General features: G+C 37.4%; 1 protein-coding gene and 1 long non-coding RNA gene across 2 annotated transcripts in view; both read left to right on the forward strand.

The window, feature by feature from the left end:
- The window catches only part of USP25 (ubiquitin specific peptidase 25), a 461260-nt gene extending 447960 nt beyond the window's left edge, over positions 1-13300 (forward strand). Inside the window, exon 41 of the mRNA XM_080562087.1 lies at positions 11871-13300. The gene's annotated coding sequence lies outside the window, so the exon portion shown is untranslated. The remainder of the gene's footprint in view (positions 1-11870) is intronic.
- A 28942-nt stretch (positions 13301-42242) lies between these two features.
- LOC308180428 lies at positions 42243-105275 on the forward strand. The gene is made up of 8 exons (XR_013940946.1): positions 42243-46301; positions 46808-51473; positions 70445-70557; positions 84906-85071; positions 86517-86597; positions 95646-98211; positions 99763-99888; positions 103860-105275. It is a non-coding gene; the product is annotated as an uncharacterized lncRNA (long non-coding RNA).
- The last annotated feature ends 38904 nt before the right edge of the window (positions 105276-144179 follow it).

Genomic DNA, 144179 nt, shown 5'->3' on the forward strand with positions numbered 1-144179 from the left:
AGAGGCCACGGTTCCCACAGCTCCTGGCTCCAACCTGGAACAGGGCTACTTAAATCCTGCCTAAGTTCAGGTTGCCACTGAAAGGAAAGCTCCGTCCTCTTGCCAGTGGCACTCATTTCCACACGGCCTTTTGAACTGTCACTTAGCTTATGTGGCTGTTTAACAAGCCAGATCAAGGACTGATCCAGATGCAATCTAATCTTTCATTTCTTCTGTTTACTTTTTGGGTCAGTTCCCTAGTCTGCTTTACGATGCAGCTGTAAGATGCAAGTGTCAGCACAAGCAAGGTGGAGGAATAAATGGCCAAGGTCAGGTGGGAGGGCAGAGAGGGCCACCTCTTCTGGCAGATGTCCTGATTTATTCTACAGATAACATGTCCTGGGTTCCAAACCTGCGGAGAGACGGCAAATGGGAACGGCTGCCTTGCACGGGGGCAGGAGTCTGCCAAAAAGGTGATTGGCAACATCACTCATCGTTAAATGGCAGCAGCTTCTGGCTCCCTGTTCAGTTTCTATTGACAAGCTCTATCTTTAATGTGGGAGAGGTATGTGAAGTCTGGCACCCCAGCCTCAGAAAGTTTCTCATCCCTGCTGCAGAGCATTCAGTGGAACAGGTTACATAAAGGACTGCGGGCAATGTAAACTGGCATAATTAAGTGCCTTGTAGAAGATAAGCATAATTACCCAAGCCCCCAGGTAGAGGCACCCATAACATTTGCCAAACAAAAAATCAGATAATTGGAAGATCTGGCTTAGCACATTCTGAAATTTGCATGTCAGATCTAAAAATCTCTGATTCAGTCTTTCTAGCTTGGTGAGTTATATTTCTAGTTGAGAGCTTCATTCAGTGGGGCTTAGGTTTTAAACCAAAAATATAAAAACCACTGAAGTCTTTGCCTCAGGGTCTGCCATGGGAGTAACATTCCTGGGTAAATCAGAATACCATCTGTACTGCCAACTGTGATGCGAAAGAGTTGTGTGAGGTTCTTTAAGCAGCTCAAGTCACCTAACTAAAACAGACAGTGTCTCTGTGCAGGCTCCTTTACTTTTCCTAGACGGTGCCAGGCCTCTGAAGGGTGCATGTGATTGTGACTCAAAGTTACCCTGATCTAACTTACCTGAAATCCTAAGCAGGTATGAGGATAATGTTACACGAGGGGCCATAGGTGATGTCTGAATTGGATAATAAATACTAATTTGTTCATTAAAAATGGAGGCAAATAGCTTTGACAATATGAAATCTGAACTAGAGAGGACAGCTGATAGCGAAACAAAAGAACTGTGGTAAATGGACGGCAACTAAAGTTTGTGCTGTTTAATTGTGTGGTTGATTTTGGCAAAGATGATAATGGGAGGTGTTGCTGAAGCTCAACCACTGGTCAGTTGCAGCTTACATTCTGTCAAATTTAACTCACTTTTGTGATATTTATATTAATTATAGGCAAAAACTAAACCGTAGTTAAGAATAAATACACATCAGAGACTGAAGGGAGAGAGCTTTCCAGAAACATTGTAATTAAGTGCAAACTAAATACTTTTAATTCTAGAATGTTTACGTGAATCTATATATGTTAGCATATAGAAATGCACATCTAAATTCCGTGAAGTTTGCCCTGGAGTGATGTAGCAATTATCTGGCTATGATTTGTGCATGTTAATTTTTGCAGATAATTTATCTGATTTATTTGACTATTACGGACATTTTTTATTATTTTTTTAGTTCTTTTTTAGTTTTCCTTCTTTAATACTTTCATAACAGAACACAGATAGCATATGTAACAGTGTATTCCTATAATTATAAGTGAGAGAGGAAGCACAGACAAGAGCAGACAACAAGTAGCATGAGCTGAAGGTGAGGTAGCTACTCATTTGAGCTGCAAGGAGGAGGTGGTGGGGAATAACATCAAACCAGTGCAGAGATGTGGCCAGAATGGCAACTAGAGAGGATACTTTTATCAGCATTGTTTCAAACCAACTCTAACAGTAAGTATTGAAGTAAAAGAAGCAGTTGAAGTAGTGAACCCTGGCTGAATTTTGAAATACCTCTTAATCATGTTTAGTAAATGAACTGCATCTTTAACAAAGCAATCGGGGCATGTTCTGGATGCGTCTTGCTCACTTGCTTGAGTGCATGTCTGTTGACACTTCTTGGTTTGTTTTGTAATGTGGAGTGCATGTTTATGAATTACAAACAAAACCTAGCGCAAGTACTTTCGACGTTTTAAGTATTTTTGTTAGTGGGGCCTGTGCTAGGCATGAAACGTCTTCTTTGGAAATATATTTGAGTGTCTGTTCTTTGTCTGAAAAATAATCAAAAATACAGATTATATGAGCCTTCAATATTCATTGTTATTTACCTCTGCAAGATTCAGCTGGTTTGCTTTGTGATTGCTTTTCCAAAGGAAATGATGCATTGTAATCAATTTACTGTATGCAGTTTTAAATGTCAGGGACATTTTTGTTACTTAACTAGCAGACTCATGCAGAAAGGGATGATGCAGGCTTTTTGAAGTAAGGCTATTTTAAGGATTACCTTCTAAGAGATTTCAGGTTCAACATGTCTAAGCACAGTATATGCTTTCTTATTGTTTGCTTTTTGAATTTAAAGTTGAATGGCATTTTAGGCAATAGCTAAAATGCATGAATTGAGGTATATTTTTGATATTTTATTTCATTCCATCACTAATTTTCTGACAGTTCTTTTAAATGTGATAAGTACACGAGCTATAGCTGTGATCACTTTTGAGTACTGACACTGTTTGAAAGTTCTTGGGGAACAGTAAACATTTCTTTATTACTAAAATACGTATTTGAGTGTATAATTCAATTAAAATGTCACAATCATAAAATGTTTAAAGAAGAAAACTGTTTTTTTGCACTAATTTGAGAAAAATAACTTTTTAAATGGAACTCCATGTAGCTTTTGTAGATACTTAGGCCTCTCTTCACTGTTGGTTGAGTTTATTTAAAGAGCTTTTCTAGTCACCTTTGAACCCAAATGATTTCTCCAGATGTACAGAAGTGAACAATGTAAAAATCTTGCTGCTTCAGCAGAACAGGATCCAGCTGGCAGGGAACTGGATCTGCAAGTCATTGGTTACAGCTGTGTTTCGATTTATGTGATGGTTGAAAAAATAAATTACTGGATTAAATGGCTAGAAAGAGGACTCTTTGTTTAGCCCTTGTGTGGGGACTGAAAGTGTTTACGGTGCTGTTTTCTACAGAGCCTTTGCGAAGTAAGCTGGACAAATAGACTTATTCAAAACTTCTCTGAAATGTTGCGCATTCAGCTTTATTTCTTTGCAGAAGAGACTGTATGTTTTTGTGTAATGCTGTCAGCCAGCAACCGTTTTTAAGGTCTCCTGGCCTTTGAGAGTGGTGGTAGCATTTTAGCAATGTCTTTTAGGCATTGCAGTTTTATCACTGGAAGGCAGTTTCCTTTAGTTAAAGGTTTTTAAATGCATCTCTTGGCATGCACACAAATACATGTAGGGACTCTGTCAAACTCATAACTTTTTAATGGGTTTAATATTTCAGCTTTGTATACTACTTACCTTTTGCTCTACATAATAATGTTGATGTAACTGTAAATCTGGTGCACAACAATTTTCAGAGTAGGCGCAATGAAATCAGAAACTAATGCCAAGTGTTTGGATTATCGTATATCTTATTTTAATGTTTTAGCAATGTAGGTGAATAATTTCTTCAAGACGGTGATTATGTCTTATTACATGATATCCTGATTCTGAAAAGATTTACATGCTTAATTTTATTGAAGAGTTCCACTGCCTTTGCTAAGGCTATATTGTGCATAGAGCCTCTCACAGCTTTGTTAGCGATTTTACTAAGAAGCGTGCTAATTTTTTTTTCATGTTCTTCTAAGGGCATGGCTCTGTGAGGTCCTGCGAGCTGCCTTTTCTTTCTGAAGGTAGCTTGAGTTGAAGGAGTTCAGACGTAAATTCTCGCTGTGAAGTCCCGACTCCACTGAAGTCACTGGGCATTTTGCCACTGACTTCTCTTACGCTACAATTTCACCTCTAGAACTGGATTTTAATGCTTTTGCTTATAATAAATATCACAAGACCCATGAGCAATTTTTCTTAAGTGGTGCAACTGTTTGTGAGGTGAGAGGCTACCAAACGTGAATAAAAGGTTTGATATTGGACCAGTTTTAAAGGCTGCTTGCAGATGCTATGGAAAGATAAATAGTAGCATATAACTTTCAGTCACGACAGACAGTGACCATATAGTGCATTTTTTAAAGCTTTAGCTGGCTTTCAACATAATAGATTGCAAAGCCAGGAGCTTTTCAGCACTTATATCTGTTTATTCAGCAATATTTCCTAGCAATTATTTTAGGCTGACCATTTAGTTTCATTTTACAGTCATAAAGCAGTCAGTAACTGTAGCTGGGTATCAGTTACATTCTATTTATTAAAACATTTCTAAAACCGAGTATAAACATGGAGAATTCTGGTTGCGATTAGATCATAATTGTTGTTCTATTGAGATCTAATTACTTCTCTGAAAACATTTTGCACAAATCATTTTCAAAGGATTGCCTTTATAAAATCCTACAAAACGCTGACCAAGAAGAGCTAAATACCAGAACAGAAGTTCTTTTCCAAGTCAAAAATGAAATCAAACAAGTTGGCCAAGTTCCATCATAAACCACCCTCAGAAATACCAGGGAGAGAGGCTTAAAATATTTCTAATAGAATATTTCCCCTCCCCCTTTTTTTATTGTTGTCCCCGAGCAGCATTATTACATTAAGAAGCATGCGACAGAAAGTCGTGGTGATGCAGAATAAATAACCATAATGTATCAAAAGCAGACAAAGGTGTGATTGATCTGTCTGGAATTGGCAGACTCTTTCGCTGTGTCAGGCTGTTTCTTTGATCAATGAAGGTATAGCCTCTGACCCTTAAAAAAAATCAATGAGATTGATTGAAAGGAGAGAGGGAACTATGAGAATGCAGGATAGCTTTAACCTTCACTGTCTAGAAAATTTAAAATATTCTGGTTTTGCAGGCATTGAACCTGCTATTTTGTATTTTCTGATTAAAAAGGTTTGCTGTTCCTCAGCCTTCTTTTGAAGCCTCTTAAAACGAGCCTCTATAAATGGTATGTTGGAATGTTTGTTGGAAATGTTTCTCTTCAAATCACATTGTTAATAAAATAAGAGAGTTTTTATCTATAAAACAAAATTCTACCTTTCATTAATAGAATACCTTTAATTTCCTTTAATAAATCTGATTCTTATTCAACATGCAGGAATCCAAGTATCAGTGCTCAGGAAAACAGTTCAGATAATTTCAGTGATGCTATTCATTTGAATAAAGATACTTGAATTGCCCTATTTACAGGATCAGGCCCACTGCTGATTGCAACAGTAGCACGAAACTTCAGCAGGGAGGAAAGGTGGGGGGGTGGCTTCAGGGAATAAACAATATATTTTGATGATCTTGTTCCACGTAATCTTGAGGTTTTATTGATTATATATGTATTTATACATATATACCTAATTATTAAGGAAATAGTAAAGATGTCATATTGAAAAATTTATGAAGTGAGAGTTTTAAAATACTGCTCAGGACTTTACATCTTTTTTACTGAATAGACTGAAAATGCAAACTCGACTGTTAAGTCAAAAACAGTTTTATGAACAGTTGTTTAATTTTAGTACTGGGCCCTTTCTTCACCTTGTGCTGATGCTGTATTAAGCAGTAACACAAAGCAATTAATGAAGTAAGGCTAAAAAGTGTTCATAAATAGAAAACATAATTAATTCATTATTTCATGCTTCTGAAGCTAAAAATAAAAAGAATAAATATCATAGTGGTTAGTTTTCACAAAAAAATTACTTTTTTAACTAAAAATGTCAGTGAAGTCAAAGTCTATTGAATAGTATTCATATACTTTCAAAGTAATTCAGACTGCAATAATTTGTGCTGTCATATGTCTGTGTTTTAATTAAGGGCAGGTAAACTGACAAGTCAGCAAGGAGACTATAATAGTGTTCCCTGATAGGAAGAAGCTTACACAGGGAGAGAAGGATATTGCTCTTTTTCCAGATTTTTGTTTGTATGATTTCCTTTCTGTAATAGATGGTATAGAATACATGTATTTTTAATTCTGCATGATCAGGTGGGAATTTCAGCCAAGTAACAAAAAGCACTGTCATTAAAAAATAAGGCAAAATCCAGATGTAATGTTTCTAAACAATAAATTTAAAAGAGGGTAGATTTTTGTGATAGATCAGGGACTAGATAGATTGGAATTTTTCTAAAGTCCTCATCCCTTTGCTGTTCATTGGTAAGGTGAGGAGGTATTGTTGACAATCATACAAAACTGTGGCATATGCATAGCTGCCGGTCAGTCTAACAGCCTCATTCTTTTCAGTTACTTAAATGCTACAGTAAATGAAGCTAAATTGTTTATTTAATGGGTATCCATTTCACATACACCGTGATGAAGCAACTTCTGCTCTTAAAAAAAGAAGAGGGATGAGGGTATTACCTCCCACTGTAGCACATTGAAAATGTGAAGATGAGAACTGCAAAATCAAAATAATGTTTGATATTGCATTTCTCCCTTCACCTGAGACACACTCTGATTCTGCTCCAGTAGTGTCTAGTTCTTGTCACCCCATTCTCTTAACATTATTTTTTTGTTATTCCAGACAATCTTTATTTTTTGCAAAAAGTATGTATTAATATAGCAAATCACCTTACTCTTGCTGTCTGAGAAACAAAAGGCTCATGCTGTATTTGAATGGGTTTTGACATCTAAAATTCACGTCCAGCCTCACCACTCCTCCTTGTCTGTCCATAAGTAATAATACTGGAAACACCTCTTTTTTTTCTCTTTTTTTTTTTCTCTTTTTTTTTTTTGGGGGGGGGGTGCTTTGGTGAGGGGTAGTGATGGCTGCTACTCCCATTCTGTTCATGTACACAAGCTGCATCTTTACAGTGTGGATGTGAATGCTGTCCCCTTGTGGATGATGCTTAAAGTCTTAACTGCTGCCTGCAAAATTGAGCAGTACCCTTCAGATAGTTCAGTGTGCCGTCTGGTGCTTCTCATTCATTTAGCATTACTAAAAGACAGTATTAAGGTTCTTTTTGTATCTCATCCCTCTGTCAGCTAAACCTTTCCCAGAAAAGATGTGAAGCTGAGGTCATTTTTTTCCATCTGCGAGGGGTCAGTTCCTGCAACAAAGCAGCTCCCAGCTGAGGTATAAGCCTGTTAGAAGGCTCCTATGCTAGCAGCTGAATCATTTTCAAGCCCAATTTTTTATATTTCCACTAATGAAAACATCTGGATCGTGAAATGCAGCAATCGATCTCTGATGCTAACCCGCCCAGGGCGGCACACGGCCCTGCCCTGGCAGGTGCCATTCCCCCAGACACCTCCCCTGGCCTCGGCCTCTGCGGCCAAGCACCTCGTGCTGCCTCTATACCCACTCCCAGCGCTTCCAGGAGCACAAATGCCTCCCCGAAATGCCACTGCCGTGGCACAGGGGCAAAATCTGTGACCTGGCATTCACAGCGCCACGTGGGCTGGGGCTGTGCACTCACTCTCCCCAGCTGAAAAGCAGATCCGTGGTTAAAAAAGGTGTGGTTGAGCTTGGAAACAGAGGCAGTGCGCACAGACAGTGATGTAACTGTAAATGTAATGGGGCTCCTTTCACTATTATTATTTGAGTCTATCAGCAGAATAAATCTAATTTGAGAAACCAAAATTCTGCATACCTGCTAACCATCTAGTAACATTTCTTTCCTCCTGAGAAACTGAAAGAGGGATATGTGACAATTGCTAAGGCATTTTTATGAAAAGCTTTTCCCTTTTCAGGATTTGCACAAGAATAAAAATGTTAAATTGATGAAATTTAATCTTTGCATAGCAAGTAACAATTACAGGCAAAATTTTAAAGTGGCTCTGCTCGTGTTCAAAGCCGCTGGCTCTTTTCTCCTTACATTGCGTGGGGATTTACTGCACCATGGAAGCACAAGGTGACTGGTTGGGCGATTCCATGAAATTCAAACGTGCATACAAAAATGTCTTTTCAACTTTTTCACACTTGCCCTCAAACTGAAAATGGACTTTCCTAGTGGTTGATTAACTAGAAACAAGTTGTTCCTAACTAGGTTGGGTGGAGAAGAGCTGTGTGGTGTTGGATTAGTGGAAGGAGAGTGAACGGCTTGTTTAATTCAACTAGTCTTCTATTTGTAATCTCCAAGGAAACAGCTGAGTTGAATGTTAATTAAACAGCAGTCTTTGATCCACCCAGCCACTCCCGGAGGCATAATAATATGCGCACACGCAGCAAATATATAATAGGTGCATTTAAAGGAGTGCATCTAACCTTACCATATTCACACTTGAAACATTTCCTGCTGACCTGTTCTTATGTCTTTTAAACAAGGAAAAGGAAAATGGGGAAAAAGGCTAAGCTAAACTTGGGTGATCTGAAAGGTAGGGCAGCAGAGCAAATATGAGCTCCCATTTTGAGGATGTAGAAGGGTTAATGATTAGAAGAGTGGAATCAGGAAAGACCTTAAGCCCAGATCTATGACAGTGGTAATTGAGCTGATTGATTACGACATCTCGTTTCAGACGACTATTGATTTAATCTAGTCTGCAGTCCCATTGGCCCCAGAGGTGCTCCCGAGTGAGGCTCAGCACTTGAACCTGCGTACTCTTCCCTACTCACCATGTGGATATAAATTTCCAGAATCTGCAGCCATTTATAATTTTCACTCATCTTCATGCTTTTATTCAAATGTTTCTAATTTTGGCAGGCTAGTGTTTTTAACCATTGAGGGGGCAGACACAGGGAAAATGAGACAGCACAGATTGAAGAGGTGTTTCTTTTTTGTAAAAAAAAAAAAAAAAAAAAAAGGCAAGACGGAGAGCTGGGGCTATGTAGCTAGTATTTGCATCTGTTGTTTCTGATTCGCAGAGCTAGCAAAGGCTGCTTTTGGAGGCAGTCCACAAAGCTGGGCTATCAGTAGGCAGTTTGCTGTACACGCACGTTCAATTATTAAAATAGTAGACTTTTTTTTCTGTCTGATAGCCATAGCGAGGTCATGACATTAATTTATCCAGGGTATTGTGGGTAACTATACAGAAAAAAAGCATAAAGGGCACAGATGCTGGAGCAGCAAAAAATGGATGGGTCTGAGCAAAAGGAGATTAAGAGGCGATGACCAATCTAATGTACGTATAGCAGTAAGAAGCCGGCATCCGTCACAGACTATTGATGGCAATAAGTATTTTAAGCCATGCTGTGCATGTGTTAATTTTTTTTATACCTCAGTAACTGCTAAGCTGAATGCTGTAATCCTGTATTTTTTCAGTTTCCCAAATCTGATTTCAGTCTTGCTTTTGTTGTCTCATGCTTGGCGCTCTCCTCTCGCTCTCTGTCTCTGCCTGTGGGTGTGTGTCTGTCTCCGTCTTTGCCTTTTCCTGAGATCACAAACTTAACTGTTTCCTAATTGTCTACTTTCTTCCGTCCTTTATCGGAGACATTAATTACTGCTACAACAACTGGTCATAAGCCTATACGAACCGGGGACTCGGGGTGGGCACCCTGGCACCGTGGCTTACTTTCTTCCCTCCGGACTCATGCGACGTTTTCCGAGGACCTCGCCCGCGAGCGGGTGCCCTTGGTGTGGGCTGCCAAATGGCCGCCTTGGCGGGGCTGCGGCGTGGCGCTGCGTCCTGGGGCCTGTCTGCCCGGCTGGGGCAAGCGTCCCCACCGTGGCCGGCAGCCTGGGGAATTGGCTGGAGAGCAGCGCCGTATCACCTGCCCCCCTTTGGCAAATAATTTTTCTACTGAGAATCGCGGCAGCGCTGTGGTGTTGTCTGGGAAAATAATGCACAAATTCTGCTCGCGTAAAACGGGAAATGCGGAAAGATTGTCAGCGCCGTAAGTCATTAAAGTACCTTGTCTTAAGAACAAAGGAACGAGGTAAAAATGCACACAGTAAGTGTGCTCTGTAGGTTTTCATAGCCTGTCATACAACCTGTGCCTGTTTCAGTTAGCAGCCTCTGTGCTTTGTTTTGCATTGTATGATTTATATATACCTCTCGAGTTCGTGTGTGTGTATGTATTTGATCTACATGTGTATGCACAGACTGCTCTACCACCACAGAGTAAATAACATACATGTACATACACCAGTGTAGCTCAAATGTGCATTTTCAGTATTTCGTACCGTAGTGCGTGTGCATTGCCATTGTTCTCTCACAGTGCTCCCTCGGACTCAAACAGCTTTTTTTTTTCTTTTTTTTTCTCCTCCCAATTAAAAAGTCTAAAAAAAAAAAAAAAACCTTAGTCCAGTTAAATACCTACTGAAGTCCAGGAACTTATGATTTCAGCACAGTGAATGGTGATTCAGCCCCTGGCAGTGTTTTGGCTATGAGACAATTCCTACTTATAAAGAGCACAATGAGGGTGGGGGGAAGATAGCATTAATTTTGAGGAAGATTAATATTAGTCTTTTTAATGATCATGATTTTCAGAAGAAAAGAACCCTTATAGCTATTGAGAGCTGTTGTGTCCTTCCCACCAGTATTTATGCAAGCAAAGGAAAAAATGAAGAAGGCGTAGAATAAACTCCTAAGTCTGTTCAAGAATTACTGGCATTATTTCTCTCTACATCACGTGTGAGCCTGGGTTGCCTGCTATTCCTGAGGCAGAGGATCGAGGATGAAAGTCTGTGTGTCAGAGCCTGTTTTCACAACTGCATTTGGAGATCTGTCTTATTGATTAGGAAAAAAAGGGGGTGGGAATAGGAGTGTGAGGTGAGGGGAGGACCGACTGACTACTGGCTTATTGCAGCTCAAGACATTTTCTTCCGGAAAGATGTCAAACAACTGAGACACAGCAACAGAGGAAGTAGAAAGGTGGAAAAATAAGAAGAGGGACCCTTTGGAAGAAATGAAGGCATTCCTTATGAGAGCCTTGAGGCTTTTTTTTTTTTCTTCTAACATCTGACCCACAAGGGCTAGAGTGACAGCGTCATGCAAATGCTGCAGTCCAGCAGGTCTGAGAGGGTGGATGCTAGAGAGTGAGTTAATGTTAATGATGAGTGCAGTGAAAATACCAGCCGATACCACCCCCTCCACACACAACCGCTCTGAGTCAGCATCCGCTGCTTTGCCTTGCCTTTTTGTGCGTGCGCGCGTGTGTGTGTGCATGTGCGCGCGCATGTGTATGTGTGTGTGTGCGTGTGTTGGTGACCGTGTGTGTGCATGGGAGGTAAAGCCAGTCAGTCAGTGAGAAGCAAAGGTACGTTTGAGAGCAACTAAAATCTGACTGATTTCCATCTTCAGAGCATCAGATGTATTCCCTAAAGAGGATGGGTCTATGCGATGGGGGTGGTATAATTATGTTAATGTCATATTTATAGAGGGGAGAGATTTTTCATTCTAATTATTGATTTGAAAGCTGTGGTCAAAATTGTTTGTTAAATCATGATCAGCTTGAAAGAAAGAAATGGAATGAAATCTAGGGACTGCTATACATATATATATATTCTCATATATATATTTTGTTTCGTTTAACTATTTTGTGTCTGAGGCATAAGTGATTGAATGGTGCACAGTGACAAAGGAACGGCTCTTATGTAATGTTGCATTCTATCATCTACTGAAATATTTTAAATAAGTCAAAATGTTCTGAAATTTGAAGTAGCCTTCTGGAGGGGAGGGTGAAGGGCAGGGGTGGGGGTGGGGGGCACTGGCAAATCTTTTCTTCAGCAGTGCTCTCTGTGCAGCTTTCTTGTAAATGGATGATTCACCTGTTCGACCAGCAGAGATTCTAATTCTTCCCCCCCCCTTCTTCTCTTTTTTCCTTTTTAAAGCTGAACGGCTTCCCGAAGAGCACTGAGTTTTCTATACCAGATTCTGCTCCAGTGGCTAGGACCTTTATGGCTGCTGTTTCTTTTGCTCTGGGCTCTGATGGAGGAAAAAATAATAATAATAACACCGTGGATCCCGTCCCTAAAGTAGAAATTTTCTTTTTCCTTCTGCAAACAAGGCTAAAGATCGGAGGAGAATGAATGCGAAAGTAATTCGGGATCGTGGTCATGCCATTAAAAGTGTTCGGCTTCAGAACGAAATTATTTGGGAAATCCTATCATTTCTTCTTACTGTATCGACAGTATTTGAAAGTTGTGTGTGCTTTGAGTAATTTGGTACAAGTGACAACAATCTCTGCATGTCAGTGTTTTCTACAGTTTATGGAGCGAAAGCTCGTTTTGACATTGGAAAGGAAGAAGCTTTTGCTAGCAGTCTGTAGAAGGATTAAATGTTGAACGTGGGGAAGAGCAAAAAGTGAATACATGCCCAGAGGTTATCCTTGCATTGAGAAGGGGTTTAAAGTACTGTGTAACCCAGGGCCCACCTGAACAGGGGGACTGAAAGTATAATGGGGAAATATATCAATTAGAAACTCCTTAACATGCATTTAATCCTTCTTTACGGCATTAAGGGAAATAAAATAAAATTGCTACTGTATGAATCTGCTGGAAGAAGCACATTTTAACCCATTTTTAGATGCTTCCTTCCGAGGCATTATAATATGGCTACTTGTGTGTCAAGGCAGTGAAGATTTTTGCTGTGTTTTGATTTTGCTTTTCAAAAGTTATGGACTGTACTCTAAGAAAAGTCTGTTCAGTCAGCTGATACATTGTCTTGAATGTATGTATGTGTCTTGCCTGCTTATTTGATCTTTTCTGCCCCCTACGTGAAACTGTGGTGTGTTTATTTGGGTGGGAGGAGGGGTTGTTGACTGGGGGGGTTGTTTCTTGTTTTGGTTTGTTTTTGTTTGGTTTGGTTTGGTTGTGTTTTCTTTTTTCTTTTCTTTCCTTTTTTTTTTTTTTTTCCTACAATAGCAGTGAAAGTTTTGCTGACAGCGATTATGACTACTAAACAATTCAGATTATTGGAAGACGAATTCTACTGGATCATATCAGACTTTTCCTAGTCCCTGAGACCCTAACTTGTGAGGTTTTTTAGCAACAATCACAAGTCAGGCTCTTGGGACCTAGGCGGAGGGGAACCAGCAGCTTTGGACTATGATTGTTTCTCTGCAGAATTTAGAGAACCAAAGAAGCCTTCCCTGTCTGGAAGGGAAAAATGAAAACATACCTTTGTTAATATACTGGAAAATATACAAAATGTGAAGCATCAGACCTGTTCCTAAAAAAAAAAAAAAAGAACCTGTTATACATTGTGCAACTTTAGCGTGTTACATATTTATGCTGAGAAAACTGGACTAGATCCCATGTAATATTAGTATTAAAATTTAAACTGAATGCCAGTTTGTACCTCCAAAAACAAAAACAAAAAACCAAACAAGCAAAACCCACCAGATACTGAAATATACAAAAGGCTTTCAACCATAATATTATTATTATAGACAATACTGGTAGATAATTACCACAAAGTATATTTTCAGCTGTATTGTTACAGCATTTAATTAACTTTTAAAACATAGAACACACTGATGCTTGAGGCCTAGAAACATTCATTCTATTGTTGTCTGAGAAATGATTTCAGTCTACAGGAGAACTATTGCTAAGCTTTTCCTGTAATATGGGACAAAGATCGTTTTATAGTTAGTTGCCATTATTTTTCTTTGTCTGAGTGAGAACACAATATCAAACTTAAAATATTGTCTCAATTTACATTTTAATCTGATAGAGAACATTGGTGTAAAAATCATACTACAGCATTAAGATGATTTTGCAAACAGAATCACATTCTGTGTACCTGTTAAATTTAAACAGAGCTGGCAGTACTCTGAGAACCATACTCAACTTCTAACCTCTTCAACATTTTGCATTTTTTTCCCCACTGGCAAAAACTGTGAGTTTTAGGTACTTACACTGACTTTGCATACGAAGATTTACAAGGGCATTAGTTATTCTGCGCTGTTCATTAGTCTTGAACTTCTGATTTACAATGCATAATTTGATTTGTATTTCTTAATATTTTATACATGGGTTAGTTCTGATTCATTTTTCTCTGTTTCCTGTGTCTAAACCAAGATGCTGCAGGACCTTGTTGATACATCAGACTTCCCTGAGACAAAGGCTTCACACGGATCAGGCATCTAAACTATTTGTTCATTTTAGAAGCGGTATTTTGGCTGCAGTGTTTTTTTCCCACTTGTGTGGGAGGAATTATGTTTTATTGTAAGCATCAATACTATTGTTAAAATAAAATGTTCTTATCTGCTACTATAATACTTTTTCTTGTTGTCTTGTTTTCTTAAGAGACAGAAACTGTGCTGTACACGGTTTCCAAGTTGCTCAAGATATAATTTGTGTTTAAATAGTCATAAAAATATTGTCTTGCCAATTATAATGATGATACAGCTCCTGTAAATATGCAATTCTTTTCTTCATAACCATCAATTCCACATACTCAGAACAGTGAAAAGAGCTACTTGCAAATGTTCAGACATAGAGGTAATTTAATTTTTTTTTAAACACAGATGTGTTATTGAACATCACTGACATCTATTCAGGCAATATTAAAAAAGTAGACCTCAATCTGTATATGAAAAAACTAATTCACACAGCTAGGTGCTACACCGTTGAAGTAGTTCAGTAGCAACTGACATGTATTATGTATAATAGTCTTCTGTACTGAAAACAGTATATTGAAGGTACTGATCAGGTGAACATGTACTCTGTTCATTCAAGCTATATAATGAGATAAACATATTGTGTATAGGTATATGCATGTTGGTATACAATTTAAATTACGCATAGTATTTATCAAAATAAAATCCTAACAGATTTAATCAGATATACAATGCACATGTCTGTATACATGAAAGACTTTTGATTGCATTTATGTTTGAGTCAGCAAAATTTACTTGAATGCGGATGGTTCACATTCGGTATTCATTTTGCTTTTAGTACTGTACGTACAATGAAGGTGAAACTGTAGTGCAAAATGTCTGCCTCTCTCAGAAGCCAACAATCTGAAGATTTCAAGTATTTTTTGCTCTGCAGTGAGTGTGAGAATAAAATGAGCCATGATAAACCCCTATCTGGCTTATTGGGTGCTACAGCAAAAGCTGTGAATATGCAGTACTGCCTTTGCATTACTGCTTGAACTGGGACAGCTCTGGTGGCTCTTCTCTGCCCATAGTACTCACTGCTGCCCCTTGCCATAGAGATTAAGTTGGTACGGTGCCTTCCTTTTTCTCTCCTCCCTCTTCTTCCCCAGTTTCAACACAGCAAAACCACCTCTGGTGCACATTAAACTCCTTGTGGTGGGGCAGAGGCGGATGGAGCGGGGGAGAAGCCCAGCCTTTGCTCAAGCAGAATTCCCACCAAGATCAACAAGACATCTCCCCGTCCTGGGACTATGTGACAATGTCTGCAGACACCACATAGAAAGCAGTCTTATTTATGCTGTGACAGTATACGAAAGCTGTCTCTATTAGTGCAAATAAATAGAAAGCATCTTTGGTATACTATGCATAGATATATGTACAGAATTTCAATATACTCTCATTTCTATATGACTTTTTGTTCTTCCAGTACAAAATGCTTCTAAATGCTATTTAATATGTGATTTCAGAGTAATCAGCTTGTGCTACAACAAAAACAAAAAAAAAAAAAACAAAACACAAGCTCTTGCAAAGGAGAGAGAGAGAGTGAAAATGATGTGTGGTGCATACAAAAAAGGAATGATATTAACAATTCGATGAATTCCTAGTTGGTAGACCAGACTGAGCCAGACGCATATATTAACGGCTGTCTGCTGCTGATGTGAGCCTGCTCAATGCGGTGGAAATGAAGGATCACCTAGTCTCTGACACCAGCTTATTTGTACGTTTTAATTTTAAAAAGGAAAATCACTGTTTTACATAAACATCTTAACCCCTGCATGATTTTCTTTCTTTTTTCCTCCCTCATATTGTTTGCTAATTTACTGTCAACTTAAAGTGCTGTTTAGCTACAGCCCAACAAAACATCAGTCAAAAAGGAGAAGGAAGTATTAGCTTCTCTTTTGTCTGCCATGTACAACTGGGTTATTATTATGATAATTGTCTAGTTTAATTTTTAGTCTTCATGAGAGATGCAACAATTTTCGAGAGCTTCATTTCTGAAGCATTTTAAGTTTTAAGAAGATACCATTTCATTTTAAACCTAAACCAAAAAAATGCTTTACAGACCAAGCTAGGGTGATTTGATCAATACCTTTCTTTAACCTGAAAGTCTTTAGTGCCTTAATGTAGTATTACATATATGGGACAGGATTTCTATTCAAACCATATAAACACTAGGAACCATTAATATAGTGTTAAAGACTGTTACATGAGTCAGGAGAATTCCAATCCAAGATAATTACTGTTGGAATTAGAGGAACGAATATTTTACTCAAAGTTGTATAACAAGAATCTACAGTTACCACATTTCAGAGCATTGCTCTACTCACTTGATGAAAAATGTCAATTTTTCATCAAAGTTTATTCATTTTCATCAAAGTTCATTCAAAGTTTTTTCAATCAAAGTTTAACAAAAGATGTTATACATTTCCATGGGTAATGAAAATCAGCACATTCACGATTAGCTAACACAATGTTTTCAGTGTGTTAATAAGCAGTGCAGCAAAAAATTTCTGTAGGCAGTAAAAGTAGCCATAATTTTGATTTGCCCGTATGATGATTGTGCTCAATTCCTGACTGGATACTTAATTTCACACTGAAATGCAGTCATCTCCTCTAAGGAACTGTCTGTAGTCCACAAAAAATAAAAAATAAAAAAGAGAGAGACAGATACGCTGCCTGAGCTCTACAGCTAGCTAGGTAGTCAGACAGATATACGTAACAAAAATATCTGGAATCCTATAAAAATGCCATCTGAAACCATCACTCACAGAATAGAATAAATTTATTTTGTTATGTTCCAGTATTTTTGTCCAATGTATCTGAGACATTCATCACCTTGTTAAATTTTTTCCTTGTTTGATATTTACAATAGGCATCTTCAAAGTTTGTTGATTGTTGAATGCTGCATCACTCCATTCCCAAGCACCACCAGTTATTCTTACCTGATAGATTATATTCTTACCAGCATCTAGCTGTATTAATTTGTGTGCAAAGCTATGTTTTACTTACAGTGCCTGAGTAACAACAGGTGGATGGACTATGGAAGTGTATGAGAGTAAGTGAACAAAAGATTGTTAAGACCAACACTGATAAAGTTATTTTATCTTTATAAACATTTTTAACCTAATAAGCAGGTATTAAAATTAATCACAAAATCATCCAGTTGATTATACACTAAAGTTTATCTGGTAGGCTTTCAGGATTGCTATCTTTACTCCTGTTCTTGATTATTTAGGAATTAAGGATTAGTCTGTAAATGCATGATAAACTAGATACAGTAATGATCACTTGAACAATACAAGTATCCTACAGGGAAAAAGGCAGATAATATTCTGTATTTTTCTTCTACTTGTGAGTGGTTACAGCTGGGCTGTGATTCTCTGCAAGGGGCATATTTATTTAAATGGCCAAGCAAACCAATGGGGTTGTGCTGAGCAGTTTAGGACTGGTAATTTTGGCTATGGTTTTGGGTGGGTTTCTTCCACCACCACCATCCCCACCCCCAGCCTCTTTTCTTGGATGTGTGCGTGTTGTGCATGGGAAGGTATGAAGGAAAAACAGCTATTCAGCAGAGACGTGTCCCACCCCTTTAATTAAGGTTTTCCTGGACTGTAAAAACACTGGCAATGTGTAAATCCCATTTGGTGGTGTTTTTTTTTGTTGTTTTTGTTTTGTTTTGTTTTTAATTTATTTTAACAGAATCTGAAGTATTATATTAAGAAACCACAGCATTGAAATGATATGAAAATAGTTCCACTAGTAAGTCACTAGATACTGAAAGGGTTGGATGGCATCGGCACAGAGCCAACTGGAAGATTTTTTTTTTTTCCATTTAATTCCTTTCACCTAGTAGGCTCCTTAAGCATTAGGCAGAACCCAGTATGTGGCTAAGTTATTGCTCTAGTGTTCACACAAAAAGCACAGTCTTAGCATTTGTAAATTTTCTTCAGGGAGGTTTCTAATCTAGACAGCATTTGCGTTTGGGGATTACACCACAGTCTGTTCCCCACCACCTCCCCCTCTAACATGTAGCCCTTTCAACTTCTTCAAAGAAGTGGCGAAAAGTAGGTTCTTTTATTAATAGCAGAAAACAAACCGACTGCTGGACTTCCGTGGCAGAGCTCACATAATGCGGCAGGGTGGGAACTGTAACAAAGAATGCTTGAATGCACTAAACGTATAGTGAAACCCCATTTACATTCACTGATGGAGCTTAAAGTACAATAAATGAGAAGTTTAAAGTAGGAATAAGCAGGACCATGAAAAGACTTCAGTGAAGGTAGATACTTCTTGAAAAGTTTAGCACAGGATTTAATTTCCAACTCAAGCCTTTCCTAGCAGAATGCATTTCTTCATAATACATCCCTTTACTCAAAGCATCTCCACCAGATGAAGGTAAATCAGATGAAGAGAGTATCTTCAGTGCATAGAAAAGTAGATTGTGTTTATCCAATTTATATACTGATTTCCACACAAGTGAGACAGTTAGCAGTGGACCAGTCTTCATGGTTCACTGTCTATTCTTCTGCACTCTCTCTCCTCTACAAAGTGCCTTTGATCTGAAAGAAACAAGTTTGTGCCTGGAAATAAGTTTGATTGTGAGATCCTCCTGTGAATTCTAGTTTTACTTCTAAAATTTATGTATGCATGTTGGTATATGTACACAGTAGAACTAGATGAGTTCATTGTTTTTTCTGCCAAAGATTATTCTGGGGGATAGAATGACAATATTACTAAGTAAAGGCCATTACATTATACTGCTGTCACCTCTCACCTTCCCTTCATGTCCACCAATTTAATCAACTCTGCTTTAGACCCTCCACAGCTCCAGTGTAAGGCCCTACAAGATGCCAGCTTCATTCTCCCGAGTTTGAATTAGTCACACTTTCACTTCTTACCTTTATGTGTCTCTGCGATAATTCTCCCCAAACATGAAAAACACATAAATTGGCCCTACCTGTAACTTTTTGGAGAATCTGCATCGCCTCCCTCAGCCCTGTTAAGAAACAACCAGTTGTCAGAGATGATATATTAGGTTACTAGTTGTAGCAGGCTGCTAGTGCCACCCAGTGACCCCAGTCCTGCCGGGGAGCTGGGCAGCACCTCATCCTCTCTATGGGCCCCGAATAGCACCACCATCAGCAGTGAGCTAGCCTGCCGTGTAAAATGGTGGGGGCAGCCATTTTGTGGTCAGCTTCACAGCTTTTCACGCAGGTGGAGGGTTCATCTCTGTGTTAGGAAGATTTCTCACAAGGCTAAATTTCTCACAGTGCTTACAGTTTCTTCTAATGTATTTGTATACACACTGGAGTACTTGGTAACTTAGTTTGTCTGCTAGTTTTTAGATAAATGTAGGAAGTCTTTTAGATCACCGTAGAAGATGATGCTGTTCTGGCGTTTATTATGTCAGCAAAATACTGTGGATATTAATTCTCAAATGCATGCCTCATACTGAAATAGAGAAATATGGTCAAAATATTGATGTTTTAGAAGTCATTGGGGCACCCAGTTCTAAAAATAATAAATAAATAAATAAAAAGGATGAATATTTGAAAGGAAGACTGGTTACCAGTGTAATGCTGGAAACCTCTCCCACTGACTCACAGGGTTAGATTTCTTGTGGGTGTTGCCAGTATCTGGCTATTGCACTTTGGTAGGCTTTTATGAGTTAATAAATTCCAAAGACTGCAGTTTGGCTTTCTAAAATTTGGTGATCATTCCTTAAATGCTAGTGGGAAATCAAAATTACTACATGCAATAACTAAAACTTTTTAAAACCCTTCAAATGTTTCCAAACTGCAGCCTACGTGCTCTTCTTTTCTACACCAATGGCTGAAGATTCATAGTTACTTCCTGGCACCCAACGTGACTGTGAACTATTCACTTCAACTCTGTTTCAGCGAGTGAACCTTTGCTTTCCTTCCCTGAAACATTGGGTGTGCAGACCCTGAAGTCTTTTGCACGGGGACTGCTACTCACTAACTGTGGTGAGCAGAGTGGAACATAGACTTTGGTTATAGCTCTGAGGCTGCAGTGTAATGCAATTATGATAGTGAAGCATTCAGTGGTCAGTGTGCTATTTTTTTTCTGTGTGTTTGCACCAACTTATAGCTGTGCCTGGGAAGACAGAGGTGCACATTTAAACAAACCAGATCTCTTATCCCAATATTCATCTAGTCTCTGTTGAGACTCTTCAACTTTTTTTTTTCCCTAGATTAATAACTTTAAATGCTCCCAATGCTTTGCTACAGTAGCTAGTAAAACAACAACAAAAACGTAGCAGCTCAAAAGAGTCACTGAGGTCAGCATTTTTCTAAAAATTAGTCTTACATGTGTCTCAATTCTATATTACTTGGCTATGGCCAAAAAATCCTTCCCTGACATCCAGCTCAGATTATGAAGTGACAGCAGACTTTAATATCTGTGTCAGTCTTTTCAGTGGACTCTCCTGTACTGTCGCAGAATTTGTACCTCAATACGATCCCATATCCCCTCTGCTTCTAGGTACCATTTGCAGTTCACTGCACCATGAAACATGGTACTGCACAAGGCTTGCACCTTAAATGCACTAAGCAAAGAAGAGAGTCAGACATCTCCTACTTCTTTCCTCCATTTTTTATTTTTTTTTTACCTTGCTCTCCTTCCATGTGTCTCCCACACACAGCAGAAATATCATATGTCTCCTGCCAAGGCAAACTCAATCATCTAGTCTGACTTCCTCCATAAAATATGCCAAAGCATTCACCAAGCAACTCCCACATCAACACCAACAATTTCTGTTTGGTTAACATGTATATTTTAGGATTCAGGATGGCAAAGAATCCATAACCATCCCAGTAGTCCGTTACACCACTAATAAAAACTTAGGCTTTGTTTCTAATTGGAAATTGTTTAGTGTCAGCTTCCAGCTACTGATTTATTTATTAATTTTTCTTCTTGATAATTTAAATTGTCATTTGCTATCATCTCTTCACTTTTTCATTGCTAAATTAATGAGATTGTCTTCAGTTCCTTACTGAAGATGGCTTTTTGGATAGATCAGATCATGTCACTATCTTTTTTTTGTAAACCCTTTCCAAATTGTCAATATCCGCTGCACATACTAATACCAGGACCAGACACCCAATGTTAGGAATAGTATCATTACGTGTGCTAGTAATTCTTCTTTTCTTTTGCTTGACTTACTCATATATCTTGTTTATTTTCTCATTCACTCCACTATACTGAGGCCACAAGTGTAGCTGAAGATAAAGAGAGAAATAGATTTGAAAAAACCTTGTCTGAGCTACTGAAGGTGCTTAATTCCAGTTGAAATTAGTAGGAGTTTAGCACCTAAACTGTTAGGTAATTCTGTTACCTTTATGTAAGCAAAACTTTATGTCAAGGTAACAACTAACAGAATTAGCTCATCAGTGTTTGATTAAATAACAGCCAGGTAACTTTCAACCTCCATTATTCTATGTATTGAATAAATTGTGTTTAGTTTCAAAAGGAAATGACAACAGGTGTACTATTCTTACTATTTGAAAACTTACTTGGTTCAAGCATTTTCTTACTTCTAGTATACTCAAGTTACAGAAATAGATTGTACAGATGGATTAAAACATACCCATGTGCTGAAACCAGGCAATCAGTCTCACATTTTACAGGTATTCATCCAAAGAGCTAAGACACAGTTAGCTAGAGGATTATTTTTAATGTGTTTCTTCCAAGTTCTGTAACCAACTCCCTTCACAATGTTTATTTGTCTGATCTCAGTAAATCTTCAAGCCTACATGTTTTATCATTTCTCTGTCAAGGCTTTGGGAAGGAGAGGTGTGAGAAGGTTGATCCTTAGATAAGCAATCCAAGTTGGTTAAGAAAAGAGATGGCTGTCATCTGTAGCCTTTCCAGACATAGCAGCACAGTCTCAGACAGTCACCTGAGTATTATCGTTTTGTCTCTACTATAAATCACAGTCTGGTAATGGCCAAGGCTGACACCTTGACATTTTCAAGAAGAGTAAAAGACCTGATTTGAATGGAAATCAATTTCATTTCACAAATCTTGGGATACTACTCCAAACCTCATCTTGTTCTTTTTTGTGTCTTATGCAGAATTTCCATGATCTCAATAAAGGATTAGTTGTGTTTTACAATGACTTTCATTTCCAACATACAGTTTAGTATTATTGAAATATGTGTGCATAAGCAGTGCATCATGGGACCTGTTTCTATGTAGGCGTGGGAAGGAAACTCACTTTTCTGACAGCCTGTTGAAGGTGGTGGGCACAGCTCCCTTGGGTGATGGTGCAACCTGGAATACCTTAACCTTTTACCACCTCCACAGGCAGTAGGTAGCTTGCACTCAGATGGAAGTAAAGGAATGCCTCAGAGTGTGTGATCTCATGTCCCTTTTCCTGTGGAAGTGAATGTATGTGGGGTGGATTACCCAAAACTGCTCCTAAGAAGTAGCAGTACTGGTACCCCAGGACTTCCTGTTGTGCAATAAATCTTCATGCATGTAATTGCCTTTCTTTCTTTTTCTTTTTCTTTTTTTTCTTTTTCTTTTTCTTTTTCTTTTTCTTTTTCTTTTTCTTTTTCTTTTTCTTTTTCTTTTTCTTTTTCTTTTTCTTTTTCTTTTTCTTTTTCTTTTTCTTTTTCTTTTTCTTTTTCTTTTTCTTTTTCTTTTTCTTTTTCTTTTTCTTTTCCTTTTCCTTTTCCTTTTCCTTTTCCTTTTCCTTTTCCTTTTCCTTTTCCTTTTCCTTTTCCTTTTCCTTTTCCTTTTCCTTTTCCTTTTCCTTTTCCTTTTCCTTTTCCTTTTCCTTTTCCTTTTCCTTTTCTTTCTTTCTTTCTTTTCTTTTTCTTTTTCTTTTTCTTTCAGTGACTGATGGTCCAAAGATGACCCTGAAAGATTCTTTCCAATTGTTGCATGAGGAAATATCACACTTTGCAAAATGTCCATTTTCTCATTCAGCAAAACAAAACAACCTGGAGGACACTTTGATTAAAAAATAAATAAAAAATGGGGGGAACATGGCATGATATAATACACATATGATAAACTAAGCCAACTGAACCTAAATTTGCCAACAGATGCATTCCTGAGGTAAGCTGAACAAGGAAAAACATCCTTAGCTTACAGAAGATTTAAAATGTCTGATGGTCATTCCATGTTTAAGCCCCTTGAACAGAATAGTGTGAAACATATAGACATGTATATAGCAACAGGTATAAAATCAAAGGTAAGGATTTTTCTTTCATTCTGTCTTTCTTGCCTGCTGCAAAATACTCATGGAAAAACCCATAAGAACCTCATTAAATCCATGCATGTATACCACAGACCTAGTGCATCAAATGACTTTCAAAGGCCATAGATATGTGATGTCTAGACACTGTCCATTGGTTTTATCTCAGCACATCTTAAGAAGCAGCAAAGCAGAGGGTGCTGGTGTGGAAAGAAATGTTAACAATCTAGCAAATTGCTAGCGTCTAGCCCAGATTTTTTTCTCTCTGACAATAGCCACTAGCACATTCCCAGGTAAAAAGATAAGATCAGGACAAGTATAGTGATATTGCTCTGCTGTGTTTTCCTGCCCCCTGGAGACTGTAATCCAGAGACTAATAAGTGGTACCAACCCTTTTAAGAGCCCTTGGCAGACTTTTTTCCTTTCTTCTATGCATTTGTTTAATTATGTCTGCTTTATTTGCGTCAAGCCTTTTGGTACCTTAATAATAGTGTCTTTTCTTGATTACAAATATCTCCATGTTCTGCAGATACATTTGTGACCGAAGGGGACTGAGAAAGTGTTGGAGCCCTCCGTAAGTAGTTTGCATAGACTTTCAGTACACTACCCCTCTATGCAGCCTGCATTGTTATGCCCACTTAAATTGTTTTCTCTGTTTTCTTAACAGGTAGGATTTGTAATGTGCTGTTACATGACAGATTTTACCTGGGGACAGTGTTTTTTTTTCTGATATATACAGCTTATTGGCAAACTTTTCCAGCCACACACTGTTCTGTACAATGAGAGATTTAAGGTAGATTACATGAGAACTGTGATATTTGGTGCTGTGATGTTCTCATGACTGTTTTTATCAGTGCAAATGATGTCCTGGAAGACAAAGGCTTCTTGCAGCCTTTTAGTTTCCATAAAGAAATTCTTTGGTCTTGGGAAACTCCAAGGGAGCTTTTGTCATTGGCTTCAGTTGCTAAGATATCATGAAATGTAAACGTTTTGAAGAGTGGCCACCATTCTTACAAGGCACTTACTTAAACTATTTCCACTCCCCCAAAGCTCCATACCACAAGGTTGATCCTTTCTTACTTACATATCCCCAGATTACAGGGGGGACAGTGTAATGCACACTGGCAGGCATTTCACACCATAGCAGCCCTTGTCAGAACATCATACCTTACAGAGTCACAGATTTTCAGGAACAAGGTGAAAAGTTTGCAATGACGCCTGTATCAAAGTTGAATGCTAGCTTTGGAAAGGATTTTATATCATCTATATTAACAGACTGAAAGGCTCTATTTAGATTTAAGAAAAGAAATACAACATTTAGCTAGTTTACTCAGGATCTAAAAACTGCAACAAAAACAGAAACAAATCAAGGAGCCTCACTGTATATCATTTAACATGATGCAAAACTATCCTGGCATATTTTTAATGGAACATGAGTTTAAATATTAACTGCTTAGCTTAAACAGAGATTTTAGCTTTTGATATAGCAGCTTGATTGGGTGATTTGTGTAGACTATACATGCACTTTTTAGAGTAACCATAGCATCACAATTTGTAAACTGTGATTTTATTCAAGACTGTCTGAAGTAATCAACACACCACACCCCATTTTTAAGGTAGTCATTGAGTTCTCGTTCCAAAATCAAAATTTAATATCTAGTAATAAGTGCTGATTTTAGGAGGATTAGATCAAGTAAAGCTACTCTGCTGTATAATGCCTGTTCATTAGGACATACTATAACATAGTTGATGAGGCCAATCAAAATGGGCTCATATGGTTACGTGATATTTCTCTCAGACCTGACAGCATAGTAAAAATGTTTGAATTTAACATTAGTTCAGTGCTGTGCTGAGCAATCTAAGTAAGAAAATACAATACAGCCCATATAAAACTCATCCAGCTCACCCACGACAGACTAGGCCAGTTCTCCATTGCTATCTCCTTTGCCTAGTCATTTATACTGTGCACAATAAGGGTGGCACTTTTCTCCCATTTGACACTGGGATGTTTAACTACACAATGCAGTAGAAAAGCAGCTGACTTCTTACCAGCCAGCTCAGAAAACTAAGAAGCTTTTGGTTGAGGTAGCCCCTGTGCCCAGCACACCCTTCTAACTGGGCTGTGCTGCTGGTGGTCAGCCCAGTGCCAAGCCCAGGCTGCCAGACCCTCTGGAGAGGCCCATGGCATCAGTCAGCTCAGGGCTGCCTTCATCCTTGGAGCACAGGGAGCACCTTTGCCTCTGCCTGTCTTGTGTGTCCTGGGGGGCTTGTGTCACATATTAGAAGTAGTGAAACTTACTTGTCCTAATGATAATGACTGCTAAAGTTAGTACTTGGGACATCAGAGGAGCCATACGTCATTCGAAATGTTCAGAAAATACAGAGAATCCATAGGTTTCTCATGCTCTTTGCCCTAGGGTGTCTTACTGGTGCCGCTCCAAAAGGCCCCAAGTCCACAGGGTCTGTGTGACATATCTACCAGCCTCACTAGATGTCTTAGGGCACTTTAGGGTATCTACAATGACAATAGACACCTACACATAGGAAACTGAGTGCTGTCCCATCCAATTGGGCTTCCATGAATTTCACAAACTAATTACTTTTTTTCAGAAAGATGCATCTCCCTTAAAATATTGCAGTGTGACTACCACAGCCCATTTCATTTTTGGAGTTTGTATTTTCTGCGGAAGTGGTCTAAAAACTCAGCATAGTGAAATCTGTCAATGGATGCTTGTATGTAGCTCAGATTTATGTAAGCTGGAATTTCATAAACAGATGCAAATCCAGAATTTCACCACTGTCACTGCTGTAATGGTCAGATCCTCATTCCTTTTCCTTTTTTTTTTTTTTTTTTTTTTACTTCATTTTTTTTAAGTTGATTTTGAAAGGTAGGTCGCCTCTAACATTTCTACCATGACAAAATTGTGCTCTCCTTTTCATTAATTGGTCTTTTCCTGCTGTTTTCTACAAACTTCAGAAGATCAACTGAGGCACATGTTTGGATTTCAGATGTGTAAATGAATACTGTGTCAGTACTCTACCCTTCTTATAGCTGCAATGAGCAGTTTACAGTGTACAGTCTAGGGATTTGTTAGTGATAAACATGCCTCTAACATCACAGATGAGGATGTTTGCTTCCTCTCCAGAAACATCTCCAGTTATAATAATGGACACATCTGAAGTACAGCTAATAAAGGCGGCTCCATTATGTAGTGGTACCACAAACCCACTCTGGGGCTGTCCTTTGCCTCAGCCCCTGTGTGAGTCTGTCTTTCCTCAGCAAATCATTGTAATTGAGAGGGAAAGGGCAGTTCACAGTTTTTGGAAGTACTATTTCAGACTGTCTGCAGGCTCAGACGGGAAACAAATGCATTTGAGTAGCAGTGTCAATTTTTTCTTTCTTATTCCATGGATGAAACCAGGGTATTTTGTGTTTTGCTTCTTTAAATGGAAGCAGAACTATCTGGGAGATAGTTCTTTGTAGGAAAGATTGAGGGGCATTGTTAGAAAATTTCTCTCAAAAATGAGTTATCAGTTTCCTGATTTTGCTGCTTGAACAATGAATATCAGTGCCTTAAAGCCAATTTCCAGCAGCTACAGAAGACTCCTAAAATCCTTTACACAATCTGAAGAGACTCAGCGCATTCTCAGACTGGTTGAAAAGCACGCTACTAGCATTTCAGAAATACAGAGTTCAACAGAAGAAAAGCACAAGGTCATTTATATTTCCAGTGATGAAAATGAGGCCACATTCATGAACAGCATAAGCAAGCTCAGGTCCTCTGACTTTAGCAGACCTCTCTTACACCAAGTGTCAGGTTGGCTTATTGAAAATAATACTGTGGTCCCCCTTAGATCCACATTATTGCTAACAAAACCTGTGTGTGTATAGAAAGGTCATGCTCAAATTCTCTTTAGATACCAGACACCTCTACCAGCTCAATCAAACTACTCTCTGGACTGGGTATTAATGGTATTTACAAGGTCAGGACACTAGTCTTAATGTCTTAAACAATATTGAGATATGGAAAGACCAACATAAGATGTTGCTTATGAATTTTGTGTTTGTTTGTTTTGTTTGTTTTTGTTTTTGTTTTGTGTGTGTGTGTGTTTATGCTGTTTGATTTGTTTTGTTTGTTTTGTTGTGGTTTTTTTTTACATCTTTAGAAAACGTCTAGAATACCATTAACTTTTTTGCTGAATGAGTTTTTCTTCTTTTCATTACTTACACAGCACTGTGCAGTAGCGATTGATACATAACCCACTTCAGAAGGCAGCATACCTGAATGCATATTACTTATTCAGTCAGCACTATGACTAGAATGAGAGCTTTTTCTGAAAGAGGAATGCCAAATCTGGACTTCACTTTACAAAAAAAAAATATATATATATATATATACATATATACAGGGTAAAAATATGAGGACAATAATATTTCTTAATCACTCTCAGGTTGGAAACCATTTTGCTATCCTAGCCCTGTGAAATACTATTATTTTTGAGAAGTGTCTCATAAAATTTGTAATGGCAAGAACATTTTGAGTCTGAATAGCATGCCTAGCATGCCGGTGTGAGAGTCTGAAACCATGCAGTTTCTAGCATCTGGGGGTGAAGTCTCACTGTTAGCAAGCTGCTCTGGGTTGCACAAAGAGCTAGGCAGCAAGCTGAAGACAACTATGCAGCAGTGCAGACCACAAAAAAAAAATTGATTTGTTTTGGTTTGAATTATATTTTTCTAACCATGGTGCTTCATTTAAGATCTGTCTTTAACATGTACACACACAAACAGACATAAGTTCTTTCATGAAATCACAGCTGATCTTTTTGACATCAAATCCACATCTCCAACAAAAACAAGCAGAGGTTGGTTCTGTGGTCCCCACAGCAGTGAGGAACATGTGCATGTAGGGGCACATAATGCCTTTCGGAAAATGCATTTCAAAACGCACGTTTGATTTTGTGTTTGGTACGTGCTTGTATCTAATTTTTCGTGAACATCTTTGTGGCTGCGGTGAGGAGCCTGGCAGAGCAGGGTGGTGGCTTTCCACAGCTGAGCTGCGGGTGGGTGTGCATGCCAGTCCAGCTCAGGGAGCTGCTGAGTACGGTGCCCTTTGTTTGCTGCTAGGGCTTTCTGGTGGGAAAAGCCCCACATCCATCACTGGCAGTGTTTGAGAGCACCGCGCTTAGCTCTGGAAAAATGCATGGTGGGAGGACGGGACCACTAGCCCCATGGCTCCCAGGACGATGGGGCTGTTGTGCTTCCCTTTGGTCTGTTGCACATCTCCTGTAAGGGGCCATTCTCAGGACGTTTTGCTGAGACCTGTAAACTCATGTCACTCATGACTGCAAGTAGTTCGAAGATTATGGTCTCCAAAGTGAGAGCTTTAGTGCTTTGCTCTGCTAAACTTTTCTCGTGTGTATAATTGCTTGTGGAGGAAGGAGAGGGAGGAGGGGAAGGTGATGGTGAAAACTGAGGGCTTGACTGGCGTGAAGTGATTTTGGACTAGCGGGAAGCAGGCGCCTGTGCTCTCCAGCCCCCACATACTTGTAAGTCTGTGTGTGTTGAGAGGGGAAAGAAGCTGATATTGTTCCCTCTAAAATTAATTCCCAGTTAGCCAGTTACTCCTGGTTTTTAGCTCAGAGCACACTGTAATTGCATTTTTCATTTCAGTAATTATAGAGGATATTAAAGTGGATAGACAGTTGTAGCAATCCAACTCTTTAGACATATCCACTTGTCCAAGATCAAATGGCTACAGCATATTTAGGGTTACAGTCTCCTTCTTTTCCTTCTTGTTCTCTACTGCAGTGGATTTTTTTTTCAGCGTTACCATGGCAACGCTATATCTGGCTGCCAGCTCTGTCGTAAGTTATTGAACTGAGACTGGCTTTTGGTTTAGCAGATAATTAGGTTCTGTCTCACAGGTTCATTTTCCTGTGACTGGGACGTGAATATGACCTACAGCTGGCCTCAATTTCAGTGTCACAGACAAAACTTTAACCCTTCCTAGTCTTGTCACTACTGTACTGGCTGCCGTCGGCGGCTATCGCACACGTTTTCCCCTCAGTGCTCAGCACAGCACAGCCTGATGAGTCCTCGGGGCTCGCTGCCCAGGTTATGCTAATCCTGGGCAAGGCAGAGAGAGCCGGACAACGTGTGTGAATGGAGAAGAGGGTGGGTAGCACCAGATGAATATGGGTTGTCTGGTATGTAGATTTGCCAGCAAGGTAAGTTCACCACTTGATTAGCAACCCTTTAAATAACAGAAATGCAAAGGGCGGTGCCGGCATTCTTTGCCTGACCAAGGAATGTGAAATACTTACAAGGGATCTGTTTTAGTACACGGCACCCATCCTCGGCAAGAGGGCAAAGCTCTGAGGAGCATCCTTGCCACTTCTGTATTAACCTCAGTGCTTTTCCTTTTCTCCTCCTGTGAGAAAAGAGGACCCGTCTGCCCTGAGCATCCCATCCCTGGGGCGGGTGGGAGCACAGCACCTCATCAGGCACAGCCTTTAGCTCGCACAGTGGGATCCGAGGAGGGGGAAGATCCACCATTTTCCTTAGCACCTCGCTTCTCAGGCCTGCTGTTTTCCCATGTTTGTATCCAGAGTAACGTGATCTTAGGTTTAGGGCATATACCCCTCATCTCTCTGTGAAAAAAATTGCACAAAAAGGTAACAATCAAAGGAAAATTCCATGAGATTTCTCTACCAGATACTTCCTTAATATGTCCATGGGATACGGCAAAGTTTTTCCTACCCTGAAAAGAGCAAGGAAGGTTTCTCTCCCAAAGCCCGCAGATCCCAGAGGGTTTTTCGGAGAATCATGAGACCATTGGTGTAGGAGTCATGCAGCTATTTCTCTAGGGCTATGGCTTCGCTCTGGCTATCTGGCAGCACACACCACAGTGCTGCTGGGACTCGCCCCATCTGTGTTTCCTATTGACACTTCTCTTTCTGGGGAGTCTCACAATAAAAAAAGGCTAGCTGCAGAAACTGATGGACTTCCACTGCTATTCATCACAGGGCTGTCTCGTTGGGGCTGTTCTCTGTGCGTGCTACAAACACGTGGATGGAGATCCTGGCAGAGTGGACACTTCTCCTCAGCTTCCCTTCCCCCTCCCCACCAAATTATTTCTAGCAATGCCTCTTGATCGGGAGGTCAGAGTATTCAGACAGGGGCATCCTTTGTGCCTCTGTGGGATGTATCCTCCTGAGCTAATCTCCCAGTCTGTGTTTGTTGATAAAAAATAGTGTGTTTAAAACCTCCCTATTATACAGGACAAAGCAAATGGCATTTCCTATACCAGAGACAGTGACTCCTTGCTGAAGATAACACTGAAAGCTGCAGATTTAGCATATGTATAACTGAAATGATCAAAAAAGACCCTCAAGGTATTTCTTGATTAGCATATTTAGTGTGGATTAGGACTCCTCACAAAGATAGCGTAGAAGTTTTGCTGAAGGGTTAAACTAGGAGTGGGAGTAGGCTGGAGGGATGGGTCCCCCTTGAATTACAGAAGAGAGATGTGAAACTCTGCGTGCCGGTTGGCTGATAAATTATCCAACTGCCGGCTGTTAATGAGCATTGCCATGGCTGAGACCCCCGGGCTCGGAGACAGCAAGCTGGCGGGTATGGCACCAGCAGCACGTCACAAAACAGGGTCTATTACTGCTCAAAAAGAGGGAAACTTGCCACCAAGCCACTGTAAGGAACATTTTCCATTATAAATCATAGAAAAACACAGATATATAATTTTGTTATATATATAATCATATATAACTAAACCAGAATTTATTTCTTTGTGTGAGCAATTTTTATGATTTTTAGGCTTTTTTTTAAATTTATTTTTATTTTTTTTTCCCCAGCTTTTATACTAATAAACAGACTAAGTAGTTTCAGTTTTTGTTTAGAGTCAGTTTCAGTGTCTGGCCCTCATATCCTGGCATAGTCCTGTAATGTTTCATCTGTGATCAAAGTTTAAAGCCAAATAAAACACTGTTTTCATTGGAACCACTAGAGAAATCAAGCAAATATTGCCAGTGGGATTAAGTTTTATAAAATATAGATAAGAAATCTGAATGTTTGGCCTAAAGCAACCTGACATTGTCCTGACAGCATTTGCAAATGAGGGCATGGAAACGAGCTCACAAGGAAAAAAATAGAGGAAAATTGCATTGTTGCCCTTTTTGTGATTTCCAGCTGGAACAGGCTGTGTTCTTAAACCAAGAAACTGTAGTGGAGGTAACTGAGCCCACTCCTCACCACGATGTAGATTCTTTGCCACAACTGGCTGCAAATCAGTTTCTTCCAGAGGATGCAGATCTTGGAAGTCCTCCTCAGTCCTTGAATCCTTCATAGCTGATGGTCTCCAATGTGAAAGACAAAGCCTTGCAGGATTCGGCCTACTCTCAGGTGCTGAGTCCAGTGACGTTGGTGGTTCTGTTTATTCCCAGAGCAACTGCTAAAAATCAAACAACACAAGAAGTACAAGCTAGAAGGAGTCAATTACAGTATTTCTGCACTGTGGCAATCAGTAAATACCTTATAAGTTTATTTTGAATGTGAGACTTCCTTTGCTGTTTAAAACTTCCTTCTTCTTTTCTTTTTTTTTTTTTTTAAATTTCACAGTGTGTCTACAAAACAAAAAATAAATAGAAAAACAACAAATAAAACAACCAACCACCCAAATTCTATTTTGTGTCATTCCTTCAAATGTTTGTGATAAAATCTTTCAGCACAATGTGGCTAGAAATGGTGGAACTCTTTCCACCTTCTGAATTTATATACCGTAATGAATTACTGCTCTCTGACAGAACCTGATTCCGTATATTGCCTCTATGGTAGATGTTGGCTGCTAAACTTACATGTAATCATGTCTTAGTATGTACCTTGAGTGGGCTGTGAGAATACTTCTTAAAGTATTCATCCTTTTGATTTCTTATCATTTTTTATCTTTACTTTGAATAGTACTTCCAGAGGAGCAAAACTAAAAGTCGCTTAATTTTAATATTTCATTGTGAGAAAATTAAAAGTGCTTCAGATACTTGGATCGATACCTCATATCCATAATAGACTAGCAGTAGTGCAAAAAATGCTGGGTTACCGTACACACACACGCGCGATTGTTTTTATTTTAAAACTATCTTTTTTTTCTGCTTAGTTTATCAGGAAAATGGAATAAAATAATATCACAGAGTTAAAGAAAACTCTCCTAAAGCTACTGGTCAATCATGATGTAATTGATAAATTGATATGAATAAAGAAGAAAATATTGCTCGAGTATCTGGTAGGATTAAATCACAAACATATGCCAAGAATGAAAATTGGAAAGTGATCTTATTATAAACTTTCTAGGAAAAGATTATGTAACTTTAAAAAACAGCTATGATTCCAATGTTTTCAAAAGAAAAATGTTCATTTTTTCCAAAATCTAAATCTTGTTTCCATTCAATAGTTGATAATGCTGTGCCTAAAGGGGGCCTACAAGAAAACAGGAGTGGGACTCTTTGTCAAGGACTATAGGGATAGGACAAGGGATAATGGCTTTAAACTAAAAGAGGGCAGATTTATATTAGATATGAGGAAGAAAGTCTTTACTAGGAGTGTGGTGAGGCACTGGACCAGGTTGCCCAGAGAAGCTGTGGATGTCCCACCCCTGGACGTGTTCAAGGCCAGGTTAGATGGGGTTTTGAGCAAAGGTGGGAGGTGTCCCTGCTCATGGCTGGAGGGCTGGAATTGGATGGTCTTTAAGGTCCCTTCCAACCCAAAGCATTCTATGATTCTATTAATATACCATAGTAGAATCCATTTAGATGGCACATAAGCAAACCCAGCTGCAGCCCATCTATAAAATGATGGATAGCATTTTTAAAGTTTCATTTTTGAAGATTTTCTGAAACCTATATATATATATATATACACATATACATATAAAACCTGCTTAAATGAGATTTCATTTCAGCTCTGCAGAATAAAATTGATTTTTCATTGTAAAAGAAACAAAATTGGAGCTAATTGCTCTAACAAAACTAATAATAACGTTTTAAATATTTGTTCCTAACCTAAACAGAGCTTAAAGCCAGAGAGGCACTGGTGCTCTGGTGGGGCACTATCAAGCCTAGGAAGACAGTGGCCGCTCCCAGGGATGGACCCCCAGCAGATGAAGGGGAAATGGGTGCTTCCCATCAGCTATATCTTGCATACTGAGTTCAGGCCAGGTGAGGTAGAGGAACACTCAGCTTTGCAGTACCTTCTTAGACAGTACAAATGATTTTGCATTTCCTGAATGCTTTGGGTTTGGACAAATGGTACCATGGAATTCTTCTGGGTCAGATACAGTGGCTTGAACACTGAGTTATCTTGGTTGCTGTAACAGAGCATTGACAGTCATGCATGGCTAGGGCAGCACTTCCCCTGAGCAAGGAGGTTCTTTTTAATCTTTAAAATGTACACTTTATTTTTAAAAGCGTGATGGTGGAGCTCACTTATTTATTAAACAGTGAATTACAGTCTGTATGGTTGCCACCTTAATCACTCATATGTAATCATTCTTACTGGCTCCATGGGTGTGACCTTTTCTAAAATAATTTCCATGCAGTAATAGCAATAATATACTTTAGGCAGTGCGTTTCTGGAAATCACTGCACTTCTCAGGTGACTGAAGTCACTCATTCTTCGTCCTCATGCTTCACAACACATCTGAGGCATGAAATTATTCCCTTCCAATGTGATGCCTTCTCCCAATCTTATTGCTTAAATGATTTTTAAGGATTAGTGTATCAAAAGCATTGTGAGAAATTCAGAAAAGAAAAAAAAAAAAAGAGAGAGAGAGAGAGAGAGGATAATATTTTGCATTAAAGTTATCGACCTGATCCACATGTCACAGTGATTTTATTCCAGTCATGAGAGTCTTGATCTAATATGCACCCATGGTATGTGTTAGTAAAAATATGGAGAGCACAGTATCTTTCTCAACAGTGTACTATAAACAAAAATTGTGTCATTTATAGTAGAAGCTACCAGAATTGATGAGTTTATATATTTACAAAATGCATTTTTCTGTCCACTGGTGGGTATTACCAGCTGTCTCCTGTATGCAGGTACCATTCTTTGTTCCCAGGATTTTATGCATTCAGCAGTGATTTCTCTCTAAGTCATTTCAGCATGTCTTGATTGATTTGTGGACAAAATACAAATTCTCATGAGATAAATGTATCATTACCATTTAAAATTGTATTTTTTTTCCATAAAATGTTGTTGTTTATTTTCCATTAACATTTGAGAACAAAAGGCTGGAGTTTTAACATTTGTTGCAATGCTGACAAGCTACAATAGCCCCCTTGTTTTGTTTTGTCTTGTTTTTCCAGATAAGCAGCTAATTGCAATATGAGGATACTGCATTTGTTTCATGTTCTCTACAAAACAATGTGTACACAGTCACAGAAGCATAGCTTCTGTGCATTTATTTTGATGCAAGCAAAGACTGTAAAAGGCCAGCATGCATTTTAGCTAGAGAAGTAACCCTTCTTTTGGAGTCTGATCCAAAGCTCTCTAAAGCTAATGTTTGGAAAAAATATGTAATTTAGTAAGTCATCTCTTAGTAAAGTCCTTATTTACAAAGCCCTGGTAAGCACTGCTCTCAAGTTTAAAGTTATATACATATGTGCACGCTCTGATTAGTCAAAATTTTAGCTGTTTCCATTTTTCCCTCAGTCACAACTTTCAGAAATTGCAAGCAAATGCTAGCATTATTAATAATAATAATAATTTAAAAAAAGACCTCTTTGGTACCAAGTCTGTATCACCAACCCAACTGTTTCTCAGTTTGAAATCATGTATATATGTAATAAAATATTTATCAGTAGTATCTTACAGCATCAAATGCAGCAAAAAATGATTTTATGCTCTCATATAATCCACCATTCATATACACATAGTAAAACCTATGCTATAGGTTTATAGATATACATAGGTTTATTATATATGTATATATGTATATAGTGTCTGTTTAAAAAGTATTTTTCCTAAAAATATGTTATTCCTCTGTATTTATTCTCTTCACTCTCCTGCTGCACCCAGTCTCAAAACACTTTTATATTCCAGGTATAATGGCAAAAATAAGGCGAGAAAACATGATTGCTTTTCCATGCCACTAAGTAACTGCGTTCATTAAAATTAAGACGCCTCTCTCTTTATAAGACATCTAAGACATGATCACTGAACTGCTTATGACATTTTTTTCCACAATAGAGGTGAAAAATATAATAATTAAATATGCCCAACATAGCAGACTGGTCTCTCTTTCTTTTCACAGGTGAGAGAGAGCATCCCAGAAAAGGCAAGCTAACACATGTTATACATGCAGTAACTCTGATACGTATGCTGCACTTTATGCAGATAGCATGATAATGATGACTTGTAGAATGAAGTCTTTAATTCAGGACAAGAGACCTGGCAAAGTTCTCTTTGAAATTTGGGCTCCAAGTACTTCCTTGAGATTCTGACACTGAAAAGTTCATGATGGTTCATTTGAGACAACTGCTGGTGTCAGTTCTATCTCCACTGAGCAATTACATTAGCTTTTACCAATACTGAAGGGACTGGGAAATAAATAGCATACAAGGGAACACCTTCTCAAGAAGCAGAAAAGAGTGGTAAGGTTTGGCCAGGAAGGACCACTGTGGCATTTGCAATGTCATTATCTGATTAATTTTTGGACAAATAGGTAAGTCATATCCGTAGGAATCTGAGGTAGCCTGTTTGTGAATAGTGGACTCACTGAGTTTCAAGCAAATTGTACTGTTATATCTTTTCAGAAATTGAGACTTCATGTCTTCATCCTTTTTAACTCATTGGTTTTGGAAAGTAATGCCTCCTGCTTATGGTTCAGGAAGGGAACGGAGTTGTTACCAGAAAATATTCTGTCTGATCTGCTCAGCCTGAATTATGAGGAATAGATGGTAATAGGAAACTTCACAAGCTTTCTGGTTGCACTCTGCTGATCCTAATGGTTTGGATAGCCTAGAAAAGACTTTCATCCTCTAGTTCCAAGCTGAATGGAAATTCTGGATGCTATAGAGGTGAATTCTTCGCCTCTTCCTACTCTGAATAGCTCTAGTATTTAACGTACTGTGGGCTGCAGTGTTATGAAATGAATGCAATCACAGATAGCTGAGTGGTTAGTTTCTGTACTCACCTGGGAGGGGTTTGGGACAGATAGACATGTGTTTCGCATCTGTTGGTTTCTGGAATTTTGATGCAGTGGTCTTTGGCTGGTTCTTTGCCCATTCATATTGTACCTATTTAAACTCCAGATGTGAACAAGAAAAATTAATTCCTTCCTATCCCATCTTTTAATACTGTCAAACGAATATGAAGCTCAGCTCTCTGGAATATATTGCACAATTTTTATTTTGTTTAGTGATTATTAATATTTACATAACTGAATGTATACATATTTTTTTGGGGGCTTTTCACAGTATATTACATCTCCTGGGATGTGAATTTTCTGCATATCACTTTATAATGAATAACTGTTGTTATTTACATTTTCTTTCTGGACATTTTTGTATAATATGCTATCCCTTTTATTATTCATAACTAGAAAATATCAGCATAATTTTATTTGGAACAGCTGATATTTTGATAGAAAGAAAAAAAAGCTTAGATTTTTTTTAATTATTCTTGGTTTGTTTTTCTTTTCCTTGTAATACCAGATATCACCTTTGATTAATAACAATCATATATAGGCTTTGTTCCTCTTATCTGGGTGTCAGCAGTAATTGGAATCTATATCCATATCCTACCTTGCAATCATGCTGCAAAAGGCCAATAAATTCCCGCTGAGTGTGTTACTTGTTAAATTTAGTGCATTACATTCAGGGTAATGAATAAAAGCAGTGGGCCGTTACTGTCTGGTTGGCAGAGGAGGAGTAGGAACAGCCAGACTCCCCTGAGGCCCCGAGCAGGCTTAAAACTGTGACAGGCAGAATCAAGAGACTCCCTAAGCATCACAGTTCAGTTTGTCTCCCTTAATTTCCTCTTCTACCAAGATTTTAGGGGAAATGGAGGGAGGTGAAGTAATTTTCTGCAGGAATACAAAATACACTCTGCTTCTATACCAGTACTCCCTAGTGCAATTTCTCTTCTAGGCAAGTGTGTTTAAAAGTAATGTATCTGTGTTAAGCATTCAGCTGATGACAGGTTTGACTTTGTTTTACATGTATTTGTATCTTATATAGATGTATATATAGTTTAATGTAGTTAAATATATATATATAAACTATACACATAAAAGTAGGATTACAACCAATGCATATTAACCCTCTGCTGGATTGCTGAAAAAACCAAAAAAAACAAAAACAACAACAACAACAACAACAACAAAACTCCCAGACTTCTCTTTTGGATGTTTCAGTTATTATTTGTCTTATACAGAAATAGCTGTGCTTCCCTACCTATGGCAAGAAATTTTCTGTACTTCAGTCCTGAATGTGGACCTGGTAATTTCCTGAATTTTGTTTCTTTCTGGCATGCAAAGTTACAGTGTTAAAAAGATGAAAATTGATGAAATAAAGTTATGGAATAAATGAAGTTATGGTACATAATAGAGTCCCAGTGCAAGCATACACAGAACCACATTGATGAGACTGGCAAGTAGGTTTTATTCTCCTTCTGTAGCCTCCTTTTGCATTTTTCTGTTCCTCTGGACTTCTGAAGACTCTCAAGGGAGCATGTTATTGCACTCTCCTGTCTTGAGAGACTGTTTTGAGCCCTTCCCATGCCTATGCAGGCACTGAAGTCAGGAGCAGAGAGAGCCTTTTGTACCCATGTGTGGCAGTGCAGGAGAGAAGTGGCATGTCCATCATCCCTCCTACAGTTGGAAAGATGCTTTGGAAGGTTTCCATAGCCTCCCAAGATAGTTATGCATGCCTTCGGGAGACCTTGAAATGGATTCTAAGATGATCGCTCTCAGCCTTGGTATTTTATAGACCTTGAAATGGACAAATTTGGGTCTTTGAAATTATGGTTTGAAGCAAGATTTGGACCTTTACTGAAGCAGCTGCAGTCTGTATAGATACACCTGTCAGGGCCAGGTGTAGATTTTCTCAGCAAATCTCCTGAACTGGAAACACCTAATAACAAATGAATTAGATAAGTAAGTATCATGTAGATCCCAAGTAACTACGTTTTATTTCCTAGTGAACTAAAATCCAACAAACAAAAGAATATTATAGGAGAGATTTCATCTCTGTTACTTTCAGAGGCAAAGATTTTACTTATTTCAGGGTTTTATCCCTGTGGAGTTGCTCTGTTGAGTCCTTCTGAAGTATCACAGGTTTTGACAGTAAAGGAAATGTCTTCCTCTTTTTCATCGAGAACAGGGGCAAGTTTTCAAAATTACAAAGCTATCGTGGGCTTTCTGGACTAAAACAACCACAAAACTTATGTCTTCAAATCATCCATTCAAATGATTCTTTGCCTTATAGTGCTGGAAGTTTTTATGTACTTACATTTTTATCAGTAAAGCTGTTTATGTGATTGCAGCTCTGCTTCTGGATGACAGTGTTGAGCAGATAGCAAACTGGTAGGACTTGGACAACTTTACAGACTACGAAGTGTGTTTTCCTCTATCTATATCCCTTGCAAACCCTGTTTTGAAACACACAGCATGCCTATGTAAAAGAGACTTCTATAAAGCACAGTCAGAAGATGGGATGCTCAAGAAACATTAGGCTCACAGTGTCCATGGCTAATGCCCTGATGGTCCTGGACAATTGCTCGGGAAAAGCATGGGTCTTCGGGCAACATGGCAGGAAACTCCAAGCAAAACTGCAGCCATTGAGGATGCATGGGCAAATGGTACCTGCTTCTATTTCACCTCTTACTGGAGTTTAATTTTTGTAGTTTAATTGTTGCTGATTAGTTTTCATAGTTTTACTAATACTGTAGTTTAAAATTTGTTGAAATAAATTGCTTCACAGTGAGGAAATTTTTAATAAATAAGAAAATCTGATGGCATAAGATAAACCATGCAGGCCTTCAGCCCCCATATTTACACGTGGAATGTATTACTATGCTTCTTTCTTTCAGGGTTTCGAAGAGTCTAGGTTTAAATTCTCTCTCACTTTTTTTTTTTTTTTTTTTTTAATAAAATGACTGATAGGGGATAGCTGTTCTCTGGGATTGGACTGTATATTCAGCTTGGGTACTATCTGCATTTGGCAGTTCAAAACCACAAAATGCCTTTGTCACCAGAGGGGAGAACAAGATCCTCATAGTACAAGGCACTGAATCAGCTCAGGTTGATGGAGCTTAATGTAAACCTTTCTCAATATGAAAAGCAGTAATTTATTTTAGAAAATAGTAATGTTTTGATATGGATGACCTCATACAAAATGAAATATTTGGTGTAATTTGATGTTTTAAATAAGAACATGGCTCATGCTGCTGCTAGGAAAACCCCTTTCCTGAAATTGCCCTGTTTATTATCCTACCCTTACAACATATCCTGGTTCTGTCTGGCTATCACATTAAAACTTAAAATGACAAATCAACATTTCTAAAACATAAGCACACATGCACATGCATATGGAGCATACGCACAAGGAGAGTTTTTAAGTTTAATTCTTTAGGAGGATTGTTCTGGGTTCTGATGTGGTCCTGGGGGAAGCCTCCTAAGTAGTTTACATTTCATTAGGGAATTCAAACAGATCTTTGATTCTCTCCTTTTTGAACTGGAAAACACTGCAGATCAGTCCAGGTCCTCTAAAGAAATCCTTTTGAATCCTCATGAAAAAGAGGTTAGGAATATCTGCTAAATTCTGAGTAACTCCAAATGTCTGAGAGCTCCAGTCCCTGATCTCAGGTCAGTCAGTGGTTTTGCTCTGTGCCAAGCATTGACATTTGTTGTTGATGGATTTTTATTTCACCTTCTCATGTTCAGCATTCCTTTGAGCTGGAACATTTAGTTTAAGGCTGTCTGGGTGCCATGGATAGAATCATCTTTAATCTTCTTACCACCAGAAATTCTGCAGGAGCATATCCAGGTGCAATGGTTGTTGACTGGCTAGAAGTGTTTTATATCAAGCCGTTAATTTTTGCAGAACTCTTGTGGGTTTTGTTTTTCTTTTAATCTGTATATTTTATGCACTTCTCATCTCTACCTTTTTTTTTTTTTTTCTATTTCTCCAGGGGCAAAATAAACTATGACAACAATGTTGAACGTAAAGTTCTATATAAACACTTTGATTGTTTTAAAGGCCCATTATCTGACACGAGGACTTCATGTTTCTCAAGCATTTACTTTGCTTTCTGGACAATGTGTGCCAGTGAGGTCCATATAAGTAGAGCCAAACCAATATATCTGGAGAAGTAATCAGCCATAGTACTGTATTTGTGTCCCTTCCAAAAAAACAACTCTGTTGCTTCTACTGCCAAGATCTGGCAGGTAGCTTTGAGGAGATTAATAGCCGTGGAGACTGTTGTTATTGGTACCTTTTTTTGCTTTCCTACCCCTAATCGGTTACATTCCACATGCTTATTACTCAATAGCCTGAATTTACTTAAAAAAGAAGACTAGCATATGGGATATTTTGGTCTGACCATGTGCTTGTTTATAACTTTATGTTCTTCGGGTACTGGGGGAACAGTCCTCTAATGTACTCAAGGGATCAAAATCAGCCATCCTTTCAGAGGCAGGCTATCAGTCATATGAAGGTCACTTCAGTCCTGCCAATATGGTAATGTACTTGCTGGAAGTTGACTCACTTGCCACTGATGAAGGTGGAGCTGAAGTTACTGGCAAGTCTTGTGTTAGTTCTTCATCTCTAACTTGCTTTGATTAAATAACATTGCTGCCAGGATGACATCAGACACTTGTTATCATTACCTTTTCTTCCTAATTTGGTGGTTGGCTACCAACTCTACTGTAAATACTCTCTCTAGAATATTTTCTCCTTTGAAAAGTTTTGTATGATAGGGTCATAGTGTGGGAAAAAAAATAGATGAAGTCATATTATATCAACCCTAAATGAAAAAATATCCTGTGATTTGTGTTCTGTTTTTTGTTAAAAACTAAAATGAACAAATATGCACTGAACCAGTAAATAGGCCTGTGCAAGTAGTGGGAATTCCTCTTCTATTTCACCATACTTCTTTGCATAGCTTCTTGATGTGGTAGAAAAAGACTTTGGTCTTCTGAAAGTTTTTGTGTAAGCATAGTTCCTAGGCCGCATGAAGATGCATCTGTGGCTACTGACTGAATAGTTTAGAGAATAGTGTACCAAAACAGGTGGAGATATACTGTGTTATTTTAAATGAACATATTTTTTTTTGGTGGTGGTGGGGTGCTTTTCCACCAAGCTTTACATATTCAAATGATTAAAGGCAGTTTTCAGAACTTCACTTAATAATTCCCCAAATATTAAAATCTTATCCAAGAGTCTTCTCCTAACATCCATCTCTTGAAAGTCATACAAAACTAGTAATTTCTTCTTCTTCTTTTTGTTCTTCTTCTACTTTCTTCTTCTTCTTCTTTCGTCTTCTACTTTCTTCTTCTTCTTCTTTTTTTTTCTTCTTCCTCCTCTTCTTCCTTCTTCTTCTTCTTCTTCCTCCTCTTCTTCCTTCTTCTTCTTTTCTTCTTTCTTCTTCTTCTTCTTCCTTCTTCCTTCTTCTTCCTTCTTCTTCTTTCTTCTTCCTTCTTCTTCCTTCTTCTTCTTCTTCCTTCTTATTTTTCCTTCTTCCTCTTCGTCTTTCTTCCTCTTCCTTCTTCTTCTTCTTCCTTCTTCTTCTTCTTCCTTCTTTTCTTCCTTCTTCTTCCTTCTTCTTCTTCTTCTTCTATTTTTATTAATTATTATTTCTGAATTTGGCTTAGCGTTCTATTTTCTTATTATTTGCTCCATATTAGGGCCCTAATGGGAGCACTAATAGGTCTTAATGGCTCTGTCCAGCCCCAGCTGGGACCCTGACCCACACCCTTAGCCACGAGCCCACCACTTACATATGCCCTCATGCACTTGCTATGGCTACTTGCTTGCTTATGCTATGTTGTAAGAAAGCTTGTTTTCTGTCCCATTCTTTGATGGTTCTGATTTGCTGACTGGATTAGCTTTGGGTCTGTCTTATTTTGAACTCGCAGCATGGTTGACTGAAACAATCAGGCCACAGGAACTGCCTAGCTCACCTGCTGGGTGTTGCAGCATGATGCCCTGCCTGTGCAGAAACAACATGGTCCTGCTGCAGCCCCGCCCCCTGCCCCTCCCCCTATTGGTGTCACTTCCAGTGTACAATAGCCTGCCCTTGATACATGCTGATACTCCATGTTTTTCTCAGTTCCTCTCTAAAAGCACTACAGGTGGGTGGTCCTTATGATCATTTTACCCTTGACAGAAACCAACATATTTATGTGGCATAGGATATCAAGCAACTCTTTCATAGTCTGGAGAACTCCATTTTGGTGCTGAGTTTTTGGTGTTGATAATCCCTTAAAGGGATGTTAACAGAAGCGTTGTGCAGAGGATGGTGGGAACATCCATGTGTGTAAGTTCTTTAGCAAGGGGAACTTGCCAACAGCTTGTTCAGAGATTTCATCTGCAGAAAACATGTTGTTTTTCTCTGTAGAAGCTTTTATTAATGTCCATAGAAATACCATTTACTCCATCAGTATTGTATGTATACAATACTAATCTTTGAGTCTTCTATTATGGAGGAAAAAAAGAGAAAAACAGTCCCATCCTATTTTATTTAGTCCTTCTTCCCTTTTTCAGTAGAAGTTCAGGGCAGCATAGAGAATTTGTAGTGGCACACTTTATTTTAATAGCTTTTTTTTTTTTTTTCTGGGGATTTATTTTTTCTGTTAAATATGGACTTTGAGGTATATTACAAAACTATTAAAATAACTCATTTTGTTTATAAGAATATCTGATCAAAGTCCAAAAGCAATGTAAAACAGAAGGGATGACAAAGTGAATACAAATGCATAAAGGAAATATGTTAATAACTGGGAAAATTGTTGTTATCTTAGGAGAAGTTAAATTCTCCCTTGACAAATTTAAATACAATCTAGTGTAGTTATGGAATTGTTGGCCATTACTAAGCTGTCTAATGAGTTTTGCAGATGAAAATAATATAGACAGGGTTAGGAAAGGGCTCTCAATAATGGATCTTCTAGATTGACACAGCCTGTGATGTCAGAAGAGATGGATCCCTCCCCTCATAGGAGCAATTATTTAAAGAACCAATGTCCCCTGACTTAGTAAAGGAAAATATCAAAAAGAAGTCTTGTGAAAACCTTTATCTGAAAGAATGCCCAAACATATCTCTGAATATGAATTCAATCTATGGCTGCGGTGTCTGAGATAGAGTTCTTATACGGGCTTTTCTGGACTGAAAAACTTAAGGTGATGAATGACTTCTGGCCTAACAGATAAAGCACAGATACGGTCTTAGTAAGATACCTATAAAATCATCATCGTTGCTGTTAATGATGCTTCTTCCAACTGGTGAGGAAGAGAAAGAACATAGTACAGGAAAACTCTGGTTTTGTTGTTGTTGTTTATTTTATTTTTATTTTTTAAATGCCTGTCTCAAAAGGAAGTAGGATGTTTGAGCAGCAAAGGGAAAAGAATGGAACCAATCTTTTTGAACAGCATAAATATAGAATAATAAAGAATGACCATAATATAGGGATGTTTTTCATGTGAGAGTCTCTTGTTTTACAGGAAGGATTCTTCTATGTTCAGGTCTCATATTACATTTTCTTCCAAAGCAGGAATGTAAGTTCAGAAGGAAGAGCAAGTATGACAAAGACTTTCATTTCCCTTGAGCATGCCAGGCATCATCCCTAGGTGTAGCTGAGTTGCATTTTAATTAGTAAGTCGAGTGTGTCAGCAGTGACTCTAACAAAATTCTACAAGCAAATGCACATCAGTATAAACGTAGATGGAATGTGTGCTTACAGTTTATTTATACTATCCATCATTACAATGATGATATGTGTATATATAATGGAAACTATAATTTATCCCTCAAAGATAACTGTATAGGGTAAGTTTGAAGGATAAGAACAAGGTGAATTTGGAAAGAGAGCAATATGGATATCAAATTTTGATCTGTGATGCCAAAGGTTTGCTTACAGTAAGAAATACTATGATAAAGTTGGCTGGACTTGGGACAGCTTTTTGGCTTAAAGTTTTCTCTTCTGGCCGAAAAGCTTTCTTAATGAGGGGAACAGTGTTGAACTGAAAATCAGTCCTAGAACAAGAAACATAGAGTTTTTGCAAAGGCTCTGTAATACTCATTCATAACAGAAGAGGAGCTGAGTTGTTTGATTATTTGATTGTGAGAAGATTGTTAATGTGGTTGATTTTTTATTTCTCCAGCTGTGATTGTTCTTGTTATGGAAATATACGAGTGAGGCTACTCACCAACTTAAAATGCAGAGATTATGTCTTGAGAAATATTACATACTTGTATCAAACACCTGGCAGAAACAATCTGCCCCAAATCATTTTATTATTGACACTTTAAGTTGTCATAACTTAATTTCAGCAATAGATTTGGATACATAGTAGCACAAATGCAAATGTTTTCTTTTCCCCACCCACCACATCTCCCACCCTACTGAAAATATCTGAAGTTAGGAAGGATGCTACTGGAGAAGTGTAGATACTATCTCAAATTTACATATTAGCAGCTTTTCACTACCAAACGCCCTCCATGTGTCATTGCATCTGTAACTGAAAAGCTGTGCTCTGATGTGGCATGGATGGGAGGATATATTTTCATTCCAAGGTAATCTGGAGATACTGTAATCTAGAGACCCAAATGATCTGCTGAGAAATTGCTTTACCTAAAGATAGAGCTGTCTGATCACCTAGTGAAAGCTTACTTCTTTTGTCCATCCAGCTTCTGAAAAACATTAAAGCACAACTAAAACTATATGGAATGTTTTCTTCAAACTCTTGTTGAGGTATATGGTCTCATTTGAGAAAGTACCCCATTCATGAGACAATATTTTCTTGAAGCTTTGTTGTATACCCTCAATGTTTGAGGATTCTACCATGGTAGAAGCAGATGGACCACTGTGAAGATTATCTATATTCAAATGTAGGATTCTCCTTAAAGTAACACTTGTGACTAAGTGGGAAGTAGGAAAGACATGCTTTAAACTTTTAGCATCCACACTGAAATGAGAATCAACACTGCAGCTGGAACCTACTCAGATGGGAAGGGATTTTAAAGGTTGGCTAATATAATCCAGACTCTACAATGTAATAGTGAGAAAGGTCGAGAATATTCTTTGACCCAAAGCTTTTACCTCCAATATACTGCATTCCCTGCAGAAACCAAATCAGGAGACAAATCCCCACTTCTTGAGTTAGATAAGATATGGAAAAGGGTATAACTGCCTATCAGTTACCACAAGCCTCTTTTCAAAGTTGGTGGATAAGTTAATGAAAATAATTGGTCATAAATGTGTGTGCTTAGTGAATGAAAAGGAATGCAAAATTGAGCATGTTTAAAAGATGATATGATGAAGTGGCCATACTGGATGGCAGTAATAGAGAACTGAACAGAATAAAAAAAGAGGAAAGTGCAAAAGAAGAAAACATTAGAAATGGCTTCCAGTTACTGATTATTATAGCAAAGCTAACAGCAGTGCAGGAATGCATAATTCACAGTATATGTCAAAAAAGAAAGTTAAGAAAATAATAAGTCCCTTGTGCAGATACACACGCAAGCTAGCTTTTTGCATTTGCAGGTGGAATCCACCTTCCTCGTATATATTTGCCTCGCATCCCACTGGTTTACAGTCCAGAATACCAAAAACCTTTTACAGCCCATATGCCAGCAGAAGACTCATCTCTTTGAAGTATTAGAAACACAAGACTCTGGAAGTGTGTCTGGCTTCATCATCTGTTAGTCAGGTGCTTAAAGAACACTTTCATTACTGATTTGAACTTAGTGATGCTGTAGCAAATGGGATTTACCAATGTTACAGACTAATTATAACAGTTTTAACAAACTCTTTAGAGGAAGACCACCTCCCAGCCTTTCTGAAATTCACTAGGAAAGCCCTCACTTCAAATTTCAAGCTTTAATTTCCTGTTTCCTATCTATTTCACATTTTCAAGGAATACAAATGTATGTGATGTTGTGCTCTGATGGTGTTCAAGTCAAGGGGATGCAACAGTTATGAATAAAACATAATCAAATATTTGAGTAAGTTATATTGAAAGATGGGTCTGTTCAAGGCTCATCAGTAGCCTTCTCCCCCCCCCCCCCCCTTACATGTTCTGTCACAAGGAGTCATAAAATACATGTAACTGAATTACTATTGTAGACTTTTCCCAAGAAACCACAGGAATAGTAATAATAAAAAGTTTAATCGTTAAAGGTTAAGTTACTTAAACTGTTCTGCTCTCTTCTGTAGAATCACTGTAGATGTGTGCACTGCTTGTTGTTTCCTGAGATGACAGCCTGTCTTCTGTGATCTCGGTCTAGACCAAAATCTGCACTTGACTCAGGTTTATGGCAAAAGTAAGCTTAAGAAAAATGACACAGAACTGCATAAACCTTGATTTCAAATTAATGTTTGTGTTGGAAGTATGGTATAGCAGAAGTTGGAGGGTTTTTATTTATTTATTTATTTATTTATTTATCCAGTAATACACTTCTCCTTATGTGCTTATTTCTTCTGAGCAATTAAAGGTTGCATGGGACAGCTGGTGAAATGAAGAAGGAGTTAAAAACATACTATACATCTTTATTTTGCTCTATCAGCAGAACAACAAATTCCTTAGGTTTTCATGTATATTATTTCATTTATATTTCATTTCCTTTATATAGGACAGTGTGGGGCTGGGTGTTTTTTTTGTTCGTTTAAAAAAAAAAAATCCACATGCACAAACCCTCCATTTTCTGGACTTCACTTTACTCAGTGCCAAAGTGGGACCTGTGAATTTCATGCTGAGTACAGAATTTGCTGTAACTCAAAAGTAATGGGAGCATTATCTGAGACATGCAGGACATGCATAGGGTCTTGCCTTTCCAAGCAGCATAAGTGGGTGAACAGGGTCTTTCTGGACCAGTTTATAATTAGCTTTGCTGTAGTTTTTCTTCAGTACTCCTTCAGCTTAACTAAAATTTAGCAAATATAAGTTAGAATTAAGAGTAAACAACTTAATGCACTGCTGATGGAAAGCCTATCAAATGAAGTATGTATCTCTCCCATTGACATAATATTGATATGTGTCTACACAGGCATACCCCAAAGAAGCAAGTCCATACTCATATGCTTCTGTGAGTTGAAGTTGGTACCCTAGCTTATTCTTTGCTTTCTTTGTACAGTCAGTCTCCTTCTAAGCTATCTACCCTCTCTCTGTTTAAGTTGAACCAGGATCAGCATATTTCCAGTTAGACTGAGGTGCACAGACTATAAAAGCACCTTGTCAGGAACCCTGAATTTCCCTAGGTTATCCTATTTCTGGAGAGATGAGAGTTCAGGAAATTCTTCTGCAGAAAATTTGTTACATGACCAGGTGTATTTAGGTGAATATGTAAGTATATGGCCCTGATGCTGGCCTTTGCACTCAGGTTGTCCATCAGTTTCAGATGAAGTCTAAGAATTCAGCTTGCAAGGATACGATGAAGAAGCCCTCCCCTGTATCTCTAGTACAGTCTGTGTTTGTTTCTGGTTTTAAGAGGAACTGACCAGTGTTTGCTCTTGTCACACCAGTGCTGGACTACGGTTTGTAGAAGAGCAGCAAGTTGGCTGTGGATGGCCTGGATTAAAGCTCTGAGAGTGAGGGGCCATGAGAAAGTGGGGCCTTTCGTGTAAAAAAAAAAAAAAAAAAAAAAAAAAAAACACTTGAGTAGATGGTAGGAACTTGAGAGGGCTGAAAAGAAAGAGGTTTATTTAAAAAAAATGCTTTGGGACTACAGATATTATAGCATTTTATGAAGTGCATTTCAAAGTATCAGTGAGGCAACATGCAAAGTATTTCCTGGAGCATTTAATCACATGTAGATCAGATGATTACAGCAGTACAAAGGTATTTCTATTTTTTGCCCTTAAACAAAACTGAGTATTGTTCTTAGGTAATGAACTCTGAGGAGGAAAAAATATTTTGTGGAACAATTTTTTTGAAAATACATATCAGTATGAAGGCATTCTCGGCAATCATTTCAAAACTCTATTTCATAGTGAACTTTGTGCATGTCTGCAGGGGGTATAAAATGGAAAGACAGGGAGAGCAATTTATTAAAGCCTAACTGAACCAAGCATAGATGTCTTGTCACCCATTCCACAATGGGGAATTTTGCAGTTCCACGTATGCAAAATGTTAGGAAGGACTATTGTAGGTCTGTGCTGAGTTCACTCTATTCTTCCTGAAATGCTTTCTCTGCTTTCTTTTCTCACTTTCTCTGCTAAAAGGGATGCTTGCAGAAGTGCAGATGTATCTGCCAAGTGTCCTGATAATTGGTCCTACCTCTCCCACACCCTGGTGCTTAACAGCCATATATCAATGCACCTGTTGTGGTGCAGGAGTCACTGTTTTCTCAGACTTGCTGGGAGCATCTGGAAAGTCAAACGGCAGTGAATTCTCAGGCATGCTGGTGATGAGACAGAGTGGGTGGGATCCATCTCACCTACCTTCAGGAGTCTGCATTGCACGGTGCATGGGTATAGAACAAGAACGGTAGGCTAGCTTGGGTTTAAATGCCTGTGCTGAAGACACTTCCATCATATCCCAACATGGTGACAAGATGATGGCTTCACATCCCTGAAAATGAAGCAGTGGACCACTGCTGCTTATTATTGACCTGTCTTCCATGGGACCTGCCTCTAAGAGGACAAGATTTGAAGGGAGAAGAGATGAAGTGAGAAATATTTGACCAGTTCCCAGAAGTCAGAGAGAAGGAAGGCCAGGAGTTAGTGGGATTCTTTGAGCCAAGAAATTAAAGAACTGAGAAGCCATCAGCAAACTTTCTGTCCACTTATCTCCACAGAGACTGCCTGTGGGATCCCATGCTGGGCACCTGTGGGAACATGACAGACCATCACTTGTGTGGAGAGGGGACATGACTGCATGTGTGTATGAGAGTCTCACCTGCTATAGAGCTGCAGTACGTGTGGCCACATACTTGAACATGGGATGTGCTGTGACATCTGCCACAATGGTGTAGGCAGACAACTTTATAGAAAGAAGTGTTCTGTCATATCTCTTCCCCCTCTTCCGTACATCTCTTTAGCATGGGATAGCAGCTGTATGTAATTCCTCTGGTTATCAATAACCTAAGGAGCTCTTGTCAGAGAGGCTGCCATTTACTAGCCCCAAACAGTCCTGTGCCACCAATAGTGATACTGTAAAGATATCAAGAGCAGTGGTTCAAGAATCTGTCATTTCAGTTCTTCAACCCACCTGTGTTTGCAGTTCTCTCTCTTTCAGGGCTGTGCAGGTATAGAAGCTATGACATTGTGTTTTATTTTTCATTTCAATTATAAATTTTCAATTATTTTCAATTATTATTATTTTTCAATTATTTTTCATTTCAATTATAAATATAATTCATTATATTTTTCATTTCAATAATAAAATTGGTTAGGCACTTTACACTTTCACAAAATCAAAGTTTCATTGTATTCATAGATTGCAGTGTTTTCATAGTAGGATTTCTGTACAGTTCCTAATCCTGTATGTCAACCCGTACTTAATTTTCCTGTTTCAAAAATGCTTAAAAATGGAGTAATAAAGAGATATTCATACCCAAAACTATAGCAGAGAACTCCACGGTCTGAAAGAACAAACAAACAAAACAAAAAAACTTGAAATATTCATGTTGTATTGCATAGACTACCTGTGAAATACGCATGAAAATTATACAAGATACAAGAAAAAACACATACCTCTGGAAACTGGATTCTTTCATTTAAAAGACAAGTCTTTATCTGGCAAGTAGAGCAAGTATCTAGCAAGAATTAGACGCGTCCCTAGTAACTGTCATTTTGGAGAAGGCTGGCTGCTTGTATATTTGTAAACCTGACTGAACCCATGCCTTCCAGCCACCAGAGAGCTTTCTCATGCTTTCACAGATGTTATGTAATATATAACATGCACTTAAAATACCAGGTGGAGACATTGCTTAGCAAACACTAACCTAGTTGTGAAAGAGCATTGGCTTCACTTACTTCAGCTGAATTCAATCCTCTGCTTGCTTTGGTGATGGTTAAACCATTCTGTTGAATATCCAATTGTCCAATAAAAGTCAATATCAGTCAGGATAACATCTGATAGGTAGCCTCCCCTGGAATAATGAGCATAATATACATACCTTTGCCATGCTCTCAAGCCAAGCCTTGTGGAAAGGCTTACAGAAAAGATTATCCTGCATATTTAGGACAGGTTCTTCACAGAACTGCTTTAACAGCAGCACTGAGTACAGGAGATCTTATGCATTCAAAAGCATATGGCTGCATTTACCTTGAAGTGCCATCCTGGTTGTTATTAATTGGTATGAATTGCTATGAATAGGGCAGGCAATTGATAAAAGAGCTGTGTTTCTGTTAAGGAGTTTTCTGTATAGAGATGGGTCTGCATAAAAAAAAAGATTTCCAGATTACATTGATGGAACTAATGGTATCTATAATCCTGTTCTTCGTACCGTTGTCCTCCGTCCTCTGAGCTCAGAATTTAGAAAGGATATTTATATTTTCTAACCTACTGGTTAGTCTGCAAAGGCCCACGTTGACAGGCTGTATATAAATTGAAACTGGTCAGATTTTTGCACTTATTTGCTACCATGGACAATAATGATGCTGGTGTTACAGGTGACCCATGTTGGTCATTCCCAACTTCCACTACTCTGTTTGATAGATGAGTCTTTGTGTTTGGCCAAATGTTGCTGATCAGGGTATGTTAGCCAACCACCTGCAGCTAGCACCCTGAACTTCAGGTTTTGGGCTTAGTTGTCCCCAGGTACCTTTCTCTAGTGGTGTTGGTGCCTTGGTGTGGCTGTGGAAGGGTCGATCACTGTTCTGTGAGCGGGCTCAGCTCCAGCAGGCTGCCATTCTGCGGCTGGCCCAGGCACTGGCAAAGGTAAAGCATCAAATATACCTCCAGGTACCCTTGTGTTGCTCACCAGAAATGCAGCTCACAGCACCATTTCCACTTGGCTGGCTGGTCTCAGTAGGCGTATTGCTACTGTGGGAGGAGGAGATGGTACGTGCAGCATCAGGAGAAGAATCAGGGGAACTAGTAAATGGGTGTTTTGTTTGTTTGCTGCTGTGTTTTCCAGGGCACAGCAGGTGAGGTTCTACAATGTTTGTGGGCTAGCAGGGAGTGGAACAGCCCCCCTAGCTAGGGGGGCTGGAACATGGAGTATGGCCATGAAGTGCTTAATATCAAGAAAATCCCCACAAATATGGAAGTAATTATTTTCACTGTAGATGTGAGCTGGCTGACTGTGTGGCCATGGCTGCAGCCTAACATTAAATATGCAGCAGTTACTGAACTACAACTCACTGTGAATGATATACCTCCCCATTGTCCTTTCTTGTGTAGACAAGCCCATAAAGAAAAAAAAAAATAAGGAGAGAAAAGCTGAGCTGAACATAAAGCCTACTTAATTGCATTCAAAAGAGTGGACTCTGGCCCTTTTTGGGCTTCAAAGATTTTCAGTTTAAATGTTAGATTTTTTTTCTGTTTTTTTGACCAAGAAAAATTGGTTGAGGCACACGCAGACAATTACATACTCTCTCCTAGATGTCTTGAGATAGATTATACAATGAGGTATGAAAGTTTACCATGATTAGGTGTAAGTTACTGTCCTCTGTGTGCTATAAAAGTATTTTCCTCATTAGAAAGAAAACTGAATACTGAAAATGTTGCATCTCTTTTGTTCTTGTTAATTAATTTCTTTGCAGACAAAGACATCACGTAGATTAAGGTAACTTTCATACATCATTTTCTCATGGTCTGTTTATGGAAAATAAATATATTTTTAAAAAGTTATGCAGCAAAATTTCAAAGCTGTATGTAGTGCTGTTTTAGGTGCCCTCACTCTAAATGAGGAGTTGTATCTGTGGAAGAAGAGAAAAAGACCAAGGGAGGAGATAATATATTTTCTGATAAATTTCATGGTTTCATTTTCTTTTTGTAGTTAATTAATTTATAAACATGATGTATTAACAATATGTGATAAACCTTCTAAAATTTTAGTGATTTTTAAGATTGTGTCAGTGTTAAGGTTGGATATCTTCCCAAAATTCTGTACTTCTCTCCTGCTAAAAGTAACATTTAGATTTGAGAATTGGAGGAATTCTATTTTTAATTTTTTTCCCATTGCCAGTGTTTTACACAGTCTATTTCAGTGATTCCCTGTTTGTATTTTTCTTTCTTTTTTTTTTTTTTTTTTTTTAATTACTACTGGTAGCATGTTTCTGCCAATAATAGGTAATACATATACCAATGTCATTATTAATTTCAAAACTTCACCGAGGAACTCAAAAGCAAATGTGACAATAAGTATTCGTGGAGGCACTTCCATTTCATCTAATAGTTATCTGGCTCTTAAACTGACAAATAAATTGCCAGAAGGCAATGATATTAACCCCCCCACTTTGCCCATTCTGCTCCAAACAGACCCAATCAACACCTAGCTCATGGTTGGGCTCCTCAGCTGAAGGCAAGGGCTGACCAGACAGGGCTTGCAGTGCTGGGACAGCCAGGCAGGGATGGACAGGGGATGAGTATTTCAGAGGTGGGTTGGGGGCTGAAAGCCAACCGTACTTTTTCTGAGCTCACTTTCAGTCCTTGCTACCTTGGCAGAGTCAGAGGCCATATGAGAAGCTCTTCTCCCAGCTCGCGGTAGGGTCCACCACCGAGTGCAATCAGGCAATTGCAGATGCTTAGCTGCAGAAAATAACTGCTGCTTTTTTTGATATCCTCTCCATCGTGTTTCCTCAAAGCAAGCGCAGGCTGTTGTCAGCATCAGTCAGGAGTGGAGTCTTGGTGGCTTCTATAGTGAGGGGAGCCTCTGGTCAGATTTGAGAGACTGGCAAATAAAGCTGTTCTTTTCTTTTTAAATCTTAATGTGTGCATGTACAATAAATGCTGCCCATAAAATATGAAAAATAGTTTACTTAGTGTTTGGTGGTTTCTTGCTGTTGTTGCTATATAAGATCTGAGCTAGGACAAGTGCTGGCAACAGAACTTTGTTTCCACTTGCATAATTGTAGGAGTAATAAATTGGTGGAAAAAACATATATACATATTTTTCTCTCAAGGGAAGTTCTTTCCTAATGTCCCATCTAAAAATCTATGGCAAGAATCCTAATGATTTCAGAGGAAACTGGATGGGGCCTTTATGAGACTCTGGAAAAAAAAATCTTTTAAAATGGTTTTTTTTTTTTTAATGTGTATCTTGTTTTGGTAATACTCCTGATAGCCTTTGTCTTGACTGGAGATAAATGTTTTAAATTACTCTTCATGAAATTAGGATTATTGCAGATGAATAGAAATTGGATGGTTTTCTTTCTTCTAGAAGTAGATAGGTCCTTTCCCTAGATGTATGTTTCTTCTTTTTTTTTTTTTTCAATAATCTGTCCCTCCAGTCACCCCCCTTTTTATTTTTTCTTTTTATTTTTATTTTTTTTCTCCATTGAGTATTTACTGGCTCAAAAATTTTCTCTGCATGTGCCCTGTTGAAAACTCATCCCTTTGCTAAATTGCCAAGTAAGAAAAGCAACTGAGTCTGTGACTTTTATGTCAGGTTAATATACAGAGTTTTATAATCTGTAGACTGGAATGGTACCCTTATTCTGCAATTTAATACTGAGATGATAATTTGATCAGTAGCTGCCTATGGTCTGAGCTATGGGGAGGCATGGGTATATATTCCATACACCTGCAGCATGTAAAGGTTTAATGGAGCTCCTAATTACTCTCCCATCACTTGCTGTACATTAAAAGTATAAGTTTTAAGACTACAGCTATGGCAAAAAGAAGTCAAGAAAGGAACGAAAATTTGGGTAAGTAAGTCTATGAAATTCTATGAAATAAAGAGCAGATCTCTGGGGGAGGAGAAGGGATAATTGTAGGCAGTTTAACAGAAGTTTTACAGTCTGGTGAAAAAAGGTGGGTACTTGTATGAAGACGTAACAACAAGGGTTGACAATGACAACCTGACATTTCTTCTAGCCTGGGACTTATGGAGCCACTTATACATTCTTCTGGCTTTTGGGTATGATTTTTTTTTTTTTTTTTTTTTTAAATCTGAGACAGGTAAAATCAAATCATTAACTATGTTGAAGAAAAAAAGAACACAGTGAAAGATGAAATGCACAAAACAAACTTGTAGATTAGGCTAAAATATAGCTGGATACTCTTTGAAACGTGTATACCTGATGTAAATATATAAGGTGTTAGCTTATAGTAAGGGTCTGAGCTGATCCTTTTCCATATGACAGGTAAAATCAGTCAGAACGAGATAGTTGCTCTGCTGTGATCCTGGGTCAAGTGCCAGATGAGTGCATTGTGCAGACTGTCTGGCCATAGGAGTGTCCACTAAGTGCAAGAGAACCTCTTTCCTTATCTCTGAATGAGAGACTGAGAAGCAAAGAGCAGGTGCCTATGCTGTGGGCTGGTAGATGTATCACGTTTTGCTGCTGAATTTCAGGAAGTACTTCTATTAAAGGGTTTGAAGCAACCTAAAGGGTCATGGTGTTACCATAAATAGGAGGCTGAGGGCCAAACCTTGTTTTTAATTATATTAGTACAAAGTCAGCCTGTAAGAACTCCAATATAAGTACTAATTATGTTCTTGGTATCTCATACCTTCTGTACAATACTTAGCTCTTTTTTACATCTCTTGTTGCTTTTTTTCTGTTTTTTTTTTTTTTTTTTTTTTTTTATCATCATCAGTGGACTTCAGTGTGGAATACATTCAGATAGAGAAATTATTTATAAAGTTAGGTATTGGATCTGTATGGTTGTAATTCTATTCAATTTGATCGCTTGCTGGGTTGCAGGTTTTTTGGGGGACTGAAGTGCCTAGATATGAATTCATTGTTCTGAGCACAAAATGATTACATGAGCTTCAAACACATTTGCACTGTTCAAGTAAAATGAGTGTTACATTTGCATGACTATTGAAACAACGAAAATGTTATATTCAGAAGCGTTAGATCTGCTGATGTCAGTTACATTCTTTGGTGTATGTCTCTACAGAAGACATCTCTGTTGGGGACTAGTAAGCTTTGCATCTAACTTATTTTTATTTCTTTATTTATTTTAATACACTGAAAACACAAACTGGAGCAGCTAGTCTCTTAATTCCTGGTTTCTTGCTGTATTTCATGATACTCTGTAGGATGTAGGACCAGCTTAGAGGTAAAGCAAGGCTTGTTAATGGTGGGAATAAGAACTTGGTTAGAATTGATAATATAAGACAAAGATGGATGCCAAATTCTGTACTCAGGCAAGTAAGTGAAGACCCCACTGTTGTTTATGTGATTTGGGGAAGGGCTATTGAGCCATTCAGCTAAATGGGACTTCATGCAAGTACAACTGTGCCCCCATGTGGATATCAACATAGCTTTAGAGTTCACACTGCCTCTCTGAGGTGCCCAGACGCCAAAACTCCTGTTGCTTTCAGTGAAGGTGGAACTTCAAAAATTTATGCTTTGAAGCACCCTTCATGCATAGACTTTATTCTATGCTTCTGGATACAGCCAGGAGAGAAAAGACCGTTGTGCAAAGAGAAATAGTGGACTCGTTTTGTTTTTCAATGGTTGTGCTTGCCCTTTAGATTCAGATGCTGGTGTTCTTGTTATTGAACCAAATTGTTTTTACCCTCTTAACTCACACCCTATACTTTCAACGGCTTCTGTTTCATTTTTTTTTAATAATAGCCCAGCTGCCTCTGTTTTTTATGTGTCTTTGTTGATGCATTACCTACTTATGCCTCCTGAGAGTTTGTTTGCTGAGGCTTTATAACACCCACTGGAAAGAGTTTTAAGGAATATATCACTTTACAGAACAACACCTATTTGGCTTCCATTCTGTATCACTGAAAGTGCCCTTTGAACAACTTAAGCTTAAAAATACACTTAGAAGCAGAAAGTGTTACATTAAGTTAAAGACTGAAACAATATATATGGCCCTGGAATTTAAAAATATGTATAAAGAGAAATTTGGTGAGTGCTGTGAGAGTCTCTGTTAACAACAAAGTGAGGATGAGATGACCCCCCCCCTTACATCCTTGATGATGAGCATGACTCAAGTATCAAGTTCCAAAGTGCACTCCTGTTATCTTGCCATCTATGGCTGGATGAAAATAGCAGCTAAGGTTTTGACTGAAAAACCCTCCAAATTGAAGCACTGTAGGAATGAAGTTTGATAAATCTCAAATCTATGGTGAACCATCCTGCACTTCTGCCTTTCAAAGGCATCTTATTTAAGTAAAGAGCAAAGCTATGAGCATTTGGAAAAACCCGCCTGGAGAGCAATTCCTCTTCCTACCACAAAAAAAGGGGAGGGAGAAAACCCCCTTCTCTTCAGACTTGCAAGCCTAAAGAGAGCTTAATTAAAGTAAATCAAAAGGAGAAATATGAATAAGTGGGGAGACAAATTAAATATTTCTCTGTGCTTAATTGCTCAAGCTTCTTCATTTCGGGCTTGCAAACTTTCCTCTTGAGTGGTCTTGTGTTCAAATAAAACTATTGGATTTCCAAATATAAATAGATAACTATTGGCAGCATTCTGGTATGCTTTTTTTATCCTGAGCCTAACAAGTGAGCGGCAGTGAATATGTGAGCTTTTCTTAGTGAACCCAGAGGGACTTGTTCACTGGGCTTTCAAACTCTTGGCAGCTTTGTTGCTGTTCCTCCAAAGAGGGCCATATAAAGTACAAAAGGGCCTATGGATTTAGCTTAGAACAGAATTGATTTTCTTCCCTGATTTATTCACAAAGGCATTATTCTTGTTCCCGTTGAAGTAATTGGCAAAGTTCATGCAGATTCCTGGGAGAGCAAGATTGGGCCTTAATGTAACAGCCTGTTTGCAACTGCACGTGGGGCTCTTGTTTCAGCGTGCCATGCTACTTGAGCAAAAGAGGAAGGTGTGTATGTGGCTGTAGGCAGGTTTACCAGCCCCATGATGAATGGGGACCTGGATATAGGCAACTCACCTCCTTCATTTGAAACCAGGAACATATACTTGATGCTCTTGTCTAAGCAATTTTGGATGGAAATGATTGCATACTGTCAAAAAGAGGTGGTGTGCAATAAAACATGGGGTGTCTCAGCTATCTGGGGTGCAAGGGAGACCAGAGAAGTATGGCAGATGTGGATCTAGCCCCTGCTTTTCGCATTCTCAGTAAGAGTCTCATCTGTTGCATTTTTAGTTGCTATGGAGGGATATGCTTTCTTTGGCAGGTTTCAGGTCTGATCTCAAACAGAGCAGGTATATGGGGCCTGCAAATAGATTGCCAGCTTGAAATTAGCCAGTGTGCCCTCTTCCAGGAAATGTTCCTTTACTTCCTGTATTCTTCTATCTCCTCTGAAACAGGGATTCACCCAGAATGGAGAGGAGAGCAATGCTACCAAATAGTTCCACCTTTAGGTTTTAAACAGAACACTTCCAAGGTACTGAAAACTAAACCCTGTAACTACTTGAAACTCAGAGAATACAAAAGCCTCTTTAGCCTTTTAGGGGTAGGAGTAGTGCTCCAGATGAAATAATGTAAAATAACACTTCTGCTCTGGGACGAAGAGAAATGGATATTATTTTTTTTCCAGCTCAGAAAAATCAGTACAAGTCAAATTGTGATCATGTCGAACAGATGACTGCGTTTAAATGTGTAGGCCTATTTCTACTTAGATCTCCCCTGACAGTCAAATAATTACAAAGCTATTTCTTTAGGTCCACTGTATTACAGTGGACTCTGCTACTCCTGGAAAACAGTAGGTGAAACTCTGTGGCAAACAAACAAAACAGTTAGAAATTGATACAGAATACATATGATTTTTTAAATTTATTTTTCAGTGGTTGCTTACTATCTCAGAGAACAATAATTTACATAGTTGGTGAGCTGGTGTAGCATCTGAAATGCAGTGAGAGTTTCTTTATTTTTCATCTTCCAGTAATTGTTACCGCTAAGACTAGTTAAATATGTCATTATTTAGACTGTAAGGGTAGAAGCCTTCTACAGTACGTGCTGCTGACTGCATCATGTAAATGCAGAAAACATGTTCTGTTGATAATTTGCCAACAACAAGTTGACCAAAGAGGGTTTGGGCTGGTATACTTCAGGCGTCCAAGTTCACTGAGGTTCCTCACAATAGCTATCTACTTTTTAGAACTTAAATCATTCATTGTTCCTGATGCTTTGTACTGTCTGGTTATTTCACAGCTTAAAAAAAATTAAGACAGTTGATATCTCTCTGTCAACATTTTATATACAGTGAACTATATATTATATTCTGTGAAGAGGTGTTCAGGTACTGTTGTGCAAGCCTCTGTAACATGTAAATTATTGTGTATATGTATGAGAGAACTGCATGAAGATAATGAGCATGCAACTTTCTTCACCAAATACAGCTGTTAACAATCCAAGTTAGTTAAGCTACTACAGAATATCAAATACTTACAGAGATCAAATGCTGTCAGCCTCTGAAATGCATTGCTTTGCTGTGCAGGCCTGCATATGTCCAGAGACAGACGTGATCTACTGACTCCAGGCTTTCGTAACTTTGTTGTGGGCATCCCTTATCCTTCACCTATTTTATTGCCATGCTTGTTGGATCTTCTTTGAGAAAAAGCCAGCTGGCTGGCTCTTACTTTTCTTCTGTAAAAATATCGCCTGCTTGTTCATGGAAAGCATGTGGTTGTCCAAGGAAAGCTTCCTGTTTTGACAGTATGGTTTCTTGTGCAATACCTCTAACTTTTGTCCCTTGAAGTAGATGTAGGTTATGTTAGCTTTGGAATGTCAAAGCAGGTCCTACAGCATTCAAGGCTTCTAGTTTTCTGTGGAACATAAAGTCATCAAATCCTTCAGTAATGACACTTTGTAGTTCAACAGAATATAGCAGAATCTGTAGCTTTTTTAAAATCTATATGCATTATTATTTTTAAAACAACTTCTGCCTATCTTGTGGATTGAGAATGCTGAGGTCTGGCATGCCTGACTTGTACTTTCCTGCTAACAGCCTGATAAACTAAACTGCTCATTGGACGAGGGTCACTCTGAAATGCATTTTCTCTAGGTGTATTACATGAATTGAAGGTTTATTCCAAACTACAGTAGCTCCTATTAACGCTATCTTAGAGAAGGGAGAATACTAATCTAGGATAGTTGCATATATATCTTTCCTAGCCATTATAAACCAGCTCAAACCTATTTTGTGTCAGGGTAGCGTTTCATTCACTATTTTCACAGGAAGTTTGGTTCCATTTGTTTTGTACTTTGACAAATGTATCAATTTCTCAGTGTCATTGTGCCCTTTTCTTGCCTCTTTTTTTTTTTAATATTCTTTCAATTCCTACGTGGCTCTTGCTGGTCATTTATATAAGAACAGTAGCATTGCATTGTTTCATGTGTGCTTAAAAAAAAAAAAAAAAAAAAGGAAAGAAAAAAACAAGAACAGCTTTTGACACTGAAAGCTTCTGCTGTAAATTGCTAATAGAAGCAAGGAATATGCTGATCTAGCCACCTTATTTGAATAACCACAATCGCTTTCTGGAAGTCATTTGGCAGGAGCTTTGATAATACTATCTTCAACTGGGCATGCCCTTCTGCCACTCTCAAGGTTTATTTCACTCTTTTTATTTATGTGTCATCAGAAGCTGTAGCTGCATGTGTCTGTTGCATCCAGTAGAATACAGTGCAAGTATTATGTGGAGGAAATGGCATACTCCCAGTTTGGGGGTTTGCTTTGTATATATACTACATACAATATATGGATTCTTATGAATCATGAAATAGTTGAACTTCTACATCCCTTCTATTCCTTCCTGTGAATGTCCTGGATGACATCGTCAAGTTCTTCAGTTTTAGTCTGCTAACTCTCTTTGAATGAAATCTTTTAATAAGTTATTCTCTTCTTGTGGTGGAACTTTATTTTTGTCTATCTGGTTATCCCTGCACTGAATTATAGACTTTAATCTAGGGGAGAAAAAATGGCTAAATATTGTAAGCCCTCAATTTTATGTATTTATTCAACTGAAGTACTAGATAATATTTTTGACTTCATACTTATTTGGACTTTATGCTGAACACAAATACCCATAAAAATAATCCCCACTTTTTTTTTTTTGTTCAGTTAACGACCACTCCATCTCATTTGATGTGCTTATACTCTCATGTGCTTATACTGTGCACATGATTCTTTCATCTCTTATCCACTGCATCTTGGCTTATGGCATTGCTCTACCATGTGCAGCTCCATATGGTGCTGCTTGTCAATTGAAATGTATTAACCACGTGCTTTCTTACTTTTGATTTCACAGAATCACAGAATCGAAGGGGTTGGAAGGGACCTTAAAAGATCATCGGGTCCAACCCCCCTGCCAAAGCAGGCTCCTTAGAGCAGGCTGCCCAGGTAGGCGTCCAGACGGGCCTTGAATATCTCCAGAGAGGGAGACTCCACAACCTCCCTAGGCAGCCTGTAAATTTATTTATATATGATTTATTTCGTTGAAACTGAGGGGAAGTCAAAATACAGGAGCTAGTTGTTTCAAAACCCATTGTTTTATCTGTGAATATCAATTTGAATGTGTGGATTCCTTTGAGGAATGATTTAATCTCTGTCTTCCAGTAATTTCAACTTCCAGTATCTTTGTCCCATATTCCAGCTGGAAGTAAGTGGAGAAATAATGTGTTTTAAAAACAAATAACATTCTCCTAAATCCCAAACACTCTTGTCTGTCCTACACATGTGCAGACAAAATTTTACTCCTACTTCACAACTACTCAGTAAATGATTAATAAATATCCTCTTTGCGGTCTTCTGTAATTGCTCAGAGTCACTGAGCCTTTTGCAAGTGTTTCTTTACAGCTGACAACATGAAATATTCTTGTATAGTGCAAGGGTTTATTTTATACGAAGTACGCCTCTTTGCTGGAAGAATATCTGAAAGGTCCAACATTTGATTCATTTGGACTTCATGACTCTATAATAGTTTTCTAGATAGGTGATTTAGATAATCGTAGTTGTTGCTTATAATATGCTTCACTGTATAGTCTCTACAAAGATGATCCTATTGACTTCATTTAACCCTAAATCTGTGGTAAAGTCTCTTAAAGCTGAAGAAAAAATGATGAAATTTTGCTGACTTAACTACTCTGGTACTATAGGCACTGCAGACTGACATATCATCATTGACAGTTCCAGAAAGTTAGCTTGTTAGATCATTAACAAGGAATTAAAAACAGAAGAATAGCTTTCCAGCTTTTGACAGCTTGTTTTTACCCTATTTTGTGACTCTAACTTGTGTTCTGATCTTTTTCTTTCTTTCTTTCTCTTTTTTTTTTTTCTTCTTAAATTGCCCTACAAACAGTGCAAATTTACCCTGTATGTGGAAGCCCTGAGGGTAGAAGGTCTGTCTTCACTGTATTAGGCTTCAGTATCGTTGACAACTGGTAGTTTATGGAAAGCTTTTTTTTTTTTTTTTTTTTTTAATACAGTGCCTGCTTGATGTTTCCTACAACAGTTTGGCATTGTTCTGGCAGAATTACATAATCCAAAATTCAAATGAACAGTGTTAAAAAGTGGGTTGGGATAACATGGAAACGGGATAGCTGGGTGTTCCTGCCTTCCTTCTGGCAAGCTGACCATCTGGCAATTTTTCTTGTCTTTCTGAGCGGTAGTGATGATTTGAAATTCAGAGGATAAAAATGGAGAAATGGGCCAAATAAGCCATGTTAGTTTTTCAGGGTCAGTCCCCCCCAGTTCCTGCTCAGTAGTGGCCTTTATGCCACACTGAAGTATAGCTTTCTGATCTGACAGTTTATGTTCTGCTCCCTGGAAACAGTCTGTCTTACATCTCACTGTTACTGTGAGATCTAGAACAATTGTGTCTAAAATGGGATATCTAGCATGATCTTCAGTAGTTATGACAGTAATAGTAGTTGATCTAATATCAGGCTGATCATATTTCCTCCATCTAAAACATTGGATAACTTCCCTTACTTGCAAAACAGACAGTAGCCTAATGTGAGGCACATGACCAGTGATGATCTTATTGAAATTAGCACATTGATTTCCAGATGAGTTTTGAAGTGAGCATTTCCAATTTTTACCAATTGTGTATGTGTCATTCTTGCCTTTGAAAATGAAATCGAATGCTCTTTGAAGTTGTAAGTAAAACTGAGAAAGCATAACATCTAAAGAAACAAATAATAAGGACATTGTCTTCAGAGGCAGAGTTAACATCTGCCCTCAGCCAAGATATTAGATATCTCCTCTATCAATGTCAACAGCTTGCAATCCCAGCACAGCTGTTAATCCTGTCTTTCCAAAATGATATTAATATACAATATTTATCAAACAGATATTGATTGGGTTCAAGATTACTAGCAGCAGATGGTGTTGGTCCAAGGTCGATGGTGATATTCAGTGAGTCAAGCAACACTTTGTGGTCACTTATTTTACACAGAAGTCCTATTTTTTTCCTAGTTGTTTTTTGTTTGTTTTTGATTTGGTGGGTAATAAAATTCTACGATGTATTATTCTAATCACCAGATTGCTGATGCCTATTTTAAAGAGGGCTTGCTTGTATTATTTGACTGTGTTTTATACTGTGTCCAGTGATGTCTTTGTCCTTGACTCATATCTTTACTCAAGGGACAAAACTCTTCTGTCTGGGCGAATCTTTTGCTCAGCTTTCAGATTTCCTTTTCAGATTTGGCTGAGTCAATGACTTACCAATATCATGTATACAAATGCAAAATCTTTGGCCTGGGCTGCTTTCAGAAGCATTTGTAGAGACCCACTTCACCTAACAGAAGACTAAGTTTCACTCACATAGTTATATACTACATCTTACCAGAGTTTTCCTTTTTTTTTATTTATTTTTATTTTTATTTTTTATTTTGGATTCCTTCCCAAGGTATATTATTCTAGCTTTCTGCGCAAGATAGACTTATTTTCTATTGTCCTTATTTCCATCTACATTTCATATGTACTAACCTATGTTTTGCTTCTGCTGCATTAGAAATTGTAGTCATATCTTTTCTGTACTTAACACAGTGGTTTTAGTTGCCAGGGACAATCAACTTTCCTAATCCTGCTGGCCACACTATTTCTGATGCAGGCCAAGATGCCACTGGCCCTCTAGGCCACCTGGGCACACTGCTAGCTCATGTTCAGATGGCTGTGGACCAGCAACCCCAGGTCCTTTTCTGCTGGGCAACTTTCCAGCCACTCTTCTTCAGACCTATACTGCTGCATGGGGGTTTTGTGACCTGAGTGTAGGACCTGACACTTACCCTTGTTGAATGTCATGCTATTGGACTCAGCACATAGGTCCAACCTATCTAGAACCTTCTGCAAAGTCTTCCTACCCTCAAGCAGGTAAGGGTAGCTAGACAGAACCATCATCGGTAGTTCTTAATTTTCCAGGGGATCCATAAAACAAAAATTTACCATTGTGGATAAAGGTTTACTTTAGCAATTTTAAACTTGCTGAATGTAGGCTTGCTCTCTTAGCTGTAGCAAGCAGAAATAATCTGCTGACAGAAGTCCATAGGGAATCCATAGTCTGAGAACTACTGGTCACCTACTGTCTAGAGTACTAGAGTACTATCCTAATGTGCAGAGTAGTAAACAGTAAGTTTGTGTATGTCTTCAATTTCAGGTTCCTATATTTGCTTTTATGCCCATATGTTCATATATCTAGTTCTGTAGTAGTTTCTGAACTACTTTATGTGCTCAACTTCTTCTTGAGTTGACTTGGCTACCCCTGTGGAAAAAATAGAAAGACAGCAGGTTTAATTCTGCAATTTTTAACAATTTGCCCATGAATTGTATGGTTAATATATTCATTGGCTGTGTAGTGAGAGCTGCCAGTGGTTCAGAAACACTGGTTTTTGTCTCTGCCCACTGACAGCACACAGTGTGCTGTGTTTGAAAATAGGCAGATGTTATGATTTCTTCTTTGAAACTTTTTTATAGTTTTGTATACAGTGATAAGGTTATCCAGGTAGGTGTCTCATGACTTTGTCATATGAACTATCCCTCGGTGTTAAGGAAATAATGCAAACTTGAAAACTAAGGTTTATTTTATATTCTTGGAACAACAAAAGTGCAATTTTATTCACAAAAGGTATCATTTTTGTCTTGCTATTATGTTCCATGAGAAATAGTAAACGTATACCAATATGAGTTCAGAAGCACAGCTAAGAAGTGAAAATCTGACAGTTTTTTTTTTTTCCACATATAATAACTTTGGGATATAAGTAGGGATGAATGTGTAAATTCTATTTTAAGGAGAGGAAAAAGAAAAACAAAACAAAACAAAAAAACTTAGCAGATTTCTAGCTTTCAGCATCAGACCAGGGAAATCTAATTTTATTGGTTTGTTGTGTTTTGTTTTTTTCTCCCTCCCCCCCCCCCCCCCCTTTTTTTTTAAACTCCAGAAAACAATATCTCTAACAGAGAATCAATACAGTAGAGCTCTGAGCCATTTTGTTCCAGAGGATAAGCCTGATACATGACCTTTGTTAAGTTGCTTATTTTTCTTGTGCCTGCATTGTACTTCTGTCCAGGTGGGAGTCTGCAGGCAAGTGTGGTGTGGAGAGCCCTGTAACATGTCAGGGTTTCCCATCAGGCGTCTTGAGGAAGCAGTCAAGGTGAAGTGAGAGGGTGATCATTTTCTTCTGAGGCTATGAAAACAGCATTCATCTTGGGCTCCATTAAATATCATTAGTTTTCCTTTTCCCTTATGCTTTCTGTACCCTGTTTATATCAATGGTTACACTTTGAGCAAGGAGGTTGTATTTGTTCAGTTTCCTGCTGTAGGATGTCTGCGTAGGTGTAGAATCAGTTACTGGCCATTAGCCACTAAAGTGAGCAAGTATCACAGAATCACAGAATCATCTAGGTTGGAAGAGACCTCCAAGATCATCTAGTCCAACAGTATGAAACTGAATAGCCAGTCTCAACTGAATCCAGATTGTTTTTTTTAATGAATTCACCAGTTCAACCTACAGCAGATATGAGAACACAGCTTAAGTAGACATAAAGCTCTATAGTCCATAGCAGACCTCAGTTAGGTGCTTGTTAGAACTTAATAGTGTATGTAGATCAAATAGTGGGAGTTTTGTCATTGGTAGAAGCTTCAGTATGGAGCTGCAGAATAGAGTTTATTAAGAAACTACTGACTTGCATTTTTTTTCCACCTATCTTTATTTATTTATTTTCTTTTTCCATAGAATATGTTGTACAGGTTTTTGTAATTACAGGACATACTTTTGCCTTTTTAATTACTCAATGGCTGAAGCACTGCTGCAACAACTCCTCTCTTTCAAGTATGTTTGTGAATAGAAGATTTTTTTATTTTTTTAATGTGTATTTCTTTTTAAGATGGCAGTTGTGTACTTTGTCCTTGGCATTTGGTTGAATTCACTGCTAAGCAAAACTTGCTAGTGCTGAGCTCTGCATTCCCCAAGCCTACTACATAGGAACTCATTATGCATGTTTGTTTATTTTTGATAAGTAAGACCAGCTAAATCTAGATTAGCATTATTTATCAAAATGCCACTTAGAATCTTTCTCTCTTAAAATAAAGAAAAAGAACAGTACATAAAAATCATGCAACAGTGTAATAACCTTTCTTGCATATCAAGTATATATTGAATTATCTTGAGATGATCATCAAGATTTATTGAACGAAGTGGTAAATATTGATTGAGTCAAGGCTGAGATTAGTATTTACCTCAAGGGTCAATAAATTTTGATGTTGACTGAAATGTGAAGTCAATATATATATATTGTTAATACATTCTGAATGCATTCCAAAGAAATATCTAGAAGTTTGTTCAATAATCCTAGCGATCTCAAGGGACAGCTTCCTTCCAGTTAATACTGCAAAGGAAAAATAAGAAATGGAAGAAAGCGACTCAGTTCTAATCAGCCAAATGTATACACACTATATTTGATGTGTATAGAGATGATCATGTGTACAGGTGGACCAAGAACTTTCTAGAGGGCTGGTCCAAAGCTGTACAAAATCTCTGTGACTCCCTAAGGAATTACAAAGCTCTGCTCCCCACTTCGGATTCAAAATCAAAGTGTGTTTTATCTACCATGAATGTAAATGAATGAATGCGTGCTTAAAAAAATAAATAAATTTCAAGGACCCCATTTACTCTTCTCTAAAGATTCTGGTATAAAGCGCTCTCTCTCTGGAGAGTGGAGAAAAAGCACAGGACAGGTTTATATCATGTTGCTCAGTGTATTATTGGCAGTTCAACAAATGTTACAGCATTGAGTTTTATGGTAGAACTACTATAGCTGTTATTATTCCTAAACTCTGATTCAGCCAATCAAGATATTTATGTGAACCAAAGGGCTAAAACTAGGGAAAGGCAATTATGGGACTCATTGGAATGAAACTGAGACATATTCATTTGGTGGTAGAGGAGGGGAAAAGATCTACCCCTTCCTTCCCCAACTGTAGAATGAGTTGGCAAGTCCAAGTTTTGCTGACTCTGTGTGAGAGATCATTTTTGTGCCATTTTTCCTCCAAGTATCTGTGTTGCTACTACTAAGCTAAATAATGGCAATGTCTTTTTATAAAGCACATTTGATCTTCTTATGGAAATGGACATCTCTTACGCATGGCTTTGGAAAAATCCCAATCTAACTGTTCAACAATGGCTAATTCTGGATTTATGACTTTGATCTAGATGTAGTACAAAGGAAACTTAAATTTCTTAGAAAATAGTATTTGTTGTGTGGGGTTTATGATACTAATGGAATGGCACTGTGTTTGTCTTTGCTGACCAAACTCTGTCGAGTTCTTTAAGTTCGTATGCTGTTCCTCAATGGGCTGGTGCATATTAGCTGCAGTGTGCAGGCACAAGTGAGGTGTTAAAACTCAGTTTTAGCTTTGAATTACGTTGCTTTTAAGGGTAAGTCTGACACAAATGCTATTTTAATGAACACTTTGTATCTAACACCATTTCATTTGAATGAGCAGTGTAGCTATGTTATTACAACATTGCTGAACATTCCTGCTATTTCCATCTCTCATTAAAATAATAAAGTGCAGTTATAAACTGTTGCTATGGACAGAGGCTGGCTCAGAGTGAGATACTCATTTAGCATTTCAACAGTTATGCTGTGCTGGAATGGCACCGAGTTCCTTACAAAAGCAAAAAGAATAGGCAAAAGGAAATCCTTGAGGCTGTCTTGCTTGCTTGCTTGCCTAGTGTGAAAGAAATAACATGAGAAATAAGTGTAGTTCAAAGACTGGCCAGGAGGTGAAGGCTAGCTGGATATGGAACAACGAAGAATTTAAAAATTAATTATAAAAATTAAAAAAAAAAAATCAACAACACTAGTCTTGATAATATTTTAATTTGTAATTGTAAGTCTTCTTGAAATAAAGACATTAATAGAGCTGGGAGAGCTTACTTTCATTAGTTGCCATCTGTTCAAATCTTGATGTATGTATTCACATTAATGGTTAAGAGACTCCCTGCTTTTCAAATACAAGTGTGTCCTGAACTATGCAGCCAATCCTTATTCAATTAAAACAATGAAGATTTTCTCTGCAGACTTAACTGGAGATATCAGAACCTTTTTAGAACCTTTTTTTTTTTTTCCCCTTGGGTTAATGGTAGTTTTACAGTTCAGTATCAACTTGCCATTCTTTACAGCTTTTGAAAAAGGATCCTTTTAAGACACCACTGGTCTGCATTAGGAATGTTTTTGTTATGGTCAAAAATAGGTGGTAACTACAGAGGCTGAATTTAACCTGTTATCCAGAGCGCATTCAGTTGTTTGATCCCTTATTCTGTGATGCTGAGCAACTTGTTCAATGTTTTTGTTGTTATGATATGTTGTTGAATGTAGAACATGTCTTTTTGTCATAGCTTAATTGGAATCAAAGCAATAGTGTCCCATGAGAATGTAAGATAAAGGAACCTATGAACATAAAGGGCAACTTTTTTTCTATTACTTTTGTTCTGTAAAATTCTACAAGCTTTCAGAGGTTATTATTTGAAGGTGGGAAGTGAATCTGACATTCACATATACAATCTGCACAAATGCATACCTCCTGGGACCATTAAAGAAACCTCTCCTTCCATATAACCAACTATTTTAAAGGACTTCTACTCTTGTTCCACTGTTTCTTTTCTTGGTGTTTGCCTGTCATTTGACTGATGGCAACATAGTCAGCAGTGACTGTCAGCAGTGAGCTATGTCCATTGTGCCTATTGCAGAGACTGAGCTTTAAATTCCAACAACCTTTGGACATACATTACCAAGCAGTGAGGGACTTGGATGGCTTTGAAGAGTAAGATGTCTATGCAACTTCAGTTTCAACAAAAACATCTATACTTAAACCAGAATCTGTTTTTGTTTCATTCTATCTCTTTTAACAGCTGGGTTGACATTTCCCATAGACAAAACTTGGTAATGTATTCTCAGCTCAGTTATAAAGGAAAGATGAGAAGCTTGCATTTTGAAAACAATTTCCTTCCCAATTCCCGTGTGGTGGAACTGTTGATATAACTTGTTGTCCTGCAGCTTTCTGTTCCAGCCAAACTGCTAGCTCCACTGTACAATTATCCTAGCTTTAGAACTGACTTCTCCCAGAGAGAAATCATGGGGGAATGATAAGTCTTTCTAAAGATAATTAGGAAGACTCCAAAGTCTTAACAACCTAGTACAGATACTGTGTTCCATAGGTCATGTTGGCTGATTTTTTCCTGGTTACAGTTGTTCATCTTTTAAAATCTTCTAAATAGTTCTTCTGTGAAAGTGAAACTATAGTGAAGCCCCCCAGACCATCTGTCAAACATTGTTTATAATGCACTTTCCTTTCTGTAGCTGACAAAGTTCAGGAAGAAATTCTAAATGGGGAGGAAAAAAAACAAAAGCAAACAAACAAAAGGCTTTTCTTGCAGGCTTTGACATTCTCTCTCTGTTACAGGTTTGAAGGAAAAGACTAAAATCAAGTCCTATGATCAGGTGATGGTCTTGAAGATGGAAAGTTTCCACTGTTCTAACAATCTGAATGCAACTGTCTTACTATTTACCTTTAAAGAGTGAAGAGCTACACTTCATTTATACTACCTTTTTTCCATTTGGTTAGGGTAGTTTAATCCTTCCACTGATGTATTCTTCCTGTCAAGTATGTATGTATGTGAACAAGCATATATACTCCAATTAATCAAGGAGGGCATAGCATGTTTATGCACACAAAAATCTCCTGTGTCTTGACAATCCTGCTACTGTGGATATGTATGGATCTTTAGATGTTGCTCACCCAGTTTTTCCTTCTAAATAAAAGCACACTAAAACTTGCATGTAGAGGACTTCTTGGATGAGTCTGGACCATTTGTCTCCAGAGACAGGAAGATGTAGTGAAGAAATAATAAACAACATTTTGAGGAACTTTTTAATTTCTCTTCTTCTTGTTGGTATATCACTTGCCTGAATGCCTTTGCTAATCTGTCTTGCCTAACATGTCCTAAAGAAGACATTTGCTTTTCTTCACATAATACCATCCTTTTATTTTTTTTTCTATTTTATTTTTTTTTTTCTATTTTTTTTTTTTTTTCAGAAAGCTTTATAACATCTTCTAGGAGTCATGATATAGTAACTGAGAGAAACTGGTAAGGAGATAATCCTGGGCTTTGCAGTACCTGATCTGATTGCCACAAAGTTGTCCTGAAATAAGTCTATGCTCAGTTCCACAAAACACTGGTGTAAAAACTACACGAGGAAAAAAATGATTACCTTAGATTAACTTAGCTTTTAAATTAGTGACCAGAAAAACTAGAATAATGTATTTTAAGGTTATTCAATGTTATAACATTTTTGATATCTTCAAAGGTCCCTTCCAACCTGGAACAGAACACTGGAGTAGCAGAAAATATTCCTTATTAAGCAGTTAAAAGACTAAGAAAGAGACAACGGTGCACTGCATCTTTTCAGAGGGAAACAAGGTATGAGAGTAGAAATAAATATAAGTGCTTCCTAAGGTGAGCATGAATACCCATTCAGTCTTCTGGGTGATACTGGAACAGGTTGTGCAGGGAGGTTGTAGATGTCCCCTCCCTGGAAGTATTCAAAGCCAGGCTGCATGCGGCCATGGCATGGTGGTTGGAACTGAATTATCTTGAAGGTCCCTTCCAACCCAAACCATCTGATGACTGTAAAAGCAGCTGCTGTTAGTTCCAGGCAGATATTACCAATATTGTTTGGCCCAAAAGCATATGAGAGTATTAAATGCCTTTGGGAGCCATATATAAATTAAAGAACATATCAGTGTTTTCATAACAGATATGACTAAATAAACTACTAAGGCAATGTATACCCTGAGGCAATATAGGCAGTCTTGGAATAACCTGTAGAAGAAGCTTTTCATACTATTCAGAGGACAGAGACAGTCAAAAATAGTCTTGGTGACATTGCGAGTCTGTCACTGATCTTCAAGTGTATCACGTTGTCTCTAGTGCTCAAGCCTGTCACTAAAATAAGGTCACCAAAGACTTCTGAATGTGTTGCACTCGTTACTGCTTTTAGAGATATGCAGAGTTTTCAGTTAGTCAAGAGAAAGCCATGGGCTGTGGAATATGACTGTATGAGGTTGTAGATTGGTATTTGCCTGATTCCTAGATTGTAGGAATAAGAAAAATGAACGTGGAGCAGCTATAGAAATAAGGTTGTTTTGAATGGAAAACAAAAACATGGTATTGGTGTTGAAATGCAAAAATAGTTTAATCAGACAGTCATGGTTCAGTGTACAGTGGTACAGATTATTTTTCTTTTCAAGTTATATACAGCTTTAAGCCATGAGGTAAACTAGAAAGTCTCATTATCCTACAAAAGTTTTCAGTGTTCCTCTTTCTCCCTTTGATACCAGGGAAGCATAAAAGTAATATTTTACTATAAGTAATTAGGGTAGTAACTTCAGTGTTCTGAGATATATTTACTTGCTGTCAATTGGATTGTGAGACAATAAACATTTAGCACACATGGAGTGGGGTTTTACATGCCTATTTCAGGATTATTTTGCCTAGGAAAAATGTGATAATAAATTCCTATATCCAGCAAAACATTTGACACTCGTGCAACACAGGTGTCAGTTGAAAACCTGTGAATACTAGTCAGAACAAAACATCCTTTACTTGACACTGACACTTTGTCAGACTTTGAGTCATGTGTTGAGGCATGTGTCATTATGTCTGCTCTAAACTGCACAGGAGATTGGAAAGCTCCTGAGCTCCATTTCTGCTGAGGTGGGTCAGGAAGTACAATTTAAGGCATAAGGCCATTTCTGTATTTTTTTTTGTGAATATTTCCTTATTGCACTGACTGGATTTTGGATTTTTGAATGTGTGATTCAGGGTGGATAAGCTTTATTTGCAAACAAAGCATAAGAAAAAATACTGACATATTTTATGAACTACGTCTCCAATAATAATTATCTTACAGGTATTTCTAATAATCTGTTCTGATATAATGAGTTATGTAGAGTGTGCAGAGATGCATGTATAGTACTGTACTCACAGACTACTGCAGTGCTAACTTTCTCTTTGATATTATTCTCTCTGATTCAAGACTGTGGAAGAAAAAAATGTTATTGAACCAGGGAGCTATTTTCACATATTTTTTTTAAAAACAGACTTTAAAATGAAAATACCAAGATGAATTAAACTGTCTTTAAATCAACATTGTGCTAATTTAGCATTTTCAATATCTTGTAGTGATCTGAATTTTGAAGGAAAAAAAAATAATAATTTAAAAAGGGTGGTGGTGGAAGGAAAACAAACAAAATCAGCAAGAGATGCTGTAATCTTCTATATCCTGGTTTAAGCCCCAAACCCAGCCCAGACTTCTAGATTAGTGATAAGGACTCCCAATGCACCATTATAGCTCTCTCTCAGAAAAAGCTACACTGCAGTTCTTAAAAACTGCTGGTGGAAGGAGTTTTGCTAATTAGGAGATGTTACAAAGGAGAAACTAAAGCTGAAACAAACTGTAAGCATTTTATCCTGATGTTTCCATTCTTGAATCAATCTTGATACTGTGAACAGTAGGAGATATCCAACTGCAGGTGTATGCAATCATATTTAATTAAGCTTTTCCCTTTCATCTGCAGTCATTGCTGTACTCAAGCTATCACACTTATTAGTCTTTAAATTCCTGTAAGATACATTTTATTTCATAGCTCAGAAGGTCCAAATCAACCTCAAATGGACGAAGCTATTTCCCATGTAGTAAGACTGCGTTCAGAAACTGAAGAATATGAGCCTTTGCACTTTTACTATCTTTCTGTTTCTGTCCAGACCTGAATTTACAATACCGAAGGTCTAAGTTTAGCAGTCTTTCATGGAAAATAATGTGCAGCTCTGGTTTGCATGACTTTGTCTGCAACTTCACGCTATTATCTGTGACTGAATTTTCCAGACACTTCATTTTTTCTTTTCTTTTTTTTTTTTTAATACACACACTAGATATAAATTTCAGCTAAGCTATGAGTTACAGCACCAATGTTTTAATTAGCCAGTAGGAGATGAGATTAATCAATTTATTTCATGCAATTTTTGCACAATGGTGCTGGTGTCCATATTTCAGATAGTGGAAAAAGGGATACATTAATCCAGTTATTTCTCATTTTTATTTGATCTGCTAAGGACACTGAAAAGGAATTTTTACATATTTTTATTTCTTTTAGAATTCCCCAAACCTAAACAAAACACCCCCAAAATGCAAGTATCAGTATCAGTGTTTTGGTTGGTTTATTTATTTATTTATTTATTTTTGTGATACTTTGAGCTTTATAGTTCAAGATAAAGAATAAATATGCTATATCCCAAATATGTATGAAGGTTATGGTTTTGTTTCATTTTGTCATCTCAAGCTATTAAATCTTTGCATTGTCGCATAATCAGGATATAAATATATATATATTTGCTGTTCTAATTCAATGACACAAAATTCAAGATCCCTGAGGTAAGGTTAAGCAGGAGCTCATATAGTCAGGGTTGAAATTCAGACACTGCAGATATAATCCATCTCCCTGACACATGCAGTGCTTCATTGTGAGACTGCCAGACACAGTCTGCTGAGATGGGAATGTCACAGAATACCAAAACAGGGGGAGATGCAGTTTTGTTCATCATTGCTTTTATCTACAAAAATCCATCTAACAGTCTACATACACAGCTACTGCCAGACAGAGAAATATGAATGCAGCAGAGAGATGCAGCGGCAAACATTCAGAGGCGTATATGGAGCATATGCTGGGAATGCTCAGAATTACCTGAAAATAATTTGGGTAGTTAATCAGGTTAATTGCTTATCTTTAAGGCAATATTTTGGTGCAGACGCTGAGTCACCATCTCTGCTGTCTAGCAGAGATCAATAACTTTCCTGGTTGCCTGCATCTCCTGGTGAATTTTGAACCTAAATGACAAAAGGGGCCCAGAAGGCAAAGAAAGTGCACTGTCATCACTGGTCGGGCAGGCAGGCAGAAAAGGCTGCAGTGGCAGAAAAAAAAAAAGAAGCTTTTTAGAAAATATAAAGTGCAACTGCTCTTTCAGTTAATTCCTAGTTATAACCACTCCAGCATACATTTGAAGTTTTTACACCAAGAACAAAGGGGAAAAAAAATAAAGCAATTAAATGATACTTAGGGTTCCAAAATGAGACATGAATCTGTAGGCTTATCTCAGACATACGTGTAAGCAAAGGAGCTTGTCTTGACTGTAGTGGGCAGACTTGCCTGTCATACGGATTTCAGGGTGGATTTTCAAATACCTATATTAGACAGCAAAATATTTAAAATGTGTCTAGTTACAGTTTAATTTCATCCTGCCGTAGCATAGGCAGTGCTACTGCACGCTACTGTGGTCACTGGGCAAATTCAACTTTAATCAGAAAGGAAGAAAACTTCTGGGGCACTGAGAAAATACACTCTTACCATAGACTTGGCAGAAAGCAGGCTGCCCATATGACCAGCAGGGCTGGAGGGACATGGCTGTCTGGGCTTACATCTGGACATATGTTACACTTAGTATTGTTAAGTATTGCTGGTTCTAGCTTAAAAGGTGTGTTTTTCTGTGAAATAGAGTATTCTAGTCTATAAGTTCCTAGCAACATCTCTGTATAGGCGTTTTCCTACCCATTTGTTAAAGGCAGCCTTCAGCTAAAAGCACTGTCTGTTTCTTAGTGCACCATGACAGGATGCAGCAGTTCAGGACCAGGCAGTGACACAGCAGAGCAGCCTGGGGCAGTGGGATGAATAGAAGTAGAGGGCATGTATTGAACTGGGAATATAACGATTGCAGGGATACTGATGACTCCCAGGATTGTGTCAAAAGGTTCATGAGGAAGATACAAGCAATTCAAAGTTTAGGAGAAAGCACAGTAGGTGGGCTGTGTATTGGGGAAAGGTAGCTGAAGGCTAGGTTATGTATTTTGGTGTTGGTTTAGTGTCCCCCAAATCTTGTGATCAATCATTTCATTCTGTTTGCATCATGATAGTTTTCAGAGTCTCTCTGAAACCGTCCCTTAATCCCAATATGAAGCCCTGCTCTTTGCAAACTGATCTGCACCACCACAGAACAAACCAAGCAGATAAAACCTCTCTATTTCAATTTATTTTTCCATCACTTCTATTTTTATCCAGGTAAGATTTCTCTTTGCATGATTTTTCTTTGAATCACTTTCTTACCTCTTATAACCTAAATTGTCAAGTTTGGATAATGCCATCATGGTATTTGAATTTTCTAGAAAATATCAGCTCTGAGGAAGTGAGTAAAGATCATGGCAGTAGTAGTGCACAGTTGATGTCTTCATTCCTCCACCTGTACTAATCTTGGTCACACCCAAGATCTTACAGGATAACAAGTTTCCAGGAGCCTCATTTAGCACTTCATGAACACTAATATCTCCTTCTGCACACTTCCTCAGAAACATCATGGTACAATGACTTAGTTTTGCAAAAAGATCAGAGATAAATCTGACCACTACAGTCACTTGGAAATGAAATAGACCTATATGGTTTGATGGACTTATGAAACAAAGCTTAATATGCCATTCAGCTTTCATCTCACACCTTAGTTTTTGTATAAATCTGAAATTGTTTCAGTTGTGGAAATATTAACATATTTTTATATTTCTGCATATCTTGTTTTTGTGTTTCCTTATCCTTATTTGTAAAAAATACGGGAGAAGCCTATGTGATATTTCTAAGCAGCTGACAGTGAGATGTACGGGCATCTTATAAGAGTTTAGGATTTTTTTGATCTTTAGTGTTTCAGGGAATGAGGGAGAAAAATATTTTAATTGGAATTTGATAGTTACAAGCAGTATCATCAACTTTAATGTTTTTACTTCTTGGCTCTGCAAAAGGTTCTTTTTGTAGCTTTGTTCCTCAAAAGAGACACAACACATGGTAAAGATAATAGGTATTTATTTTCAAAGTAAAAAAAAAAAATCATTTTGAAAACATTCTGTAATAAATGGGACACATTTTTCAAAAATACATGAAATACAGTTCTGTTCTAGCAGTTCTATTAATTAATCATTATTAATCACTGGAACTCAAACAGATCTCAATGCATGTTTTCAAGCTTAATCCTGTATTCGGCTTGCCTGTTTCCTAAAACTCTATTAAAAGCCCCTTGTTGTTTACATATTTATAAATAACTGGAAACCTGATGTTAAAGTTCTCCTTTAAGGATTTAATTTCATATACTTGAGCTATTTCATTATTAAAATAATATCATATACAGGAAACTTTGACCTTTCATTCTTTAACCCTCCTGTATACCATAATAGCACTTCCGACAGTAAGTACTTACTACCGTGTTTTGTTTCAACAGTATCTTTAATGAATTACCTAAAAACTAATCTAGAGTTTGAGCTGCTAAACTTGTGAGCACAAATATATATTGTTTAACTGCCAAAAAAAAAAAAAAAAAAAAAAGAATTTATCAAGGATTTTAAAATATCCTTCGGAAATTAAAAATATATTCCACAGACTTTTAAAATCTTTAACTTCTGCAAATTCAGAATAAAAACTCCAGAGTTCTGGTTTCATAATGTATGGTTTAGTTGCAGATCATCTAATTTACTGTGGTGTAATGTTGTCTCACTGTAGTAGTAATGCCTTTTCTCATGTTGCTTGTTTGTCTCAAAGTAGAGAATCAAGTCTGCATACACATACGCCCACATTAAACCATATATATGAATACATAATGAAGTTCAGTTAACAAAACCTTGGTGTGATTTCTAGACGTATCTGATGTATCTGAACATGCATTTCTAGAACACTATTGAGATTGGAAAATCTGAAGGAAAATCAGGCAGAAAAGATATTGCTGAAGTGATAGCATATTTCAGTGCTGATCTAGTGCTGATTCAAGAATTTATGCAACCACGCTGTCAAAGATCTATAGTAATTTTTGGCCCACACATCTGAAATACTTTGAAACTTTTGTCTTAGAATGTTTCTAATTGTAAAAACTTTGTACTTCTGCTGTATGATCCACATGCCCTGCAAGAAATCCCCTTGAAATGATGCAGAGATTTCAAGTGGCTTTGACCTGTGTCATTACACTACACCTTTGCTGCTTATGATTCACAGTATTGCTATTAAAATGTAAATGCAATTCAATAATGTCACGAGGCTTTTTTTTTGGCTTTTTTTTTTCCATCATTAAGTTCTCAGGTAAGAATATTAAGGAAAAAATGATACAACAAAAAGAGAGCATGCTCCTTTACCAGTGGTTGGGTTGAGAAGATGGGGCTTGTATGTGATGAGTGTCAAATGCTTCACTCTTGTGAGAAAATATTTTTGAAACACCATCTTGCTTGTTGTTCAAAGGCAGTCTGTTGCTTCAGTCACACCAATGCTCCTCTCCCATCCTCCAACATTCAATATCTGTTCTGCAGATATGAGTATCTGTATGTGTTTTATGTCTTCTAAACAGATAGTAAACAGGTGTCTTGAGTTTTTTTTCAAGATCCATTAATGACATCACACTGTATTTTAGGCTGAAAAAATCTATTTTGAGATGATTGATTAAAAAAAATATGGCATTAAAGTTCATGCAGAATCACCTTTTAGATCATAGTTGAAACTGATATTGCAATTTTAACCAACACGGCATCCATGTTTGCTTATGTCTTGTCTTGAGAAAGCACATACTTTTGGAGAGCCAACAAAATTTCCATATTTAAAAAAATATAATTCTCTAATACCCTGCTGGGAAATATACACCAAGATTTTTAAGACATTGTAATTAAGTAGTAAATATGTTACTAATTTCTAAACGCTAATAGAGATGCATTCTGGGTAGAAAAGGGAGACCAAAAAAAAACAAACCAAAACAAAAAAAAACCTAACCAGATGAAAAGTTTTGACCTAAACAAATAAAAAGAATTTAAGAGATAATAAAGTGATTTTATATTAAATTTCTCTTATTGTTATCTTAGAATAGTATAGAATGCTTCTCTTCCAACATTTGATGTTACCGTTACCTTCATGTAATCCCAGAACAGTTGAGATGGGATGAGATGGGAAGGCACCTTGGGAATTGTCTAGTCCAACCCCCTTCATCAATGCAGGGTCACCTAGAGCAGGTTGCTTAGTACTTTTTTCAGTTGGGTTATGAAAACCTCCAAAGAGGGAGATGCATCTTCCTCCTGAAGTGGTGTTCTGTGCATTATTTCTGCAAGATTTCAGTGCATTATTTGTGTTTGCACTTGAAAGATCACAACTCTCCTGCCATGTACAGTGTGTAGTAAACCGACAGCTCTTTCCAAAGCTCTGCAGCTGTGGAGAACCTTGGGACTTAGAAAGCCTCATCATGCTTCTTTATATCAATGTCAGAATGGCAATATCTCAGTTCCATTAAATGATAGGGAATTTTATTGCTGTCATTGACAAGGACTGTTCACCAGGATTCTCAGAAGAATCACTTGATGCTGGTTTGTGCCATGAGACAGGGAGTGGCAATTGAAACTGCATTTTTAAAATCTTCTGGTACAATCAGTTATTTTTTCTTGTTCACTTGGCTGATATTTCTAAAATGTTTTAGTACCTTGTTTCTTTGCAACGTAGGGTTATTTACACACTGTAAATCTCAACATTTCTCCCCTTTTCTTGACGTGCGCGATCTCTTCAAGTGTCCTACACATTCTGCTTTCAAAATTTCACTATTGCTATTTACTATCTGAAAGGATGTTTACTTTGTCATTAAAAAAAAATCATGTTTATCCTGCCATTAAAACTGTGGAAAAGCCAAGAAACTAGTACTGAAAATTTTGTGGAATATGTTTTTGCTCTAATCGTCACAGTTTGTGAAATGTTGAATGTTTATGTTTACAGTTATTTTTATCTATGTGTTATTGTCTTCTCAATCAGGCACAGGATGTTTGTAGAAGGAGCTTTTACAGAAAGAAATGTTAACAAGACAGCACCAGTAAAATAATTCATAGCTCTCTGAAAACCTGTTCAAAACAATCTTATCTGGGACCTATACCCCACAGAGTCTGGAAGCTGCACTTGAACCAAATCTATATCTGCCTTGCCTTGAAGGTGGTGCTTCTATTTGTGGTGTGTGGACATTGGCATACTTTATCAGTGCGGTTCTGTGTTGGAGGCGGAAAGCCTGGACCATGGTGAAATTCTGCCACTGCCATTCTTTGTGGCCCTGATGCTTTCACTCTCCATATCTGTTCATTGCCTTGCCTTATCAGTGTAGGGATGACTCTTGCAAAGCACTAGACAGCGCTGTAAGCAAGAACTTCTTGTTTGGTTAGCTCGTATGTTTCTGTGATACAGGTAACAAAAATGTGCCTGTCTTTTGGGATGACTCTATACTGAACGCTTTTTACTCAGGCAAGAACTCACATTTCATCAAGAACACTTATGGTCTTAAATCTTTCATGTTAATTGGCTTTCCCCTGAGTCCATGTTGACAACTAATAGCTCCGTGAAATTACACTGGACAGTATACTTAAAACTAATAGCAAAAATAAAGGAAATCTGCCTGGAGAGGATAGCTTAATAGAAACAGGGTTTGGAAAAGAATAAAAAGTCAATGACAAAGCATCATCGCACTTGTTCTGTGGGGCTGGAGCAGCTGCTGTATCACATGAGCCAACAGCCGCTGAGACCTTCAACTTGGAGGAATTCTGTTGTAATTACCCTGACTCATTACAAACTTCACCTGGCTTTCATTTACTAATGTAACTTACTGAATATTTTTTCCATTAATTTGAGTTGTGTCTGTAGGCACAGCAGGGATTCATCTGGGGACATCTGACTTTTTTTTTTTTTCCTTTCCTACACTTCCCTCCTTTATAATGCTAAAGGGTAGGAGAGTTACTGTACTTGTAAATGTAATGGTCATGTGAATATTGAAAGAGTGAAGCATATTTTTTAAAAAATAAATGCTGAGTAAAGGAATAACAATTTGCTCCTTATAGTAAAGCTTTGCTGATTCCATTATTTGTTTTACTCTGAGGATGTACATGGAATCCTCACCACCACTTTAAGAAGAGTAGCAGTAATATAGTATGTTCACTCGTTTCTCTCTCCTATTTGTCTGCGCATCCCTGACTATTGTACATAGTTTCCACGCGCTAAAGTATCTAAAGTATGCTATTTCTGAGAGTTTCAACTGGTCTTCATGCATCTATAGCTACTCTCTAATGTCATTTTTTTTGAACATGATGTAAAAATTTGAACTGTCTTTTCTTGCAACATCACTGTTGTATTGTGTTTGAATGAGATGCCAACCAGCTTTTAGTCAAACATTGCTATTTCTTGTTGCTCTTTTATACCACTGCTGGCAGATTATTGTGAGGGCAAGCTGCATTTGCAGATGTGAAAAGATGCTGCTTTGTTTTTCTTGCAGTATATCTTAGTGTTTTATTTATTTAAGAGTCCCAGAGCAAGCAAATCTAGAATTTGAGTTGACTTCTTAGATTTAAACTCCTCTTGCAGCGGACTTGGGGTATAGGTACTTGGCATATCTGTTTATGAAGGAGACATTTTAAAGGAAATGTCACTTATATTAATGGCTGTTGTTGTTTTAAGAGTTCTGAAGGTTTTTTGTTGTTGAATTTATATATATATATACATATATATGTATGTATTTTTTAATCCAGCTGAGGATAACTGTTTGGGTGCCAAAGGGAGCAAGTAATAACCACATAAAAATGTAATATTTACAACTGACAAATAACTTGGAACATGTTATACATCTCAAGCTAGAAATATCTGCACTGATCCCTCTAGCTAACAATTGCAGCCAATGGTAGTTCAGAAAATGGTTGTGCAGGCATACTAAACATCTTTAAATTTATTCTGCTAGTGTTAATATTTGCAGTTCTTTATTGCATTTGCCGGAGTGATTATATTCTGTTTTGTATGATAGTTTTACTTTTTTTCAGTTAGTTATTGTTTGGTTAAAAAAATTATAAAAATTCTTTTGAGTATTGAGCCCACCTCTCACAGTCATTTATGAGCCTGATTCAAAGTCCACTGAAGTCAGTGGAAAAATTTAACATATCTTACTTTCCTTCATTAAAATATATATAATATATATTTAAAAATTATTTTTCTGATGAACTGGATTATGAAACCAATGAAGTTCTAGTCAAAAACAATTTGACTATTCATGAAAATTTGAAGAAATAAGAGGAAGACTGCTTTTGCACTTTGAATCTGAGGTCTGAGGCTGTAAAAGCACAAAAACATTGAGCCATAATCAGAAATGTGCAAGTGGAATCTGACAGTAAGTTGAAGAGCAGGTCCAATGGAGCTGTACGGGAGCTGCAAGTACTCAGCACCTCTCAAGCAAGGTCCCAGAGGCAGACGTCCTTTCAGTGGTCTTATGACTCTTGACTGCTTAGGAAGGGTTTATTAGTTCTCCAAATATAAAACATAAAGTGGCCAGGTGAAGTATAAGAAAAGTGATCAGTTTGCTAAAAGGTTTTGATTTTAAACATACGTCTGTAGAGTGGTGAGGACTTTATGGGGAGCCTTGTAGAGTCAAAAGATCAACACCAGCTTTGTTTCTTTCTCTTCCTTTTTTTCCCCTTGTTTTACATTCTGCTCAGCAGTTGCCATTAAAGTCTTTCTTAGTGCTGTAGACCTTGTACTAATTCATGACAACATTAAAGCTGGAAATAGTGTAATACTACTAATGAGGCCAAAGGAAGAATGATAAAGATTTTTGTAGTTGTAGTTGCACATAACTGCTGCAGATAGAAGTAGTCTTTCAGTTGCAATGAATTGTTAGGACGTATCCTGACCTCTTTCTACTCCCTCTCCTAATATGAAAATTATCATCTTTATATTCAAGCTTAACATAAAGGAGGTTGATTTAATCAGATAAAGTAAGATGTATAAAATGTTCACAATTATAAAAATAAATAATAAATAATAAATCCTCATATAGAAATCTGGAATAATCTGAAACAATATTTTTTGTGTGTGTTTTTCCTTGAAATATTTTGGATAATAATCTGCAAGCAGGAGTGACAGATTGAAGCAATCTAAGAAAATATCAAAAACTTTAGCACTGTTTTCTGCCCATTTTTTATTTTCAAAGTCAGATTATAGTTTGTAGAGACTATTCTGATATTCTGGTCTCTCGCCAAGAGGGATAGCTATGATGCAAAATGGGTTTGTATAGAGGTTAACACTTGTATTGAAAGCAATTATTAAAGGTATATCTAATTTGTTACCTCATTCATAAATTGCATTAGATTCTAATATGTAAATGTTCTGGAGTAGTATCTGTTACTATTACTTTCCAAAATAAAATAAATAGTAATAAAAAAAATCAGGTTGCCCTTGTTTCAGTCAGTAATTTTATTCAAAAAAATAAGTATTTCCTTATTTATCGTGGTGCAGCACATCTACCTCAAAGAAGGTGTTCTGTTTGTTTGCACTGAGAAACAGATAAAAGCAAATACTACTCTTTGTCCCCATATGTAACAGACCTTATTTTGGCTGATTACTTCTATTCTGCAGGAGAGAGAGGCCTTGGAAAACACTGAAAAAGGCATTATAGGGGTGAGCATGGTTAAAGAATAAATGTTGTCTGGTTCCTCTTCATTCAGGGATGTTAATTAGGAGTGTGAAAGATGGTTTAGGGGGGTTCGCATGAGACACTGACACTGCAAAAAGAGCAGAAGAGGTGGGGAGAAAGTGATTTGGTAAAAGTCACCCTGTAAAAATAAACATATGGCTTGAATATGTTTCATTTTGTGTCCTACTTATTCCTGGATTGTCTCTAAAAACCACCAAGACACACTGAAATAAGTCAACGATGGGAGTTTTAAGTTAGCTACAATTTACTCCACGCACCATCAGCAATAATGAATAAATTAAATAAATTTTTAAAAGGCAAGCTCAGCTTTTTTAGGCATTCAGTTTATTTTGCTTGGGAAAGAACACAATTGGGAACTAAGGCTAGTGGCATAAGCTCATTTTATTGAAGTGTACAACTTTTAAAGTGACAACTGGGACAGTCATTTGGATATGGAAGAAAACTGTTTAGCAAGCGTAGCTGTAGCAGGTAGAGGCAATGCTCCCGGTGCTTCTGGTGTCAGTTAGATTTGGGTATAGAAATAAAAACACATTATTAGATGGATTAATTCAATAGTTAAATAAATAACACTGGTATTCTCTTCTTTAATCTTCTGTGCACAAGTTAGATCCAGTTCACAAACTGTTTTGCATGGGTACAATTCATCATACTAATTCCTTTTTTGACACTCATGGGTTTGAGAAGTTACACATATGAAGAAGGACACGTACCCTGGAATTTGTCAAGACTCTCTGAAAATGTGATTGTGCTTATTCGTGTTCATGGAATAAGACCTTTCTTTTCTTGAAATCACTGTTTTATTTAGAATATTATTTGAGTAAGGGCAGGAGGAATGACTTTTTCTTTTGTTTTCTAACTTTTATTCTACCCTTCCTTGTCAGTAATTCCTTTTTACCTTTATTATTAGTATAATTTGCAGTAGATGCAGTAGGCAGAAATGTCTGTTAGTCTTTCACAGTCAAAGACTGAGAGACAATCACTAGTTTATATTATTCCTGTTCATTCTGTTGGATACTTGTTTTATTTCTGAATTCCCTTTAACTTGTTAGAACTAATCAAATGACAAATGCAGGTATGGGGGAAGGTCCCAAAGTTTTTACATCATGATTTTTTCCTGTCCTGATCCATACTTTCACTGAAGTTAATAGAAGCTATATGTGCACGTGGAAGGTGGAGTATATCCCCAAAGATTTTACTGGAAAATTTGATAATGCTAAAATAAACAGAGGGTTGCAGCAAAGTATTTCAGTGAAAAGTAATGCTTACTTTGTTAGCTCAGCTGCTCTTGTGCAGGAAAAAGTTTCTCTTCCAGAGGCTTTCTTGTCAGATGCCCGTAGGACTTTGGCTCATTTACCTTTAAACATTTCCACTCTGTTTGGAAGAAAATCTGCAAAACAGCCAAAATGTGATTAGATTCTGAGGAGATCTAGGTTTCCTCCAGTCTCTGGCCCTCACTTGAGGGGTCTGAGTCAGGGCAACCTTTACCTGAATTAAAGGTATTAGTGGAGAACAGAAATTTGAATAGGATCTTTAGTTATGTGTAGACCACATTTTTTCTCCGTTTTTGTTTTTGGATTATTTCAAAATTAACTTGTTTGTTTGTTTGTTTGTTTGGAGACCAGCATTATACATAGGGAGGGGAGAAGGAGCTGATCTGTGTTTTCATTCAGAGGTATTTTAGTTGCCCAGTGTTCCCAAGGAGCTGTTGAATGATGAAGTGGAACTCAGCATTTGCTTTGAGCTTGCCATGACTTTCTGTAAAGATGGCAGACACACTGGGCTTGTCCACAAATGTTATATCTTTACCATTATCTAGACATTTCAGATTGAAATTATGTGATTTCTTTTTTTATTTTATTTTTATTTAGAAGACATTAAAAGGACAGTGGTAGGGGTTTGAAACGCTGGAAAGAAAAAGACAGAATATTACTTTTAAAATTTCTTTTCACTTCCAAAGCAATTATTCCCTTTCTTTGTTTCTTTTCCACCTACAACACTAGTTTATAATGAATATACAATTTGGGTAAAGTAGACATTCTGTACCTACTCGAGTACACTGAATACGTCAGTGTTGAAGTAGGTAAGGTTGTTTTTTTTTTTTTTGTTTTTTTTTTTTCAATCTGAGATATGCAGCACTGCTATCCTGAAATCTTGTTGGTAATTTTTAAACATTTACAAGAACATTAACTCTGTTTGTTTGTTTGTTTCAGCGATGTTACCAGGACTTTGCTATGGAGCTGCTGCCACAGTACTGTGTGCTGATATCTAGATCATTAGACATCAGGAGAAAAGCCAGTGTGTTCACGGAAACAGTGCTTCCTCAGACAAGTAATAATCAGCCTAATGTCAATGTCATGCTACAATCAGACTGACAAGGTTTGCAAATACCTTGAAAGGATCTGCTCATCTTTGAATGCTGCAGATCAAAGCCTGACTGGAACAAAAAGCAAGTATGCTGCATGTCAGCTGCAGTATATTGTTGATGAGCACAGCATGTATAAGCAGAGGCCACTGCTATCATCACCAGCAGGAACAGCCAGATGGACTGGGCTGGTCTACTACTTAAAATCTTGCTGTATAACCACAAAAACTAAAAATGAAGCTTAAAAACCCATTACTCATTTCCAGAGCCCCAGACTGTCTTTTTAAAGCTTCAAGTTCATTTTTAAGCTATGCCAAAGACTTTTTTAGACATGTCTGTTCTCAGGAACTTCTGTCTGTTTTTTGCTGTTTGTCAGGATAGAATTAGTTCTGGGGAGCGTTAGGATGGAGGACAGTTGTTCAAGCAGAGTGATCATCTGTAAACCCTCCCAGCTCTGCCACAGATATGCACATATTCTGCAACTGGGAAAGTCATTTGCTCTGTGTGTTCTTATTTTTCCAAATGTGAAATGGGGCAGCTTCTCATCTATGACTGTAACACGAGGTCTGATTCATTAATGCATTTCCAGCACACTTTGTGCTCTATGTATAGAATAGCTAGTACCCTGTGGGAAAAACAGAACAGCCAACAAGATAAAATATGGTTTGTGTTGCACCAGACTGAGCCCTCTGGATATTGTGCTTTTGGGGCAAAATCATTCCCTTTTTTCTTCTGTAGTGCCTCTATTGTCTTTGAGGATTAAGAGCTTGTGGAAGGCTAAGGCAGCTTCTCCGTGGGGTGGCTCAGCTTGCAGTACATTGGGGTATGGTGAAGCTGGTTTGCAGCAGAAGGCGTACGTCCTACTCACGACATCTTCTTGTAGTGTGAGTCTAAACTGACCTTCGGCATGGCCATACCAGAATTAAAAGATGAAATAGCCAGAAAGGACCTCACTTGTTGTTGTCTGCACCTGAGTTTAGAGAATTTCTCTCAGTGATGTTGTGCAGAGCTAGAAAAGCCTGCAGGAAATATCCACTTACTGACCTGATGTTGCAGGAGGCAGTGGCAGCCCAACTGGTGCGTATGTCTTAACCTATGAAACCAAGCCAGTGTTGCTGTATGAGATGACAGACTAATGATAATTTTAGGCAATTAGTTTATTTAGGGTGAAAACAGAAATTAGAAAAAGCCCAACCACTAAAAGTTTGTGTTTTTCTATTAAAAAAAAAAAAAAAAGGCGGCTTTTCCTTTGCCCTAAGGTCCCCTTGGAATGTTTTAATATGGAAGTTATATGCTGAGAACTTTTCTTTCCCAGGAAAACATAAATCACCTAAGAATTGTTTAGAGAAGAGCCTCTAAAACATTTTTTTAGTGTTTGTGGGAAAATTTTTAGTTCTTTATCTTCTAATGAAATCTGTGGGTCTGAGGTTTTTTTTTTTCTGTTTGGGCACATTCACAGGTGGAAGATCTTCCTGGAACTTACTAGATTCCCAGCTGAATCCCCTGAAGCATCGGTCTTGTAATGTGACATGATGAGAGAGTGAGTGCATTTATTGTTACCTGGATTATAGCTGTGTTTCACACTCCAGCAGCCTAAAAGGAGCAGAAGCTCCACAAAAGCCTCCAAACCAGACTGACAAGGGAAGAGTGCTCATAGAAGTGATGTGGATGTCCAAAGTTACATACCCACTCAAAGAGACTGTGCCAGGTGCAGGATCCTTCTTCCCAATCTGTTTTGCATGTCAACACTTATATTTTAAAATTTGCTTTTATTTATTTTTTTTTCCCTAGCAGGTATAGAGCCAATAACATAGTCAGGTGGTCTTGGAAAGAGGTTAACAGACCATTTGTTAGAAGGATTTCAGTGCCAGCATCTGGAAAGTCTGAATTTGTATGCCCTTGCAGATCACACTGATTTTACTAATCTCAAGGTCAGGGGAAAAAAAAAAAAAAAAAAAAGGAAAAAAAAAAAGGATTGCATGACAATATTCCACTTTATCTCACTTACTTAATGTAGCATTTCTGTGCAAGTATTTTACCCTCATAAAAGTGAGCAGATGTTATGGGGCAGACTTTCACCTTGATTACACTGATGTAGATCAAGAGACACCTTCGAACTCATTTTGCTTAACTGTTCTTTTTCACATGGTGCTTTGCAGTTGGAAAAAATAATTTGTAACAGTGTGAACTGAGAGTAGTTTATGGAAAGTTTAAAGGGCAGAAAATCCAAACATTACAGGTAACTGCAGTTATTTTTGGTTTACATTCATAAACTAGAGAAGGACTTCACTTTATAGTGAAACAGTTTGAAATAAGGAAGAACATAAAGGTATGGCGTAAATTTCATAAAAAAAGAAAGAAGAGGCACCCAAACAGAGTTAAAGGGCATAGGGAAGATGAAATAAATTTGAACATGTTTATCTATATTGCTCTGTGATTTCTGTAAATTTTATATATATTTATATGTAATTATGCTGAAAACTGCAGTGTTTCTGAGGTGGTATTGAAATCTGGCCATGATTAGAGCAATCTTTTTTCATTAGTTCATCTCTGCTAAGACAGTACCATAACATGAGACTTTAAGCTTTTGTGCATTCTCTGCAACTTGTCTGGCTCAGAGGAGCAGCTTAAACAACTTTGTTATATCTATGCTATCTTCCTGAAGGACTACTTAGCTATAACTACACCAGGAAAATTTGTTCCAGTACATATATACCTTCTCTGTAATATATCTGTAATAGAAAATGATGGGAAACTGACACACACTGACCTCCAGTAGATTATTATCTGATAAAATTGATACTTCACTTCAAAATGCCTGAAAAATTATAATGTCAGATTGATGTTTATTCCTAAATACATTTGGAGAACATTCCCTTGATCTTAGATCAGTCCATTGTCAGATTCCTTAAAGGCCACATCATTTATAAATGATATGAACTGCAGATGTATAATTCATGTGGAGCATAAAATAAGGTTTAAAAACATTTGTATTAAAAAGGTAAGGTGATCCTGTATTAAATCATGTTTATGGCCTAGTTTTATGGGACAGAATCTTTCTGTCTGAAGTTTAGCACTTCTTACTTTTTTTTCTTTTTTTTTTTTTTAGAATTTATTTAAAAAGAAAAGTAACTGTGACAATGATGTTGGCAGATAAATGGGCTCTTTTTGTGTTGATCTGTCATATTATTTTCCATTAGCTACTCCTACACTTTCTGCAGATTGCTTTCAACCATATTTTTACTAAATGTTTTTGGAAGTGCAAAGAGCAATGTAAACTGCAGATTTCACCATTACTGTTTTGACGTTGTAAGCTCAAGGTTAATGGAATTTCTTCGTGGACAAGAAGAAAAATAACTACATTTTAAGTTACATCACCTTGTGGGTTTAGCCAAATTACAGTAATCCTAGAAACCCTTGCCATTATAAAATAATAATAATAAAAAAAGATTTTAAATTCTGGGTATATTTTACTTCCCCTCCCCCCCCCCCCCCTTTTTTTTAAGCCTAAGGACTCCACATGGAAGTTTGCATTTCTTGTCCTATTGTATAAAACCATTAAACCATAAAACACTGTTTGATCTGATTTTTTTCTTATTGTGAAAATTTTAGCCTTGATCTCATCTTGAGACATTTACCAATAGAAATAGAAAGTGAAAAGTGACATATAGTGTCTGGTCCAAACAAATTGGAAATTTGCTCCTGGAGGCCCCTCTCTAGGAAAATGTAAAGATTCACCAGTGCCTAAATTTGTAAATGACCTTAACCATTTAAAAGCCATGTCTTTAATTACACCTTTGAAGATCTGACAAACACTTACTAATATGACATTGAACAGTGTTTTGGCAGTATTCTCCCTGAGATTTTGTTTTCTTTGAAGTGTTGGCTAGAGTTATGCTGGTTTTCCTGTAATAGCAAAGAAAAATTGCAGTGATAATTATTTCCATATAATACAAGATGGGCTTTTCTTTCCACTTTGCCTTAGTGATATGAATTGTCCTAAAGTTTGCTTTTATAGTTCATGGACCTAGAAGTTAATAGTCACAAACAAAAGCAGGTAAGCTTTCAGAAAGATTGGTTGTTTCAAAAACATACTCTACCTATAAACTTCCAGTGCAATTTCTGTGTCCCTCTCTAGGTATGCACTTTTTTATGCTGTGCGGAAGTGGGCACAGAGTGCTGTTGTGTTACTGGCACACAGCTTTCAAAGCAAGAGAAAAGCAAGTGTTGCTATTTTAACTCCAAAACCGTCAACATACCTCCTTTAGTATGGGAAGTTTTTGCCCTTAAAACACACACACACACACACACGTACATACATATGTATATACATAATTTATATATATAATCCAGTGCACAGCTTTTGTTCTTTTGTGCTTACACTTATTTCCCTCATTCTACTGTGTTGTAAATCTTGCTCTTCCTGATTCCAAGAACAACCATGCAACTTATTGTCACGTCTTTCAAAACCACCCTCCTTTCAATGTCCTGTTGTCTTGCTTTTCTCCTCTGGACAGATTTTCACTGTTGTCCCAGTAGGATGTGAAATTGCTTTTTCTTTCTTGTCCCAGGAGTAGCTCTGTTTCTGGCATTTCTTTTAAGTCACTTCAAAATAATACCTCTCCCACCAATGGCATGGTGGACTGATGGTTTCTGTGTCACATTCATACTGCTGTCATGCTGTGTTGGGGCCAAATAGCTGCTTTCATCTCCTGTGCTCATTCAGGCATCGATCCTCATTCTCTAATGCTCATTGCATTGACTTAATTTCTGGTATTTTCTATAAGATGAGTGCTTGAAAAGGGCACAAGGGACAACAAGATGGGAAGCACCTTCTTTTCAGATTCTGCTGCTTGGCTTTATGCCACACATGTCTGAAGCTGATCATGAAATTGGATGTTATGTGGATCTGTAGGATGTACAGCAGGGGAAGATGTGGAGATCTTTTTTGTGCAGGTCCTGAAGACTTGATGGGTCAGTTATGGAACTGGATAATTGCCAGGGGTTGGTGAAGATAGGTTGAAGGTTACCTATGGGGTAGATCAGGGAGCTGAGGGTAACCTCGACTCAGAAGAGGCTGCTTCAGAGCTCATGAATAACAGGAAAGGATACAGTGGAAATAATACCTGAAGGGAGGAGGCAATGAAGATGGAGCTAGGCTCTTTTCAGTGGTTCCCTGTGCTGGGATAAGAGGCAATGGACACAAACTGAAATGCAGGAGGTTTCATCTAAACATTACAAAGCACTTTTTTACTGTCCAGGTGACAGAGCACTTAAACAGGTTGTCCAGACAAGTTGTGGAATCTACCTGCTTGGAGAGCTTCAATGGCTGCCTGGACATGGTCCTGGGCAACCCACTCTAGGTGTCCCTGAGTGAGCAGGGACAAGGTGATCTCCAGAGGTTCTTTCCAAACTCAACCATTTCATGATTCTTGAAATAGCAGTGAGTAAATCTTTTATTGAAAAAGTCACTGCAGTTGAATGAAGGCCTACTTCTGAGTGTGCCCCATCTCAGAGCAGCCCTGGGGGATCCCTCGGGGTATGAGCAGTGCTGAATCTTTAGACAAAGGCTGTGTGGTGGTCTGGCTGGGATGGAGTTAACCTTCCCTGCAGCAGCCCATACAGTGCTGTGCTCTGCACTTGTAGCTAGAACAGCACTGGTATCACATCAGAGTTTTGTGCTGTACAATACTGGAACCACATCAGAACTCCTTTCAACCCCCCAAGAGCCAGCAGGCTGAGAGTGGGCAAGTGATGGAGAGGGGACATCACCAGGGCAGCTGACCTAAACCAACCAAAGGGATATTCCATGCCATGTAGTGTCACACTCAGCAATAAAAGGTGAGGAAGGGGAAGGAGAAGGGGGGCTCTTGTTATGAAAACATCAGTCCTTCCAAACAGCCACTATGTGTATTGAAGCCCTGCTTCCCAGGATATGGACGGACATTGTTCGTTGATGGGAAGTAGAGAATAATTACTTTTCTTTCTCTGTGTTTCCGTGTGGCCTTTGCTTGTTTTTTTTGTTTGTTTGTTTTTTGTTTGTTTTGTTTTGTTTTGTTTGTTTGTTTTCCCTCTTCCCTGTCCCTTTGATTAAATCATCCTTATCTCAAACCTTGAGCCTTTTGCATCATATTTTCTCCCACTTCCCCTTCGAGGAGGGGGAGTGAGAAAGCAGCTGTGGTGGAGCTTTGCTGCCCACCTTAGTAAGACCACTACAGTCCCACTACAGCACCAGTTGGCAGGCTATGCTGAACTACAGTTTGGGAAAAGTGTTGAGAGGAAAATGATAATGCTTTGAAAGCCCGTATAAGCCTGGCTATAAGAAACCATCAAGGTGCGGGTTACGAGACCTAGGGACTAGGAAACTTCCTGTTTGACAGGAGGTGGGGTGGGCGGGCATGCCTCTTCTTATTCAGAAGTATGGAAACACCTGAGGAAAGTAGTTTGGGAGGCTCCTTTCGTTGGTCTTTGGCAGAGAGAGATCAACCAAATGCTAGTTGCTTCCATAAGCTTTTCATAGAATCACTGAGTCATTAAAGTTGGAAGAGACCTTCAAGATCATCTGGTCCAACCATCACCCTACCACCAATGTCACCCACTAAACCATGTCCCTAAGCACCAGGTCCAACCTTTCCTTAAACACCCCAAGGGACAGTGACTCCACCACTTCCCTGAACAACCCGTTCCAATGCCTGACTACTCTTTCTAAGAAATGTCTTCTGATTTCCAAAATAAACTCCCCTGGCGCAACTTGAAGCCATTCCCTCTAGTCCCATCACTAGTTATGTGTGAGAAGAGGCCAACCCCCAGCACCCCACACCTTCCTTTCAGGTAGCTGTAGAGAGCAATAAGGCCTCCCCTGAGCCTTCTCTTCTCCAGACTAAACAACCCCAGTTACCTCAGTGCTCATGTTTTATTGCTATCGCATAAATCCCCTCTCAAATATCTACAAAAATATGACCTTCATGCCATCTATGCTCAAAATTCTTCCCTCTTGCAGTACTGTAAGAACTTCACAAAAGTTAGGTTTTACAGTCACCTCTGTTTAAAATGGTATTTTCTTTGGTTTCCTTTGAATCCAGCTGTTGTCTTTTCTCATAAACAAGCAGTGATTATGGAGTACTGTTATTTTAGGATGTTTTACAGAAATGCTTGCTACACGATAAGACAGTATCACTAATAACAATCACAATTTTAAGGCTGAATATTTAGTGTTTGCCAGGTTTTAGCGTTTGCTAAAAAGCGCTTAGGTTTCTCTACTCAGATGGCAATACTGCACTTGCAACTTGTCTGTGATGCATAGTAATAATACTTGGGTTAGAAAAGCATGCAATATAAAGAAGAACTGATAAAAACTAGATAATAGTAATTGTATTAGAGGTGTTTTTCCATCATCCTTCTCAGAGAAACTGCATTGTTATTCCCACTTTAAGATGGGAGCTGAAAGATATGAAGTTACTTTGTTGAAGCTTATCCATCAGACTAAATCTGCCACAGCAATTTGTGTCATTTCAATGAGCTTTTATTGAAACAATAACTGAAATATGGCAGCATGTAGAAGATGGGATATATCACAGCACGTGTTTATTAAAGCAAGATCATGCCAGATAACCTGATATTTTCATTAAATGAAGATTTTAAGTAACTGATTTTGTAGGCAAGGGAAATATGAGATTTTAGTCTGTGTGGACTTCTGTAATTAATTTGAAATAGTACCACACAGAAAGTTAACTATATTGAAGAAAATGGGGATATGTAGCAGAAATCTGAGATCAGAAATGAATTGGCAAAAGGTTTGGTCTTGGAGACAAAGAAAGTAATAGATAAGTTTTCCATAGGATCACTCCTGAGGTTTTTCTAACTTAATATTTTATTAATACTTTTCATATAAAGAGCATGCTAATGAGAATTGCTCATGATGCAAAGTGATGTTGGCAGTATGCAGAAAGATTTCATACTGGAATAGCTGGTTAAGCCTGAGGAATGGAGAAACAGATGATGGGTGGACTTTATATTGAATACTGAAGGTTATGGACTTGAGGAGCAAAGTAAAAAATAAATACTGTTTCAGCTTTGCTGAAACCTAAATGTCAGGGAGAAGTATTGGAAGTATTGGAAAGATATTTGGAAGTATTGAAAGATATGCATGCATTACTCTTTGAGGTGGTCACATGCTACCCTTGCAGTGCAACTGGAAAAAAAAAAAAAAAAAAAAGGCAAACAGGGCACCAAGGCTTGCAAAGTAAAATATTTGTAGTTGTTTCTGGGAGAATTTAACATTCTTGTTGAAAGACCTGCAAGGCTTCTTTTGAAATAAGACTGAAAGAGTTAGACTTTTAGCTGTGGAATTGACAGAGGACACAAGTACTGGACAACTTTTTATTTTGTTTATTTTTGGTGAATGTTGCAATGAAAAATGGTGAATGGTGAATGTAATTTACTGGAAGCAAAACTGGTGGATATCTAGTAACTGTGAAAGGCACCAGATTGGCAGAGCAGATTTCCATCAAGTGGCCCTGTCAAGACAGATATTAGTTATAGTGTACACTGATACAGTATGTCTGACCATGGAGTCTTCATTCACATCCATGGTGCTCTGTTGCTGTGCCCCAACTGAGAATATGGCCCGTCTCTGGGAGAACAGGAATGCCCTGCTTCAGACTGAAGAGTCCTGGCCTTGCCACAAGGCTTTATGAAGCTCTTTCTAAACCTTTACCTCACGCTTGCAGAACTGGTCTGTGTCTTAATAAAGGGTTTAATTATAAAGAAGTGGTGAAGTGATGATTCTGTTTTGTATTTAAAACACATAAATACAGACCTATTTTCTGATTCTTCCTGCAAAGATGTTGTCTGTTTCTGACTTTACACAGGTGACTACACACACTGTAGGAATGTGAAAATAATTGTTTCCAAGCCCATTCTTGTTTATTTTTCTGATGAGTACCGTAAGATTTGTGATTAATGCTGTTTTGGTAATAGGTTTCCACTGGGGGAAACAAAGGGATGACCTAGAAGACTAGAAGCTGGTTCAACACTACAGTTTAATTTCTCTCAGGCTACTGATTGTTAATGCTGTAATTCATTGTGGTCATGCAACTTTTATGTGGTTTAGAACCAAACTATTAGGTCTCTTTAGAGTCACTACTTACCATGGATCTAGTCAAACCTCTCACAGCCACATCCATGCCATGTACTTTGACCCCCAAAAAATCAAAAAGGTTTTATAAGTTATATAAAATAAATAAATAAATTCAGTTGTGTTCCGAATTTCAATTAAGCTAATGTTAATATTAGTTACATTATGTACTTAAACTGGCTGTAGTTAGTACTTCTTTAAATGATACTTTTTATACTGTGAAAGATGCTACTTCCAAATAGACTTAAGTGTTTTTCCCCTGATCTGTTTTCACTGATGAAGCTGAGAAGCCTAAGTAGCATAGAAACCGTTAAGGGGACAACATGTAACTAGTACTGGAGCACACTTTGCTAGCATTTCTGTGAAACAGTTTTGGTGTTGGTCCACAAGGAATTCAACAGGTATTCTGCTCTTTTGAACCTGCAAGGGTGATGTAACTGTGAAAGGGGAAAATTTGAAGAAAATGGTGTGTTTTTCCCTCTTCAAATGGTAAAACAGGGATCATCAGGTTCTATGTGATCAGCCTTATTTCATTTTTGTGTTAGATAGAAAGTTTGTCTGCCAAGAGCAAATCACAGATAATAAAAATATTAATAATAAAATGCTTTAATAAAGAGTTAGTTCTAGAGAGGAATAAAGGTTTGGTTTGCATCACCACCAAGAGGTAACATGTTAAGTTTGCTTTTTTTCGTATAATCCTCTAAAACTTGGTTCAAAGTAAACTACCAGGAAGCCCTCTGTGGTCAAAAAACAGTCCAAACTGAATGAAGTAAATAACATTATCTTGCTTTAAGTATTCATGACTTGAATAAGCATTTGTTTGGAATAGGCAAACTAGCAAAAGATGGGCAAAGTAACGATTATCGTCAATGCAGATTAGAATATGCTTGTGGTTTATGCTTATTGGAATAGCTTTAAATAAGCAAAGAATGTAACATTATCTTCCTTTTTATTTTCCTTTGTCATTATTCTCCACTTCCTCCTCTGTATCTAACAAGCCCTAAGTATAATTTAAAAGGGTAAGAGACCTTTTCCTTATCTCTATATATGGAGAGGAAAATTTTCTACCAAATTTACTTAAGAGCGGATTAAAAGAAAGGAATTTTGAGGGAGAGGGAATGAGTAAGAACATTAACATAAAAATAACTATCTTACAGCAACCCCTGTAATAACAAAGAATGAAAATGTAAAGATAAAACATTTCGATAGTGCAGGACCTGGGCTAAAGCCAAACCAACATCACCAACAAGATTTTATTCTGCTGCTGCCATATAGTAAAAGCAAGGAAGGCTTGTAATGATAGATACACTTGATGTTTGCAAATAACTACTTTTAATTAAATTCTTTTATATTTCTTCTCTTTTGTTCTCACCTCTCTCTATTCATCAGCCTTTTGCCTATGTGTGCTCACAAAGGCCTGTGTGTATCCTTTTTTTTTTTTTTTTAACCAAGACTTGATTTCAGTGAAGAAGATGAATGCAGCCCAGTATTCATAGAGTTATTATTCCCATAACTGATAACATATTGATGGGATATGAAGTACTTCTTTCCTGGTCTCCCAAACATACAGGTAGCAGGACATTTTTTTTATTACTATTATTATAAGTGTTGCTTTCATAATTTAAAATATGGATTATCCTATTTTTACCTATGCCCAGATAAAGTTGTTTCCATGATAGACTGAAAGTGACACTGTCCACTTATCCCTCTCTCTGATTTCTCCTCCATGCTCTATGGTCCGGAAGGGGAAAACTGAGAGAGAGGTTCTGAGGACAACATGGCTTGTGTCAGGATAAAGCAGTATTCATTAATTTAAGTGACATTTGTTAGGAAATTTAGCCTTTAGTGTATTTGGAATATTATGTATGTAGAATAACGGTCTTTTTCCCTCATTCTTTGTGTTTCTGAGCTCTTATAATTATAATCCTTCTACTTCATATATACACACAATGTATATTGTTTTGAGACCAGACTGTTGTGTTGTTTTTTTTTTTATTCTACCCTGTTACATTGTTTTTACTTCCCCTCCCCCAAAAAAGAAATCATTTGAAGCTACTGCAATATGAAATTGCTTTCTATTAACTGAAACATGTGTATATTTATATATGAAGTGGGTGTAATCTGAACAAAATACATTGTCACAGGCATGAGCAAAGAATAAGCAAAATACCATTTGGAGACACACAATGGAAGTGGCTAGTGCCTGTGGTATCAATTTGATCTGCATTTATCCAAATGGTGTTGAGAACACTTTAGCCAAAAGCAAATCTGAAAGGCAAAAGAGAAGAGTAAGACCGAATAAAAAGACTTGGAGAGTGAGAAAAGGTAGGACAAGAGTAAGTAATTGCTTGGAGGTGTTCAAGACCAGGTTGGATGAATCTTTGGCCAACCTGATCTATTGGTGGCATCCCTGCCTATGGCAGGAGGGGTTGGAATTAGATGGTATTTAGGGTCCCTTTCAACCCAAGCCATTCTATGATCTAACCATTTTTTTTCATTAGTTGGTGTGTCTTGTTATATGTACTGGGGGGCAGGGGGTTGTGGATTGTTTCACTCTGTACTGCAGAACCATGCTCCCATTATGATGGGTCGTGGGAGTCTGGTTTGTGCAGTGCTGGCAGAACCAAACAACACATTTTTGTAATACACTCAAAAGTTCTTGATTCTTTGCTAAAGGATGCTTTTGCACTTTGGAACTGACTGTAGGGAGAAAACACTTGTTTGGCCCTACTGGAAAGGTTGTCTTTTTAGGTTTAACTAGCTTTTGTGGCCATTTAAACCCTCAGGCAGAACAATAAACGTAAAGGATAGAGTATCTATTACCTGAAATTTGCCCCAAGAAATACAATCTAGCTGAAATAAACATTAGTTCAGTGTTAGCACTGAGGTTCAGGGAGAGAACCAATTGATCTCTATTAGTACATGTTAAACTTGGGGGTGTGGAAGGTATAATTTCTTTCTTTTCTTTTTTTCTTTTTTCTTTTTTTTTTTAATTTTTTAAATTTAATGTACATAACGACATTCTGGAAAATACCAGCTTTATGAAGGGTGAATTGTAGATAATTATATCTTTAAAGCGTCTCAAAGCTTTTTAAGTTGAGTCTGTGTGTCAGGAATAATTGTGATGAATAGGAACAGGTTAGATTTCTTTGTTTCTTTTCCAGTGTTGCTTCTTGGGCTTACCTAAATATTCCCAGACTGACTCTTAGCCTGCTTCCAACTGAATAAAAACTACTTATAGGCTCTATATGTTACAATACACTAAGAGAGCTAAGCTCTTTCTCTGGTTTTATGCTTAATATTTGTGTAAAAGAAGGAATTATTTCTGAAATAGGATTTAATTTTTGGTAAGATTTGTTTTTGAAGCTATTCTAGACTTTCAGAATTTGAGAAGAATGCTTGAGTGGGCAGAGAGTCTAAATTAAGCACTAAATTTGAAGTGTAATGTTATTAGGAATTAGGCTTGCAGACTGAGGTTTTTCAGAGCAACTTAGACAACACAGATATACTGTGCCTATAAAATGTAATGGGAGCTGCATACGTGCAACTTCACAGTTTTGAAAGTCTCTGCTGTAGTAACTTTATGACTCTATTTTGAAGCAGTTTTGCAATCTTTTCATTTCCTTTTGCTGCAGCTGATCACAGGATTTTTCTTTCCAAATTGTGGTTGCCTTCAACTTCAGTCTTTTAAATCTCAGTCAATTTCAAAACTTAAAAATATGTCAATTCTGAAATGCTGTGGCTTTAATAACAGTAAAAAGGGGATGGGAAGGAAGGGGAACAGAAAACAAGGTCACAACCTGAATTAAAAATGCTTTTGATATATTAAGTTTATTTTAGCAGTTTGGGTCTCTTTGGAATGGAGACTAGTGAAATTTGCTGTTTTTTTTGGAATAGGTCATATTTTCTGCAACTTTCATTCTCTCTGCTTTCTTCTTGTCATCATCTCCTTAGTCTCAGAAAAGACTGCCTGACTTGTTTATGGAAACCTGATGACAGAACTTAGATAAACAGGAAGGTAAGGAAATCATTATGCTCCTAATTCTAGGTGCAAGGCAAACATAATCCATAGTTCAAGCAACATTTGGCTATTGTAATTGTTCTATATGGGGGGGGAGGGGGGAAGGACTTTGCCCAGACAGAAAGCAGCATTAGCAGCATTTGTGGGGAGAGAATCAGAAAAGTGGAGAACATATATTCAGTCCTTTGAGATTTATTTGTGTAAAAGTTAGCTAGTTAGCTTAAATGGAAAACAGAAAATACATATTACTGTTTATTTTTTTAATGGTCATAGTTTAGCCAAATCCCTAAAATGCTTAAAGAAAATAAGCAACAAAAGAAATAAAATTAAAACAGAATAGTCTCAAGCACTCTGTAAAAGAGTCTTGAAGACTACCCAGAAAGTACATCTGTTGTTGGATGACGAAAATGTGCTTGGTAAAAAACAAAATAGCAGTGCCACTGGCATGGCAGAATGCATTTTAAGCTAGTCAAGATAAAATTGTGAAGCATAATAATACTTACCTCTTGTATCTTTAGATCTCAGTGTTTTATAGAATAAAATGGAGCAAAAAAAATCCCTTTCAAAGGTGGAGAAAACCAACAAACAGGCACAATTTACTCAAGGTTGTGTATTACAGCCCTAATAAAGCTGGAATTTGAACCAAAGTCTCCTATATGACCTAGAACACTGCCTTATTAAATAGGTCATACCTATCCAGGGAGCAGTGGGGATATGGTTCTATCAGTTTTGTAAACTTTTGCATTTTCTTACCTCATTTTTTTGGTGTCATTTTTGTTTTTGTTGTTGCTTGTTTTTGTTTGTTTGTTTTTGTATCATTAGAAGGCTCCTGAAGAGACCACAAAAGTTTTAGCTTTCTGCCATGGTGTTGCTGTGTAAAATGATTATTGTTATAATTAGATTGAATTGGTTATTATCTGATTAATTTTCTTTTGGTATGCAGAAACAGCTCAATACCTGTTTCAATTCTTTTGACACAATGACAATGATCCTAGTCCAATGTGAGTGCTGGATGTTTAAACCTGAGGAGTCATCTAGTGGAAGGGGATCCTGGGAGGCCTAAAAGTCAGTTTAGCTGAATGTGTGCTCATTATCATCCCAACCTATTGTCTCAGAAGCTTGGTGAGGAGGAGGAGGTACACATGGGAATGGGACCTGAATGAGCTAGAGCCCTCAGAGTGGTTGCAAGCTGCCAAAGCAGCCAAACTCTGGATTCAGTTACTGGAAGCACAGAGCCAGATCAACACTTGGGCAACCTCAGACTTCCCCTTTGAAACCTCTCATACAACCTCTTTAGACTTTTCTCAGGACTGCTGAAGTGGGACATAGATGCAGAGTGGCTCTCCTTCTCCCATGTTGAGTTTATTTTTTTTGGTCAGGTGAGGAATCAGTACAACTTCTGTAAATATCCGGAAAGTGGGCACCAAATCAAGTGTATGAACATCTAACTAAATCTCTTGTAAGCTTTAGTAATGTGTACTTTTGAGTTTCATTCAAATGACAATTTGGAGATATATTGTAATTGGGAACTGTTGTCTCTCCTTGAAGTTGAGTTGCTGCAGAACCACATGTATTCCCAGGGACCCTGGATTGTGATTGTCCTCATACCTCACTCAACACAAGTCAGTTGAAGGACAGGACATGATGGGATTATACTCACTGAAGGAAACACAGGTAAAATAGTCGTACTCTGATTTAGTACTGTCATAGACTTGAAAGTAAACTGTAAGCCAAGCTTAGGCCCCAGCCATATCATTTACACTGAACTGTGCTGGAAACAGGAGGTAAGAATGGGTTGCATTTCAGCAGCATGTAACTGTTTAATATGCAGACAGATATTTTTAACTGGGAAGATCATACTGTTGCATGTCAAGTTTTAATTCTCTACTTTACACTATTTTTTGACAGCTTGCCAAAAATCACAGAGGAATAGAGCCATAAAGTTCTTCTAGTCAACAGTTTAGATTTGGGGTGACAATGCCTAGAGTCTGCTCAGTGTTAAGGCTTCCTGTAAGATGCATGCACTCACCTGCTATTGTCTCCATCTATTTACTCCAGCCAGTCTTTTGTAATTGTCTGTGGTGGTAGATAAGATACTGATTGTTTTTTCCTAACTTATAATTTAGATTCAATTTATAGCCTAGCCAACAGCTAGGAAGTAAAGGATCACAATTTAAACTCTGTCTTCCCTGGATCCGTTTTATACTTTGATCTCCTATGCCTGTGAAAGTGTGAAGGTGTCTGCTGGCAGTAGCTATCTGATCTCCCATTTTAAAGTTTCTTCTTTGCATGCATTCACTAAAATGGGACTAGATCCTGTTCTCCTGGGAGAATGCCTTCAGGAGCAGTCAAGCATAGACTTTGATTTAGTTTTGCTTCAGGTATTTCTGTGTTTTAAAAAGAGCTGAACAGGAAAGATTTTGAGCGTGGGTGAAAGCTGAATGACCTGTTTCACTGACAGTCTGGCCATCCTAAATTTTTTAGCGGGTTGGTAGAAATTAGTGGTTGTTAGTATTTCTCAAGATTTAAAGGGATTGTTAGTATTTCTCAAGATTTAAAGGGACAAGAACAATAACTCTATATTCAATAACGTTACTCAGGACATTACATTAGGGTAACTTTAAATAGCAAGAGAAACAGTCTCATTCTGCTTTCTCATTTAACACTACAGAACAGAATCAGCCAAGATGAAAGTGCCAACATTGAATTGTAAATACAAATCCTGGAATGTAATTTTTTTTTTCAAAAAACTCTGTGAATAAACTGTTCCCTGTTATTCAGTTTTTTATTGTTGTTGTTGCTGTTTTACAAAAGACTAATATTTGCTTCAAGGAATTCAGTGTTACAATGTAGTCTGTTCAATAGACATAAGGGATATGCTGACATAGCTGGAAACTCTGGTCTTCTAGCTGTAGAAGCATCTGACTTTATAATGTGCTACAAAGAAACATAGTGGATATGTTAGTCTTTCTACTGCTGGGTAAGTATTGTAAAAACTGAGTTCTAATGCATAGAGGCCTAAAGTTTAAGTCTTCCTTTAATATATGTTACAAAAGGACAAGGAAACCATCATCTTATGTACAAACGCAGCTATGATACAGAAAACTGGCTGCGTGGACTTAGAATTTCACTCAATCATTTTATATTTGTTTGAAAATTGACTTGCAAGTTACTTGATAGATGAGAAGATGCTATTCAAATAATTGCTCAGCAATGAGAGATAAAGGTATTAAAATTAGAAAGAAGAAAGAGTAGGCAATAAAGTATACATTATGGATTTTTTTTTTTTCCCTGAGTGCTTGCACTTTCCTCCTATTGTCCCTGTTTTCCCCTGTGGCTTTAGCAAATGTCTCTAGGAGTCTTCTATAACTGGAGTGAAAAGCTGAAGAGCTGCTTATTAGTTAGTACAAAAAAAAAAAGAGCAGCCATTTAATCAATGAGCCAAAAGTTATGGTGGAAAAATGAGCTATTTATAGGTCAAATATTAGTGAGATATTTTTTTTCCTTTAATATTTCCAAATTTTGTAAGACCAAAATAAATAAATAAAAATCCATTGGCTTATTGCACCCTGCCATCACTTGCATTTGTGGGTTTCATAATTAGCTTACAAGAAGTATTAGACATAAACACAGGAGTTATCATGATTTATTGTGAACTGAGACTATTCCCTGCTCTTAGGGAGCTGCTGCTGCTACTCCAGAGTATTCCAAAGTGCAAGCTTTGGGAAGGGTGCAAGAGTTCTTCTTGTCTTCTGGACAAGAAGAATCAGAAAATAAAAGCCAAACTGAAAAGACAACCAAGATGGAGTCATTTTAGGTGGTCTACGCTTTACAGGCTTTTAAACCATATGTACAAGTATAAAAGACATGTTGATGTCAAAAGAAAGGAAATTCTAGTAGGCACATCAGTGCAGCTATGTTTCTAATAAGCTAACATTTAAAATTGTTTTATTCTGTAACACATAGAATAGCAGTACAGAATTTTAGGCAAAGAAAATCCTTACATAGAACTAGAAATATTAAGAATGAAGCTAGGGAAAAAAAAAAAAAAAAAAAAAAACTGCTTTTAAGAAGAGATCCCTGTGGTGGAGAGTTGAAAAAAAAATAAATAAAATAAAAGTACAAATGGATTATAACAAAATAGTGATTGGTTGCTCTATGTTGTCAGAGACCTACTAAAGCAGAGTAGTCCTTGACAGTATGTGAGTATCTAGAAAGAAATCAGTATCTGTAAAGAAAAGCAACTGAGTTTGAATTCAAGGTGTTGATAGGAAAGCCATGGAAATTGAGGGTAATGAGCAGCTTTTATTTTTCTGAGACAGTATTAGTTAGGGCTCTTTAATGGAGGTAATAAGAACTTAGGGCATCTATTTTTTTAAAAAATAGACTTTCTGCAGTAAAACATGTCTTGTGGAGATTCTAAAGGAGAAAAAAAAAAGGATAAAGGGTCTGATGGCTTATGAAGTAATGGCTTATAAAGTAATGGGTTTTTCATTAGCAAAGAGTTAATGTGACATGCAGACTTGGTCATGGGGTGCAGGACAATGCATTTCCTTCTGCTAGTGGAGGAAGTCTGTAATGTGAACTGGAAACTGTCCTATCTAAGCATGCTAATTTCTATAAAATCAGATAATCTTTCAAGAGAAAATTTTGTCTAATTTTCATCCTTGTCTAGATATATCTAGAACTACAAATGCAAAATATCATGGAAAAGGTATAATTAATAGTGTTACTGGATAATAAAAATGAGAATGAATGCAAATTTTACAGCTGCATGAACCAACTCCTTTTCAGATCAAAGTATTTATCTAAACAGGTGACCCATTTTGTGTAGAATTCACTCATTACTATTGCTTCAAATACCTTCTTCTGCCATTTTCCTAAAAACCTCAACGTTCTGTTTAAATCCTGAGTGAGCTTCCAGGCAGTATGATATGTTTGTACTCTGTTCTTTAAAGTTGTCATTCTTTTATGTATCTTAGGTCTAACACAAAAGAGAAAGAGATCTTATTTACAGCAGGGTACATATACATATGATTTCTCAATGTTGTATGTCAATGTTAAGACAAGATATATATTGTTCTCAGCTGCTCAGTTGTGACTATGATGTTTCAGTTTTCAGTTTTCTGCAAACCATTTAGGTAAATTTCTAAAAATTTCTTTGAACAAACTACCGATATTGATTTTATCTGTATCTGGACAAATCCAAATTCATCAATCAGAAATCTGGGTCACTTTTGGTTTTAATTATTCAAGCATAATATTTCTATCTGGCTAGAGTTGTGACAGAGCTTTGATTTAAACATGTACATTAGTTATGTTCTGAGAAGCACATATATATGTTTTGTATCTGCATTTTAGTCCTATTATTTTTTGTTTGATGAAAATTAGTGATCTCACAATCATATTGTGCTTCAGAACTGAACTTGTCACTTTTAAAATGCATGATGGATAGAGATGTACCTGTGGAACTCTAATTAATGCAGAACAAGCAAAAATGAAAACAATGTATTTTATTGTCAGTCGGATGTAGATTCCCATGTGGAAAGTAATTGAATTCTTATTACAAGTTCCCTAAAGAAAACCCCCAGATGACATTTTTCAGTTCTTTTCAATCTTTGTGTTTCTGGGTTTGTTTGATTTAGGGAATGGTGAAGGAGAAAATTTGGAGAAAGTTGAGAAAAGGACTTCCTAACTGAAGAAAACTCAGTGGGACTCCATGAGTGAAATATAATATTCCCTTCTGTAAATATAACCTGAAGATACACAAACTGGATAAGGAGTACTAAGTTCCTGGTGACATCATCATTAAAGCATCTCTAGAGAGAGAGAAACCTTTTGGATTTGACCTTGATGTAAAATATATGAAGTAAATTTATTTTCCGTTTGTTATCTGTATCATTATGTAGGTTTTTAAGTGTGCTGTTCTGAATATGCTCTATTTGCCTTTATGTTATGACATGAGATTCAAGTGACTTCAAATTAATTGGTTAATGCTGGTGCATTAATGTACAATATTCTTATGGGGCACCATGGTTTTGAAATGCAGAAGCCTGATGTGTTTTTCCAAGATATCTGAAAAATAACAAGTTGCTTTTAATATGGGAGTTTCTGAAAGAAGAGGGAGGCTCCTTTGCATGAAAAGGAGCTCCTTTACTCCTTTCCTGAAACAAACAAACAAAAAAAAATGAGAAAAAAAAAAAAGTGTTAATTAATATCTCTGTTAGATAGGCATTTGCCAGACACAAAGTAGACAAATTTGTGATCTAGTCATTTTTGAGGAGCACTGCTAAATATAAAGGATGGGAGCGGAGCTGGAAGCTGCAGTAGGAGAGTTTCTTGTCTAGTAGTGTTTTAAATATGCCACCCCTGCTTTGTCCTTCAGCAGCTTCAGGGTTGGTGATTTAGAGTTGTTTGCCATGAGGTTATCCAAAGAAAATAGGGACAGGATAAAGGGTCATCCTGATGTTTCAAGGTGCTAGGTGGATATCACTGTACACACAAGCAAGGCTAGTCTCCTGCCCATGCCCACCCTTCCCCACGCAGAGCTAGCCTTCATGTGGGGGGAGGTCCTCAGATGTTCCCATTCAGACAGGGCATTCCTCTGGTTTTCACTGCAGCATGAACCCAGGGCATGCTCATATGGGGAGCTCATATTTAGGCCCATAACTGTAAACTTTCTCTCTTGCTGTGCCTGCCCATCTTAGAACCAGATGGAAGATTCACTATCTTGGTGCTAATAAAACAGAGGCTGCTCTTCCAATCAGTAGAGTTGGTAAACAGGGAAAAGCACACATTGTTGAACTGAAGACCAGATTTCTGAAGTTCGTGGGCTTAATTTCTACCATGCAGTAGGTACATGAGCTGGATGTAGGTCTACTCAAAGCATTCATAAACATTAATATGTTAACACAGTGAGAACAGTTGTGTTATAACTAACATCATATCAAATTCCTTCTTTCTCTTTCTGCATGTGCTAAAGGACCTAGGTTATTGTTTGCTTTATCCACACAGCTGTACAAAATACCATGTTTCAGATAAAACAGAAATGATAAAACAGACCTATATTTTACCTGTCTCCCAAATCCCAATGCCTGCATTGAAGCTGCAGCAAAGCTCAGTTCTGAAAGCAATACACAAATGTGCATCTAAGGAAAAATATTTAGACTTAACTGACCACTGATTTAAATGCCTCTGTGTCTTCCATGGGACTGATTCTTATTGAAGAGAAGCTCCACTGGAGATGGCAGCACAGATTACATGATCATAAAATTGGTGTAAGTAGAATCAGAAGCAGATCCATTAGCTCTAATTAGGGAGCGTAGTGTGATCTTATTTCATTGCACTGTACACAGGCTGTTATTCCATGTGACAGACATTTGTTTTTTGGCACTTAATTTGCACATAGAATTAATGGCAATGCATCCAAGAACTGATGTTGCTAATATACAGCATTAGCATAGCTTCCTCTATTCCCAATTTCTCCTTGGAAAACTATTCTAAAATAGAAAAAAAAAAATCTCGGACTGGGAGGGATAATTGTATTTACTATCTTCTATAGCAAAACATTTTAGCCCAAAATATGGAGATTTTTATTTACTTTTCATGGAAGTGAAAAACATTTTCAATGGACTGAGCATTTCTATCAGGGTATAACATTTGCTTCTCCTGGAAGCATAAAAATTCTGGAGACAGATTTTTGCCTGTCTTTAAACCTTTCACCAGCTGACTAACCTCCAAGGTTTAATAGCTGGTAGACATCTGTAGGCAAAAGTAAAAGAAATGAGTTCACTGAGGAACTGTATCATGCTTCCAACATGTGGCAACGTGAGTGCCTCTTCACCATCTGTTATTTGTTTGAGGATTTTATTATGTAAATGACGGTACACACTGCACTCTAAACAAAGGAAAATGGTTCCCCTTACAGTATGTTGCGACTGCCAGGCTTCTGTGTCAGCTCTGAAACAAATAATGAAAACAACAGAGAAGTGTCAGACAGAATATTTAGGGGTCTTCTACTTGTCCTCCCAAACGGGAACAAATGTTAAGAAGAATTTGTTTCTTACATTTATTGCAACTCATAAAGACAGACAGTTAATGAAATGGTAATAGACAGGTGAAACTAATATGTTCACAAAAACAAAGAAAAAAGCCCTAAAAGCAGATCCTGTGGATTCTCTGCTTCCTTAGATGAACAATGTTTGATGTGGAGAAGTATTAGTGAGACTGTTTAAAAATCAAGGCAAGGCTTAAAATAGATTGCACAGACAATCCTGCAAAACTATGGAGAGTCCTAAAACTGTCTGGTCTCATAAAGAGCCAAAAATATGACACTGGGTCGTTATATCATCTGCAACAGACAAAATCTATTGTTGTGGGATAGAACTGGAAGTATGTATCCTGCCCTACATCCTGGTTTAAAATTTTCCATTAAATTACCAATTTAAATTGAAATGTAATTATCTTAACTGGCATATTTTTGGCAGCTGTGATGAAAAAAAAAAATCCCTACACTACACTGGATCAAGTAAAAACCCATAGGAGTTCTAACACTGGCCCTTAATCAAAGTCTGCAAAGACACAAAGGCTTTGAGCAAATCTATGCCAAGCCATGTTGGACAGTATGGCACTGCCTAGAGCATCCTTCTGGTGGCATTTAAAGCACCTGGTGCCCTAGGAAAAGAAATTTTAACCAAGGCTGTAAGTTCTCTATTTACTTTATACTCATCTACCAACCAAGAATGGCTGCTCTGATTGCAGTATAATATTTCGTGGGAAAGAAAAAACATTTTTAATGATATTTTAATTTTTATTTTATCAGTATGTTTAGTGTGTGACACCCAAGTGGTTATCTGCACAAACACTCTTCCTTACTTTGTATTTCATGTGGTTTAATATAAGCAAACTATCATTGCATTCATGGATTTAGCTTAAATCTTTATATGATAACTGGAAAAGGTATACATTGGGAATTAATTATTTCTCTCAAGTGAACTAAAACACAAGTAATTGAAGCCAATGCTGGACTTGACCAATTTGATGATTTAAGGGTGATTAGTTACTTCCTGCATTGTTTTTATATGATTTCTTATACTTGGATATGTCAGCTTCTCCTGCCTTCATTATGATTAAGTGTTGAACTTTACAGGTAGGCAACTGCTGGTGTTGTTACATTGATTGTTTGTTATTATTAATGTGTTAAATTTTGTGGTTGAAACAGGAACATATTTTGTGATAGAACAACTAATAGCTGGAGAATTCTATTATGAAACTATCTAGCAGCATAGCTTTAGCAGGTGTTCCTTTTCAATTTATCTTTTTTTTTTTTTCTGCTTATTCATTTCTTAAGGATAATTCTGAAAAGTGTTTTCATGCTAAAAGACAAACTTTTTTTTTTTTTTTTTGACTGGTAACAACAAGAAAACAGAATACCTTTACCACCCTTAGACCAATAAGCACAATAGTGTCAACTGGCTTTTTTTTAATCCTTAAAATTATAATTCCATAAAATCTGTAGTTTCTGTTGGCACCCACTGTTGCATTTTGCTTGCAGAATTAGAAATCAATGGCAGCCTTAACCTAATTCCTCCATTCAAACAATTTGGTTCAAGTTCGCAATGTGATATAAGCTTGGTTTCATTATTGTGGGTGTCAGAAACAGTCCAAAACACATTACAAATATCATCGAATATTACTGCATCATAATCTTTTAGGTATTATTTGAAGCTAAATTTTTGCATAGATGGTCATCAAAGGAACCTATCTCTGTGAAGTAGGATGGTAATGAAATTTAAAAAGAAATACAAAATATATTCTTTTGCATTACACTTTTTAAATTGCTGCTTACTTAACCCAGACTTCTGAATCCATCCAACTCTTATTCTGTGAACAATGATATTTTCACAAGTATCAATTATAAAGCTTTTAATTTGGTTTCTAGTTTGCTGCCATTTAAAATTTGTTATTCATTCCACAGTGACCTGTGCAGATGTAGACTCCTTACTTATAGCATGGATCTGAAATCAACTATAACTGTAGCATTCCTGTCATTTTTCCATCATGCAGTATTTTATACATCACATATATTCATACATGTGATATTCATAATTATTCTATATTCTGAAGTTTATAAGGGGTCTATTCAAGCAGGAATGACTTTTTTTTTTTTGAGATATAACCGTATATGCAAGTGTAATTTTCTTTTTCTTTAAGTTCATGTATGTAAACTAATAGGGAGTGGTAATGTAATAAACATTCTGTATGGCTGAAGTCTTCATAATCTTAAAAGCCTAGAAATTACATTATTAATATCCCATACGAAGTGACAATCAGTCACCTATTTTCTGTTTTTCAGAGTGCCTGGGCATATGGGGAAAGGCCTATTCACAAAAGACTCACTGATTTGAAGAGGATCCAAAAACCTCTTCAAAGGAGAAAAATCCTGTGGATTTCATTTTTATTATTTTTTTTATTTTTTCCGGAAAAGAATAATCAGTTCCCCCTAGCCATGGCTGCAGATAAGAGACTTGAGCTCAGGGTGGGTCATGCAGTGCAGCTGCCCCTGACAGAACAGAGAGAGGGCATGGCCTCCACCCAGTGTGAGACTGGCTGGGACTGCAGCCGTCTCTTGGACCAAGACATGGGGGTCGCAGGAGCGGGATGCCAGTAGACATCTCACAAGCCCTGCAAGATGCGAAGGTCAATGCCAGCTGTCAAAAGCTCCTTCCAAGGCCTTTGGTCAAGCGATGGGGGTCTTAGGATGTGTGAAAAGTATTGGCCAGTCATCTAACCTAGGGCTATTGAACAGCCTCTTAGAAGAAAGTACTCCAGTCCTAGATTTTGGACTTCAGGGAAACTAGGAAATGAAGTTGTGCCTTGGATTTAGTAGTTAATTATGAAATTTGCACATGTGAAAGTCCAAAGAAAGAATCACAAGCAAAATGAAAAAAAGGACAGCTGTAACAGCAAGGGCTTTCTCTGCTAATTTTGACTCCAGAATGCAAATGATGGTTGATTGTTTATAAAACAGCTACAGCAATTTGAAGCATTTTCCAGTCTTTATTTTCTAAAAATTCAAGTTGACAGTCATGCCTCTCCTAAATTCTGATATGCATCTTCTCTTGATTTACATGTGCTTGGTTTTGCAGAACAAACTTCTTGCCCTATTACTTAATGGTGCTATCTGAAGCATTTCTTCATATCTGAAGTATTCCTTCTCTTACCTTCTGTTATCTTCTCTTCATTTTTTTGTTGCTGCTCTGACCTGTCATCAGTCATGTCTTTATGTCATTCCTTAGATAACCTAACGCTTTCTCAAACTTCAGTTTTCATTCACAGTGTTTTTTCCCTTTTCTTTCTGTATCATCAGTTTACAATCTTCAGTGTACCTAGCAACCCTCAGGATGGCTTGAATAGCTATAGCACAGTGGGCTGGATGTCTGAGAGTTAGTATTCTTTGCAACTGCTACTAGCTTTCAGTGAGTCAGTTTATTTTTCGATGTTTCACTTTTTTCCCCCCATTTCTAGTAATGCAGATAGAGCTATTCCCCTTTCTGAGCAAAATGTCATCAGGTTCAAGAGAGGTATATAGATAGAAAATTGGGGTGGTAGCAGAAAAAGGGGAGTGCTTTCATCAGCAGAACAAAAGAGACCTAAAGGTTTTATAAATTAAAGGCCAATTATTCCCTGAGGTACATGGGGGGCCACTTCCACTGTAATCAGTCTTGCGAATATGAAGGCAGAACAGGACCTTGACTGTCTGTATTTGGACTTTGTCAGGCCATTTGTTTGTGACCAGAATTGTATTGTTGCTCTGGTTTTCAATAAAGGGATGTTCACTGAGGCATCACATTGATATTTTTGAAGTATGTTCCACATTTTCAAAGGAACAAATTTATCAGTAAAGAATTGAAATGTCTAGCTGTTTCAGTATGCTACTGAGATTTCACATCATGCTGCTGTGCAAGTGTGGTCATTTTTCACCTGCTGGGTGTAATGGGAATGAGTTCAACACATGAATGAAAGCATGTTAACAAGGAGTTGATTTGGCCAAACCATGTTCCTTTCTCCTAACAAATAAAAAAGCCCTGAAAAATAAAGCCTGAAGGCACCAGCTTGTTTTTATTAGTCAGAGGGCAGAGATGATCGCCAAATAGTGTTGTAGGGGGCAATGTTGGCAGTAGACCTGTGGCATTTTAACAAAGTTGAACTCCCATTCATCTTATCTGTACCTGGGCTGACTATCCTCTGAAAGAACTTAGTGCGAGAATCTCTTGCCTTGTTGTCTTAAAGCTGACTCTTTGTGGAAAACCTCTTCTGTCTTTTATCTCCAAGTCCTATACTGGGCAGACCCTTTGTAGGTATTTAAAATCCCTTGGTATATGTGTAAAATATTGCCTTTAGTAGTGACTTTTGGATTTTCCTCTGAGTACTTCCACAAAATCTGAGGAAGGCTGCTGTTCTGGCTGACACATGTGGCTCACAATGCTGAGATGAAAAGCTTCCTGCAAGACCAGGCGGCCAACCAGACTGATTCTTTGGATGTTGAACCTCCAGTGTTACCTGTTAATGTGGAAAAAAGAGCTGTGACTGAAGATGCGTGGTTACTCTATGACATGACTGCTCTTCTGGACCCCTGGAAGACGTGTGGATGAGCCCAGTCTGGGTCTTGTCTGACAGGCTGATTGCAATAACTGGTACATTTTCAACAGTATGTCTCAGCAGAAAGAGCAAGGCTAGAGATGAAAGGCTGAAAAATCTCGATGGAGCATTTTACTCTAGGATCAAGGCCTTTTGAAGTATTTGAGTCCCCAATATAACAGAAACATCCAACTAACTACTGGGGGTCACCATTGAGGAACAGAGGGAGAAAAAAGGAGGGGAGAGGGAAACCGTATCCAGGGAAGGTGATTCACTTAGGAAAAAATGTCTCATACAGTTTGGCACCTAGCTCTTACCATGCTATTGCCAACCTGCGAGTTCATTTGAGGTTTATAGCAAGTTACAGGAAGAATAAAAAGTTAATCATGTGCAGAGTCTTGGTGTTGTATTCTTGCCATCTATTTCAATAGCAGTAATAGCATACAGACTGAGAAGTGATTACAGAAGGGCACAAGCTGCTTTTCTACTTGAGTTTGCAAATGTATTTCCATTTAAAGCTTAATTTGTATGTGTTTCATCCAAATTAAGAAAACAAGAGGATGTGAGGTCCAAGAACACTACATACAGGTTGGATATGGGGTCAGATTTTTCAATCAGTTTTTAACTGAGTTGAACATGGGGACTTTTCACCCATCATCTTAAAACATAACAGTATTTTATCGTGGCTCTAAATCACAAAGAGCAACAAGATGAAAAATGGGTAAAATTGGTGATAAGGGTCAACAAAAGACTTAATTACATGTTGTAGCCTGCATCTTCTTAATAAATCACAAAAACACCTATTAAAGATTTTTGGCATTTAAAGTCAGGTAGATCTGTTGAAATGGGATCTGAGCCTAAAGATTCTTTACATTTCATTTTAAGAGATGCATTTTTTTTAACTTTTTTTTCTTTTTTAATATTCATAACTATGAACTTTACTCTCATCAGCTGAGATCAAAGATCTTAATGCATCTAAAATTATCATCAACACAATAAAAAGTAAGCTTCTCAATAATAAATTATGTACTAGAAAATCTTTTCAGTAGATAAAACTTCTCCTTTTCTGTTTCTGAAATTGTTTTTGAGTGGTGATCACCTACTTAAAAACATGCTTCTTCTTGTACCTGGCTGCAAACTTGATGGAAGGTGTTTGGTCTTTTGCTTTCACACCAAACAAATGGAGTGGTGAATTTTACCCATGGCAAATCTATGCTGTCAAATATGTTGAGCATCTTTATTAGCATCTTAGCATGCATCTGAGTCATCCTGATATAATATAAACACAGAAGACCCTAGATATATAGCAACACCATATAAAGTAGTCTTGTTGTTGTTTTTATTTGCTATTTGTTTTGTGGGTTTTGGTGGTGGTGGTGCTGTTGGTGGTGGTGGTTTTGTTGTTGTTGTGCTTTTTTGTTTTGTTTTGTTTTAAGAACTTGAAATTCTGCCAAAGCTTGCTGTGGATAAATGGTACTACTTATTAAGAATAACTTTAAACAACTCCAGTCTCCAAATTAATGCTGTCCTTTGGGGAAAACAAATAAATTGATTTCAGAGAAAGTGTTGGCTTTGCATTTCTTTCCTTCTTGCCATTTTTTCTTAGTTTGATATATCAGTTTCTTGTATACTGCTTTCTCTCCTTGTTTATCAAAGTTACCAGTTTATGGTCTATTGATGCACAACACTTCTTTGATCTTAAGAGTAGCTACTTTGTTGTCAATAAGAAAGATGAGAAGCAAAAGTATGAAGGATTTTCCCAGGGTTGGACAAGAATGATAATCATTTCTCTAAGTGTGAAACTTAAGCAGGTGAAAGTTTGGACTGCAGAAAATTAAGACAAGGCCATCACTTTTCTTGGGTAGCTAATATAGTGTGAATTTTATCTTTAAAGCAATTATTAAGATTGGTTTCTATTCAGCTACTTCAAATTGTCCAAGTTGTCCCTATATAAAACTATGAAGTTTTCTGATTTATTTGGTTATTATCTTGCCAGCTGGCCCACCTCTTTCGCATGGTTTCTTGCCTCCTTTTCACTGTTACATAGATACAGGAAGAAAAATTTTCCACTTATTCTGGTTGGAAAAATGAACAGAAAAATCTGTATCTAGAAGGGCAGGGAGGATTACTTGTTCCTGGATAGAAAATGCTAGCAAAAAGGAGAAACTTATTTCTTCTGTTATGATGTCTTAAGATAATCTAAAGTTTTTTCAAAAGGATAGCACCTTCATTTTTAACCTTGGTTGTTTGTTCAGTATTGGTTCAACGACTTTCTTGAGCAAGAGAATATAAAATTTATTTAGTAGTGCAAATGTCTGTCCTATCCTAAGTTTGCTGAGATTTCTGGACACATCTAATACTGTTTGTATAGATTTACTGTATTATCTGTGTGGAGGTTATACTGGCCTTGCTCTCTGTACTGATTTACACTAGAAAGGTGATATCTGTAGGCACCAGCATTCTCAGGTTCTAAAAAGGTGCTTTGAATTTCATCTGAAAGACAAGGATGAGAGGACACCTTAAAACTCTGCAGAATATTTTCTGATCTTCAGTGTTGTTACCAAAACATTTCAACCTAAATCTTGATGCTTTTCTCCACCCCCACCCCCACCCCTCCCAAGGAATTTTACAATTAGAAAAGGAGCTTGAAGGTTTAGTAAGAATTTAGAAAAAAAAAAAAAAAACCACAACTGTCTTTCATGCTTTCATGAAGTTTCATCTCAAAAAGCTTCACCTCATTCTTTAAAATGAAGAGGAAGGTTCACTCTTGTGGTTTGACAAAGCTGAATCCCACGATGGGCATCATATAATGTAAATGACATATACATGTTTGATTTTACTCTCATCTAAACTATAGTATTTGTCAGTTGCTCCCTTGATGCAATAGTGACTATACCCTATCCTAAAGTGAAGCACACGTGGATATCTTCGTAGCAGCCAGGTATATCAAGACTATGATTTCACTTATTTGCAATTATCAAATTACTGGAAGCAGAGTTTAATGCCAAATAGAAAAGCTGAACAACTACTATTGTTTACTATCCTAGAAGGTTGGTTGTATCAATAAGAAAGACTGAAGATATATTTTAAAAGAAGTAATTTTTAGGGAGTCAGAGAATAGTAAAGTGCAAATGTCTGTTTCTCTGAAATGTTGACTGATAGATAAACATGATGTGATTTGGGAGAGATATAGTGTGAAAGCTGAATTTCAAAAGCAAGACAGATTAGAGTGTTGTTTCTGTCGTAGTGCATGTTTATATTTTTCTCATAACTTTCTTAAAAAAAAAAAAAAAAGGAACTTGAATTTGTATAGGCTAGCTGTCCATTTAATAAATAACAAAAATATTGCTCTGTTTGGTTGTTAACATGAAAGTATAGTTCCTGATATATACTTGAATATAAATATACAATATTTTATATATATTATACATATGCATTTTTTTCTACATCCAGTAAATGTGTGGCATCATTCAGCTTCTGTTTGTTGGTGTTTTTTTTGCTTGTTTTTGTTTGTTTGTTTGTTTTGTTTTTCTGCTAAAAGACATGTTTTTATTGTATTCATAGACCTGCTTACAATATATAAAGTTGGGAAACTAAAACTATTTACCACTGATTTTTAATTCCTACTGAATACATAGTGCCATGATGTTATGAACAAACTAATATTTTTAGACTTCCTGAGGCTTTAGCCAGCAGAGTTGTCAAATTACACTGGGACATTTTATAAATGTATCTTTAATAAGTATATATGTCTGTCATGCTTCCCTACTCAATCTTATAAATCAGTCTGTATCTAGCTGTCAGATGCTCTCAACCCAGTTGTCCTAATCTGTCAAGCAAAAATTATAGCATCTAGACTCACATCCTTCTCTGAAAATATTTATTTATACCAGTGACACATCAAGGACACACGATCTTTTTTTTTATTATTATTTTCCCAGCAACAAAACCATTAACAGCTGGCTCAAGCCCCTGCCAGGAGAGCAGTTTTAATATATAGGGAGAACTTCTAATAGAGAAACACACCCTCCAAGCAAAATAAATGCTGGATAGCATTTTAAAAAACTCTTAATGCCAGATGTAGAGCATTCAGGCGTGTCTTACTCAGTATACAATAGTAATTTTATGTAATTCATCATCTACTGATGAGCCTACCACTTCTGTGTTGCAGAGACATAGAGGTTGCCTACAGGTTTGGTCTCTCTTTAGTACCTAGTGTCTCTCTTCAGTACCTAGTAACTCTCTTTAGAACCATTACAGTTCTAATGAGAAATTAGGCACATCATAAACCATTGCTATAACTTTAGAGAAGGAATAAACAACGTATGGAGAATACAAAGCTAATGCTTGTCCTAGTTCTATCAGCTCTTCCTTAGCAAAGAATATGACATCAGAGGTTGAGAGATGGGAGGGGGAGGATGAGGGAATCCTTCATATTTTTTAAAAAAATGTACCATTTTATTACATATGCATGAAGAGACAATAAAGAATAGGCTATCACTTGTCACAATATTTTAGAAATTTTAGACTGCACTCTATTAAAACAACTACTAAAACTCACCTGCATTCACTTTAAGACAGGTAGAAAAAGAATGTTAACTCCTTGGCATGTTGTGCCCAACTAAATAAAGAAGTAAAATCCCAGTCTGCTGTAAAGTTGCAACTCCTTCTAGTCATGCTAACAATAATTGTGTGTGTGCATATGTATGTCTAAGACGGGTAAGTTAAGTACGTTTTTTGGTGTGATAGACTCAGCTTCATTTTGAGCTTTCCATTTATATGTTGATGTTAACTAGTTTCTGTAATATTCTGTTCTATTCTGCCTGAAGGGTTTATTCGTGCACTATCCTGTAAGAATATCCTAGAAGACAAGAAAATGTATTTTCTTCCTTTTTTTGCTGTAGCAGAATTGAGATAAATGTTTGCTAATTGCCAAAAAATAAATAAAAAAATAAAATAAAATAAGATAAAATAAAATAAAATAAAATAAAATAAAATAAAATAAAATAAAATAAATAAAATAAAATAAAAAGGTATAAAAATCCTTAGATAAAATATTTGGATTCCAATTTGATAGTTTATTAGTGAATATGTAAGCGAAGGACAGCTGTCCCAGCTCTTAGGAGGGGTGTGTTCATCATGAACCAAGGACCAATGGGATACAATGGAGGTACCTGAGTATTGGGACTTTCTCTAGAAGTCTGCCGTAGCTTGACTTGATCACTCTTTAAGCCAAGTCCATAACTCCTTTCTATGGGAAAATCCTCTGAAAGAATTGTTTTCTGAAGGGTGATATTTTCTCAATAGTAATGCCTGTTTCCTTTGTGTCAGGAGTGGAACTTCAGTGAATTCCTTGCATATGGGAAAGCAGAGTGGGAATAGCCTGGGGAGGAAGTACCTTGCCTAGTAATTCTGAAAAGGATTTAATCACTTTGGTATCCCCCCCAAGGTGGATGACAGTGAATTGTACTTATCACAAATGAAATCTTTCATCAATGGTATTTAAATAGTTATCTCATCCTTTGACAAGCTGTCTTGTTTAAGAGAGAATAAGGTTCCTGTTTTAACACCTGTTACAATAATTTACATAATATTATTTATAATGAACTTTTGGAGAATTGAAATATGATAGATGAAGTAAAAGTAAAATAAAAATAAAATAAAATAAAAGTCCCTACTTTTATGCTGGTATTGCTATTTGTTTGCTTTTCTTAAAAAATAAAATAAAAATAAAAAATAAAAAACAAGCTAATTCAAGCACAACCATTCAATTTAAAACAGCACCTGATGAAGAGCAGTCTTATGAACTGTGGTATGCTGTGACAGATGTTTGTCAATGGATGATCCTTTCTGCTGTTGAGATCTGTGTATGTCTGAACTATCCACAAAAAGTCCGCAGAGTTTTGAAACCAGATAAATAACTGCAGTGGTGCTAAGTTTCCAAGTAGCAAAAGTATGGATGCAAATCTAGACATATGTCAAAGAGAAACAATGCAACACCTTCAACCTCTTAAGAGTCAAATAACTGATCGGAGAAAGAAAATTTGAATTTCAATCTGATGAAACCTAGATTAGAGAGCAGAAAGAGTAAGCAACAGTGATTAAGTTTGGAAAATCCTACATTTAGATAGGGACAGACAAGATTATGTGATCATTTTATCTTGAAATCTGGATAGTAGGGAAGCATTTATGCATCTTAATTTTAAATTGCATAGATTGAATACTACTTGATTTGTTGACATGTGCTCTTTCTTCACAATTTTACAAAGAAACGCATTGAAAAGTGAGTTAAAGAAGAGTCTAGTATAGATCTAGCCATATAAGAAATCAAGGAGAGAGCTATTGACTTAGGTAATTCCACTGTTTTTCTTGGGGTAACAGCATTCCTTCTCTGGTTTTAAAAAGTCTGATTATTCTTTGTTATGCTGTCACAAATTCAAGGCAATAAATCTTAATAATGTGCTATGTAAATTTGCACTCTTGAATGTTTTCCACAATGTTTCATATAAGTATTTTTCCCAAAATAAACTACTGATATTCTTACATGAAATTAACTTGGTGATTTAATTGCAGGTGTTAGTTGCAGCAAATTCACCTTTAACCTTTTGTAGAAAAGGGTGCAGTTCTTGCATGCACATACTGAATTAATCATGAGCTTGTGTCTCTGAACAAAAGCCGTATTTGAAAGAATTTATTGTGAAAGAAGCGGTATCATACATAATGAAGTGTTATAAAAGCCCTGAATGATTTCAAGTGACTAACTCCACATTAGGCATTTGGAAAACTGTGCCTGGAACAGCTAGAAATAAGTACAGAGGGCCTGATGTAAAGCATGTTGAAGTCAATGACTTTTTTCCGTTGTCTGCAGTGGACACAAGGCTGTTCAATTTCATGGGGTGGAAAAAAAGATCATTTTATGGAACAAACATGCACACAGAAACACAACTCATTTCTTAAATACGTGTACTTGTTTCCTTATGGTTTTTAATGGGAAACACCTGTGCACTGCGAGGTGAGTACATTGAATTACCCCACTTTCTGAAGGGAATTAGTCACTTTTGCAGGGAAATCAATATCCAATAACAGGAGCTGATCAATAGTGTTTGAGTTCAGTTGAGCATGCCAACGAGGTACTGTGAGATATGGGCTTTCATTGGTTTTCTGATTCTTTAAAAATTAAGAGGTGAGTGTCTGTGAGTGTCTCAGGATCAAGCATTGAATTTATGTCATAGTTTTTGAAATCTGGAAATGGGACAGTGAAACATGTTGCTATATAGTTAATGTATATTCTTTCAGCTGCTGATGGAGCATTCTAAACAGAAAAAAAATGAAAAGAATGGTTGCAAGCCGCATGAGATTTTAGCAAAGAAAAATGTCTCTAACAGACTCATTGTATTATAAAAAATCAGCCAGTTTTTGTGTCTTGGGAAACTGCTGATGCCTCTTGCTTCAAAGAATAGATGAGCCAGATCATGAAGAATCTAAGAGGAATAATTTTCATTTGATATTAGAGAAAAAACACCAACATTCACTATTCACTTTCTAGGTAAAAATATTTTTTTAAAAAACATTTTCTGTATGATGGACAGAACCTATGTCTTTCTGTAGCATGTTTTTGCAGAGTGTATATATCAACCAGCTAATCCTCCAGTTCTGTTTAATGAATTATTGGAAAGCTGCTGTTGCACTTTTCACCTTGCACAGATTGCAGTTGTCCAAACAGTTATTTAAAGCACCCATCTGGAACCATGACTCTTAAATATATATACTTATATGTTAAAAATAATTTACATATATTTCTAGCTAATTAAACGTGTTACATGTTACTTAAAATGCCTGTATATAAAGAAGCTTCTTTTTATACAATTAGTGTGCATAAATGTAATTATTTTATGGTGTTGTTGAAAGCCCACAATAGATTCTCCCATTTTATTATAGCGTCTTTGCAATTGCACTAACAGGTTTTGGGGACCCATTGCCTGGTCACTGTACAACACTTGAGATTCTCTGATATGGATTCCTTCTCAGATTAGCAGTATTACACTTACTGGCTCTAGGTCTTAACATCTAGTTTTAAAAGTATCACTTCAGGGGAAGAAATAAATGAATGCCAATAAGTTTTATGAAGAGGTCCTAGGGGAAAATTTGATTGCAGACTTAATCTTGACCTGAGCCCATTATTTAAGCAGTCAAGGGGTATACCATATTTTCTTTTCCCAGAAAATGATTTTTAAATGCACAGTGGGAGTAATAATCAACTGCAGTTTCAGGCTGTTTAATGTTATTGTGAACATTAGAAAAAAGTAAGAGACTAAAAGTTCATCCATCTATGGAAACAAATAAAGCAATAAAAAGTAAGAGAAAGCAAAAGAGAACACTGAATATGAAATAAGGGTGAAGAAAAATCAGATAGATATTCTTTTCTGTCTCAGATTGCCTTTCTTACACACAGTGTAGTCTTCTTTTACAATGAATCTTAAAAATTGGGAGGGCTTGCTTTTAATTCTTTTGGAGGGTGTGGGAGAAGACCAGCAACTTTTGTGCATTTCCTGATCATGTAAACATGTACAGGTTTTTTTTTTAGTTTTATGTGAGAAGCCCACTGTCACTCAGAGGGACTAGTCAGAGGCTTAAATTTAAGCAGGTGTGTAAGTGTTTGTGGAACAAGGGCTTTTTGTGTATTTATTGACTGACAGGTTCATTGCCCTACAAGGAGTACTTCAGTAAAGTACTTGCCTGTAGTAACTCTTTTCTCTTTCGAAAGATCACTTTTAGGTCTAGCCCTTGTCACTGTTCCACAGATTGATGCTGTAGGAAGACCTGACAGTCTGCCACCAAAGAAGAACTTTGGGCTGGGCTGTATGGGCAGCCATGGTCTGAGTGAGGGCTTGTAGGATGTAGTGGGTGATATGCTGCACTGACAAAAAACAATTGGCATATGTGGGTCATCAGCTGGACTTAGAGGGAGAGTTGCAGCCCGCTCTGTGATATACACTTCTGTCTGTGCTAGGTGGAAGATCTCTGACATGGCTTGGAAGAGACTAGCCAGAAGAGAAGTGAGAGAATGGGACAGAGATGTGCTGGTAGTTTAGTTGTTTATAGGAGTCCTCTTTTGGGTGGAGTTTTGGGGCTGTGACCATTGCACCAGCTATAGCTTTGAAAGGTAGATACAGGTTGGTGTATCTGATGTCTGCTGGCTCACCTCCAGGCTTGATCTGGGGAGATCATCTCCACTGCAGCCTCCTTGTACAAAGCTAATTTTCTGGCTTTATGCTGATTATGCTGATACAAGAGAGAAAGGAAATACTTCTGTTGTTTTGGGGGTTTTGTGTGTGTTGTTTCCCCCCCAGATTTTTTGTGTGATCTGTAACACAAATCCCAGATTTCCTCTTAGGATTGCCCAGATATTGCAAAAGGGTTTCCTAACTATTATGTGGAATCAGAACTTGTCCTCTTTTTAATTAATTTGATTAATTTGTAAGAGGACATTATGATACAACAACTGAAAAGCATAAAAATATCCTGAAACTGAACTTGCATGTACATCTCCTCTTATTAATATTATACTGTTAGTCCACTGACTATTATTGATTGAATTTATTAATCTGTTGAATACTATTTATATGCTTTTTCCAAGTAAATATAACTTTTTGTAACACGATTATTAAAATAGATTAAGTCTTTAGAAGTTCTCATTTGTTGAACGATACGTTGTACTTCTCAGTAAAAGTCTATAAAAATCAGACTGTCTCTGAGAAAATGTATGCTAAATGGACTGTTCTTTTGATCTCCTGTTTGATTTTTTGGCACGAGTATTTGTGTTAAATTGTACATTCACCTTGTAAAGTTAATTTTTTCCTAACTACATTATCCTGCTATTATAAGTGCTCTTGTTAAAATGACACCCCTTTATTATAGGACTGTCTGCTGATATAGCTACAGCAAGAACTCGTCAACCTTTCCATTATATATATAAATCTCTGTTTTCAGGGACTTAAAATTATACTATAAATACTCATTCCAGACTAACGTTTGGCTTATGAAGTCTCATCCAAAAAGCAAACCTATTTATTATAAAATTACTTTAGGTTTTAGAAAATATTTTAAAACAGCAGAAGTAGAAATGTTGGTTTTGATCCTATGGATTCTTAGAACTTGAGAAGCTGGGCGGAGAGGAAGGTGCTGGGGCATGAGGGCCAGGTTGGGTTTCCTACTTTTCTGTGCCATCTGGTTCTGCTTATCAGTCTGAGTTCAAGGGGGTTTTTTTTGGATGTTTTGGGGGGCTTTTTCAACCATTGGGTTTCCAGTATATTACTCCCAAGCTATTTTAATGTCATACTTGAAAAACTACTTGTGATGTCCTGACAGATTTTTACTATGAAGTAGAAAATTCTTTAGTCCCTTCTGGTAAAAATCTGCTTCTGTAAGCTTATCAAAAATGTCAGCCCCAGAAAGTAAGTGACCAAGGTCCTTAATATTACTTTATAAGAATAATTTTAGATGGGAAATTCTTAACAGCAGAATAGTAAGATTGTCCAGACTTTTCTTATCTTACCTGTCCCTCAGCTGAAATTTAAGATCTTTCTGAAGATGAATGCAACTCTCCTAAATTTTCTTCTATGGACACTATTGTTAAGAAGCATTCGGCACAAAAGCTACAAAACAAGTAGGTTCAGAACTATTTGTTTGCTCTTCCATGATTATTTTAAGCTGTCCTGGGCTCTTGCTGTAAAGAGTTGTCTCACTTTTTCTCTCAGTCCTGACAAGTTTCTGCAGTTTTCTTTGTGTTGGTCTGGTCAGTCAGCCAGACCTAGAAGCTGCTTTCACTGGGAAAAGGCACAATACACATGGGTGCAAGTTGGCTTCAGGCCAGCCAAGATCCTTGCCCACCTCACGGGTCTGCCCAGGGAGGTGTTGGGTGTGCTCAGCCGGATACCATGAAGTTCATCCTGTCCCCCTCCCACTGACAGCCATGTCTTGGCTTTTCTTTAATGCTACAATAAAACTGCAGTCACTGATACTTAAATTACTGCTGGAAGACCTTCTGGAGAGTGGCTGCCATCCCTTGTAAAGTGCCCAGAAAGGTTTTACAAAGCTTTTGTTTTCCTATGGTGACCACGGGGGATAAAATGCCCAGAGACCCAGGTGTCTGGAGGATAAAGTGGTCCAGGTGGCCTCCATCATCAGGCTGACACTGATCAAATTGCAGCTCCTTTAGTCTAGGAGCAAGAAAAGCTTAATAATAGTGGGGCTGCCTGCATTTGACAGCACTGCACATGGCCTTGTTTGGCCAAAAATCTGTACACGTGTCTGGAGAGGGAAAGAGAAGGTGTTCTTGACCACTCTTTTGGCCTGTAAAGGCATGAGCTGAGAGAAGACCAAAAGCAGATAAAATCCTCAGCTTGCAACTCATGTTGAAAGTGTGTGGGCTCTAACACACTGTCACTTTTTGAAGATCATTTGCAGGACCTGGCAGCTGCAAACAGTTTCTGCAAGTACTTCTTAGCACTAGAAAGAGAGCATGTAGGGGATTTTTGTGGTTGGTAAGAACAATCTACTGTAGTGGAAAGTGTTTTTATTATGCTCAAAGCTTTATTTTGAGAGCCCCAGGGGTGGTAAAATGAAAAGCAAAGCAAAGCAAGAAAAGCCCTTTGGCCTTCTCACAGTTAGCTGTGAAATTTGTGACCCCTTGGAGGCCTCCATTTTGCCTATGCCTGTGTCTCATGGAGTCCCAAATGTCAACTCAAGTTCTGCCTGGGTATCCAGTCTCCACTTCACTTGTCCAGGAGAGAGGAAGGAAGCTGATGTTAGGGGGAGACTTGCTGACTGGTATGAGTCTTTATATATTCATTCTTCTCAGCTGTTACTTGAGATTCTAGAATTTCTTTTTCTCCCCAAACGTGTTTGTGTTTCCTCTCTGCTGCCTCTCCACTTACTCCCCATGTTCTTGTGCCTCTGCTATTCCTTCTTTCTTGCTTTCCTAACTTCCTTTTCTGGTATCCAGTGTCCAACTTTACCAGAACTTCTTAAGTAAAAACTGCAAAGGTCTTCTTGAGGATGCTCTCAAGGGATGGAGGAGAGAGGGGGGCATATTGGGAGGGTGATGGTTATCAATTCAGAAATTAGCGTTGTAAAAGTTTCAGGGTCTTGAGTATGGTCTTGGGTATGATGACTATGTGTGAGGACGTAAAGGTTATGATAAATAAATCTGGAATATTTGAAAGATTTAAGGTTGTTTTATTTCTCATACCTTCTCTCCCCCTCCGCCCTCCCCCCCCCCCCTTTCAGTTATTGATAAAGGCTGCAAATAGAAAAAATATAAGCAATAAAGAGCATTTTCTTGTATTTTGAAAAAAAGAAAAAGAAAAAAAATGTAGGCAATTGTAAAGAAACTGCAAAGCAATTGTTAGCAAAAAAATCAAAAACATTTTTATTTTGTTCAAAATTACTTTTTTATTTGACTATTAAAAAAAAAAAAAAAAAAGACCAAAAGAATGAATGGTAAGCCAGTTTTGCATTTAAAATTGCTGGTCTATGCACCTTTAGAAACAGTCAAGCCCAGATGGGGTTGTGTTACATACATGTTAGGCTTATTATGTTATTATTTGAGTTTATCATAGAGTAAGTGAGACAGGGAGTTATTCATGGGACCACCCTGTTTAAGCCAGTTCTTCTCTTAAAGAAATGAAACCAAAGTATTCCCATAGGTATTGAATGTACTCTGCTGCTTTGACTTCAGAAAAAGACCACCACTGTTAAGGAATGATTTATTTAATTTTTTTTGTTGGTCTCTTGGGTAACCACTGATGGCAGATTTTCCTGTGTTTCCTATGGTAGAAGCAGTATGTTCTGAAATATTTTGATTATGTCTAATGTATATGTATGAAAATGTGATATATGGTAAAGTGATATATAGCAGAAAAAAATAATATGTATATTGGATATATCGAGTGTAAGTGTGGAAGATATTGTCATAAGCATAAGTTCTATTTTATTTGGGAGAGAAATATTGGAGGGGATGGGAGAATATATAGATACTTTATATACTGTGTTGCAGCAATTTTTCTGGTAAATGTTTGGAAAATATCCAAAAAATGTTATGGTACATAAAGGAAGCAATATGCTTTTTTTTTTTTCCTTATTCTTCCTAATATGGTTAATTTATACTAATTTACTTCAAAATATATCAGGAACATATTTCATACAAATTAAACCTATTTTGTGTGCTCTGTGCACACTATTGAAATTCAGTTAATTTTTTTTATTATTATTATTATTTTTTGGTCTGTCTTTTGATCAGGATGCTACTGACATCCAGGGAAATTCCTACTTTATATATGCCCATGGAAATTATACTGGGTTTTGCACATACCTGTATTCCTCCATACAGATCATACTTACAAGGAGCATTTTCACAAATTATATCTCTACTTTTTTTAAATTGTAATAACCTCAGAGAAAATTTGCTGATGAAGCGTTTCACACAAGAAATAATAAGTTTTGATAACTCTTTGAAATTATTATTTAAAATTCCTGTTTTATTTTCACAAAAATCTTTTACACATGAATTTATTTCCTGACAAATCAATGCAAAATTTTATCTGCAATGCTATGGATGGAAAATTCTTCTGAGCATTATTGTTTTACATCTCACACATTCAAAGAATTTAATGATTGCAAGAGATTAGTACTTGCTCTTCTTCCTTGTATTTCTAGGAATGTTCTCTGTGCTGCCATTTTGCTTTGCACTGCATTGTGAAGTTAAATGTTAAAATGACATGGAGTTTCCTTCTCTTAAGTTTGAGATTCTTTTTTCATAAGAAGCACTGTTCTAGGACAAATAGAAAATTGCACTGACAACTTTCCAGAGCCTGAGGGACACATCTCATTCGATACTCATTTACAAAAATGTATTCATGCCTTTCTGTTTGACTCCCTTAGATTATGACATTTAGAAGACTAAAATACACTACGCAATAACCCAAACAGTTAAGTTTCAGTCTATTTTATTTTTCATTCTTTCCTTCTTTCTGTTTTGTTTCTCCCCTATTTTTCTCTTTCTTTGTATCTCCCATGTTTCTCCTTTCAAACTATGGCATTTTTTCTTCCTTTCTATGGCAAGAATATACAACTTCAAAGAAGTTTTCATAGTAAAGAAATTATCTATAAGTTTAGTGTTTTGTCCTTCACACAATGACCTGATATTAGCATATGAATTACTTTACTTGGGCAACTTCAAATTAAAACAAAAATCTTTGTTTTGATTTTCAGTAGTTCAGAAATACAGAATTTATTGTTTTGTGGGTCATTTCCCAGGAAGCTTCCTATGAGCTGCTAAAGGTATTGCCTTAGGACCTTTAATTTCTTAATCTGATGGAAATTCTTATTGAAGTTTATTTGATCCCAGAACTGTCAACCTTTACTGCAAGTCAACAGTGGTGCTGAGATCTGAGAAATGTTCTCTGGCATTTCATGAGGGGTACGAGGGGGACCTGCAAAGCCTAACTTTTGTCTAGAAAGACCAGTGTCCTCACTTTCCTTTGTCTTTGGGAGACTGAGAGTAAGAATCTCCTCCAGGGGTAATTCAGAGATCCTACAATAGCATCTTAATTTGTCCCATGAAGACTTACCTGTCTGTATTGAGCACTGAAAGAAGCCTGTCAGGTTAGTTCCCTCCAAGTCTTTGTGAACCCTATTTGTTGTACTGGGAGACAAGGACTACAAAGGTTCTGAAAAACAGGTTAAAAATTAGATCATTTTCAAAGGAAACATATCATATTTAACTGGTCTTATAGTCCTCATTTTTTTTGCCAATTGTACCCTGGGGTGCATCAAGCATGGCATGGCTAAATGGTCGAGGGAAAGGATTGTCCTGCTCTAGTCTGCACTGGTGATGCCTCCCCTCGAGTACTGTGTGCAGTTTTGGGTGACACGGTATAAGAAAGATATCAAACTATTAGAGAGTGTCCAAAGGAGGGCTATGAAGATTGTGAAGGGCCTAGAGGGCAAGATGTATGATGAGCGGCTGAGGTCCTTTGGTTTGTTCAGCGCAGAGCAGAGCAGGCTGAGGGGAGGCCTCATGGCGGCGTGCAGCTTCTTCACAAGGGGAGCGGAGGGGCAGGCACTGAGCTCTGCTCTCTGGGGACAGCGACAGGACCCGAGGGAACAGCATGGAGCTGGGACAGGGGAGGGTCAGGCTGGGGGTTAGGGAAAGGTTCTGCACCCAGAGGGTGGTCGGGCACTGGGACAGGCTCCCCAGGGCAGTGGTCATGGCACCGAGCCTGCTGGAGTTCAAGAAGCATTTGGACAGTGCTCTCAGACATAGGGTTTGATTTTTGGGTACTCCTGTTTTGAACCAGGAGTTCAGCTTGATGATCCTTGTGTGGAAGGATAACCTTCCAACTGGTGATATTCTATGATTCTATGATTGTATTACTGAGGTGTAGATTCTGGAGTGCAAGTATCTCAAGTGATGAAGTTTCTAGAGAGGTGCATTTGCTTGATTATTATCAAATCCTCACAAAAGTAGCATATGCACCTTTTAAAATCCAGTTGGACTGGAAGATATAACTTTTCCACATTCATTTGAAGATACCTTTTCTTTGAGTTTCTTTCAGATTTCTTTGAAGAACCTTTTTTTTTTTTTATATGGAAGAATTAATAAGCTTTCTGTTTAGCCATCTACATGGTGTTATAGCAACACAAATAACAATGCTTTAGCCTTCTTATCTAGCTCAGTGACAAGTAAGTAGTTCTAAACCTTATGTCAAATGCCTTAAAAAAAAAAAAAAAGTGGGTTATACAGAGGGTATAGTCCTTCAATTCCTGAGGACTAAAAGAATGGACTGCCTAAAGGTTTTATTTCACTATTTTTTTTCACACAAAAGGAAAGGTGTTCTTCACAAAGACCACTGCAATTTTCAATTGCACCATCGACTCAATATCTGATCTACTATATTTATTAAAAATGGTATCTCTCCCTGTGAGGGGCTTTTCTGAGATCTCAGGTGATAAACTAACTTCTGTGTCCTCCTTCAGCATGGAGGAACTAACTGTCCTAACTGCAGTCCTCTGAGTCCTGGAAATGCCTCTGCTCTTCAGTTTCCATAACACATGTCTACATTTTCACATGCTGACCTTTGCCGTGAGCCTGAGGCATTTTCTAGCCTTACATAGCCTTGCATTCTAGCTTTTCCATAGTGCCTGAGGCTTTATAAAGATCTTGATAACATTTTTTTTTTTATTATTTTTTTTTTGCCAGAAGGGAATCATATATACTCTAATTTGATTTATAATTCCCTAGAGGAGAAGTGAACCCAGAGGCAGACAGGTGGGAGAGAGAGCAGAAAAAATCTACAGGTGAGACTAGAAGACAGCAAAGGGGCTGTCATGCAGCTGGATGATGAAGTAACAAAGAGGGTGCTCTTGGCACACTACATATTCTGTTTATATATATATATATATATATTGCCCTTTAGAAACTTTTTAATGTGATTTAGAACATTTGTAGCCTTGCAGAATAGTTGTACTATTGGAAATGCTGTAATGCTGTAATTTGTGGGGGGGACTCTTGGGGAATTTGTATGTTTTATTAAGTCTTTTGGCACTAATGACTATGGAAATATATGAACAAAAAAAAACCCTAACAATTATGCTTGTGAAGATCCCAACTGAATGTAATATTTGTTTTTATAACAGGTACTCATACTGTAGATGTTGGAACAAATTAAGTGTTTGAAAGGTTCTAAAGGTTTATTACAGGATCAGCACTTTCTAATGGAATTGTGTAAGCAGTTGACTTAGTATTCTTGTATTAGTATATAACTTTTGTAATTACAGAATGGGAGTACTTTAGGGCAGCTTAATCTTACCAGAAATCAGTGAAGTCAGGCTTTGTTTGTTAGGATACTTCAATCACATTAGTATTTCTAAGCTTTGGGGACACTATAAAATGAAAACAATGTAAGTTCATCAATAGAGTAAGGTACACAAAGTGTGATGTGAAACACACAGTAGAAGCAGTTTATAAATACATTTGTAAGGGAGATAGTTTGGCAACAAAATTACAGGATGAACAGTTAATTAGTAGGATAAGTTGTTTTCTGACACAGGAATAATCTTTTTTTTTTCCCAAACCAATGAAACTACAAACACAGTGAATTATTATACTGCCTGTTAGAATGCTTATGTTATCAATAGAGGATTGACCTTGTATATATATATATTATTTAAACATGCAACATTTCCTGTAATACAGTAGCCAGTTTTCGTGTAAAAGTCTAAAAATCATTCCATGTTAATGAACAGATATTTAATGGGTTCATCTTTGTTGCTGTTCCTCTTTAACAGTAATCGGAGAATAAATGAAAGTTAAAACTGCTTGAGTCTAAAAAGATCTTGAAACACTTGTTTTGAGTAGTCTGAAGGCCCTCTTTCATCTCTGTCAGGTTTTTAATCTATCTATCTTTAGCAGTGGAATTGAGTTAATGGTCAGTTAGTGTGATGGCATGATGTTACCTATTTATGGACCTTTTTATACATACAGGAGTTGTACATGAAAATATTGTCCATTACTTTTATGGAATATGACTTTGACTGGTTCTGATGCTCAGGCCTTTCTCTAGTTTCATTCCTTTTGTAGGAGATATTAACTTCTCCTGACTGCCTTTGCAAATTGACATCTAATTAAAATTGTCAGGCATGTCCTTCATGGTGAACTGATTTGTATCTTCGTCAGATGTGACTGTGCCAGGGTAACTATGACATATAATTGCAGTTACTCAGAGGCTTTAATCAGGCATGTGAGCTTAGGCCATTGATACAAGTGGTGGTTATTTGCAAGAATGGGAAATATGTTGGTGACTTAGACCTTTAGAAACCTTTTTTAAAATCTACAGGCATCCCGCAATCAGCATCTGCAATCCTGCAGTTTTGCACAGTGCTTCCTTAGACTAAGGTGCAATGAGAGAAAAGTTAAAAAATGGGAAATGAGTTTGCTTGAAGGTTTAATTCATATGATTTCTAAAGTGACAGGAAGATGATGAACAAGGAGAGGAAATAGCTAGCTGTCACCTATAATATATGAAGTTTCTCTCTCTGTTTTAGTTGTACAAATCAGAATAGCTCATTTGAAATTGATAAAATTATAGCAATGGAATTTGGTTCTGAACCTTTTTGGAAAATGGGTTTCATGGGTTTCATTCATCATGATTCTTTTTATTTTTTTTTCAAATTCAGAACTAAGAATAGAACATCCACCCCTCCCAGGATAGAGCACAGACCCTGCCAAGGCCCTGCTGTGACTTATCAGCATGAAAGAAACTTTCCAGCCTCACATCAGAGCCAAGCTGCTGAGTTGAGCTCTTTCTGTGTTTTGGGGCACACTTTCCGTGAAAGAGATTTAATTTTATTTCAAAAAGAGAAAGACTGTAAAATGTTTCATAAAACATATTTACCTTCTGACCAGCATTAGCATCAATACAATCACTTCCTCTTGTTTCCTTGCTGGATATTGTGTCTGTGTTGTCTCCTATGTTTCTTTTCACTTTGTATCCTGTATCTGATTGTTCCGGCAATCTTTTTCACTCTACTTCAGTAACTTGTCATGTGTCTTTAATAAGAGAATGTAAGGAGATTGATTTACCATAAGCCTCTTTGACATTGCACTATATATTTTTTTCAAGTCTGTAGAAAGGATCAGGGAATTCCTTTATGCCTCAATTATTTATATGAACACAAAGAGAATATGGTGGTGGTATAATCTTTTATTAATAAACCTCTTAGATACTGGCCCTGTTGCAGATGAATTCTGCTAGAGAGGAAATATCTGTGACAGCCCAGGAATGGCAAGTACCAGATGTACTGCTCTGGGAGATGAAGCGTTCAGCATGACTGACATTTTCTAATGCCATATTTGAGTGAGGACAGGACCTTCAGACACATCACCTATCAGAGTTTTTTGTTTAAAATGTTTTCAGATGAAGCTACTTCAAAAGCAGTGGGGTACATTTTATATGGTGAAGAACAAAATAATACAACTTTTTTATGTTCCTTAACATTTACCATTTTGAAATGCTCCATACTATTTCATTCATCACCATGAAAAGGAATAGGATAATGATGTTTGCCTCAGTCTCAAACATCACAATGAAGCAGTGTAGATGATCTTTAACCATGACTCTTCATTAAGGTAAAGTCAGATTGCTGTAACTACTAATTATGTCAGTAAATCTCCTGCTATTTTGTCTCCTGTTAAGACGTGTCCTTTACTAAAAGTAAGGCCATAATTCAGATTTGATAAAATTAATTTCCAGAAATATTTTTTTATTCATCTTACAAATAAATCATCAATAATTAGATTGCACTTTGAAGTCAGTCTGAGCAAGAAATTTAGCAAGCTCTAATTTAAAGGAAAATGAATTCCTAATATTTTATATCTTTTTGATTATTTGACCCATATCTGATGATTATATACTCCACAATGACTTTTTTTTTCTTCTGAGATCTTTCAGTAGAGTAAAACTGTCTGTGTGTCAACCTCTCCTTTCCCCTGGATAATAAATTCTGTTCAAAATATCCAATATTTCTTCAAATCTGGACACTTCAAACCTCAATTATAAAATATTGTTTATAAAGTAATTTGTGGTTTTAAACTTCGGTTTCCACTGTCCCATATAAATGTAAAATATAATGTTTTTCATTAGAGTAACTCTGCCTCTTGCTCTTTTAATAGAGGCATTGTAGACTTTTAGAAAGTAGAGTAGAATCCATTTTGATAGTATTGCATCTTCTCTCTGGGCTCCAATCTAAACATTTCCATCTGTCAGATATCTTATTTAATATTCTGAATAATGGCAGTTGCAGGAAAAAAGGGAACAGTCATCTTCATTTCACTTTCTTTTGCCAGGCTTTGGTGGTCTTGCAATTTCATCTTGGAGAAATGTATGTGTGAACATTTATAGTCTTTTCCTCTGCCTAGATCTCTCCTAGAAATGCAAGGTGTCATTTGCAAGTATTCATAACCAAATGTTTTGTAAATTTAACAAAAAATCCAGCATTCCCCAAATCCTAATTCAGACCTGTGCTAAACTGGGAATAAATTTATAAAGAACAATCCTGGGAATATTAAAAACATAGAAATTTCTTTCTCCTTGTATAAATGCAAGAAATGAGAAAGTTTTGTGATGGAATCTGTCTTGACATTAGCCCTGAATACTGCTACCACCTCTGACACTGTCTGACTGAGGATCAAGCATCCAACACGTCCCAGGTTAGGAAGCAAATTCACAAATTCCTGTGGCATTCGTTAGGAAAGAGAAAAGTCATGACCAAGCAGTTCTGGGAAATCAAAGGTCAAAATATCAAATGAAAAAGCAACTTTCAGTTCTTAAAACTACACATTCTAATGGACTTTGCTAAGTTTACCAGGTGAGAACCTACCATTATTTCCATTATGAACTATTTATAGTTTTATTTGATTCAGCCATAAACAATTGCTCTGAGTTAACTACAAGCTTACGCATCAAATCTTTGAGTTGTTTGGGTTGTTTTTCCTTTTCACAAAGTCTCCACATACAGATAATAATAAAATATTTCTCTTGTTTTATTACTTAATTCTAATTTTAATATCCTAAAATGTATTCTGCATTTTTTATTATTATTTAGTCTCTCTGCCTTAAGCCAGTTGTTCAAAGTGCCAGAGAAACACAATATCTAATGCACAATGGAATATCAAATGTTCCACAAATCAAAGCCTGCCTTTTCTTCCAAGATCTGCTTAGGAGTAAATGTTAGGAAAATACAGAGAAATCTCCCAGTATGTCCTATGTAAGAGTCCAAAACCTGTGAGCTCTGTAATGAAAAGTAAATAAATGACTCTGTCCTTCACTGCCAAGCTGTTAGTCCATAATGTGGAGTTGGCCTCTGTTGTTGTCAACAGTGGTATATAAATTACACCGGATGAAACAAGAACCAGACTGACCCTATATCCATTCCTTAAGCCCAATGCAAACATTTATAATGCCCTTTTCCCCCTTTTTCCCTTTTGAAATCTCTCTCACTTTCTGGTTTCTACTGGGATGGAGAAAGTAGAAAACTGTGTGGGAGCCTTTTTGAAGTGTTCTGTGAGGACTTTCAGCCCAGTATCCTAAGCCAAAGAGGTCTGAATAATGCCACCCCACTCACTGTTTGGTGCTTCACAGAACTGTGATTCCTGACGCTTGTGACTTCTGGGAACATAAACATATGGAGAAAAAGAGAAAAAAAAAAGAAAAAAGAAAGAAAGAAAAAATAAAAAGAAGCAGCTTTGCAAATGAGGGGGTCACATATCCAGAAACAACACAAAACGAAAGCTATAATACTGGAGAGGGAAAGCCTGGGAGAGAGGTAGATTTTCAGGAAGACACAGACAGACTGAAATGGGAAGACTAAGAAGGAAACACCGGCTGAAAGATGTAAGGGAAAAGAAGATTGAAGGAAATACACTGAGGCTGAGCCTTTAGTAAGACCCAGGGTAAAACACTTTAAAGCCTAAGGAAAGAGTGCTAATGGTTTTGCTATCAACTGGTCTTTGAAATATTACCTAAGTTTTGTTTAAGTCAATGAGTTACTTATCCAGTGACTTGCATATTAGTTGGACAGGGCCCTGAGTGAAAAAGGGCATGAAATTAACTGAATTTTGTCACTTGTAAAGCTCCTGCCCAGCTCATTTTAGGATCAAAGCCTAGAACTATAATTGTGTTGCTTGTTAAAATAATGGAACAAATATTGATAGGAAAAAAAAAAAAAAACTAAATCCAGGGCAGTAGCACCAAGAGCAATAAACAGCATGGGTTTATAAAAAACAGATCTCACCTTACAAAACAAATTGCCTTTTTCTAATAGAATTACAAAGGGTCAAAACTAGTAAGGACTTGCTTGCTTACAGTAAAGGAACCACCACAGTCTGTTCCTGGTAGCAGTTACCTCTGTTGATAACAGTCCTAAACATTGAGCTACATAGATGAGGGGACAGTAGTGGGTTAATACTTTGTTCTATGACATATTATTGATCAAGGGTAAGGGATCAGTTTTGTGATGTAGGAGCCAGGTTGTCACTTGGAGATTTTCAATTTGGTTTGTATGTAGTAGTGTAATGTGAGTTCACATCCTGAGTGAAACACAGAAAAAGAAAAAAAGAAAAAAAAAGAAAAAAAAGAAAAAAAAAGAATCAGAAGAAGAAAACAGTGACAAATGGCAAAACACAGTTCTTTGCAAGGTGTTTAGAGTGCCATCATTCAATCACCATTGCTAAAGGAAGAAAAACTGCTTATGGCAAATTCTCATACAGAATTTTAAGACGGGGAAAATTATAAATATGATGTGGATGTGAGAATCCTGGAAAGGCATTAACAGGTATATGGGGAAGCAGCATGTGAATGGGATTAAATCATGCAGGAACAAAACTGTTGGCCTACACTTGCAAGGCAAAAAGGTGGGGGAAAAAATAATGCAAATACTCAAGAGCAACGTGAAAATCTCTCATGTCATAAAACAGACTTGTCAGCAGGCTACCTAACAATGTAAAGCTACAGTACACATTCCCTCAGAAAAAAAACATTTTGGGTGTATCAAGTATAAAGATATGGATCAAATTGGAGGGAATCCAAAGAAGGATAATGTAATCAGATCCAGAGAGAAATGTATCGAGTTCTGTGCAGTAGGTAAAGGGGAGATTATCTGCAGTAATATAGCTGTATCCATACTTATCTACAAATGTTTGATGAAAGAACAATGTAATAATCTGTCAGACAAACAACATGAAATTGAGAGGGGAAAATGTAAGATAATGTCTGGAAGACTTGGACTGTGAAATACAGTAGTTCCTTGGGTGGGACAGAACATCTTAAGCATGCCATCTGGCTTAGTGTGGCATAAAGGTAATGCATGTAACATCCCCTTAAAGGGTAGCAGAGATCCCATGGCAGCGTACAAAATCCCATAATCCCTGGCTCAGCCAGGAGGTCCTCACATTGCTTAGGCCTTCTTTATCCCTGTCTGGTGCAGCAAAAGGTTTAAGTATAGAGTTAGGCATGAAATATTCTGGTGTTAAATGTTGCCTATTGCTAGAACTTGGACTTTTTCTTTGTCCTGAGAACTTTTCCAGAGTTTTTAAGGATTAATGAATCCTTATTTACTTAGGCAGTCCCAGTAGGGAATGAGCAGAAATATTTGCCTAATTTTTCCCATGTCAGTGCACTATGACTCTGGAGTTTGTATTTTCTCCTTGCTTTTCAACTGCTCTAAATTATCATTGTACTGTTCAAATCAATTGTACTTAAACATCTGCCACTTCCAGGTGTCCAGTATTTACTAGATTTTCTTGTTACCAGTGCCAAGAAAGAGAAAGGCATTATTTGGTAATCCTTTTGAAGGCATGGAGTGAGAAAATGAAAAACCCTATGTACTGTCTTACACTATGTCTACAACTCAAGTACAGAGGAGAGGTCAATTATTTCTAGTGTGAAAAATAAGCTTCCACATGGAGTTCTTTGATAAGCCAGAACACATACAGGACAGAAAGAGAGAGAACATAGCCTCCAGCCCCTCCATACAGCTATTGTTGTTTGGCCTTCAGTGTTTGGAATCAACAGGAAAGTTGAGCTGGAGTGGAAGAAAATATCACCTAACTGTATCCTTTTTTAAGTGATGCCTTGTAGTAAATTGCTTTCTGTTTAATTTGGCTTATGCTAGAAATGCTGCACTTGGTGAGGCAGTATGATTCCTATCACCTTCAGAGTGAGCAGGATCAGCCTATGCATTTCACTGTTGTCATGGAGTAGCTGGAGTGCTAGTTCTTCATGGCTAGTCCTTATGCATGTATCTAATTACATGTAGAACCGATAAAAACTTTACCTTGGGAAAGACTGTATCTTTGCTTCTGAGTAGTTTGCTTGGAATGCTAAAAATAAAAATATTTTTTGGCTGAATATTTGCTGCATCTATAAAACAAGAAAGTAGCTATTACTCTTACTCTTTCATAAACTCCAGCATTTTTAACACTTTAAATGCACTGAATTTCAGAAATATTATGAATCTGTAAGCTATAAGATTGTATTCAACAAAAAATTCTTTGTGTATACAATGTAATGTCGTGTTAAGGTTTGGTGACTAGGATATAACCAAAATGATTGTTCAATTATATCTTAAATTAGCTCATTCAATAGTGAGACAAACAAGCTGCCTGGCAGTATGGGTTTTGGCTGATGAGGAAATAAGTGAATACAAAAAAAGGCTTTAATCTTCCAGCAAGTCTTTTTCCAGAGCCACAATAAAGAATTGATGTTATATTCTAGACTAATCAGTCACACTGATTTTGTGGACAAATGTTAATGAGTATACAAAAGAACCCAAACTATTCTCAGCACTGAGCAACAAAAACTCTTTGTGAATTTAACTATCCGGAAAAAAAAAAAAAGAATGTTCTTTTTTTTTTCTATATAATTTTCAACCATAGCTTTGTAACAACAAAGATGTTAAATTGCTGGAAAGCCTTCTGGAATATTAAAAACTGCAATTCTATACCCAGCAGATATCAGAGAATTGTGGTCCCAGTTATTCCTCAGCAAATGAAAATCTCCCCTCAGCAGCAATTTTTATTCTATGCAGTATTAACCATTTGCACCTATACAAATATTATGAATGTTACAGACGGGTACTGCTCTCTGAGACTGATCCAAAGCTTACTGAAGGCAGTGACAGAGCTCCCAAAAATCTCAGTAAAGTCTGAAGCAGACTTGCAAAGAGTACATGTAAGAAAATCATCTTTCTGGGAGTCGTGACAGCTATATATACATCCTATGCCCATCATCCAAGAGAAACATAGCACTGAAAGAACTTCAGAGAGTTTGCAAAGGTAAGTGATGGTAAGCTAAACACTGAGGAGTTGCAGTTACCTGTCCCTAGGTGTTTCAGATCTGCTTTGGCCATGTTCTGCCTTTACTGAGTGCCTCAAGCCATGCTCTGCATGTTCCAGGAAGAGCATACAAGGTAACTGGAAAATAAAATATATATTCATCTGCAGAAATCAACCAGATATCTCTCATCACTGGCACTGACTGGTGACCAGTGTACTTATGTAAGTTTAGCAGGAGGACTTATCCTACTTTTTACTGTGCTGTTCCCCTGGTGACCTATGCCAGCAGGAATGTTCCTTTGTGAAGGAAGAAGGTGCACATATCCCGATATTTATAAATGTTCAATGATCAAACTCTAGGTAGCATAAGAAAACATCCTCTCCTAATGCTTTACCTCAACCCTGTAATGAAAACAGAGAGATGTGGCAGCAATGGGAGTGTCTTCTGGTCACCAGAGTTGCAATGCCATTCATATTTCCCCTTTGCATTGTCATGTGGCTATACCCACAGCCAAAACTGTCACCATGGTGTTTTGGGTCATAGTGAGTTGTTTCAGGCACAGACCAATCCTCTATGCCCCTCATTTTCCCCACATCCTTAGCTAAAACTTTTCAAGGTCTGCAACAGAGAAGTAACATCATCCGTATAAAAACGCCCCTTTGTAGTTTGCAGACAACACCAAGTTAGGTGCATGTGTCAATCTGCTCGAGGGAAGGAAGGCTCTGCAGGAGGATCTTGATAGGCTGGAGCGATGGGCTGAGGCCAACTGTATGAAGTCCAACAAGGCTAAGTGCTGGGTCCTGCACCTGGGGTGCAACAACCCCAAGCAGCGCTACAGCCTGGAAGATGAGTGGTTAGAAAGCTGCCTGGCAGAGAAGGACCTGGGAGTACTGGTTGATAGTCGGCTGAATATGAGCCAGCAGTGTGCTCAGGTGGCAAAGAAGGCCAACAGCATCCTGGCTTGCATAAGAAACAGTGTGGCCAGCAGGACTAGGGAAGTGATTGTCCCCCTGTACTCGGCTCTGGTGAGGCCGCACCTCGAGTACTGTGTTCAGTTTTGGGCCCCTCGCTACAAGAAGGACATGGAGGTGCTCAAGCGAGTCCAGAGGAGGGCAATGAAGCTGGTGAGGGGTCTGGAGAACAAGTCTTACGAGGAGCGGCTGAGGGAGCTGGGCCTGTTCAGCCTGGAGAAGAGGAGGCTGGGGGCGACCTTATCGCACTCTACAGGTACCTTAAAGGAGGCTGTAGTGAGGTGGGAGTTGGTCTGTTCTCCCACGTGCCTGGTGACAGGACGAGGGGGAATGGGCTAAAGTTGCGCCAGCGGAGGTTTAGGTTGGATATTAGGAAGAACTTCTTTACTGAAAGGGTGTTAGGCATTGGAATGGGCTGCCCAGGGAAGTGGTTGAGTCACCATCCCTGGAGGTCTTTAAAAGACGTTTAGGTGTAGCCCTTTGTGATATGGTTTAGTGGAGGACTTGTTAGTGTTAGGTCAGAGGTTGCACTAGGTGATCTTGGAGGTCTCTTCCAACCTAGATGATTCTGTGATTCTGCGATTCACTGGAAAAGAGATTCTGATGGAGTAATTCATCGATGTGCAAAGAACTAGCAGAAGTATCAGCCTAAATATCACTGTCTTGTAGTAAGGAATTTAAAATTATTTTTTGAGCAATTAGTTGTAAAGCCCTGCTTCAGCCCAAAGCAGCATGCAATAGCTGCAGTATGACCTCCTCAGAATCCCTTTTTATAATGGAAAAATCATCTTTACCTTAATTAAATCATTCAATATGGTACCAACATAACATCTTTAACACCTTTATCTGTGGTATTGAAGATACAGTGCAACTTTTCTGTTTTTTTTTTTTTCTTGCTTTAGAGACTACATTTCTGCAGAAAAAGGTAAGTGCCATTAAGAGCATCTTCTGTGAAAATTCAAGGGAGATTTTTGCATATCACCCTTAAGCTGAGAATTTGCTGTAGTTGAGCACTGCCAAATACTGAGAAGATACTGGAAGGCAATAGAAAGTCTTCCTCACACTTGGAAATTGGATGGTGAATCCATTTACCTGAGAGAGAGGCAAAGTCCACAGAGACTAGACAAACACTGCACCTCCCAGCAATGGATGAATCCTACCCATTGAATTTTCCTGTTTTCAGCTCTGAAAAGAAAAACTTAGAAGAAAATATTCTTAATGACACAGACAGTCTGATCAGTGAGTTAAAGTTTTGTGTACATAGTGTAAAGCCTTGGAAGTACTGCTAGTTGTGTCTTTAGCATGTGATGCTTACTGGAGCAGAGCTGTGATAGGTTTGTGAGGTGCTCGCACATCACGTGAGAACTGCACCAGAATGTGATCCATAGCTGCCGAGGCTGCTCAAGGATAAGCTGGTAAGGCCTCAAAACATCCAGAATCATTTACAAATTTTTCATTTCTGAATTCTAAAACTGCATAGAAACTCAGCGATCAACTTATTTCTAAAAACCATTGATTAAAACTTTATTTTGAACCCTTGTTTTTGTTTAAATGTGTATTTTATGTTTTAAATTTTATATATGCCTCCATGATAACATGATAACACTTTTTATATGATTGTATTAGATTTTTGTTTGGTTTTTATTCTATTGCATCTTGTTCCCCTCTCTCTTATTGATATCTTCCCATTAACTTCTAGAAAAAAAAAAAAAAGAGAGAGAAATGTCAGAGTTTTTTGATAGTAGTATGGAGTGCTGGTTTCAAAATATGGCTGTCAAACATTTTGATGTGACAAGAAACAAGAGGAACTTTGAACACAAAAGTAAAACAAATGTTTAACTGTTTCTTACTGGTGATAGTAGCAGCTTGAAAGTCACAGAACACCACTCAGAGAACAGAAGAATATTAAAGCTTTTGCTATTCCACTACACAATAAAATAAAAATAACATAAAGTCAAAATATGTTGTTATGTCATAATAACATAATATTAAATAATAGTGCAAAAGATGACACATTATTTTAGGCATTTTTCCTTATCTCATGTCATAGTGAAAAAAAGACAGAAAACACATCTATAAATGAAAATTACATTCTAAATAATTTTTTAAAAATTGTTAAAGTAAAGCTTGGCTAAATGCTTTGGCTTTGGGCAAAGCAATACTTGGACTAGTAGTTGCAACGGTTGTATTTTTTGGTTTTATTTCACTCCCGGTGTTTCCCTGGGCTAAATATGTGCTTTCTGAGAAAAGAACGCTGAATTTGAGAAACTCGTGACTCCATCACCACTTTTCCTCTTAACATAAGAAAGACCCTAATATTTTTGCTGACTTTTCAGATTAGAAAGTATCAATGTCTTTTACTGTTCAAATAAAAGATTGTTTCCCTAAAGGATCTCTCCTAATAGAGCACCTGTATACAAACAAGAGTGACCTGGTTTCAGTTTTAGCCTTGTAAATAAGAAGCCTTGGATGTGATCCAGCCATTCAGTGAGAGAAGCAAGTAATCAAGTCTGGTCACAGCTGGCTGTCACACCAGTAGGGCTCCAAAATACAAGGGGAGGATGGAAAGCAGGTATAAAATACATGCTTTTTATAGGATAGGTTTTCACTGATACAACACAGCTAGATCTTTAGTTGTAAATCTCAGAGCTGCACGCTCTGTGGATAAAAGAAACAACTCTCTGAATAGTGCTAGCTGATTCCTGCCTGGTGCTGTGCTTCTAATAGAGACACCTCAAAGTAAACCTTTTCTCTGTGGCAAATGTTGCTGATTAATTCAGAGGTTTGAAGATGATAGAATCTGATCCTTAACCACCTCACTTTTGACTGGAAGTAAAGAGTATATTGATCAAACACTTTATAAATACACTCATCTCTTCACAAAAGTTTAAAAATAGAAAAAAATAGACTTATAGAAAATTAAAACATTTTAGAATTGTTCTAATTTAGGAAATTGCTAACAAAGTGAATGTTAAAGTGATAAAGCCCAAGAAATTCATAAGACCTTTTAAAAAAGTGAATTGTGTTTCTCCAACAGTTGTTCTTATGAATCTCATCTTTCTCTCCTCCCATTTTCTTGATTTTGTGCACATCCTTGAGATATCCACTGGGCTGTCAGGCTAGTAAGAAAGCTTCCTGAGTTGCATTAATAATATTTGTTTTGGCACTGCATAACCTTGAAAGGGTGATGAGAGGAGTGCAAAACCAGTCGGAAGCTTTTATCAGTGTAGTTGCAGGTTTTATTTTAAAATAAATGCTTAACATAGTTTCAGTTTCAAAGAGTCTTATCGGGTGCTTTTTTATTCAGTATGTAATAGTAAAGTCCTGCAATGTCTAAACTTCTTTCAGATGTTCATAAACAGTCTCACAGAACCTTTTTGTGCTTTTTAAACAAATGAATCCATTCAAAGATAAATGTATGAGATATGCCGATATTTGGTGGAATGCTTCAATATGGCTTTGTTTTGTATATATAAAAACGTTTGTGTATCTGGCCTTTTTCCCAAGTTATTTTTGCTCCATCTGTCTGAGCCTAGATTATAATGTCCCCCACATGAATACACACCAAAAACCTTTACAGAGGTATGCATCTACAAGTTTCACTGTTACAAGAGGAGTTCGTCTGTTGAAATTGAGTCCAGGAATACTATACAAGCAACAAGCATTATTTCAGGTACAGTGTCTTCCTTTGAATTTCTGCTCTCAATTTTTAGTGTCATGAACGCATTTTACTTTTTTTTTCATCCCTTGTTTTTCAATAAGAGTTTCACCAACACTTTAGATGTATGGGAAATGATAAGGCAAATTCACAAGATAGGATGTTGGGATGGAAGTGAGGATTGGAAAGGAGGTATTTGGGTTTCCTCCTGGTCTTGCAAAGAGTTATGAACAGAGGACGAGAGAGAGAGAGATGTGTTTTCTTTTAATCTTTCTTTCTAGTTTAATAATTTTATGTTAGCTCTCCAGTAATTGCCACACATTTTTATATCTAAATATCTCATTCCTTTTCACAATAAATTTTATGAAGAAGTCTGAAAGCGGACATAATTTGCTGGATTTCAGCTTAAACAAAATATTTAACCAAAATTTAAAAAAAAAAAAAGTGCAGTGCAAAAATGGTTTAATCCTTGCAAATGTTGCAGAGACTAGTTATAGTAATGAAACCATAAAATAGAAAAATAGTGGGTGATGGAAAAGGCCAGAATAGGGCTGTCAAATTTTAAATTTTAACATATGGACTGCTCACTCTCTGCTCTGGTTGCTAGTCATTCCCAGATGGTGTCTTTAGTGAGTGATGGTGAGGGGAAAGGAGCAGGTGGCAATGGCATTTTTTTATTTTTTTACATATATCAAATTTAAATTCCGTGTTTATATTAAAAAAAATGGAAGAGAGAAATGAATACAGGAAGTATAGGAAAAAGTAATGCATAGCTTGGAATTTGAGACTGAAATTAAGGAAATCTGATTGTTATGGGTTGATGAGTCAGGATCAGAATCTGGATCCAGATCTGAAAACCCTCATAAGTGGTGGATAATGGCTTTCATGTACAGCCTTGTCCAGCCCTCTGTACAGCATGCCCCAGCAACTGCAGGAAGAAGCTGCTCATCAGAATTGTGTTAGTGTTCCCATGCCTAGTGCATCACAGCTCTGAAACACATGCTTAAAGATAAGCCTGCGTGCATGTTTAAATGTGTATGGTTAGATGGGAACCTTATGCCAAGGAGATAGGGCTTGCATTTTTAGTGCTGAATATCTGAGTTTATGATGTCACAGGTGATATTGATCTGTATAAGCTTAATGATATTTTTTTTTGCAAGAGGTTTCTTCTTATGAGAAACATCCTCTCACTTCTCTTTGTTCAGATTTTTTGTTGTTGGTGGTGACTAATGCTGGAGTGTGCCATGTCCTAGTTTAGTTAGTGATTACACTCCAGGTGCTGACTCCAGCATCCTACTTACAGAGAGCCCAATTGCTCCCTCATGTCTGGCAGAAAGAGCTCCTACTCCACAACAAGTCTCCATTGCTCCTGATATTTGTGTCCAGGTGTGTCACTAAATCGCAGGGTATTTTCAGAATATATGCAACACATCTTTATATAATTATCCTAAAACTTGTTTTTATTTCATCATTTTCAGTAATGATCTAGCTTCTCTTCTCAGCCTTCTCAACCTAGCTGGCTGAGAATCTGGTCTTATAAACAAATAAATAAATAAATAAGTGGGAACAAATTACATGTGTGTCTGTTACAGACATAAGTTCTTGCTATGTAAGCCCTAGTAACTGTATGAACCCGTATGAGCTTCTTTCATTATCGTCAGGAATCCTGGATGCCATATCTGCCTTTAACCTTCCAGCTTTGTGAGTACAATCCTTCACTTAAATCATTGCTGAGATCAGTAAGGTGTTAAGAAGCAACTCATAAAAGAAAGAGTTAAATTTCTGCTAAACAATCATAGCATTTAAAATGTTCATTTCTTGCTAGTCCAGACAAGACTCAATGGAACAATTAAAAAATGTTGAAATGAACCTCAGAGCTTTGTAAAAAACAGCATGGCATAATATATCTTGTGATCACTCTAAATCACTGCTATGCAGTGGGTAAAAGCTCTATCTTTTTGGAATCCAAGGCAGCTTAAAGAGGGTATTGATTTTCCCTTTACTGAGAAATGAGAATCACATATTAGGAATGAAAGCTGCAGACACAATATAATGACCTTTCTCCTTGGCTTCTCTTTTCTAACACAAACAGAATCATTTTCATTGCTGGAATGGATATTAAACAGTAAATCTTGTAGCAATGTATTTGCAAGTGTCTGTGCTTGTTTTATCCAATTAGCATACTTATCACAAGAGCAAAAAATGAGTAGATACAGCTTTTAATTTCTGGATATATCAGCTCTATCCACAAAAACATTGAAAAGTCTCCAGCTGGAGGTCTCTTCCATCTGTCTCTGTAGTGGGGGGAGGAGGGGTGCTTTCTCCCTGCAATTTTAGTGCTGATGCGTGATTTAGAGTAAACGGGTAATTTCACTGAGGGTAGAGGACCTTGGCTGACCTCTATTTTATTCTGTGCATGTTTTTGTAGCACAGCCGCACATATACTTATCTATTAAACAGTGTTTCAGGTCACAGACATGTCAGTATTCTATTTACTGCTTTAATTATATAAAACTTAAAACAAACTTATCAATACCTGACACATTACCTTAGGGGGAAATATCCTAACCATGAAACAGCATGAAAGCTCTACTAAACCTACATCAAACAAAAGCTTAAGTTTCCAACAAAGCCATTAGGGGCAGATTTGTTTTTACACCTGCTGTGTTTCCATTTAATCACCTTTTGTGAGAGTGCCTGAAACAATAGGTTGAAGCTGAATGTACTTCCAACTTTTTCATGTTTAGTTCCTTTCCCCCAATTTAAACTAACTACAATTTCCCCCAAGTTATCACTTCTTTTCAGTTAGAGCTGCTCCTGAGTCAGCAATATGTGTGTGTGTACATGCATGCACATATGTGTAAAGTGACACCCTTGACCTGTTTCCTCCCCTTGCTGGGGAAAAATAGGTGGGATCCTCATGGTGGAGTATTTGAAATGCAGCTCAATGCAGCTATCCACTTAGTCCAGCTGCATGTCAGAGTTGTGGCACAGCACCAAGAGAAGGAAAAATTGATGCATGAAATCTAGAAGCATCACAGCTCATTGTGCTCATTGCTTTTGTGTTGTTCATAAATTTGTAAGCAAGCTCATGTTTTTGAAAATCCAGGAGTTGCCTGGCAATGCACACTGTTGGTAAAGAACACAGTGGCTGGCAATTTGAATTAATTTGAATACGATGATTTTAAATTCCTCCTTGGCATCCTCAGTGCTTCAGACAGCATCCCTCTTTTGTAAGAAAGAGAAATACACAGGGAGAGACAATGTTTTGTAACTTGGAGCGAGGAACTTTGTTAGAGTTGAAAAAGGAATTCACTGTAAGCAATTTTGTTATTCTTTGTTGCTCTTCACTGGGTTGAAAAGCTTTTGAGTATGATCTTGGCTTCCTACTACAAATCTGGACATCTGCCAGAAGAGAGGAGCAGTCAGTTCTGAGCAATCTATTCCTTTAGATTACCAGATCTTAACCATGTGGACGCCTGTGCAGGCCAAGGTGACTTTTCTCCCCTCTGAAGGCTCTGCTCCTCTACTGGGTACTCCTAAGTTGGTTTAGCAATCCAGGTGAATTGAGGAACACATGGGAAGTTCCTTAACATCAACCAAGTCTTGAAACTCTGATACATGCTATATTTTCTGTTGTTAGACACTTTTTCTTGGTCAGTTTTATGAGCTCCGTGCATCATACTTTCAGATGGGGTGATTTATAAGAAGTGAGAGATCACAAAACTGCGGAGTTCCTGGACAGTCAAGAGTTTATTTAAGGCACAAAAACATCTCTGCTGCAAGTAGTATTGCTTTGTTATA

Source organism: Anser brachyrhynchus (assembly GCF_964034855.1).
Source record: "Anser brachyrhynchus genome assembly, chromosome: 1".
Taxonomy (NCBI): Eukaryota; Metazoa; Chordata; class Aves; order Anseriformes; family Anatidae; genus Anser; species Anser brachyrhynchus.